The sequence below is a fragment of the Diceros bicornis genome, chromosome 8 (assembly GCF_020826845.1).
Source record: "Diceros bicornis minor isolate mBicDic1 chromosome 8, mDicBic1.mat.cur, whole genome shotgun sequence".
Taxonomy (NCBI): domain Eukaryota; kingdom Metazoa; phylum Chordata; class Mammalia; order Perissodactyla; family Rhinocerotidae; genus Diceros; species Diceros bicornis.
The window spans coordinates 5,836,126-5,958,021 of record NC_080747.1 but is presented as its reverse complement, the minus strand read 5'-3'; the positions used below and the strand labels follow the sequence as shown (position 1 = coordinate 5,958,021).

Below are 121,896 nucleotides of genomic sequence, written 5' to 3'. Positions count from 1 at the left end.
GGTGATAATCTGATTCATACCTGACCTCCTCCCTGGAACGTACACCCACTGCATGCCGCCTGCCTCGCTGGTGTCTGGTACAAAGTAGGCACTCCCCATCACTTGGTGGAAGGAAAAAGGGGGGGGGACTTCAGTCTGGTAAAGGTCCCTTTGTCAGGAATCCTCTTTTCTTGCTCTTTTGCTCCATAAAGTGACTTCGCTAGAGAGAACATTAGGGCCACTGACACTGAGGTTGTGCTGGCCCTTACTGGGACACCAGAGCCGACTGAAACTTTGTGGGTTGCAGGCTCGCTGGCTTCCTGTTGGTAGCTTGAAATTGGCTGCAGTGAGAATATTTACACCATGGAAATGAGCAAACACTACAAACCAGAGCGCCCACCCGCCCCAGCCTGGTGTGCAGCATTCATTCATTCATTCACCTCGGTACCCCGGATCCGAAGCCCCACACACTATGGTCACCTGATTTACAGCAAAGCCTCCACTGCAGCTTAGTGGGGCAAAGGATGATCTTTTCAGTAAATGGCTCTGGGTCAGTGGACATTACGGAAAAAAGAGAGCCGTGAGCCCTCCATTACGTTATACACAAGGATTATGAGATGGATCATAGACTTAAATGTGAAAGGTAAAACAAAACTTCTGGAAGAAAACTTAGAAGACTCGTGTGGTCAGCAGAATAATGCCCCCAGCAAGATGCCCACATCCTAACCCCTGGGACCTGTGGCTGGGCTGAGCCACATGGGAAAGGGGAATCGATGTGCAGATGAATGAGGGAGAGAATGGAGAGCTTCCCCTAAAGCTCTCTGAGGAAACACTTCCCACCTCCTCCTACGATTTAAGAGATGAATGAAAAGCATGTGCCTTTAGAGGAATGTTGCAGCTCAGCCTGCAAGAATCAAGGCTTGTCTGTCTTACAGCCACCAGGACCCCATGACTGTGCCTCTTGGAGGTTCTGGGGAACCTAACGTAGGACAGGTTGCTGGCACCCTCAGGCAAAGGCCCTGTCAGTGGGTCTTAGAGGGAGGATGTTAGGGCTGCGTCTGCTTCAGCTCCCACCCCGACGGGCTGGGGGGTGACGGGGAAGAGAAGAAACACTCCAGAGGGCACGGTGGGTAACTGACTGCAGCCAACTTAACTCTTCTGGAATTTTCTGTGCTGCCCTTTGATAGTCTGAATGGGCCGAGGCCAAACGTGGAAAGTTCTTACCATCCATTCTTGACCTTTCTCAGTATTCAGCCTTGTTTCCAGAAAGTCCATAACTGACCCTGAGTAGATACCTCTTTGGACCTTAACCAAGGTATCCTAACCCAGCTGTGGGCAGGGGGAGAGGACACCCAAACCATTAAGTAGATGAGGGACCATGCAAACCCATCCTGCTCAGATGACAATAAGGCTTAGTAGTGAGGAGCAAGGGCTTTGGACTTGGAGCCAAATGTGTGGGTCCTGGATTCAGATCCCGGCTCTGCCTCTTCCTAACTGTGTGATCTTGGACAAGATACTGACCTGTCTAGGACCCAACTGTAACATGGGGATGATAAGAGCCCCTGGCATATGGCAGTGCTGTATGACATTCCCTGTATCGTCGTCGTCACCATCATCATCACTACTGACAGCTAATCGAGACAAGCGACTGGGCCTGAGGTTTTCCTCCTCCTTAGAATGTATATCTGCTCATGGGACCGGAGAGAAGAAATGTGAAGTTCAGGAGTCTGGCACTTCCAGCTGAGGCAGTCTGACCTATGTAACCCACGAGAGAGGGTGCCAAGGAAAGGCTGGGCAGGAGGAGTGGACGTGTGATTTCAACCTATTTCACGGGAGCCCATCGCCGGCCCATGTCCTTCTCATCCGTGGTCTCAGGATGGGGACCTGAGACTCCAGAAGTCATGACTGGCTCTCTGCTCCCTCCCCTGCCTCCTCCACGATCTACCCAGAGGGAGTCCTCAGGGAGCAGGCACCACCGTCCAGTTATTACGAGGGGGGTACCAATCGTGTGCACCCAACCGAACGGCCACCACTTAAATGAAAACACCCCAGTCGAGCCAGTGGGCCATTTATGTTCTTTATTTTTTCACAAGCTTTGAATTCAGAAATAAGAGCCACAGTCAGTCAGTTGTTAAGTAAAAATGGGGGTGATTACAAAGGAAAACTTTGTACAAAACTTTAAAAATGTGACTGCCCCATCAACCGCCTCGGAGGGACCAGGACTCGGGCAACCCGGGAGCGGCCGGTGCCCCACTGTCATCAGCCCTGAATGGGGATGGGAGACCCCTTTCTGAGTGTGAACCTGGCTCGGCCTGGAGCCCGGAGCTGGCTGGAAGGACACACACAGACCAGAAAGACGTCATGGCGAGGTACAAGTGCCACGAAGACCAGGGTTTCTGACACGGGACATGGATGATGGTTCTCTGAGAGCAGCAGAAGGCTCCCCGCCTCTCTGAGAATTCACAGCAGATCTCAGTGGGGGTGGGGGGGGCAGGCTCCTTTCTAGTGTAGACTTGGGGTGGCGGCAATGAGTAAACATCTTCGCGTTAAGAGTTTTGGAACTGCCCCTGAGGGCTTGAGGGCTTGACACCGTGTCTACCTCTGTCCTCGGCGATGTCCGTCAGACGCACTCACAGACTTGCATACGTAATTTAGTAACATGCATCAACTATCCTAGAACAGCTACAAGGGTGCAAAGGAACCACTCAGAGAGTCATGGAGCCGGGAGTCGGGAGTGGAAGGGACAGTACAAGACGAGGCTAGAACCTGTGTCCACTAAGGAGGGAAATGAAGGCACCATGCTCTGAGATGGAGTGGGCGTGAACACGCAACTGTGGGCAAGGAATTTCCAAGCAAACACACCACACTAGTACCACTTCTTCCGAAACAAAAAAGGAAAGAACATCATTCAATTTTCCCCCCATCAGGACCAAATAAAACTGGGTTTCAACAACACTGACAGGGAGAGGCATGGACATTATTCCCAGAATCCTTCACTCTAGCTCATCCACGCGTCCGCCTTCAACCGAGGCTGGTGATGTTGGAGCGGCCACCAGGGGGCGCCACGATGCGGTGGCCAGTGCGCCTGGGGTTGTTGTCATCTATCTGGGCACCTGAAAGAGACAGAGCCAGACTGGATCTGTGGGCCCCAGCTCCACCTGCTGCTCCTGAGGGCTGGGCCTCTCCCATGTGCCCCTGCTGGGCGTGCGTCCTGACGTGCCTCCATCCTCTCAACCCTTGGGGACCCAGGCCAGGCTCACCTCTGGGAGGCTCCCCTGCTCTCTCCTCTGTGCCCCTTAGGCCCTGGGGTCACCCTCTTACAGTCCTGACCACGTTGCACTCTTTCTCGTCTGGCTTTTTTCCCCAGTGGAATTTCACGTTCTTGAGACAGGTGCTCCAGTGCTCAATAACAAGCACTTACTGAGTGCCTACTGTGTGCAGCCACAGACTTGGTGCTTTCACATATGTTGTTGAGTTGAGAGCACAAGATACGACAAAGGGGGCATTAATAGTCCAAATTTACAGATGAGGAATTTGAGGCTCGGGTCACGCTTCTGAGAGGACACACCTGGAGGGCGGGGAAGCCAGGATTTTAGCACCAACCGGTCTGTCTCCAAAGCCCGCAATCCTGCCGCACAGTCGGAACAACACTGGGCACAGAGCCCGATGCTCCAAAGGTGCTTTATGTATGGTGTGCATGGAGCGCACGTATGTGCGTCTGTATGCCTGTGTGCATCTGTGCATGCGTGTGTCCCTGTGTGTGAACCACTCAAACCGGATTTCCTCATCTCATTTGCAATGAACACATCTGCATGGGGGAGGGGGCAGCATTTTTTGTTTTAAATCTGCAAAGCCAACCATCCGTTCTAATATCATGCATTCTCTTGCAGTTAAATAAAGATGTAAAATTCCAGCACCAAGCCCAGAGCCTGGCGCTCACTAAATGTGCATTAAATGACTAAATGGTGAATGACGGATAATGCGGAAAGCAGGGAGGTTGTGGAGAAGGTCCTAGGGTCTAGTCGGGAGACCTGGGTTCCAGTACAAACGGTGCCTTGACTTTGGGTAATGTGGAATCAGACACTCCCCTCTCTTAGCCTCACTGCCTTTTCCATAAAATAAGAGCCGACTCGAGGCCCTTCCACCTTTGACATCACAGCATCTGTGGAGCCACAAAGAATCTGGTTTAGATACTGACTCTTTCTCTCGTTGTTTCATTGGTAGACGACGTGTCTTCCTGGTAATTCAGGAATCTCCTAAAGACCCAGAAATCAGAGACCAGGCCTAGTGCTTAACACCCTCTCTCTTCATAATCACCTGTACCCTGCTGGTTACATGCCAGGTACTTGGAAAATACCTATTGGACAAGAGGACACTAGTTCAGTAAGTCACGTTATGTCTCTCTGACGTGACACACGCAGATATAAAAGGACACTTAACGTTGGGAAATATCTAGGGTGTTGGTAGCAAATGAAGTCACCTGTCAACTGCTGAGAGGCTGGCCCAGGCAGTGCTGCGGGCCTCAGAGGGAGCTGTGGCCAGAACTGGGACAGCAGGGTGCTTGTGGGTCCTTCCGGCAGACTTTCTGTGGCATTGTTTTTCTTGCTTTAAAAGGCAGGGATTTCTCTCCACATTTCATTGCAATTGTGAATTGCATAACTTGAGAACAGAGATCTAGTCTGCACGCTCCCCGAGGCAGGGCCCACCCAGACAGCTCTTCCCGCATCGCAGCTAATCCTGTTCTGCCGCCTGAGCACCCGATGAGACACTCAGGTTGTGTGGAGGGCCCATTTTGTGCACAGATATCAGTTACCTTGAAAGTCTGGAATCACACTCGGTGTGCGAGAACCTCTTCCATGACAGCTCATGGAACGTGAGATGGACTGGATGGGGACCAGACTCGTGTACCCCACTGCAGAATCACTGAGGACAGTCCCTGAGTGGATGGTAGGTTCTGTCACCCCCACAATTTAAATCGATGTTTCATCTTCTCTCTCTCGGCCCCTGCCATTCTCTTCCACTAACTACATCCCCTTTCTGTTTAAATGTCCTTCACGCCTGCTAGACCAGGAGTCAGCAAACCGTGGCTCTCTGGCAAAACTCGGCCCACCACCTGTTTTTGTATAGTCCAAGAGCTAAGAATAGTTTTTACCTTTCTAAACAGCTGCATTTGAAATGGCTATTTATTATAATAGCCTAGATTTTGCCTCTTGGCTCACAAAATTTTAAATTTTTAAAATAGTTACTATCTGGCCCTTTAATAAAATGTCTGCTGGCCTCTGGGAGAGACTGAGGGCTGCCCAGCATGTTATTCATCAGCGTATTCCTAGACCTAGCACAGCATATAACAAGCTGATGCCTCAAATATTTTAAGAGTTGAAATTCCAATTCAATGTTCCCAATGTGTGCATGTCTGCCCTCGTGTGGCGATCAGATGAAATTGGGGACACATGTCCGGGGGGCCTTCGGAAAGTCTGAGGGACCACGTCAACTTTCGATTTTGTCCACACACATTTGTTGAGCACCAAATCCTGGTATTTTGACAGTGAATTTCTTGGGGCTTAATTCCCTCCTTGAAGAAATAGGAATGACATCACTCTACACACAGGGTTGTTGTGGAGAAGAAACAGAGTCACGAGTACGACAGCGTGTAACAAACTGCAGCGGAGGCGGAAGACGACCAGAGCACGCGCCCAGCAGACGATGGCTACACCAGTCACCACTCCACGTCTAGCTTCCTGGGTAAGAGTGTAAAAACGTCTCCACCTGTGCTTAAGGACGAGCACAGGGCCAGTTTTCACGCACACTCTTCACAAACCAGGGTCTCTATCTCTACGTGGCCCCACAGACCCCCTCTGCTTTCTGACTCCCCCAACCGGCTCTGCCCCCACCGGGAGGAGAGGAGGAGGGGTCCCACACTCCCGCCTTGCTTCCCCATGGCGTGCCTGAGGCCGTGGGTTTGTTCAGGCCTCTGGGAACCGCCGTGGGCGTGGGGAGCCGGCCGCGCAGTTTCTTACCTGATAAACTGAAGTTGGACTGGTGGAGGTTTCTGATGGGCGGAGGCTGGTGTTTGTTAGGCGAGGACTTGGCGGAAGGAGCAGGAGTTGTTGCATATTTGGGTGTAGCTGGCACCTCGTACACAGGACCGTCATACATGCCCCTGGGAACCCCTTGCAACCCAGAAACCTAAACGGGGCGGGGGGGATTGATCAGTAAGAAGCATGTGTGTCTTCCCGTTCAGATGGGCCAGAGCCTTGCAGCCGGATAGTGACCTGAGGCCACCTCAGGGGTAAACACACACACGCGCGTGCATACACATGCAGGCAGACCACATGTATGCACCCAACCACCCACACACGTGTATACGTGTGCACTTACAATTCACACATGCATACACGTGCATACACATGTGCACAGACAGGCACAGCACAATGCACTCACTCACCCCCCGACACATGCATGCATGTATACATACACATCATGCATGCACAATCCAACACAAATGCAACGCACATATAAAGACATGCGTGCACACACACTCACACATACACACAGAGCTTCATGCAGGAGGACCCCAAAGCGATTTCCAAGGGAAAACTCTTGTCTCTGAGACTCCCCACCATCCCCCTGAAGGACCACTGAGTCAGGGACTGGCTGCATCAAAAGGCCCGCCTTCATCTACGTTCTTACAAAGTTGACCCCCGACAAGGATTTGGGGGCAGATAGTTTGTTTGGGAGGTGATTCCAGAAAGGAGGAGGGAGAGAGGAAAGGAGAAAACCCACCACAGAAAGGGAAGTGGGCCACCTCTGAGGGCAGCTGGCTCAGGGAAACCGTGAGCAGGGATTGAACCTCAGCACAGACCCTCGAGAGGACAGGGTCCGGACAGGGCCCGGATCTGGCCTTAATCGCCACGAGTTGAGGGCTGCCCCAGGGGACAGAGGAAGCCCTGAGAGAGAGAAGCTGAAAGCGCAGGGGCTTGAGGTGGGAGGCTGTGAGCCTGCTGGAAACTGCCTGCTGCTCAACAGGTGAGCTCAGAGACAGACAGGTGAGCTCGGACACGGACAGGTGAGCTCGGAGATGGACAGGTGAGCTCACAGATGGACAGGTGAGCTCAGAGACAGACAGGTGAGCTCACAGATGGACAGGTGAGCTCACAGACGGACAGGTGAGCTCACAGACGGACAGGTGAGCTCAGAGACGGACAGGTGAGCTCAGAGACAGACAAGTGAGCTCAGAGATGGCCAAGGAGGGTGGGTGTGTGCCCCAGGCCCTGGGAGAACAGCCTGTGTCCAGGGACGTGCAGTTTTTACTGTGAGTCAGGGACAGCGCCCCGACCCCAGCCCTGGGCTCCCTCCTCCTCTGCAGCAGGAGTCCCATTTTTAGCACCAAGTCAAGGCCCCCACACACCATGGTGACAGCCATCCATCTGTCCCCGGAGCCCTGCTCCCCTGGTCCTGGCACCTGGCTCTCTTTTTGTCCCACTCCTCTCAGTACCTGCTCTCTGTGTCTCTGGGTTTCCCTCGGTGCCTGCCGGCTCTAATGCCGTCTCCCTGCCTCCCAGTGCCCGTCCGTGACCTCCTCTGAGCCCAGCTCAGCCAGAGCCGGTGCTCTCCCTCACCTGGCCGGGCTCTTAACTTCTGCCCCAGGTGTGCGGGGAGGGAGCACCTTGTGCCAGGGGATCTGGCGTGCTCGCTACTGCAATGATGGCTTCGCACTCTTACAGACGGGACTGCCAACCACAGGCCTCAGGTTCAAACCAACCTGGAGGGAATGAAGCCAGCCAAGGAGCGTTTCTGCCCCCTCAGTGGGCATCCCAGCCAGGAATTTACATGAGTCCCTTTTCTCTCAGCAGCTGCCACAGTCACTCAGCTACCTTGGCCATCCCTGGCCATTTCTCGGACCTGACTTGCTTATTCTCCACGTCCATCCTTTCCCTACCTGACGCATAACGTCTGTGTGATTTGGTATCTTTGACCTAGGGAGCTACACCTTATGGGAGATGGAAAGGGACCACAAACAGACACAGAGCCTCATAATGTGGGCCTGGGAGTATGGGAATGCCAAGAGGTCTCTGGACTTTTCCATGGAAATTGGTGGTGGTGGTGCCATTTCTGAAACACAAGAAGAGTGGGACGATACACAGGTGGGCACATGTGCATGCACACACACAAGCATGAAATATGCATATATATACACATACACCCGTGCACATATGCACCCGTGCGTGCACACACACACACACACACACACAGACAAGCTGGGCTTTCTGGCAAACATCAGCCATTTAGTGCGAGAAGGAGGTTGTCGTGGTGACAGGAGGGACCCAATTAGGGAAGACGATGGGCCACAGGTAGGAGTTTATCTAAAGCGTGAGCAAGCTTCTTCCCGAGCTGGACTGGAGATGGGACTGAGCCTGCTCCACGCCCTTCTATCGGACCTCCCCAGTCTGTGCTAAGACTCATCACGGCAAAGAGGGAGGAAAGATGTGGAACGGAAGAGGAGGACGGGGAGGGAGAAAAGAGGGCAGATCTGAAGGGCGTCTAGACGCAGTTCTGCCATCCGTCGAGGTTGTTTGTTTTTACCAAAAGGGCAATGCCTAAGGGTTGCAGAGCTTTCCCAGCTGTGAGATGCTGGTGAATCCACTGCTTCGAGCACCAGGGTTCTGATCTGCAGGAGGAGGGTCACAACACCTCAAAGAGGGGGTGGTGAAGACCCCGAGGTGATGCAGGACGCACATCCCAAAGCAGCTCAGTCAGTGTCACTCCCACTGCCCATCCCATCCCCACATGTGCACACCTCTTTACAGTTTGCAAAGCCCAGGGACCTCCAAGGTCTCATCTGGTTCTCACTCCAGCCGGAGACTCAGGCAGGGCTGTCACTGCTCACATGACACACGAGGACAGGGAGGCTGGCACGGCTACACTTGTCAACTGCACACGCCAGCCCCGGCCCCACGCACCTTGCTCCTGATGCGGACGCGCTGATACAGGTACTCGGGGAAGGGCTTCCGAGGGATGAAGCGGCCCACGCCCTTGTTGATGTTAATGTTGCCGTCCTCGAAGACGATCTTGCCCTGGCTGATGACCACCAGCGGGGAGCCGTGGCACTCCATGCCTTCAAAGATGTTGTACTCCACAGCCTGCACAGCAGGAACCACAGCAGGACCTCACCACGGCTTTCTGCACAAGCATGTCATTCCTAACAGCGACTCTGCCTAACATCATTTCACAGGCTTTTCCAAGGTTTTCCTCTCTGAAATCGCCTTGTTTGGGACTGTGTAATATTCCATTATATGCTCTTTCATTTGCATAACAGACCCCTCACAACTGAACATTTAGGTTGAGGGGGGTATTACATCAACAAACCAATATTGTCTGAGGCATCGTGAACGTGAATGGGGGCCCTGGAGTCAGGCAACATGGCTGCTCAGCCTATAATAGACACTTTTGTGTCTTTTTTAAAAAATATTTTCTTCAGGATAGTTTACTAAAATTAAATTACTAGGTCAAAAGAGATGAGGTTTTTTAAGGCACTCACTGCAGACTGCCAGATTTTCCAAAGGCATCAGCCCAATCAACACTATGTCAGCAGGGAGAAACACGTCATGACTTCACGTCTATGACATCCACTCCAGCACTGGGTGAGGTCATTTTTACTTTTTATTTCTTTTTTTTTGCTAATTTGAAAGACAAAACATGTCCTTAAAAATATGCATTCCTTTCATTACTCCTAAAGTGAATATAACCACCACCAGCCAACTCCTTTTCATTTTTTGTTTTAGAGGTAGGTCGTGTATATGATAAAAAAAATTAAACAGTACAAAAGACATTTGATTTTTTTTTTTTTTTTTTGTGAGGAGATCAGCCCTGTGCTAACATCCGCCAATCCTCCTCTTTTTTTTTGCTGAGGAAGACGGCCCTGGGCTAACATCTGTGCCCATCTTCCTCCACTTTATATGGGACGCCGCCACAGCATGGCTTGCCAAGCAGTGCGTCGGTGCGCGCCCGGGATCCGCACCAGCGAACCCCGGGCCGCCGCAGCGGAGCGCGCGCACTTAACCGCTTGCGCCACCGGGCCGGCCCCAAGACATTTGATTTTTTAAAAAGCACTTGTCTCTTCTACTTCAGAGAGATAAGTGCCTGAACTGAGTCTTCTGTGCCCCCAGATAGTTCCTGCACATGAAGAATCGTCTTGCACATTGCAAACGCCCTGTACAGACAGTTTTCACCTTAATTTTCCTCCTTACCTCAGAGATGGTTCCATATCAGCACATGTACGTGGTTTAAAAATGTTTTTAACATTCTTTAAACTGCTGTACCGAACTATTATTTATTTATCCAGTTCCCAGGGATGAATAATTGGGTCGCTTCCCACTTTTGCTACAAACCGTGCTGAAACACATGTGTGTGTGTCCACGCCGGCATGTGTGGTTTTATCTTTCTACATCATTCTAGATGTGGAGTTTTGGGCCAAAGAATAAATGGATTTTAACTTTGATGGAGTTGTCCTCCCAAAGAGGAGGCACCAGCTTCCATTCCTGAAAACACTCTATAAGCTCGCCTGCTTACCACGGTCTGACCACATCTTTGTCCTATAAAACCCCTGCCTCTCAGTCACGGGCACGGGTGAAAAACAGCATCTTACTGTTGTTACTTGCGTTTGGTTAATTATAAGTGAGATGGGGTCTATTTTCATTTATTTTTATTGGTTTTATTTTATTTTTTTATTTTTATTTTTTTTGGTGAGGAGGATTGTTGCTGAGCTAACATCTGTGCCAGTCTTCCTCTATTTTGTATGTGGGTTGCAGCCACAGGATGGCTTGATGAGTGGTGTAGGTCCGTGCCAGGATCCGAGCCACTAACCCAGGCTGCCAAAGCAGAGCGTGCCAGACTTAACCACGAACGATGGGGCTGGTCCTGGGTCTGTTTTTAAATGAATATAAACCATTTGTATATTTCTTCTTGTGTAACTGTTTGCATTTTTGCACACTGTTCTGTTTATTACATTCTTGGTATTTTGATTTCTAAGGACACGTTCAGTGTTAAGGAATTTATCCCTTTGTCTGTCCCGTGTGTTGCAAACACTTCCCCGTCTCTCCTCTGCCTTTTGATCTCACATAAGTTAATAATAATTATTACTATTTTTTGCCACACAGAGGGGTTTTTTGTTTAATTTGTATGTAGTCAACGGTCAAACAGACCAATCTTCTCCTTTATATTTTCTAAGTTTTGCGTCTTGCTTAGAAAGGTCTTCTGCCTTTCAAAATCATTTAAAAATGAGTTTTATTCTAGTCCTTTCATAACTTTATTTTATTTCGATCCTTGATCCATTTTGAATTTGTTTTGTGGTAATGAGTACGGCTGACGTCTAGCCTCATGAGAGGGGCTGTTCTCACAGAACTGGTTCGATAACTCTCTTTGTCTAACTGACTTGAACTGCCTCCTTTATTGTAAACCCAGTTCTTCCAGGTGGTGGGTCTATTCTTGGCTCTGTACCAATGCCAAACTGTTTCGACTGTTGTAGCTCTATAATACATTTTAATAACTGAAACTGTTAGTGCTCTTTCCTTAGTTTTCCCTTTTTCAGAAATATTCTCAGACTTACCATCTGGAACTCTGCTTTTCTAGTTACAAAGCAATTCTATTGAATTTTCTTATGAGATTACGTCAACTTTATAGATTAAATTAGAAAGAATTGATACACTCACTCTGTTGAATCTTTTCAGTGTAAAAGAGCTTGCATTTATGTGAGTCTTTAGTTATTGCTATTAGAAACAGGATTTTGATTTCCATTCTATTTTTCAGAGTGCTTTTTATTATTTCATAGGAAAGTTATTGATTCTTTATATTGATTTGTAATCAGCCAATAGGGTTCTCTTCTTGTTTTTGATGGTTTTTAGGTGCATATTTGGGGCTTCAGGGAAACCATCAGATCTTCTCCAACAGCTGCTAACACTGCACCAGACTCAGTTTGCAGCTGCCTCCCAGGGCCCAGGCAGTCTGTTTTCAGTTTTAATGTTTGCTAATCTAATTCTTCCGGAGTCACCCTGAAGGGCCCCTGCTAGGCAGTAATTTATAATTTTGCTGAAGCCCAAATGTGGATTGTGAATGCCAAAAGGCGGTACACAAGGCAAGTCACTTCCCTACCAGTCGGAACTGGCCAACCCCAACACAGACAGCTCAGTGGGGTTTGCTGTTCCTCTTCTTGGTGGAAGGACATGACATATGCTAGGATGGTATTCCTCTATTGGGGAATTCTTACAAGGCTCAGGTAATATTACCGACAAATATCACATTCTATGTTTCACAACTACATACGTTTTAAAAGTTAATTGCTTTTTTTCTTAATGGTAATATATGAACAATGTAAAAATTCAAACAGTACAAAAGACCATGATAAAAAACACATGTTGTCTCTCCCATCCATGAGCCCCAGTTCCCTAGTCCCCCTCCCAGGAAGAAACTACTGTTCCTTATTTCTTTTATATCCTGTAAGACATGGCCTGACACTGAAGAATGGATTAATGGGTACATGGATATGGATAAATGTGGTCATCCATGCAATGTAATATTATTCAGCCCTAAAAAGAATGAACTACTGATACATGTTACAGTGTGGATGAGCCTCAGAAACACGATGCTAAGTAAAAGAAGCCAGACACAAAAGGCCACATATTGTGTGATTCCATTTATATGGTATGTCCAGAAAAAGCGAGTCCATAGGGAAAGAAAGTAGGTTTGTGGTTAAACGGGGCTGGGGGAAGGAGGAATGGGAAGTGAATGCTAATGGGTTTCTTTCTGAGGGGATGAAAATGTTCTGAAATTTGTAGTGGTGACTGTACAACCTTCTGAATATACTAAAAACTACTGCAGTGTACATTTTAAAATGGTGAAATTTATGGCACATGAATTATATCTCAATATATATTGAGTTTGGTAGGCTATGGATATACAAACATGTATGTATAGGTATGGTGTGGCACTTTGAAGTAAATACTTTTTCCACTAAGATATGAAAGGAAATAAGTTGTGTTCTTTTTATAGAAAAGTAGGTTTAAAATTTTAATCACAGGGGCCGGCCCCGTGGCGCAAGCAGTTAAGTGCACGCCCTCCGCTGTGGCGGCCCGGGGTTCACTGGTTCGGATCCCAGGCATGCACCGGCGCACTGCTTGTCAAGCCATGCTGTGGCGGCATCCCATATAAAGTGGAGGAAGATGGGCACGGATGTTAGCCCAGGGCCAGTCTTCCTCAGCAAAAAGAGGAGGATTGGCAGATGTTAGCCCAGGGCCGATCTTCCTCACAAAGAAAAAAAAAATTTTAATCACTGATCAATATATAAGAAATGATCTCTTTTTAATTGTTAAAAGTAATATCTTTACAACTTAAAAAAATAATCTCTAATACAGCATTTTTCAATCCATGTTCTGAAAAACATTAGTTTCCTGCACTATGTGAGTGGCATTGCTTTGGACAGGGGAAATGCAACAGACAAAAATCCTTTGGCCAAACTGTCTCATGGCATCCGGCACTGTCCTCTTGTCGCTGTGAAAAGAGTCCAGTTCTGGCAGAGAGAGGGGATGCTTCCCCAAGTTTAACCAACCTGAAACAATCACTTCCCATGTGGGTAACCTCAGGCACATGACTTCTTATTATGGGTTGAATTATGTCCCCAAAAAAGTATGTTGAAGCCTTAACCCCCACACTTCAGAATGTGACCTTATTTGGAAATAGGGTCATTGCAGATGTAACTAGTCAAGATGAGGTTACTGGAGTAGAGTGAGCCCTGAATCCGACGTCTGGTGTCCTTCTAAGAAGAGGAGAGGACACAGGGAGAAGGCCAGAGATTGGGTGATGCATCTACAAGCCCAGGACTGTCAAGGATGGCCGGTGACACCAGAAGCTGGGAGAAAGGCATGAAACGATTGTCCCTGAGAGCCTTCGGGGGAGTGTGGCTCTTGCGACACTTGATTTAGACTTCCGGCCTCCAGAACTGTGAGGCAATAAATTTCTGCTGTTTTAAGCCCCCAGTTTGTGGTACTTCGTTATGGCAGCCACAGGGCAGTTACACACTTCTCTCTCTCTCTGTTTTCTTATTTATTAATAACAATATACCTAACGTAGAAGATTATTGTATTAAGTGAGATGATGTATGGAAAATGCTAAGCACAGAGTTAACTACAAAATAGTATTTGGCTGGATTATGAAAATAACTAGAATCCCCGCTCCTGAGCATAGAACCCGCACATCCACTGATCATGCCCTGAAATAACAGGAGATAAGCGGTCTGCGTGTGCCTGGCTCAGCCTCCTTCCCACTGCCCAGTCTCCCTTTGGGTCCTCGGCCCGAGGCCCTTTAATAGCTGGTCCAGGCTTCACCCTCCTCTCTGGACTGTGATCGCCTCATGAGCCCAGGGGCAGCCCCAGAGCTGCATGGCGGTGGTGGCGCACTCCGTCTCACAAATGTTCTCTCACCAGGACACCTTCCCCAACACCACGAGGGAGCAGGTGCCTCTCCTGTGTTCCCAGACCCCAGGCTGTGTGCACATATATCACTGCAGTCGTGGTAACTAAATTAAAATTAAAATGGAATGGCATTAAAATGGACTAGTGTGCCTGCTGGGCAGTGAGTGTGGAGAATGGCGTACACCCTTCTCCAGGGGAGGCGACATCAGGCTTGTTTCCTCCTGTCCCTGTCCCCAGGGATGGGGGTGAGGGAAGCCAGCATGTCACCAGGGAGCACTGGTTATTGTAAGCATGACCACTGGTTGGTGAGCTGGACAAGACCCCTGTGTGCCCATGCCGTGTCTCTTGTGACCGAGTGGGGACCTGGGGGCCACACTCATGAGCTGCTATGAGGGGTTCTTGTCACTTTCTTATGAGATTTCCTTGTGCTTGAGGTCCTGTCCCCACACATGTTGTCTCACCCCTCACCAGCGAGTGATCCCTGGGTGGGCTGGGAAATGGCACCCAAGGGGGCATGAGGAATCCCATCACAGGGCGGTGCTGTGTGCACACACTCTGCCTCCCAGGCTGTGTCCTCTAACAGACTTTAGTGAGCCAGGGGCCAGGCTGTGGCCTCCTGTGAGTGTGGTCTTGCAGGTGTGGATGTTAATCTGAACCCAAGATCACTGCTGGTCACGCAGAGTGGGTTTGAGGCAAGCACATAGTGAGGGAAAGATGTCTTATGTCTCTCTGCATCCTTAGGTTTGCTGGATGAGTGAAGAAATCAAGGGCATGTAAGATACAAAGCACAGAGACTGCCCACAACCACAGGCCTGGGGCCCGGAATACGGGAGAGTGTGCACCCTTGCGGCGTGCTCAAAGACAGCGCACTTGCCTCTGCTGACTGTCAGCAGTGCACCACGAAATGATAGGAGGATTCTGACATGTCACATCAAACCCTTTCCAGCTTCATAAGTAAAGTGGAGAAAGAATCTTGGACCTAATACTTCCCCTCTCTGAGCCGGAGAACGCACACATCTGTGGGCAGGAGCCGCTGAGAGGAGAGAGAGACGCATGCCAAGAGCAAAACAGCAGCTTGGCGGAGCCTGCGCAGACCCAGTCTCTCCAAGTGGAGGAGAAATGTGAATGACTGTTGTCCAGATATCAGACCACATCCTGATTGGAAACGTCATAAATCATTTTTAACCAGAGGCCTCTAAAATGATTGCAAAGCAAGAACTGCTTACCCAAACCAGGAAAGTCACGGATAAACCAGGACTTACCGACTTGTGACTCTTGGCTGTTATGGTCTTCACCTTGTCGGGGTCCCAGATGACCACGTCGGCGTCCGAGCCCACGGCAATCCGCCCTTTTCTGGGGTACAGGTTAAAGATCTTGGCTGCATTGGTGCTGGTGACAGCGACAAACTGGTTCTCATCCATTTTGCCAGTGGCCTGAAGGCAAGATCCATCAGTGAGAAGAGCATCCCATAATAAGGCCGGGAGAAGGGCAGACATGTAAACTGCCACTGGAGTCCTTGTGAGGAGTCTGGAATTTTCTCCTCTCCCAGCTGAAAACAGACCTTCCTGAAAGAGCCCCTGAAGCCTAGCCTCATCAGAGAGGAAACTGAATTAACTGCTCAGAGGTACGTTGACCTTCGCATGACGGCCACTGTGGCATCTTGTCCGTTTCATTGGGCCCAAGTTAATAGAAAATAAAAACCTTTGGTTTCAAGTCAGTGATCAGAGTGGGACCTGGGGCTTCCTTATGCCACAGGATCCTCTGTACCCACTCTCAACCCCCAACCCCAACCACACACACACACACACAGTTTCCATAGTCATCTTTATAGGAACCAAAATGTAGTTAAAAACAAAACAAAACATTTTTCATCCTTAAAGAGTAAGGGACAGCTGTCACATTTGCAATCGCAGAGAATGCCACAGGACTAGTGCTATTCTCTTAAGAGTCACGCGTGTCCTCGTGTGCCCTCCTGGTGCATTCTGCTTCTGCCTCGAAGTAAGAAAGGAAGGAGATTCAATCACAAGCAGTGCATGACACACTGGCTTTTGACTGGCCAGGTGGGGTGATTCTAGAATGTTCTTGTGGGGAGAGACGGGGTGCCGCCTTACCACTGCCTTGTCCCAGACGACGGTCATCCGCTCCTCGATCCCATTGATGCCCTCAGGGATCAGAGTGAAGTTATCCTTGCCCACTGCCTTCTGAGCAGTGCTGTAGGGACAGTGGCCGCTGCCCGTGACCTGCAGGTCTCCACTAGCAAGGATAAAAACAAGGTGGTGTTCAGACCTGAATTCACACTGAAGGGTAAACCCCAACTTCAGACACCCAATGCAGGCTGCGAACCCAAAACCCCAGAGAGGTTCTGGTGAGGATTTGGGGGCACATCATGGGCATTAGTGAGTGACATCAGAAGGCCCTTTGGCCCTTGGTGTCTTGTTGAAAACTAGAAAGAGCCCTGGGCATCGGAAGAAGGTTCTATGTTAGTGCATGCTCCAGGCTGGTCTGGGTAAGGCTCCCCAGGTGGGCTCCTCTTCCTCACCTGGAAGACAGGGGATCCGACCAGAAGAGGGACCGGGCTACCCTACACTAAAGTGCTCTGATCCTGGGACAGCTGGGTCTGTTCTTTCCCCTCCTGGAGAGCTCGGGGTGCCCCAGGATGCTGCGGGCGGGGGTGCTCTCCGTGTTGAGAAAGGAGCCGGGAGAGGAGAGGATGCTGGAGGCCAACAGGGTGACTGCTTCCACGCATCTCACTAAATCCCTGAACAGCCCTGCTCTGACGCGATCCAGCTTTGCAAATCCAACAGGCTGGCTTTTAAATCCTGGCTCTGCCACCTCCCAGCTGGGCAAGTCGCTCCTCTTTTCTTCATGTGTAAAATGGAGGAGAATGGAACCTTCCACCCAGGATCATCATGAGGACCAAATGAGCTAATTCCTGGGCTCACCTAGCACCGCAGGCACCAAAGATGCTAACTCCCATCCTTCTCTCTCCCCGGTTCTCTACCTCTTCTCTTTAAAATTGAGTGCATTGTGGATTTTATCTCAATGTTTAAAAAAAGAGAAGAAAAATAATTTGAGTGCAGCCAATAAATGAATGGATGGATGGATAAATGAATATATAATTGAGTGAGTAAAATACACATCTCCATCCAGCATGTGCCCGCGTATCTCACAGAGTCAGGGACGTTCACACTGGAAGGACGCCCACGCCCCTGGCCTCATGCCTCTGCAAGTTCACAAGGGGGTAACATAAGTGCCCTGACATTTGTCGTCTTACTGTCAGGCTGTTGCTGTAGGAGCTGGCTGGTGTCTGCGTGCTGTGCTGGCAGGACAAAATGCTAATCATTGCTTGTAGCAAAGTGACACAAGTCCACTGGGCTTGCTTTTTCATCCCTCTAGCTTTTGAGAGAAAATGCCCTGTGGCTCCACTGCAAGCCCTAAACTGGGCATCTGAGTCAGTGAATGAGGGAAGCGTTATTTTGTGATTATCAGCGCAGGCAGAGGCCATCCTCCAATTTGGAGCCCTGGGGCACATTAGTGATCATCTAGATGTACGGAAATATATTTACACGTGATATTCACTCATTTATTCAACAAAGGTGTGCTGCAGACTTCCTGCCTGGCATGATTTTAGGCCATGGGGATGCATCTATGAACAGAAAGAGACAAAATTCCTGTGCTCATGAGCTGACATTCTAGTGAGGAATGGGGAGTTGGGGACATATGGTATGTCAAATGAGTGTGGGGATTAAAATCAAGTGAGGAGGGGTGAGGAGTACTGGGGAAGACGGGGCCGCCATTTTAAAGAGGGTGTGCAGAAATCTCTCATTGAGAAGGAATCTTCCAGCAAAGATCTGAAGGCAGCAAAGGAGCAAACAACATGATGTCCAAGAAAAGAGAGTGTGAGGCAGGGGCACAGTAAGTGCAAAGCCCTGTGACACTGTCCTGCCTGGTGTGCACTTAGCATGAGGCCAGTGGGCTGGACTGAGGGAGCCGAGGGAAGAGGACGGCCAGAGCAGGTTCAGCCTTGCAGGACTTTGCAGGGACTTACCTGTGTTTCCGTTTGAGAGGAGAGACCCCTGGACGTCTCTGGGCAGAGGGGTGGCTTGGTCTGATTTAGGTTTTAAAATATCTGGGTGGCTGCTGGGAACAGACTGTGACGCAGTGGGGTGTGGAAGGGGCAGTGTGGAAATGAAAGGCCTGTCGGGAGGTGAGAGATGATGGCTGCTTGAGCCGGGATGGTCATGGCCCAGGCGGCAAGAAGCGGTCATATTCCGGTCCATGGAATCTGGTCCGTGTCCTGCCACTCTGAGATGGGCGTGACTGTGGGGCAGCAGCTTTGTGGAGGAAGAGTGGGAGTGCGTTTTGGTCTTGGCGCTGCCTGCCAGACATCAGGCTACACACAGTAAGTAAGCCTTTGGATGTGCAAGTCAAGGGTTTCTGCATTATTTGGGGGACAGAGATCTCCATGGTGGGTACACACCACCCCTGCAGATCCTTCTGATTAGAAACCCTGTCTTATCCTCGCCCATCAGGTAAGCTCCTACTCATCCACTAGCTCCAGCCCTGAGGTCCCCTCCTCCAGGAAGCCTTCTGCACGTCTCCCGGTCCTGAGCGTGCATCTCTGCTTCCAGAGCAGCCTCACACCTCACCCCGTAGCCCTCTCTTGTGGCCTGACGTATTCTTCCCTCGTGCTGGCGCACAGCAGGAAGGGACTACGGTAGCTGTGCTGCTACTGTGTGCACGCAGCATAGTGAACCCTGAATTCCAGGCCTTTCACCTACACTGTCTCATAACCGGCTCTGCGGTGGGTACTGTATTCTCCCCACTTTGCCAATGAGTAAACCAAGGCAGAGACATTACAGGGTATGTGACGTGCCCAGGGTGACACAGCCAGTTAGTGGCTGAGGCGGGGTTTGAATCCTGGTCTCTCATTCCTAATCCTGGTTGCCTCCCAAAACACCACGGTGCCTGGCACAGAGGAGGTGCTTAAACAGGTGCTGACTGAACAGGAGGTGGTCCAGAAACACGGACGGGACAGTCACTGAATAAAACAGACCCTCAGGCCCCCGAAGGCCAGTGTAAACAGTCTGGAGCTTTGCACCCCAGGGCCTCCAGCCCAAGGCCTCCACAAGTGCATCCAAACCAGCCCCAGGTTCCTGCCCCTCGGCCCTCTGCCCCAAAGGCCCCCGCCCTCCCGGCTCTCACCAGGCCAGCAGTGAGGTCAAGTAGTCGGACGTGGTGGGGTCCGGGCTCAGGGGAGGGGAGGTCACGAAGGCCGCCGCCTTGGCCCAGTTCTTGCTCCAGTAATGGGTGCCATCCGTCCCCAGGCTGGCAGCGATGGGCTCTCCAAACACGAGGGGCCCTGGGCGGCAGACCCAAACACGCGAGGTTAAGAGCGAGGGGTCTCCCGTGGGAGATGCTGCTGCACAAAAGTAGAGGATCTTGGAGGCCAGAGAATGAGGCTGGCCAAAGGCAATAAGTCGTCTATCCTTCTCCCGGGCTTCACCACACGCATCCCGGAGACCCCGGCCAGCGGGTACAGCCATGCACCGCTTAACGACGGAGACATGTTCTGAGAAATGTCATTAGGCGATTTCATTGTTGTGTGCACATCATAGAGTGCACTTACACAAACCTAGAAGGTGTAGCCCACTATACACCTAGGCTATGCGGTACCAATCTCATGGGACCACCGTCGTCTATGCGGTCCGTCATTGACTGAAACGTCATTATGCGGCTCATGCCTGTACTCAGCACCCAGCCGCCCCACTCAGCAAGATCTGGATTGTTACTGCCGTTACTATTTGGACACAACCATTATCTCCTTTTACAGCTGTGTAAACTGAGGCACAGAGACGTGATTTGTGTCTTAGTCTGGGTTCCACCAGAAGCAGATCTTCAAATAAGGAAGCGAGTTCAAGTATTATACGTGGGAGGTGACTCTGGACACACTGGCTGGGGACTGAGGAAGTGACATAAGGAGAGAAAGCAGCCAAGAAAAGGGGAGTTATCGCTACGGGCACCTGCAGCTCAGTGCAGCTGGGACCTCTGGGAGACTGTGGAAGGCGCCGCAGAGCCGTCCCACCCCTGGGGCGAGGGAGCCGGGCTGTGCATCCACCGACCCGCTGCTTCCCAAGCATTCCAGCTTGTCTTCCAGGGAGGGGCCAGATGTGCTTCTGCCAGAATAAAAGCCCACGGGCAGTCTCCAGTAAGAATCTTCACACACAGAGACAAATACCAAGGGGATGTGGGCCGACAGCACTGCCAAATTTGCCCAAGGCCATGCTGCTGGGCAGACCCAGAAAGAGGGGGGCAGGACCCAAGAGCTGACGCAGCCCCGGCTCCATCACTAACCTGATGTGAAAACCCCAGGAGAGAACTTGAATGCTTGCAAAGTTCTTTAAAATGCGTGTTCCCATCTGACCCCACAAGACAAGGTCTTACTCTAACTGCAAATGAGGAAACTGAGGCTCAGACAAGACTTACCTGAGGTCACATAGTGGGCTCATGGCACCCCAGGAGTCAAACCTAAACCTGACTGCACATCTTGTGTTCCGCCCGCCATCCCATCTCCCTTTTCAACGTGTGCTGGAGGCCCAGGAGGCTCAGGCTGCCGGCAACGGGCAGGGTGTCTCTGTCCTGGCCAGGGGCCCCGTCAGTGAACTAGAACCTGCTGGACACCCCTTCCTCAGGACCCAGCTGCCCCGCAGGAGGCCGGGCGCCGGGCTGCGTACCTCTCTTCCTGGCCAGTGTGATGATGTCGGCCGCGCTCTTGCTCATCACCTTGGTGATGTACACGGGGCAGTTGATCCGGCCGGCGATGGTGATTGCCCGGAACACCGCCTCGGCCTCCAGCTGGGGACATGGCAAATACACGGGTCACGGGAGGGAGGGACGGGGGCACCACCCACTCCAAGTTCCCAGGACTCTCCCTGAACCAGCATCCTTCAATTTTCCTTAATTAAATGCGGTCAGGGGGAAATCCACTCCTTCGTTCGCTCATTCAATAACCACGGGAAACTGCTTGCTGTTTGGTTTGCTCTCTGCCCCTCCAGACCAGTGCTTCTCGAACAAAAGGGCCAGCTATGTTTTGTATTGTTTTCTTTTTAATTTCCAGTCTGGTGATGCCCCAGACATGGTCCTGCTGCTCGTGACTGGTAGGCAGCCTGAGCTGCATGCCACACGCTATGTGAGTCCCACTGCACCTGGAAGTGTCCCCGACCTGCTCTCCGGGTGAACCCACTGGTCACATGCCTGGACACAGCAGCAACGTCCACGTGCTACAGAGGTTTGTGAATGCCGTCTCCGGGTCTGTCCTGATCTCACCAGGGACCAGGACACAGCCTGTGGGCCGTGGAGCTCACGTGCAGAGCACTGGGCTAAGTCAAGGGCCCCTCGGGGTTAGGAGCTTAGCTACTCATGTGTTGTGTCCCCAGAGTCCAGCACAGGGCCAGGCCCAGAGCGGAGGTCCAGGAAGACTGTTGATGATTTGATGAAGACATCAGGACAGAGCCTCAACTCAGAGAACGGCTTCTAGGGTGCCCATCTGTTCCACGCCCAATCTGCTTGCCTCCCTCTATGCCCCTCACACACACTCACATACACACTTGTGCACACTAACACACTGTCACGCACACACATTCTCACACACACAAACTCCGCCACTCCCAGGGGAATTCACTTTGAAGTCTTAGAACACAGTGGGCAGCGTGCAGGGGCACGTGTGTAGGCACTAGGCCCGGGACCTGTGGCTCCGCTTCCCTATCATCAAATAGGAAAGTCCTCAGTAAGGATCCTTATCGTTTGGACACCCAAGCGTGTACGGGGCCTTGGTGTGAAGCTCCTGGGCCCCGGGAGAGGCAAAGCCTTTCCCCCGCCCCTCTGATTGACCTGCAGCCTCCAGGGCTCCCAAGTCAGAGAGCAGACCCCAGGGAAGGCCACATGTGCCGGGATGCCCGTGTAGGGGGCTGGGATGGAGACAGGGGCTCTGGCTGGGCTGTTCCAGCTGGAACAGCATCGGGTGAGCTCTCAGCCATGGCCGTCACACCCAGTGGAGGGTCCTTTACCTCTTCAGGTCTGCTCAGAGCATGGCCCTCAGGACCTGTGATGCCCATCTCCAAGATCCGCTTTTGTTCCTACGAGACAAGAACAATGATTACAGAATGTCAGAGCTGGCAGAGGCCACTCTTCCCATGCCCTCGTTAGACAGAGGGGCAGCTGAGGCCCGGAGGGTGAGTGGTTTTCACGGGTCTAGCTGGGGCTGGGGTGATCCAGCGCTTCTCTGCCCCCCCCTCGCAATCCCGGATATCTCCGTCCACGCGTGCTCTCCTTCAATCCCCCGGGGACCAGCGAGAGGAAGCAGGGTGATACGAAATGAGCCTCAAAGACCACCGACCACCCTCCCAACCTCCAAGCCTCTGCTGCAGGGCTCTCCTTTGGGAAGAAAGGTGGTGTTCGGGTATTGCATGGATGTGGGAATCAAACAGCCCTACACTGGGACTTCAGCTCCAGAACTGACCATCTCGTGACTCTGGACGAGGTGGCCAAGCTCTCTGAGCCTCAGCCCTCTCTTCTTTACATTGGGAACAACAGCGCCTGCACTCCGGAGTTACTAGAGTGAATCAACGAGGCAGCATGTGTAAAACGCTGGCACAATACCTGTGAGCAGTAGAGGTCATTAGCAGGCAGCCAGCTCTCATCACCTCTACTATAGTTTCCTCTCGCTGGCATCTGTCTTTCTAGCAGGAACCCTCTACCTCAAGCTTACCATATAACCTTGAAATGGTCCCCTGAGCTAACAGCCCAGATTCAAATCCATTTGCTCCAAGGTTTTTTCATCCTAGGAATACTTTAATATCTCAAAAATAATTTTTTTACATGGCCCAGATGTCAGCTGTGCTGCTAATTTTAACTTCCACAGTTTCTGTATCATTGTTCTTGGAAACATCCCTACCTTGAGCCCCGGGCCCTGTCAACCATGAAGAAACATCACTGTGTCCACTGCGCATCTATGGTTATGAAGCTTAAGTTTATTATAGGAACATAAACTGGAAACAGTCTCAAGGTCTAACAGCTGGGGTGGATTTAAGTAAACGATGGGATAATTTCAGCTATTGAAGATGGTGTTTACAAAGCATTTTTGTAAACTGTTTATAAAAAGATTTTATGATATGGAGAGATCCCTATGCAAGGTTGTTTAAATGTCAGAGACTACTTCTGTCGGAAGGAAGGAAGGCAGGGAGGGAGGAGAGGGGAAGACAGGACGGAAGGAGGATGAAAGATAACACAATGGGAGGAAAACACAGATCACAAAAAGACCAGATGGAGTTTCTAGTTCAAGATCGTGGGCTGAGCACACACATTATTTTTGCTCCGTTTTAAAATCCCACTAAAATGACAGAAAAAATACATGAGAACCAAGAGAATGCAGAGAAGACAACAGACACAAAATGTTGGAAGCCGTAAGGCAGATGCACAACAAGTAAAAGATTTATTGGAACTGAGAAAGCTAAATCTTAAGTTGGCAGTGAGGAAAGCTAAGAGGGCCCTGATGGAAGCTTAAGAACTGGTCTCTCCTGCATCGGAGGGGGGAGTGTGAGGGGGGACACTCTGGAAGACCGTTCAGCAGTAACTGCTAAAGCTGAGCACGTGCATGTCCACCTCCAGCAATTCCACTCCTCAGTATATGCTAACAGAAATGCCAACACATGTTTAACAAAAGACTGAACAAGAATGTTCACAGAAGCTTTATACACAACAGTCCCAAATTTGAAAGTATCCAAAATATCCACCAATTGGAGAATAAATTGTGACACACTCTGCAGTGGAATTCTACACTGCAATGAAAAAGGAAAAACTATTGCTTCATGTAGCAACAAGGAGGAACCTCAGAGACCTAGTATTGAGCAAAAGAAGCCAGAAATAAAAGAGTACATATTGGATGGTTCCATTTTTATGAAGTTCAAAGCCAGGAAAAATTAAGATATGCGTGGTAGGCAACTTCTAAGAGGCTCCAATGAGCCCACCTCCTGGTTTTCACGGCCTTGTGTCATCCCCTCCCCTCGCATGTGGGCTGGGCCCAGCACCCCGCTCCTAATGAGCTGAACACGACAAAAGAGAAGAGATGTCGAGAAGAGATGTCGCTTCTGAGATTAGGTTGCAAACAGACTCTGGCTTCCACCTGGCTCACCCTCTCTTGCTCTCTCACCCCTTCACTTGAAGGAAGCCAGCGGCCTGCTGTAGCTGCCCGCACGGCAAGGAACCCAGGGGGCCTCTGGCCAACAGCCAGCAAAGAACAGAGGCCAGCAGTCTGACAGCTTGCAAGGAACTGAATTCTGAAAGCAACCGCCTGAGTGAGGTTGGAAGGGAACCCTGCCCCCGTCCAGCCTTGAGATGCCTGCATCCTGCTGGACACCTTCACGGCAGCCTGCGAGAGACTCCGAGCCTGAGGGCCCAGCTACGCCACACCTGCACTCCTGGCCCGCAGGACAGGAGACAATAAATGTTTATCGTTTTAAGATGCTAAGTTTTGGGATAATTTGTTGTGCAGCCACACATAACTAACACAGATCATGCTACCCAGAAGTAGGGTGTTACCAGAACAATTACCTGAAAACGTGGGAGCAGCTTTTGAATCAAGTAGTGAATGGAGGCTGGGAGAATTTCAAGGACCATGTTGGAGAAAGCCTAGAATAGCCTTGAAAAGACTGTTGGTAGATATATGAATTTTGAAAGCTCAAAAGGAAAGAAGAACGTGTTCTCGGAAGCTGGAGCCTGTCGTGTAGTAGCAGAAAGCTTAGAGACGCTGTCGTCTGTAGTTACGTGGAAAGCAGAATGCAGCCCCAATGCACTAGTGGATCTAGCTAAGGAGATTTCCCAGCAAACTCCTGGAGGTCCCGCCTGGTTTCTTCTTGCTGTTTATAGTAAAATGTGAGAGGCGAGAAATAATTGCGGGAAGGAATGTTAAAGAAAAAGGAACCAGGACATGATGGTTTTGAAAATTCTTAGCCTCTCCAAAGAGCAAAAGATAGTAAAAGTAAGAAACGGCTCTGAGCAAATCTCTAATCCAGGCCCTTGTGAGATGAGCAGTAATCTAGTGATAAAACAAAGGCTGTGACTCCAACACCTTTTGTTAAGAACTCAGAAAGACAGAGCGGTGTCTCCAAGTACTATTCAGTCCCCAAAAAAAGGCCCTCTAAAGAGACTGAAGGTGTCTCCATAGAGCCTTTCAATCAAACAATAGGGCCTCAAGGGCATGTCCCTCAGCTGTCTGACCAGGGTAGAGGAGGGTTTACCTGGAAGGTATCTGTGGGGGTCTTTTGTCTAATGGAGTGAACCCCAATGAGATTCACAGGAGGCCCACAAAAGTTTTGGGAGAATTACTTGAGCAAAACACTGGACAGAAGGGGACAAAGACATACAAAATGAAGGGAGGCAGCTGGACCCCCAAAATTCTGGGCAGGCTGAGAAAATTACTCAGCTGCAGGCACGTGCTACCTTTCATGAAAAAGGATGGATGACTCAGAGGATGGAACCAAGAGCTCAGAATGTGGAGCCAAGAACTGTGGAGAATTATTTTCAGGCTTCAAAAACTAATCACAGAACTGCCAACACTTGCCCAACTGGAGTTCATAACGGCTGTGGACCAATGACTGATGCCTTCTATTTTCCCTTTTTGAATAGGAATGTCCACCCCACCATTGTATATTGTGTGCTGAGTGTGCAGAGGGCAGATAACTTGCCTCATTAACTTCACAGACCCACAGATTGTAGGAACTACACCCAAGGAGCCGCATCCACACCTAGACCTGATTTAGATGATTCCGGTCTTTCATGCTATAATGAGACGAGAGTTTGGAGGACCTTGGAAGGGATGAATGTGTTCTGCATGTGAGACGGACATCAATCATCGGGGTCCAGAGGACAGACTGGCAGACACTCTCTGATGAAGCTCCCAGTGATCCTCACTTCCTGGCATTCACACCCTTGTAGCATCCCTTCTTTTCAGATGTGGGCTGGACTTAGTGACTTGCTACCAGTGAACAGAATCTTGCTGCCTGATGGAACTGAGGCACTGTTTGTTTTTTCCTTTGAATTTCAAAGAATATCAGTTTTACAAAAGAACTGTTAAGGACACGAATAACAGGAAGCAAAGCCAACAGTTGAACCTTAATAGTGAAGCTTCAGATCTCATGCACTTAACCAACATGCTGCAATTCCACTGGGCTCTGGAACCAGACGGAACTGCATTAACATGCCAGCTCTGCTGCCCCATGTAACAGTGGGCAAGTTACTGCTATCTGAGCTCCAGTTTCTCAATCTATAAAATGGGGATAATTTATCCACGTCATGGAGTAGTTGTGAACAGCAATATATAAAATCCTTAGTGTCATGCCTGGCATCAACTACTTTCATTGGATGCATCCCAATCTTCTCCTATATGCCTGATCTTGATTTGTGGCATCGTGATCAACCCATGCCTCCACACCAGAGATGAAGCAGCCATCCTTGACTTCTTCCTCCTCTTCCCCGACTCGATCCATCAATGAGTCCCGTAGACTGTGCTCCTTCCCCATCATACTCTCACCTCTTCCATCTCCGTTTTCTATCTCCTCTCTTCATTTCCTATGAGGATCACTGGAGTAAACCTAGCTGGTCACCCTGACTTTATTCTTTTCCTGTCAAATTCTCTACCCCATGGCCAGAATGATCAAAATGAGTTCATGTCTCACTCTATCCAAAACTTTTGCATGGCTACAACCTATTATGTGTCAGACACTGAACTTCACATACATGATATCATTTAACCCTCACAACACTTCCAGGTAGGTGTTTCTGGATGAAGAACGAGAGCCTTCATGGGATAGAGTTCCTTGCCCAACGTCACAATGCTGGGAAATAGAAGAGGCTGGGCTGGAACATCTACCCCAGGGCTGGGCTCTGTCCATTATCCCCACTCCGTTGTCCCGCAAGGACAAGCAACACCAACTTCCATGTGCATTGCCTCTAGTATCCCCCAGGTCTACAAAGCATTTTCATTCAGACCCTCATTTGTCCCTCATGCAAGCCTTTTGAGGTTCACGGGGCAGGTGTGATAGCACAGCAGACACCCACACCTAGAGTGTCTGCTATGCCATCCAGTTCTTAGCTTGACTCTTCACTGCCTGGTCACCTTACTAATCAAGCTTCCTTTATCATCCCTTCACAATAAGGAGAAGCAGACTGAGGTGGAAGGGGTGGACATTCACACCACTCACCTGAGCTATCAAATCTCCATTTTCCGCGTGGACCAAGATCACAGCTCCCAGCCCCTTAAGGAAGGTGAAGGCTTCATAGAGCTAAGGAGGGATAAACAGGGATTGGGTGAGATAAAACTATCACAGAACGAGCATTTGCAAAGACTGCTCTTCTGCTCGCACACATAGTCATCCACCTGCTGGCCAACGCAGATGCAGCATGGCCGTTCCGTCCATATCAATGGAATGCACTGCTCAACTAGTAAGCCTTGGAAAGGACCTTCCCTTGACTGACGCCCTCCAGATCCAAAAGCAAGGGGCTGGGGGTGGGGCAGAACTGGTCCAAGTCCACCCGGCACGATTATACCCTCCATCCCGGCACCTGCTCGTGCCTTCTGCTCTCGTCTTGGCCTTGTTCCATTGGAGCACCTGGAGTTGTTGATGGTTACAACTGGTGCAGAGAAGCCATTTTCAGTTTTACTGAAATCGTGTAACTAAACCTGCGAAGCCCGTAGTGTGCCACCCACATATCTCAGGAAATGTGTACATCTTCACAAAAATTTTAACCCGTCTCATGTTATAGATCCCAGTGGGGTGGGGGGCATGTTCTTTGATAACTCTAATACTCAGATAACATATTCCCTGCCAAGCGTCACCTCATTTAGCCATTTTGCCTGCTGTCCAATGCCCTCTTCCCACCAGTGAAGGATCTGCAATCAGACACTTGAATCTGGTAAGGACCAAAGCCACCATGTTCCTTCTCCAGGGGCTCTCAAATCTTAACTTTGTGCTCCTTGTGTGCAAGACAACACCCCTGGGATGTGTGTTTCCAGATGCAGATGGCAGTGGGGGAGGCACTTGGAGGCATGAAGCCTTTCTGAGGACCTACACCCAAAGTCGGCTTGAGTCCACCCACAACCCAGGCTTTGGAGGAACAGAGGTTAGGATGAAACAGGTGAGAATCTCCATTACGCCAGCGAGACCCAGGCTACTTTTTCCATGAAACTGAACCAACTCCCAGCTACCTGAATGCGTTTCGAGGATCGCATCAAACGCCTCCAGGGCATCTTGGGGTAAGTTATTTTCTGTAACTTCAAGTGTTTATTTTGAAAGACAAGACATGGAGTGCTCCTCCCGAAGCACATGACACCCCATGGGAACAATGAGTAACAGCTTAGTAACACCCATGTGACACCCACTGTGTGCCAGGCCCTATCCTAGAGCTTTACTTGTATTAAATCATTTAATCCTCCGATAACCGCTATAAGGTAGGTGCTATTATGAAGCTGTGAAGGATCAGACTTGGCCACCTGAAAATATGTCTCTTTACCTTGATTATTTTCAAGAACAAAAGACTCTGAAAGAAACTTTGACACTACGCCCCTCCCACAGCCCCACTAACTACCTAAAGGAATTTAAGACAGAAGGCCTGTCCCCAGGACAGGCCATCACCAGAGATAACTCTGGGTATGGATAGACTGGGAGGGTCCTTGCTAAGCCCATTCTTATCAAAGCTCTGAAAACCAAGTAAAAGTAGAAGTTACCCTTTGCAAGAGACATTTACATTTGTAAGGGAAATCTCCATTTGGAAAGGTATCTCCCTCACTGTACCAGGAAGAAGAGGGCATGACCTTATCTCTAGAAACTCTTATCAGTGCGGAAGGGGAGGACTTAAATCTGCCTAATACCTTACTCTAGTTTACTGTGCTTTTCTGGTAATGTCCCATAACTGACTCCCCCCACCCCCAACATCCTCCTTTGTCTTTACCCGACGATACTATTTAAGATGAGAACCTCTGCCATTTTGGCACGTTACTCAGTTTTTCCTGGGTCTCTCCCATGTATACATGTTATAAAGCTTTGTTTGATTTTCTCCTGTTATTCTGTCTCATGTCAATTTAATTGGTAACCCAGCCAGAAGGACCCAGAGATGTCTCCCTCCCCTACAAACCTAAAGCACAGAGAGGTTAGGAAAGCTGCCCCAGCCTGCCCAGCAAGGCCAGGACTTACAGCCAAGCAGCCTGGCTCTAGCATCCATGCCCTTCACCACCACACTGAACCACCTTTTTCACAAGCAGAAGGCAAGGCAATGATAACAAAACAAAACAAGGAGTCCTAGTGGTATAAGAAGGCCAGGTGTCCAATAAATAGTAACCCCTACACCTGTACTACTTAGAGCATCATCTTCCTTAGCGCATTTCATGCATATAACAATTGTTTGAAGGTGGCAGGCCAGAGAGATGATTATGTCACATAGATGAGAAAACGGAGGAAAAAGGTGACTTACAATTGGCCTGAGGGACAGCACTGGCCAGAGCTAATGAAATGGTTCCCGACCTTGCTCGAGCCCCAGAATCAACTGCAGAGTTTTTGGGACGTACAATCCCTGAGGCCTGCCCTCGAGCGTCTGTGATGGGATGTAAGAGTCTGTATCTTTAGTGAGCTCCTTAGATGATGCTAAGGATGCACTGGGTTTGGGAACTACCCTGCAGGGAATCGCCCCCTCTACCCCACTCTAGAAGCCAGAAAGGACTGCAGGCCCAGGAAGGGGCAATGGCTGACACAGGCCACAGGGCAATTTAGTGTCAGAAGCAGGACTCGAACCCAGAGCCGTCCCCGGCCAGCTGTGACATCTCCCTGGCCCAGTGCTGCCTGGCCTGATGAAGCTGGCCTATTCCCGCCCGGTGAGGAGAGGAGGTATGCAGGAGGACCTACCTGGCTGTCCGACATTTGGTAGAGGTCCTTATAGGCCATGTAGACTTGGAAGGAATTGACGCCTGTTTCAAGATAAAAAAGAACAGAAAAATGTGTCTAAGAAAAAAGAGACATGTCTTTCCAGTACGTCGATGATCACAGTACAGAGTGGTAACGACCAGGGTAGAAGGTTGCCATGGGAATTCACAGTGGGGGAACCTAACCCAGCCTGGGGGTGTGGAGGAGGGTCTAAGGGGGCTTCCGGGAAAGGTCGCATGTAAGAGGAATCTGAAGGAGGAGGAGGAGAAGGGGGAGGAGGAGATGGGGGAGAGAGAGGAGAAGGAGAAGGAGGGGGAGGAGGAGGAGGAGCAGGGGGAGGGGAACCATCCGGGCTGAGAGGGAGGGGTACGCAGGGGCACGGACAGTAAGGAAGATGAAGGGACATTAGGTGTGCAGGTACTAGAAAGTGTCCTGTGGCTGAAGCAAAGGGAGTATGTGCTTTTTTTAATCTTCTGTATTTTTTTTATTCATGGTAAAATACACATAACAAAGTTCACCATCATAACCATTTTAGAGCACACAATTCAGTAGCATTTAGCGCATTCACAATGTTGTGCAGCCATCACCACTATCTAGCAGAGCATGTAAAGCAAGGGAGTGACAGGATCAGACTTTTTTGACTCTGGAAGCCAGGTGGAGGATGGGTGTGCAGAACAGCACGGAGAAATGGCGACAGGTAGGAAGATGCTGAAGGCAAACGGGACAGGTGTGCTGAGGCTCTGAGCCAGGGCGGGAGCTGCAGGGATGGAGGGGGTGGGGACTCAAAAAGGCTGAAACGACAGGCCTCAACGCGCAGCATGGCAGACCAGCGGGGCGCGGGGGAGGTGCGGGGAGGACTTCTCCCCAGTTCACCTTCAAGCGGCTGGAGGACAGGACCACATCGGATATGTTATTTCATCTTGCACACTCATTACATGTGCAACGCATTTAATGTTTGTTGATGGAATCAGAAAACGTTCAAAGAAGAAGAAGAATTTAAGGCGAAAGCATTAAATGGGATTGAGCCTTCTTTTATACTAAGCAATAGTGAAGACAAGCCAAAAATCTTTTCTTATGTAGAAAACCTTGGCAACAAAAAGATCTTTTCCTAAAAGATCAAGAAAAATTAAAAGAAAAATAATATTCAGAGATTAACATAAAATTATCAGTTTCTCATTAATCAAGTGGACTTAAAAATAACAGGACAACAATTGATTAATATTTATATTGTATTCCTTATAAAGGTAAACCTTTTTTTAAATATAAAAACAGAAACTCAGTATATACGTAGGCAGAAAAAATATCAATGGGTAAACAATAAAACCACAGTGAGAGGTAAATTCACAGCCTTCAATGCTATATTAGTTTTGAAGGGGGAGGAGAAGAGTTCAACCGAGAAAAGTTCCAAGATGAGGAATTTTAAAAGAGGTAAATGGAAATTCACCAGAAATTAGAAGGAAATAATACAGATAAAAGTGGAAATAATAATTTAGAAAACAGATGGCAGAATTAACAAATAACCCCTAGAACTGACTCTGGGTGTGGTGGTTGGGAATAAAGTTATCTCAGATTAGAAGCTATCATGAAAAATTGTGAGAGATTTGACTTGTTATAAATGGAAACCTTCTGTAAGTTAATTCTTAAAAAGTCAAAATACAAAGCAAACAACCAACAGGGTAAACATATCTGCAAAAAATTTAACAGCGGTTTAAAAAAAACTCTTATTTAAAAAACACCAGACAGTGGTTACTCTGGGGGGAGGTGGGGGCTGTGGCTGCAGCAAGGCCCATGGAGCGTCTGTTGGGCAGCTGGCAAAGTCTTATTTCTTGCCTGAGAGGGGAAAGCTCATAATAATTCATAAAGCCACATTTTTGATTTGTGTGATTTCTCTGTATCTGTTTTATCTTATGTTAAAAAAATTAAAATAAAAGCAAAGAAGAAAAAACACCAAAGGCAAACAGTATTTTTAGACGATTTAAGAAGAAAGAAAAACAAATGGCTAACTAAAATATGTTGCCCACTGCTAGTGAATGTGCATCAAAATGAGTCCCTCTTACATAGTAAGTGGCAGTAAAAATTGGCACAACCAATTTGCACCTGCTTAGAAAACCAATTAAGCAACACATATCAAGAGCTATAAATGTTTCCATATCTTTGGCCTGATCATTCTACTTCTAGCAATAGAGCCTCGGGAAATACAGTAGGCCCTGCTACTCACAAAACCTCCCAAATTCACACATTTTTCTCCAAGGAGCTTTCACGGGACACCTGTTCTAAAGGATTGTATTGAACACCTATTGGGTTGTCAATCTCTTCATAACACCCTCCAGTTCTCAGAACTTTCTTATGTTCTCTAGCAACCACCCTCTTCCCTATCCACCAGGTAACCTTGGAAGCAGCCATGTTCATACCATGGGGCCCCAGATCACAGATGGTTAGTCCCAGGTTGGGCACGTGACTGATGCTAGGCTGAGCCAGGAGGAGGAACTGAGTCCAGCTGATACCAAAGGACAGCTGGCTGGTCTCTGAACAGAAGTCCATCAGACAAAGTGGGGGCTGTTGCATTCCACCGCAGGGACTACGGAAGTCAGAAGTCAAGAAGGCAGGTCAAGGATGAGAAGGGAGAGCAGAGCTGGCTCAAAGAGAAAACTTAGATGACCATGAGGAAGACCCCCTGGCATGGGATCCTTGGATACATGTCTCTATCACTAAGGCAAATCTGCTTCATTTAGCTTAGGCCAAGCGCTGGAAGGATTCTGATTTTTGCAACCAAACACAAAGATGTTGGTATCCATATCGGATGAAGAGAAAATGGATTCATCAATAATAAGCAGGTTTCTTCACTGCAGAGCTTCTCACAGATCTTAACCTGATAATGTGCGTTAAGAATATTCAAGAAGAGAATAAACAGGGAGCATTTCCCAAACTTATTAGACCCCAGAAGCCCTTTCTCATGGAACATTTATTTTCTCACTTGTCAAATATTTACTGAGTACTCACTATGCACAAGCACCATTCTAGAAGCAAGAAATACAGGTAGGAAGGAGCCCTGTCTATATCCTCATGGGAATAATCAATAAGCAAACAAATAAATAAGATCATTTCACATACAGACAGGATCCAGGAAGACATTACACAGGGTGCTAAGTTTTTTAAAGTTTCGCAAAATTTCTGCAGCAACCCCCATCAAGAGGTAGTGCTTTTCCCCGCTCCTGGAAGGTGGACTGGTCTTGAGACCTGCTCTGAGCAACAGAAAGAAGCAGAAGTAACACCTACAAGGTTCCAAGCCTCGACCTCCGAGTGCTTGTGGCTTCCCTCTCACCCTCTTGGAGCCACCATGGGACGAAGCTCACGAAAGCCTGCTGGGGAACAGGTCACGGAAAGAGCCATCCTAGCTGTCTCATCCATTCCAGCTGAGGCCCAAGGCATGAAGGAGCCAGGGTGGGAACAGCAGAAGTGCCCAGCTGAGCCCAAACCCAAGTGCCTGTCCACAGAGTTGTGAGCAAATCAACAACTGCTGTTTTTTATTAGTTGTGGTAAAATTTGCCATCTTCACCATTGTTAAGTATACAGTACAGGGGCATTAAGCACATTCAAATTGTTGTGTAACCATCACCACCATCCATCTCCAGAACTTCATCATCTTGCAAAACTGAAACTGTGTGTTCATTATACCCCAATTCCTCATTCTCCCACCTCCGAGCCCCTGGCAACCACCATTCTTCCGTCTCCCTATATGAATCTAACTACTCTAGGCTCCTCATATAAGTGGAATCATACAGTATTTGTCCCTTTGTGACTGGCTTATTTCATTAGCATAATGTCCTCAAGGTTCATCCATGTTGTAGCACGTGTCAGAATTTCCTTCCTTTTTAATGCTGAATAATCTTCCATTGTACAGACATATCACATTTTGTACGTCCGCTCACCCATCAATGAACTTGTGGGCTGTTTCTACCTTATGGCTATTGTGACTAATGCTGCTATGAACCTGGTGTATAACTATCTTTCAAGTCTGTGCTTTTAATTCTTTTGAGTGTACACCCAGAAGTGGACTTGCAGGATCAGATGGCAGTTCTATTTTTAGATTTTGGAGGAACCTCTATACTGTTTTCCATAGCAGCTGCACCACTTTACATTCCCACCAATAATGCACAAGGGTTCTGATTTTTCCACATCCTGGCAAACACTTATTATTCTCTGTTTTTTTGATAGCAGCCATCATAATGGGTGTAAGGTAGTATCTCATTGTAGTTTTAACAGTTGCTGTTTTAAGCCACTGGATTCTGGAGTGGTTTGTTATAAAGCAAAGACTAACTGGTACAGAAATTAGTGCCTAGAGGTCGGGTGCTGCAGTAGCCAAACCCTAAAACATGTGGCACTGGCTGCGGGACTGGGCGGTGGGTGGAGGTCAGAAGAGTGCTGAGAAAACTGTCAGCAAAGTGGGAAAACAGGACACAAACCGTTAGTGGACAGTGGGAAAGGGTGCCTCTACTAGGTGCTGGAAAACAACTGGAGAAACGGCCACCCGTGCTCACTTGGGGGAAAATGTACGCAGAGAACTTGTGAATCCGGTGCAGGGGATTTCCATGAGGAGTGCTGAGTGTCCACTGGCTTCTTTAAGTGATGTAAGAGGAAACAAAAGAGGAACCGGGAGAGAGAGGAAGAAGCAACTGTTCAGTTTGCAAGTAGAATTTAGTGGACAGATAGCACTGCTTCTCGTCTCTACTCCTGCCAGTTTATGAACAATTCTCAAGGTAAAAAAATGGCCTCAGGGTAAAGATTAAATCTAGGGTGCACACAGGAGTCTTTGATAAGACCTCAGAAAAAGGTGGTACCCAGAAGACTTCCTAAGCTAGACAAAAGGGCTTGTAAGAATCTTAAAGGCGTTGTCATACGACAAACTGAAAATCACCTAAAGTGGAGAGAAGTTTGTCTCAAAAAAGATTCGTCCAGGGCCAGCCCCGTGGCTTAGCGGTTAAGTGCGCGCACTCCGCTACTGGCGGCCCAGGTTCGGATCCCGGGCGCGCACCGACCCACTGCTTCTCCAGCCATGCTGAGGCCGCATCCCACATACAGCAACTAGAAGGATGTGCAGCTATGACATACAACTATCTACTGGGGCTTTGGGGGAAAAATAAATAAAAAAAAAAAAAAAAAAAGATTCGTCCAATGGAGTGAACTATAATCTGATACAATGGAAACCCACAGTGTTTTTAAGAAAATTGTACCATCTTTGACTAAAAGAGACAAACTGTTCAAAATGAAATGGGGCCTCTGGACGACCAACTTTCTATGGGTAGGAAAAAGGCTGAGAAAACTACTCAGCTGCCACACGGGCCATTTTTATGGAAAAGGAACTATATCTCTGAGGGTCAGGCTAAGAGTCCAGAGGGTAAAGCTTGAGCTATGCAAAATAATGGCCTAGCGCAGGGGAAGGCAAACTTTTCCACAAAGGGCCAGACAGTAAATGTTTAAGGTTTTGTGGGCCACATACTGTCTCTGTCACATATTCTTCTTTGTCTTTATCATTGTTGTTTCCTTTTTGGTTTGTTTGTTTAAAAAACCTTTAAGAATGTAAAAAACATTCTTAGTTCATGGGCCAGACATAAACAAGCTACAGGCCAGATCTGGCCCACACGTTGGAGGCTGCCAACCCTGGACCTTGGGCACTACTCCTAAGGAGGATTGGGCCCTGATGAAGGAATACTTCCTACCCCTAGAGTAACTGGGCCTGGAAATACGTGTCCAACTGGATTCCAGAATTTCTATGGAGTTCTGACTATGTGCCACTCATTTTTCTCTTTCCAAATAGGAGTGTTTATTGTGGTTATCCTGTCCCTATCCCACCACTGTATGTTGGGTGCATGGAGTGAGGAGGCACATAACTCATTTCTTAAGTTCACAAGTCTTTGGATCAAGAGAAGCCACACTCAAGGAGCCTCATCTGCATCCTATGTAGATGTTCATAACGAGATACCGTACTTTAAGCCTCATGCCATAACTGGACAAAAATTTTGCAATTGCTGGGTGAAAGTAAGAATATTTTGCATGTAGAACGACTATAAATAGTTGTGGCCAGAATGAGACACTGTGGTAGATTAAAATGGCCACAAATTCTTCGAGGTTCCTCCTATCAGAAGTGGAGTCTTCTTCCCCATCCCTTGAATCTGGGCTGGTCTTGTGACTTGATTTGACCAATACGGTGCAACTGAAACAATGTTGTATGAGTTCTAAGCTTAATCCTCAAGAGGCCTTTCAGCTTTCTGCTCACCTGCTGGAACACTACCACCATGTGAAGAGGACCCAGCCTGTTAACGGATGAGAGGTCATGTGTGGAGCCACCCCAGCTGAGGCCCAAATGTCTGAGAGCCCAGGCAAGATCAACAGAAGAACTGCTCAACTGAGCCCAGCTACAACTGCCAACCAACAGAATCAGACGGTCGTAAGTGATTGTAGTCTTAAGCCCTAGGTTTGGAGTGGTTGTAACAACAAAGGCCAGCTGATCACAGGGTAATGTAATAAAGAGACAAGGGAAGGTCCTGAAGAAAGATCCAGGAGCTTCACACCAAAAAGAGAAATAATAGCACTGCCCTTGCATTGCTGTTCTTAGAAAATAACCAAGCGACACAGGCGAACCCTTGGCCTGTGGCAGCACGCAGCTGACGTGAGTTCCTTCCCTCCTCACTGGGCTTGTTTTTCCTCCTCTTTCCAGTGGTTTCTAAATTAAAGTCTCTATTTTGAGATTGAAATGCTGCTGACATCCAACAAAACCAATAATTACTATTAACAGTGTTTGGGGCCTGTGGCTTAGCAATCACAGGCAGGACTCCCCTCTCAGTGGCGTATAATAAATTCCACCCCGGGGGAAGCCATTCTCCCCCACCAAGTCTGCACAGAGCTCTGACACCATCTAGAACAGCTTCCTCTTGTATTTTGAGATTTCTAAAATAAGCCAGGATTGTTTGGTCTAAGGAGGGATTCAAGTGTTGAATGTCGGGTCTCGTTCACTCAGGCCAAGCTCGTCCGTGAGAGAGGCACTGTGCACCCGCTCCTTAGGCAGCCTGGATGCGGTGCAAAGAGCGCCTGACACGGGGGAGGCCAGGGCTGGGCGGCAGCTTCGAGGAGTTGCAAGCTGTGTCCCCACAAGGGCTCCCAGCAAAGGGAGCACCCAAGGGGCTAAATCCAATCTGAGCCCCACTCGCCAAGCCTGTGCCCGGACAGAGGACAGGTTCTTCCCATTATCTACCCTGAGAATGTGCCTTTTTCCAATTCCACAAAGACACCGAGAGCGCTAGCAGCAGCTCTGTCAGGGAAAGCTGAGTTCAGGTCCTAGTCACTCTGTGATACTGGGGAAGTTATTACATCTCTCTGGGTTTCAGTTTCTCCATTTCTAACCAAAAAGAAATGAGATTGAACTGAATGAGCTCTAAATTTACTTCCCGTCCTGAAAATTTCCTGCACTTGATTTTACAGTCCAATCATGATGCCCATCAAAATTCCTGAGCAAGCCCTTCTGACCTAGAGAGGGATGCGCTCAAACACTCCAGGAAAGGAAACCAGGCATGTTCCTCCCTTCCACCCTTCCTCTCTTCCCTCTCCCTTTCTCCCTCTCTCTCCCTATTCCTTTCCTAACTTATTCATTCACACCATAAACATTTACTGAGAGCTTATTCTATGCCAGGGACGTACTGAGTACTTGGGAGACAGAGGTTAATAAGAGCATCCTTCAGGACATAGTCAGCTCACCAATATCTGTTGCATCTGTCCTGTGTGCAGGCACCGGCCGTACGACAGTAAGACAGCTCCCTGCCCTCCAGGAGCTCACAGTCTGGGGTTGGGGGGCCGGTGGGGGTTATCAACAAGACAACTTAGTATTATCAACCCAATGATGGGGATGTACAGGGTCCATTGGGTGGGCACTAAATCTGGACTTAGGACATCAGGGCAGGCTTCTGAGAGGAAGGTGTAGCACAGCCACGAATGGAAGAATAACTAAGACCACGCAGGAAGAGTGTTCCAGAAGGGGAACAGCATTTACACAGTCCTGAGAATAAGAGTCAGCCTGAAGCATATGGGAAATGGAGAGGTACAGGGTACCAGGGCCTGGGCACCAGGTGGGTTTGGCGAGGTGGGCAGGGGTCCTGCGGAAAAGGCCCTTGAAAGCCACTTGGGCACCTTGGCACTTATCCCAGGGATAACGTAGAGCTGCTGCAGCATTCATGCTGATTGCTTTCTTAAAATCCCACATTTTAAGACTGGAGGGGGTAAGATTGGAGGCAGAGACCACTGATGAGGCTGACGAGGGATCTAGGTGAGACATAATGAGCCCCACATCAGAGACGGGACTGTGGTGGAGATCCATGGACAGATCTGGGCTGTTGTGGAGGCAAAGCCGGGGACGCAGGTGACGGATGGGGAGGGAAGCATGAGGGAAGGAGGCATCGAGAATGATCATTAATAGGGTCCCCAGATTTCTGCCTTGGACGAATGGCTATACAGCGGTGCCCCTCGCTGAGATGCGGCACTGGAGCGAGAGCAGAGTTCATAGGGAAAGATAAGTTCTGGGGGGCCTGCTAAGGCTGAGTCACCTGTGGGCATCTAGGGAGCCATGCCCTACCTGGGCCTGGGCTGGGGTCACAGGCAGATGGAAGCTGGGGGCCCCTCGGGGAGGGGAGCCGGGATGGAGCCCTGAGGTCTCCACCATCCTTGGGGAGGAGAAGGAAAACCAGGAGGGGCTGGCGGGGCTTGTAAACTAGGATCTCATCGTGTTTTGACGGGGGCTGCGGCTGCACAGAGGAGGGGCGGGGGCGTCAGCCAAGGCTTCCCTGAGATGGTGATGCTTGACTGGAGAATAAGAAGGAATCAGTGAGCTCAGAAGCCCTGATAACGACATGCTTTATAACCCGTCCACCTAGTCTGAGACACAGGACTATCCACAGGAAGGAAAAGGCAAGAACAATGCTCTGGATGGGGCAGCCTCTACGGAGGACCCGGCATCTCTGCTCTTGTTTCCCCTCCAGACCCTGCTGCCTGTCTGTACTTAACGCTCTTGGCCCCAGAAGAGGGCCCCTTTGCTGGCCCACCCATCCAAGAGCAGGAGTTCAGGGCCTGGGTCTCCTGCCCTTGGAGAATATCACACATACTATAGTTATGTTAACGTAAACATTGTGTATATGTGAGTGTGTATACACATACACAAATAGGATACGTATATACACGTACATATATGCATATTCAAAGTTTTTGTATGCTCATACACAAAGAGAAAAATGCCTGGAAAGACAAGCATCAAATTATCACTTTGTACTTGAGACATTCCCATATTGTTTCAATAAACACATACTAATTCTGAAACTTAAATCAATAAAAAGCATTTGACAATGCTGGTTAGACACTTAGACACTCTGCCCTCTTCTAGGACAAGGCAATAAATACGACCCCATGAAGTCCCCTCCCCACAGAGCCGTGGCATTCTCTCCTGACAGTTTTGTCATCCTGGTATTCCACCCCGACCCCTCTCTACTCCCACCCACAGTTACACTCGTAACACTGATGTGATGAAGCTCCTGGGGGAACAAGGAAAATTGCTCAGGATTTAACATTGATGAGGAAGCCAAGACACAAAATTGTAAATTCCCTTGGATTATGACTCTACAAAACGAGTGTGTGATTCCCAGCAACTGCAATGGAGGGATCGTGCCTTCTTGATATAGAGAGCTCGGACATACAGAAACCCAAACTGTTAAGTGGGCAAAGAATATGATCGGATATTCACATGAAGAAAAACATGAAAAATGTTTAACATAATCAGCAATTAAAGAACTCCACTGTACAATGGTAGACTGACTTACACCCATCAAATCAGTAAGGGTTTCACAGAAGCAATAACACCCAATGGTGCAAAATGCAGGGGAGCGAGAGACACGGGGCTGTGGGCGTGCAAGTGGGCGTGTCTCTCGGGAAAGTAATTTGGCAATAAGTGTCACGATCATGAAAAATGGTAAAACTTTGACCTCATAATTCCATTTCTGGAAATCTAAAGAAACAATTAGAATGTTTATTTACGGAGATGTTCGCCATAACAATTTACAGTAAAGCAAATGGAAAACCTAAGTGCCCAATAAAAAGAAAAGAGCAAAGCAATGAACCATTACCTTGTGTATGAGGAGCTATTAAAAAGTTACTAATGAAGAGTAATGATTACTCATAAAATGTTAAGTGAAAAAAGAAGGATTCCCAATAACAGCTATGGTATAACTATACAAGGAGAAAATCGTCTACATAGACAGGGAATGGAAGGCAATAATCCTTAACATTAATGGTAAGTGGCAATAGGGGGTAGGACCGGAGGAAAAATTTTTTTTTCTCCTCTTAATTTTCTGACTTTTTTGTATTGTGGTGATGTTATTTTTATCATGAGAAAACATAGCACGTATATTTTAAAAACTGAAAACACCTCCTGGCTCCCCTTGAAGCATCGCCTTCATCCGACCGAGGCTGCCTCCTCAGACAGCCTCCGGAACTGGCCATTTCCGGACTGACCACTCACTCCTGGGTTTCCGGCTCTTTGCTTCCGTGTGTCCGCAGTCCAATCCACCTCCATGTGATGCATGCTGTAAAGTGCACACTGTGCAGGGACGCCTGGTGTGAGCCAGAGGGGAGCCAGGGTGGGATATAGAGATATGTAGACACAGTCCCCTCCCTCCTAGAGCTCAGGGTTTAACAGAAGGGCCAGACAGACAACCAGTGTCCCGTAATCTAAGAACAATGGAAAAAGTGCCCAAAAGAGGCCCAAGTAATCTGCTGTGGATACTCAAAGAACGAAGCAATTCTGATTAAGGAAACTGCAGACGGTGATAGTTGAGCTGGGTATCACGGGAACAGGCAGAGCAGAAGGAAGGGCATTCCTGGTGGGGGGAAGAGCATGAGCAAAGGCTCAGCCGTGTAGCAGGTTTTAGGGGATGGCATCCAGGATTCAAGTACCCAGATGAATTTATGGTAGAGAAGCAAAAGTGAGGCTAGATCAGTGAAGGTCTGGCGTGCCAGGTCTGGCAAATCGGGCTTCCTTCTGTGAACAGGGGGATACCCCAAAGGGCCTGAAGGAGAAGAGGACAGACTCCTTAAAGAGGGTAGCCTGTTTTTCCACTGTTTATGCAGCAGTGCACAGCACAGAGCTGGGCTCGCAGCAGATGCAGATAAAGGGAGTTTTAATCCCACAGAATGGGATCTACCACAGAGCCAGGGATTCCAGAACTGTGCTCCCATCCTAGGGCTTTAACTGACCTTTGTCCTGCACCAGCACCTCCAGTTCCTCCCGGACACCATCGTGCCAGCTTGTGATGTCCACATGGAGAGAGTAGTCGCAGCACGATTTGGTGTCAGCAGCTTCATGCCATTTCTCGAAGGAGGTCAGCAGGCTGGACCCGGGTTCAGGCACAACATGGTCAACTGGGAGACAAAAATATGCATCGTGTTCCAAGATGCTTAGGACCCAAGCTGTTCCAATGGCAGCCTCTTCACCATCATCAACATCACCATCATCGCCATCATCATCATCATCATCACCATCACTATCATCATCATCATCATCAACACCATCATCATCACCATCATCGCCATCACCATCATCAACACCATCATCATCATCACCATCACTATCACCATCATCGCCATCACCATCATCACCATCATCATCATCATCATCATCACCATCATCATCGTTGTCACCATCACCATCATCACCATTATTGCCATCATCATCATCATCATCACGATAGTCACTATCACCATCACCATTATGATCATCGTCATCACCATCACTATCACCATCATCATCATCACTACAATAGTCACTATCACCGTCACCATTACCATCATCATCATCACCATCATTAACACCACTTCCAACGTCAAGAGCCACATCCTCCTCTTCACCATCCTTTTCATCATCACTCCCACCATCATCACTGTCAATATTGCCATCATCACCATCATTTAACCATCAGCAATGACATCGTCACCACCATCTTCAGTCTTCATTACCACCATCGTCACCACCATTGTTATTGTCATCTTCATTATGATCTTCATCACAACTATTTATCAAATGATTACTGTGTGTCAGATACTGCCACAAAGGCTTTACATAAAGTATCTCATTAAATACCCACAACCATCCTGTGACATGAATATTAACATGCCCATTTTGCAGACGAAGAAACTGAGGCTCAAAGAGGCTAAGGAACTTGTTCAAGATCACATAACCAGTAAGCAGTGGGACGATTCCAGAGTCGTGTGGCCTGCAGAGTCTGATCTCTTTTCCACTACTCCACACTGCCCCCGATGGCATAGAATGCCAATGTGAAAAGGACCTTAGAGACTTAAAGAATGTTAACTTCACCATCTCTTTTTCAAATACAATCTTAAATGTAAAGCAGATCGAAGGGGAGATGCCTCTCTTTTAAACTTCACTTGGTTCTGCATATCCCTCTGGCTACTGCCCTGTTTCTCTAACACCCGCCCTTCACAGCCAGACGTCTATAAAAAGTCTCCTCTCCTCCTCCCACTCACTCCTCCACCCACCTAAAGCATCAGCCTTTGCTAATTTGATCTTCACGTCTCTAGGTCTAAAGGAAACGTCCAGTTCTCACTCCACTGGACCTCTCCAGGCACAGTGAGTCACTCCCTCCTTCTTTAAACTCGCGCCTCCCTGGCATCCACGGCCACATGGCTTTCTGGCTTTTTGTCCTACTGTGGCCATCTCTTCTCAGTCTCCTCAAAGAATCTTCCTCCTCTCCTTGGCCATTAAGTGATCAAATTCCTTACAGCTTGGTCCTAGAACTTTTCTTTCGATGCAGGTGCTCATTAAAATGCACCACCCCCTCTTAGCTACCCTGAACTCAGCTGTTTCCCCGACCTCTCCACCAGGATGACTCAACAGCTCCTCAAAATCAAAATGTCCCAAACCTCACACAACATCGCCCTCCCTATCTCACTTGCACAGCTGGCCCCCACCCCCGCCCCAGCTGTGAAGGCTGTCACCTTACAGTCCCACAGCCAGAAGCCCAGGGTCACTCTCGACACTGTCTTTCCCTCACGTACCCCCATATCTGATCCATCACCAATACTGTTGATTTCCCTCCAACATGTCCCTGGAGCTATCCCCTTATGTCCACCTCCATGGCCACACCCCTGGTCCAAGCCACCCTCACCTCTTAGGTGAACTACTGCAGTCACCTCCCACTGGTACAGCCATGTCCAATCTAGACCACTCTATTCTGGTCACTTTAGAACCCAAAACAGATCACATCGCTCCCGGCTTTAAATCCCTCAATGGCTGCCCATCACTCATATGAAAAACACCAAAATTCTTACCTCAGCCATCGAGGCCCAGTACCATCGTCTCCTTCCAGGCTCATCTCACATGATTCCATCCCTCCATTTCTGCACCCGCACCTCATGGGCCTTCTTTCAGCCCCTTAAATATGAGGTGCATCCTCCTACCACAGGGCCTTTGCACATGCAGATCCCTCCTCCTGGAGTTGTGCTCCCCTCCACCCTCTTCACCCGGTTCACTCCTACTCATCTTTCGAATCCCTGCACTAATGCTGCTTCTTCAGGGAAGCCTTCCCTGCCTGAGCCCCTTGCCCTGCAGCTCAAAGCACTGTGCACCTCTCTTCTGTAGCACTAGTCACAGTTTACAGTTCTATGTGTGGGGGATTACTGACTCCCCACGAGACTGCGAGCCCTGGAGAACAAGTCCCATGTCTGCTTTGTTCATTCTTTCCCCACCACTAGCCCCATGCCTGGCGCAGAGCAACCCTCGATAAACATCTGTTGAATGAAGAAATGGGGTGGGGACTCAGAGCCTCCCTGCCCCTCTCCACCCCTTACTGTGGTCCTCCCGTGCTTTCATAGGTTCTTGGTGCTCCATGCAACACACTCTGAGAACTACCCTTTCACAGAGGGGGAGGATGAGGCCCACGGTGGGGGGTGGCTCCCCCAGGGGTCTCACAGCTGGGGATGGGGAAAGAGCAAAGGGGATCCCAAGGGCCCCGGCTGTTGGTCCAGGGCTCTGTCCTCTACCCGACCCAGGTCACCTGAGCCTGGAACTTCCATCACCTCTCAGAACTGGCCCAGCCCATATTTCTGAAGCACTTACCAGGTGCCACGTGCCGCACTAAGGAACCTCGTGCGTGTCTCCCAACAACGCTGAGGGGGTCACATTATAAAGCTGAGGCCCAGGGAGGCTAAATACCACCCACAGCTGTGCAGCTGCTGAACGGCAGTGATCAAGTCCAAGTCTGCCCAGGTCCAAAGGCGGGGCCTCTCCCACTTCCCCCTCAGCAGACACAGGGCCGCTTCTTGGAAAAGGGATCAGGACTGTGCTTGCCTCAGCCACTGGACCATGCCCTCCTGGCTCAAGAGGATGAGGCAGCTCTGACACACGAGCTCCGCCCACAGTGGCCGGCTGTAGCCAGAGTGTACTTCCAAAGGGACTTCCACAGGGGAGAGATGGGCAGGGCTGGGGCGAGCTCAGGGACAAGCCACCTGGACGTGGAGAGCCTAACAGTTGAAAGAACATTTAAAATCAACTGTTGTCTATTTAACTAAAATTTCTTATTAAAATCGAATCCACCAAAAGTGGCTATTAAAAAACATACAGTAATCAGGCTGCAAAGGGCAGTAGAGGAAGAGTCCAGTGTCCCAGATACACCACTGTGGTAGATGACATTATCTGTCCACAATTCTTCCTTCCCTCCCCACCTTCCCCGTGGTTCATGGTGGGCAGAGGACAACCCAGGGACTTGGGGCTTAGCCATGCGACTTCGAACAGAAGGAAGGTGGAAGTCAGCGTGTAAGTGAAGACATGATCTGGGAAGAGGGGTGGCACATTCCTGCCAGACCCCTCTTGCACTTCTGCCATCTGGTAGGAGAAGAGCACCGCTGAGTTGGTCATTGGGTCCAGAAGGGGAGATTCGTGGTGCTCCCTCTGAACCCACCCACAGCCTGAAGCAGAGCCATTCCAGTCCCATCCCTGCTCTTCAGACCCTTGAATAAGAAAAACGCGTGTTTTTGAAGTCTGGGGACTGTTTGTTATACAGCATTATCACAGCATTATGAGAGCAATACTGACTAATACAACCACATCCCAGCTATGCTGCCTTAAGGAGGTTACTTCACCTCTCTGAGCCTCTACTTTCCTATCTGCCATAATAATACCTATATCACTTGTTCCAAAAGTTAGCCATCTGCACACCACGTTCAGACATTTTTTTGTTTTCTCACCCTACAATCCATATCATTCTTAATACTTTTCTTAAATCAAGTCGCAGTTTCTAAAATTCTAACTGCTGACTTCAATCTTACCCTAAGCAGTAATATCCATGATGTGGTAGTTATTTTATTTCAATATGCATTAAAATAATTTAAAAATCTTAATGTCTATATTGCCAATAAAAATCATCTTGTGTAGCACCAGTGGCACACATAATATGCTCTGTAAAATGCTGATCTTTATGGGAGGGCTGCAGTGAGAATTACATCAAATGGTGCCCTGAGCAAAGCACCTGGTGTATACAGAGCACTTGTGCGTTGCTCATGATGCTGGCGACAAACGAGAGAAGTCACTGCCTGTGTCCCCAGGGCAGGGGTGCAACTCACTGATCATCGTGGTCCCGCCGGCCAGCGCTGCCTTGGTCCCTTGGAAGAAGTCATCAGCGGCGGTCATCCCCTGAGAGGGCTTCTGCAGGCACGTGTTGACATCAATGCCTCCAGGAAGAACCATCCGTCCATTGGCCTCGATGGTCTTCACCCCCCCAGGAACGATTAAGTTCTCTCCTATTTGTCTGGAGACAAACAGCAGAGATGGCCTTTAGTTCTTAAAAGAAAAGCAAAATGGCGGGCGGGCAGCTGTGCAGCTTCAGTCCCATTGGACAAGCATTTCTGAGTCAGGACCTATGCAGGGCACTGGGTGGACCGAGATAACGTGGGCAGGGGCCCTGCCCTCGAGGGGCTCGCAGCCTAATGAGAAGGAAAGGCACGCAGGCAGATGGTGACGATCCAGTACAGCGGAGGGGTGGGGAGCACGAGGTGGGCCTCTTCACCAGCCTGGTTATCTGAGGAGGCTTCCAGGGGGAGGCGGTGGCAGAGCTGATTCCAACAGAGACCAGCATCTCCAGCAAGTGGCAAAGGGTTCTCTGAACGGCCTGTCACTGCAGAGCCCCTCATATACTTCAGACAACTGCCTCAGGGATGCAGAGGAGAGCAATTGCAGCGAGACGGTGAAAAGCCCCTCCGCTCTGCACACTTTCAGAGACAGTGCTATGTTGTGCCCCCCAAATCCATATGTGGAAGCCCTAACCCCCAGCACCTCACAATGTGACTGTACTTGGAGACAGGGCCTTTAAAGAGAAGAATAATTAAACGGAGGTCTCTAGGGTGGGCCCTGATCCAATCTGACGGGCGTCCTTCTAAGAAGAGGAGATGAGGACCCACAGGGAGACACCAGGGATGCTCCCGCAGAGAGGGACGGCCACGTGATGACCCAGGGAGAAGACGGCCACGTACAAGCTAAGGAGAGAGGCCTCAGAAGAAACCAACCCTGCTGACACCCTGATCTCGGACTCAGCCTCCAGGGCTGTGAGGAACACATTTCTGTTGTCTAAACCTCCCAGTCTGTGGACTTGGTTACGGCGTCCTGGCAGGGCTAATGCAGACAGGCAACCCGGAATCTCATTTCAGCCCTTCACAAGCACTGGCCTCAGAAAGCTGCTTGACCTCTCGTACCACGTGACAAAGCCACTAACGCCAAGAAACCTGCCATGAGGGACTCACACTGGAGGCGGCAGAGTTTCTCTGAACATGATGACCATCTCCTCTGTTTCCCAATGCATAGGCGCCTGCAAACCTCCTCCAGAAAGAGGGAAAACTCCACAAGTGGGGGAAGGAGGAAGAAGAGCCCATCAAAGCCGTGCCCTCCGTGGTGACGGCTGTGTTTTATCTGTTGGAACCAGAGTCAGGAGACAGGCAAGGCGCTGGAAGACACTCAGCCAGAACCAAGACAGACTTGACGGCTGCCAAGGCCAATGCCAGGCTGAGACCACTAGATCCGACCATGATCGGACTTTTATATATAAAAAATCCAGTTGTTCCAAACTCTGGGGATTAGGCAGCAATGTTAGATTGTCTAAGTCACGTAAAAATTCCAGTAATGAGGACACAGGAAAACGCTGCTTCAGTGACCACAACATCAGCCCCCAAACAGAATCCGCACGGTGGCAGAGCAGAAGCTCCCTGCTCTTCTGGACTCCTGGGCCGGGCTGGGCCAGGCAAGTCGGGTGCGGGCACAGAGGCCATGGGACTCTACCTGGGCTCCAGCACAGAACAGGGGCACCCACACCGTCCATCCTGAAACCAGAAGCAAGTCTGATAGAGGTGCAGGGTCAGGGCCACGGCCACTGCCCAGGAACTCGCACCACCGACCACTCCCACTGCACCCCCAGCCGCGGCCATGCCGACCACGCCCACTGCACCCCCAACTGCGGCCACGCCGACCACGCCCACTCCAGCCCCAGCTGCGGCCACTGCTGCTTCCAACGCCAATCCCCTCCCTCCCTCCACAAGGTCCACCTTCATTTACAGAGTCCGGCCTTGGCCAGTCATCCCACCATCCATCTGCAGACACATGGCCGTGGGCAGGGAGCTGAAGAGAAAGGGGAGACACCCCCGAGCCTTATAACAAGAGCAGTGAACCGCTGAGCTCCGACTATAGGCCACTCTTCTAAGCACACCACAATGATCTCATTCAATGCTCACAACTACCTTTTGAAGAAGACTGGGTAACATTCAACGTGTTTAACCCTGGCAAAGGCACAGGCTGTAGACACTGGGCCAGCCCCACACGTGGGTATCGGTGGAGTCACGGCCCAATCTGATTCGAGCCTGTGACCAGTCACTGTGCTGGGGTGCCAACAAGTACTACTGGTTGGGGCCCATTCTTAGCAGGCACGAGAAACCCTCTCTATTCTCCTGCCAACAACCCTGTGAGGGAGAAAGTATTCACACTTTGCAAAGGAGGAAAACAGAACTCAGAGAGGTGCAGTGACTTGTCCAAGGCCACACAGTGAGTCAGTGGTTGGTCTGGATTGAAGCCCAGTCTCCCCAAGTCTAATAGCAGGGCTCTGCCCACCAGGCTCGACTGCCTCCTTGCTTGACCTATGTAGTAGATTCTCCCCAAACTGGGATTAAACTAACTGGAACTCCCAGTGAATTAGGAGGAAGGCTCCCTGAATGGTTCTCCATGGCAATGTGCATGGAAGGGAAGGAGAGAGGAAGGAAGCTCAGAGAATTAGACAGACAGCTCCCCCCCCCGGCCCACACCACCCTCACCACGACTCAGAACAGGCCCTCGTGACTAGCATTTGATTCACCAATGCTTAGACGGGACCCTCAACTGGACTGATGGAACCCTCAATGAATCATAATAGATTCTGCACAAACACAGCTGAACAGCCTTTCGAAAGCTTGGCGAACGGCCACAGAATGAAAGGATTCCTGGGGTTTAACCAGAGTGAAGGGAAATCACTGAGCCCCTCGGGCAGGTGGTGCGTGGGGTCCGCTCAGCCTGTCCCTCTGACCCCCAGCCCTCCCACACCGACTTCCCAGCCAGCGGGGACCCGTGCCCCAGATGACCATCCGAGGACCCTGCAAGGCCTTCGGGCACGGTCACTCGCTCTGCTTAGCACGGCGGGAAAAGGAACGTGGATGCTTGGAAAGCTTTCCAGCAACAGGGTTAAAATAAAAAGGGGTTCCCACTAAGACAAGCCGGGGAATACCGAATTTATGGAAACTGTGTGTTTCTCAATCAACCTGGTTAGCCGAAGTCCTAAGACTCTAGGCGTTCACATATACAGCAAGCACTTAATAAATGCAGCTCAACCAGTGAGCACTTGCTCCATCTGTGTACGTCCTGGATTGCAAAGCTCCTAAGGGGGCTGACCTCAAACCACACGTGGCTGGTGGGAATGGTGGTCCCCGTGAGAGAGTTCTCGGCGTCACTTTACCCTTCATGCCCCAGAACCCCAGGGGCCCCCCACAACGGCGAGTTCACCCCAGAGTGGCTGTCTGCTTATCTAAGCAGTGGAGGACTTAGAAGCCTCACTTTTTGATTCGTCTCACCACGCTCCCCCACACCTCAGCTGCCTTCATCCCCTTTCTGGGTCCGGGCTGTCCCATCCCCAGGTCCCACCATCTGATGTGACAGGGTTCATTCATTACCCCTTCACTTAATCAGTATTCCTGGGTACTGACTCTGCACCCAGCTCTGTGCTGGGCCCCCGGGGTGGGGAGGCAATTAGGCAAGGTCTCTGGTCATGGGCAAATTCAACGTGAGGAGTGCAGGCTGGAAGAGCACAGAGGATGCGGCCAGCACTGGGTCAGGGGAGGCTTCCTGGAGGAGGAACCATACGAACTGGGCCCATAGGACAAACAGGAGCTGGGGATAATGGGGGGGGCATGATGAGAATGGGGGAGGGGTATTCCAGGCAGAGGCTTTACGAGTGCAGGGTTCCAGGGAGAGAACAACTTGGCAAGTTCTGCAAGTGTCAAGTTTGAATGCCAGGTTTTCAGTGCGGCTGGGAAGAGGGAGCAAGGGGAGGGCAGAGAATGAACTGGAGGAGGCGAGGCTGAGCTGGGCTTGAAATGGCCCGAGTCTGGGACTAGGGTTGGGAGGGAGGCAGAAGGAGGCAGGGAAGGGCTCGATGCTGCCCTGAGCACCCACTCTTCGCTGGGCACTTTGCACAGATGGTCTCTTTGAATGCTCACAACCCTCCACAGCCTCCTCTTCTCTTCCTCTCCTCCCCGCACCCTCTTCCTCCTCCTCCTCATCTTCATCCTCTAGAAACACATGGACCCCGAGACGGTCCTGACATAGGCCCCATTCCTGTTTGACTTTCACCTTGCTCACACTCCCCTCTGCCTTCCCCTCCGGTGCCAGCCGCCCAAGCTGCACCCTGAGACAGTCTCCTCTGGCGTCTCCTCTCCAGACTGCAAGGGAAGAGCTGGGCAGCCAGCAAAGCCAGGGCACTCATCACGTGAAAGAAAGAGAACTGAACCTCTCCATTACCAGCCGGTAAAACATGGACACCACGTAAAAACCACAGTCTGGTGTTATAGACTGAATTGTGTCCCCCAAATTCACATGTTGAAGCCCTAACCCCCCATGTGACTGTACTTGGAGATGGGGCCTTTAAGCAGGTAATTAAGGTTAAATGAGGTCATAAGGTTGGGGCTCTAATCCTCAGTCCTTATAAGTGGAGGTAGAGACACCAGGAGTGGGTGTGCACAGAGGGACAGCCATGTGAGGACACAGTGAGAAGAGGGCCGTCTGTAAGCCAAGGAGACAGGCCTTAGAAGAAACCAACCCTGCTGGCACCTTGATCCAGGACTTCCAGCCTCCAGGACTGGGAAAGATCCACTTCTGCTGCTTCAGTGGCCCAGTCTGGGGTATTGTTACAGCAGCCTGAGCAGGCTAGTACACCTGGGATGTCACGGCCGGGCTGAAGAGGGAGCCGATAGGGAGACAGTGCAGGATAGCCTCAGTCCCAGCGCACGTCTTTTCTTTAAGTGCCAAGGCTCTGTTTGGAAGGCAAACATTTCTCCCTTCTCTCCTGACCCTCTCAACCCAATTGCAGACATTCTGGGCAGGTAGAAGAGCGAGCTGTGAATTCAGTGGCCTGTACTAGGTTGGAACCCCGGCCTTACCACTAACTCATTCTGTCACATGGGGCAACGTTACCCTCACTGGCCGGCCATTCCCATAAGAACAAAACGGGGGCCAGAGTGTGTTCCACCGCCTCCGTGCGGAGCCTTAACTGGGGTGTCTGCGTATGCGTTGCAGCAGAGAGCCAGGCAAGGGGGTGGGGGGGCACTCAAGAAAGCTGGTCCCTTCTCCATCCGTAGTTTGGCCCTCCCCGCATCTCTCCATCCCTGATATTCACAGGAACACGACACGTTCACCCTGGGGCAGAATGCCAGCCTCGGTTCCCTCTGGGGCCAGGCAGCCCAGGGAGACTGGCTTCTTAAAAGGTGTATTTGGTGAACCCACTTTATAAGTCCGTCTTCCAGGTAGACATCGGCATAGAAGGACTGGTCATCGTTGATGATTCGTCCACCTTTGATGAGGAGTCGGTCACTCTGAAAAGCCAAGCAAAGTATTCATCGTCACTGGAGAAGAGCCAGGAAATGTTTTCCTCTTTTTAACTTTTACCATAAAATTTTCCAACTATTTTCAAAAGTAATGACATAAAAATGTCCCCTCATATCCATCACCCAGATTCAAAGGGTTCAATACATCGCCATTCTTGTTTCTCAACTATCTGCCCCCCACAAACATTTTTGCTTTGTTTTTTGCTGAGGTATTTTAAAACAAATCCCAAATATCATATTATTTCATCTATAAATACTTCAGTATATATCTCTGTTAAGGAGTTTTTAAATAAACATAACCGCAATCTATTATACCAACAAACCCAGTTAACGTTAATTCCTTCATATCAGCTAATAATCAGACCATGTTCAATTTTATTTGATTGTCTCACAATGCCCTTTTACAGTGAGCTGGTTTGAATCGGGATCTCCCCAAAGTCCCCTCGCTGCATCTGGCTCACAGTCCTCTGCAGTCTGTTGAAATCTGTACCAGCCCCTCCTCCCTTTCCAATATCATTCATTTGCTCAAGAAACTGGGTCATTTGCAGCACAGGAATTTCCTAAGGCATTATTACTGAATGTAATGAAATTCAACTTAGAGACATCGTAAAAGATAGTGAAAAGACTGAAAAAAAATGCTACTCCCCCAGAACAACTTCCAATCAACATTCTGATCTTTTTCTTTATAGTTGTGACCCTAGCACCCACGTCCATTCACTCATCCGTGCACCCATCAGATACCGGCAGACTGCCTTGGCTCCAAGCCCAGGGCCAGGCCCCGAGGAGCCAGGAGGAACCAGGGACAGAGCTGGAATGTGCTCTCGTGGAGCTGGTGGAGGGAGAGACAGAAGTTTAATAAGTCCCGGGGTATGTGGGGTTACAAGGGGAGAAGCGTAGGGTGCCTGTCATGCGAGCAAAGTAAAGGGCTGCAACCTTATTGGGGGTCAGGCCAGGCAAGCTCAGACCTAGAAAACAAGTCAAGATAACCTGGACCAAACAAACAGTGGGGGAGAAGGCCAGGTGGGGCTAATGTTCCGTGTCTAGGCAGACAGAACTGGCGGCCAAGGCCCAGAGGCAGCGAAGAATGCAGCAAATTATTCGAGGAGCCAAAAAGAACACACGGTTGTGTCCTTTTTGCATTTTACCATAAGCGAGTCCCAAGTTATTACATGTTCTGCACAACCATAATTTTTAAGTGGCTACAAAATATTCCATCTTATAGATACACAATAAATTGTTTCATTATTCCCCCACTGTTGGACATTTAAGTTATTTTCAGTGTTTCATGATGATACACATTGCTGCAATGAACATCTTTGGGCACAAAGCTTCTCCCTTAGCTTGGATTATTTGTTAGGCTAAATTCTCAGAAGCTTAACAACTGGGTCAAACAGTCTAAACCTCTTTCGTGGCCCTTGCGACCAGATTCCTTTCCAAAAGTGTTGCTCCAGTCTGCCATGCATGAGATCACCAAGCACCCTGGATTATCATCAATATTTGTTAACTTGCATTTCTTGGAGGCTGAGAATTTTTTTCCACGTGCTTATTTACTATCTGCATTATCTCCTAGCTGGAGGTGTGGGGATGAGTACAACACAGCCTCTGCCCTTACACCCCACCCCTTGGGTAGAGAGAAAGACAGTAAACAGACAATACAACTCAGGGTAGCCACTCCTGAGGGAGTGTCTCACATGGCTTCCTCTGAAAGCAGAGCCTGAGACAAGACCTGGAGGCAGGCAATGTATCAGGAGCTAATTTCAGGAATCAGAGTGAGGAAATGGGGAGAGGGAGGGAGCAAGGAAATCCAATCCAGGGTGCACACTGATCTGCCAAACACTGTGGACAAGTGGGGCTTGATCCCACCAGCACCCTCTGAGGCACTGCATACTATGCACCTCAGAGTGGTTCTAATGGTCCCATGGCATCGACCATGAGAAGAAGGCAGAGGATGCTGTGCAAGCCCAGAGACGAAGGGTTTACCCCAAACCAAAAAATCAGGGAAGGCTTCCTGAGCAGACGCAGAGCGTGCAGCCTGCTGCTCAGAACCCTCTGTGGGTTCCTGCATCAGTACTGTATTCCCTCAGAGTGAAAACCAAGTCAGAGAGACCCTACTTAATCTGCAATCCCACCACTAAGGCAAAGTTCACGCTCGCACTTGCTCCAGGTCTCTGCTCAATGTCACTGAGAGCACGATACACCACCGCCCCGCCAGCAGACCCCACGTTCCTTACACACTTCATGTTTACAAAGTACTTATTATAGTACATCTGACATACTGTATATTCACGTTTGTCTACAATGTGCCTCGCCCCACTGACATCAGAGCTGTGGTGTGTTACCCTACTGGCTGTGTCGGGCACAGTCACAGGGGGCCAATCGTACACAGGTTGATGTGGATGGATGGTGCCACCTGGAGCTGTGCCCTGCACTTGTCCTTACGAGACTGTTAGCTCCATGGGGGCAGAGATTTACCTGTTTTCTTCATTGCTGCATCTCCAATACCTTGGACACAACCTGGCCAGATGGATGGATGGATGGATAGGCAAACGGATGCCTGAACTGATTCTTGAAGGATGAATGGGTGAAGATGGAAAGGAAAGGCATCACAGCCATGAGCCAAGGAGTTATGGACTACCAGCCAGGAAGAGCAGTATGGAGCAGCATGCCCTGTTCCCCAGCAGGAGGGTCTCTGGAGGAAGGGGCTTCAAGCTCAGTCACTCCCAGGCCCAAAACCTGCCTCTCACCCTAAGATAGAAGCCAGCCACGATGTGCACATCCGCTGGGAGGAGACTCGCCAAGCCCTCTGGAGGATACTCCAGGACCAAGGGAAAGAGGCGGTTCAGGCTCTGCACATCCAGAAGCAAAGACAAGCTGGGGTGCAGGTTTCCCTGAGGCACCAGAAAGCAGGGAGACGTGAGTCATCAGCAGCTGGCATGTGGCGAGTCCAGAACACTGCCTCCCGCGGACAGCCGTCTGCCTCGTCACATTTAATAGTGGGCTTTTCAGGCTCAGCCCGAAAGGTGGTATTTAACATGCTGCGTGCCAGGAGATCAGCCCCACCCTGCACTGCTCCTCCTAGAATCAGATGGTTCAGCTTGTGTTCAAATCCACACCCTCTCCAACTACCAGCAGGTACCGTGTGCAGATACCGCCAGGGGGCCAAGCATGGTGTTCTCAGGTGCCAGTATTTTCCTAAAAAACTCAGCCCATAATGAGGCAAGAGCTGACATGACTTCCTCACTGTCTTCTTTAAAATTAGTGGTGCTTTTGCCTTTTAATTGGCCTTTTCAAATCCATGTTCTTTGGAATTCTAGCTCAAAGGGGTTTTAGTAGATGTTGTCCAAAAAGAGGGCTCCCAGGTGTAGTGAGCTTAGAAAAGTCTGGGTTAAACAGAAGCAAAGACTGTCTTTACAGCAGGAACTCTCAGATCCTTTACTCTGCTGACGTGTAATGTGAATATTCAAGAGGCGAACTGAATTTAAATCTTTTCCAAACTTAGATCATTTCATTTTGTGGAAAATCTGACAAGGATAATTTTCAGAGAAGACACCTCAGGAAACGTGCTTTATGAGAGAGATGCTGTCTGTGCCTGCTTGTGCTGAATGGTTCTTACGGAACATGGGGTCTGACCTAACCTCAGGGGGACACAGGGCTCGGAGACGGGTGACCTCCAGTTCACACAGCTAACGAGGGCGGAGGCTGGGCCCAAGGTCTCCTAACTTCTTGTCCGGCGTTCGCTCCATCAAACACACTTTGTCACGTTGTTAAACATTTTCACACTCTAGAAACTATGACACCCCACAATCAGATGCAATTTAGAAAGAACTGAGGTCTGCGATCCAAGGACCTAGCTCTCCAGGGCTCCTTTTCTTCATGCAGGAAATGTGAGTGTCAAGTCTCACGGTCTGTACACCAAAAAGAGTGAATTTTGTTGTACAGAACTTTTTAAAATTTAATCAAATAAGCCAAAAATTTAAAAGAAAAGTAATACCATCCCTGTCCACTGCCTCTCACAAGATTACTGTGAGAAGCAAACAGATAGCAGATATGAACAATGACAAGGTCTGTATAAAAATTACTAGTTAAATATGTTGAAGAAAATAAAACATCTAACTAAAAATCCAATAAAAATCCAGCCGTCAGAGACTCCCAGTTCATTCCATGGTGACAGCAGAGTCCTAGAGAGAATTATGCTCCGCACGGCCCATGACCTTGGATGGGTATTGTGTAAGAACAGAATGGCCAGAGTCAGACAGATGCAGGTTCTGATCCTTGCCCACTTATTATCCATGCGACTTAACCTCTCCTAGCCTCAGTTTCCTCATCTATAGAATGGGGATAATTGTCCTCTCCTCAAAGGGCTGTTGGGAGCACTCCATGGGGTGTGCATGTAAAGCGCTTTGCACAGACCCAGCACATGTAAATACTCAGTATAGTTACCCACTGTTTCTTTGCCATTTTCTATAGCAGGAACTACACTCAATAAATATTTACTTAAGGAAGGAGTGTGTGCAGCGAAAAGAAAGAGTCCTTGCCCTTAAGGAGTGCTCATCACCAGGCCTTTGCACCCCAGGGTGGGAAGGGCTGGGACAGAGGGCAGTGCAGGGTGGCAGAAGCACAGAAGAGGCCTCCACTCCAGCCCCTCTGGGGGAATAATACTTATTCTGAGCTTGAATAATGAGGAGGAATTAGCCACTCAGCAAAGGAGAAAAGAGATTGCAGAGAGGGGAGTGGCAAATGCAGAAAGGCTCAGAGGTCAGAGGGAGACTGGCGTGCGTGGGGACCTGTGAGGGGTTCCTCTGGCTGAAGCACGACCTCAGAGTGGGGAACCCAGAAAGCGTGCAAGTGCCAGCTCACGGGGACTCCGACGCCACGTGTAGATAGGAGTCTCAGCTCCATCGCGATGGTGAGGGAAGGATTTTCATCAGGGAAGAGCTCAAACATGCAAAAATTTCTGAACTAAGAGACCACGCACTGGGCAGAAGCAGAAGAAGGGAAATGATCTTTATATTTTCCCCAAAGCTGAGATTTCTCAATAAGAATAAGTGCAAGCCAAGTTTGAAAATGTGTCAAGGGCCTTGAAACTGTTCATGACTTTTGACCTAGAAATTTAGTTCTGGGAATTTGTCCTCAGGAAAATATCCCAATCAGGTCAGAAAATTATATGCAAGATGTGATCCAGAATTAATTGCATTTATATAACCACACCACTAATGGGGTTTCATTCAGCTACTAAAATATTTCCCAGGCATTTTGAAGGATAAACAAAAGCACTGGACAATAAAACGTTAGGTGAAAAAGCAAAATACCAAACTCTCTGTATGGTAGCCATCCAGTGGGGTGTAGATCTTTGTGGGAGTAACTGACTCCCCTCAGCGGAGACTTTGGGGTGCCTCCCCCATGTTCCCCCTGCCCCTTGCACACCCCTCTCCCACAACACTCATCACACATCATGGTCATTGTTCACATACCCATCTCCTGCTGGGCTGGACACTCTTTCATGGTCAGGAGAGCCCGGTGAGATGGTGTGATTCATCTGGATATTCCCAGGACCAGCCAGGGGCCTTACACAGTATTTAGCAAATGTTTGCTGAGAGGGAGGAGAGGAAGTAACAGACAAGAGGCAAGGACAGAGGGAGGAAGAAGAAAGGTTTGAAATGAGAGAGGAGGTAAGAGGGAGAGAAAAGAAGCGTGAGATAAAAGAATGATAAAGAGGGAAGGAAAAGTGGAAGAAAGAGGAAGAAACAAAGAGAGGACGGAAAGGAGGGGAGAAAAAAGGGAAAGAAAAGAGTAGACTGATGGATCAGAAACCTCTCTTTTCTGCTTTTAAAATCCCCTGAAAGCCTAAGCCCACTGCCTAGGAACAGAAGCTTGCTCTGTGCAAAGCCTGTACAATACAGAGGATGCTGAAAGGCCTCTTCATGAGGGGCCCACCCAAACCTTGGTGCTGGCAGTAATCCCATCTCTACTGTCAAACAGCCCAGGGAAGGGCAGGGCTTCTTCTCCAAATCTGCTATTATCCCCCATCCAGCCCCAACTGGCAGGAGAGAGCTGGTGCTGGCAGGATGCCTTTGTTCTCTTCACAAACGTTAAGTACCATGTTGACCACCGCTTACAAAAATTAGCCTTTAAAGCTTCAGGCATCCTTACCCATACAACAGCAAACTAAACAACAGTCAGCCTCCACTAGGAGGGGAGGTCTAGATCACAGTGAATTTTTTGCATCATCGTCTATCCCTGAGCGAAGCATTAGCTTCCCTGGTTCTGTTCTCCCTCCCTCCTGTTCTCCCTCCTGCCATCTCCACCGTCAAGTCAGAGGAATAGAAAATCCATTAAGGTCTGAGCCTCAGAAGAAAAGAGAGGTGCTGTTCTCATCAAACCAACACCTAGCCAAAAGTCACTAGTTTAGCAACCTTGGCTATCTGGAAAACAGCAGAGAACCAAAGCTGTTACTACAGAGACAGGGAAAGACAGTGGCTATGTCATCAGGAGGGGACGTTTGAACTGGTTTCTGAAATATGAGAAGTTCATGAAGCCAAAAATGGAGGAAAAGAGGAACATTCCAGCAAAATAAATAGTATATACACAAACAGTGCTGAGGAAGTTCTAGGTTCCATGCAGCAGAGGAGGAATGGAAGGCAGAAGATGTGTGCTATCCGTGGTCCTGAAACGCCGTTGGGCACTGGGACAGCGAGGTTTCTTCAAACCCTGGGAGGCTGAAGATCTCTCTCCCTCCTACCTCATCCAGCATTGTAGCTCCTCACTGCTTTTCTTTCTCAGCTCACCAGCATATTTTTAATCTTTGCATTCCCACAGAACAAAAATAATCGTGGCCTATGTTTCACAATGTATGTAGTTGGTTTCAAGTACTTTGAACTCTTAGTACCACCCTTTCAATACTTTAATTTTTCCACTCCAGGAAGTTGGAGGGAGAGCATCTGACCGCCATGTCCACTCTCCTATAATGCTTCACCAATGCAGAGATTGGAATCTGGGGTTAATGAATAGGTGAGTATCAAAAAAGGATCTCAGAGCTATGGCCTTCACACTGAGAAGGCAGCTCCACCCAGGGGGGTGCTGCTGGGTGCACATGGATTCTGACGAGGCTACCTGATTCATCAGTGGGAAGGAGCTCAGAGTAAGTAATGACCAGTCACTCCTGGAAAGACGAAGATTCTCTTCTCCAAAGGGCAAACATGGAAATGAGTTCTCAAAAAGATCAGGGAAGCCCCATTTTGGTAGAAATGTGCCTGCCCATGCACTGAATGTAGGTGGAACTGCTTTCTCTTAAGACAAAGGAAATATCAGGCGAGTTTTGAAAGTCATTAGTCCTTCAAACTCTACGAGCCGCTAATGTTGAGGCTGACATTTGCAACTCGAACATTCAATAGGACAGGTAGGCACACCTCAGTCATGCATGTACAACTCACAACATGGCACCAGAGCCTCAATGATCCCCAAAATTGGGGGCTGCCTGATAAAAATTTCAATCCAGGAGCTTTTGTCAAGATTTTCATTACCAGATCTAGCTTACGGGCCAGGAGTATATGTTATTAACAAACACCCCAGATAATCTTGCCGTAGACCCTCTGTGGTAGACTGTGTTGTTTGTTCCACAATTCTTCCTGCCCTCCCACCCTCGTCATGCTCCAAGGTGGGTACAGTGCTCTCCCCGCCCCCCGGGCTGTGGGCATGCCCATGTGACCTGCTTTGACCAACAGAATGAGAGTGGATGGGAATGCACCAGTGTGAGTACAAGCTTTAAGAGGCACATGGGTTTCAGCTCCATCTCTTGAGAGTCCACCCTCTGCCATGAAAACCGCATGACCCAAGGAATGGCACCTCCTGCAGTCCGAGTCCCAGAATGAGATAATAGGAGGGGTGTACCTGACCCAAACAGAAGGCTGAAAACAAATCTAGCTAGGCTCTGCTAAGCCTCTGCCACCCACAGACCTGTAAGTAATAAGTATTTGTTGTTGTAAGCCATAGAATTATGGGGCTGCTTGTTATGCAGTATTAGTGCATCAAAGCAAGTTGATACACCATTGAGGTTCTGTGCTGGGAGCGACAGCCACACGGATTGCTGTCAGAGAGATTTTCTAGCTCAAATACTTCATAACTCCATGACTCACTTCCTACATTAACAACCAGGGCCCCCTGCCTCCCAGCCTCCCCTCGCAGATCTCCTGTCCAGCCTCCTTGCAGCAGCAAGGGCCGCCACACAGTGTAGCTGCACACTCATTTATTCAGTGAAAAGCAGCCCATTTGCCTTTGATTTCGCCTCGGGGGACAGCCTGTCAGCCTGTGGCCCTTTGCCACACTTTCCAGGAAAGCAGCCCTGGACGTGGTAACATGTCTGAGACCGAATCTAATTAACACACATTTGTTCTCCACTCATATGGGTAGGGGACACAGTGACAGTTTCCTCCTTCGTGAATCAGAAATACAGGTGGTCGCCATGGATCGCAGGCTTCTTCTGCGAACTCAGGCCCGTTTCCACGACAACTGCAGTTTTAACAGCGAGATCTCAGGCCCCATCGTACCAAGCAGACATTAAGGAAGTACTCCCTGATGAATTGAATATCTGGTTTTAAAATATTATGCCTCTATCACGACCCCAGAACTGGGCAGGGCCTTCAGGCTGCCTGGAGGAGGAGGATGTCGCTACATCTGCATCCATGTCTACACCCATTCAGTGTTCCCTTGTCTCTGCTTTTTATCTTATATAAAGCAGTCTGAACAGAAATCCTTTGTCTTTAAGAAAGGCACATTCCTGAGTATATACTAAGTGTCAGCTCTGCATTACATGGGTTTTCATTTTTAATTCTTAGGCCACCTTCAAAAGTAGGTATGATTGCTACAAATGAGGAAACCCAGAGAAGTGAAGTAATTTGCTCACGGTCACACAGCCAGGAGATGGAGCCACATTTGAACCTATTGCCACCTAGTACCTATAAAGTGACAGCCCACTGCCCCCTGGTGGTCATCTCATGTTCTCTTCGCTGTACCTGGTTAACGCGTCTGAGCCTCAGTTCCCTCCTCTGCAAAATGGGGATTAGCAAGAATAGACCGCATATACGCATCCAGCTATTTATCAGGCACATTCCCAACTCCATGCACCTCACCCGCCCTCCTGCTAGAACTGTTGTGATTGTGCTCAAAAGGGAGTAAGGTGGATTAAAGGCCTCTGAAAGCTGCACAGGGCTCTCCAGTGGTAAGATATTAAATACAGAGACCCATTCTTCTAACCATCGTTGACAATGCTCCCTGAGAGCCAGGTGCTTTCACACTTATTTAACAGTCATTTAACAAAGAGGCAGTGCTGCCTGATGGTTAAGGACAGGGGTGCATAGGCCAGACTGCCTGAGTTCTCATCTGGCCTCTCACTTACTAACCTGTGCCTTGGGCAAGTTCAGCTCTCCATGCTTCAGTTTCGCATCTGTAATGCAGAGGGTTGTTTTGAAAGTTAAAGGAATTAACATGAGGACAGCACTTGAAACAGTGCCTGATTTTTTTAAGTCCTTGCAACCAGGGGAGATAGATCTCATTCAAAAGCTCAGCTCCATCTTCAACTTCTCTCTAACCTCTCACACCCTACACCCAACTCTTTCCTAGATCAGCTCCAGAAATGTTCTCCTACCCCCCTGCTGATTTCCACCTCCCACTGCACCTGCCCCAGGTCAGCTATCGCCACCTGTCTCCCTGCTGCCTGTCTTGTCCCCTCCACATGCCAGGCAGAGCGACCTTTCTGAAACACAAATGCAACCATGTCATGCTTTTCCTTAAAACCCTTCACCAGCCTGTCCTCACACGTAGGACAAAGTATGCCCTCCTAGGGTCTTCCAGGCCTGACCCCGCCACTCTCCCAGCCCTGTGCCACCATATTCGTCTGCTCACACCGCACTCTGGCTCCCTAAGCAGCACTTCACACTTCCATGCCTTCCTGTGCCCTTCCTGCTGCCTGGATTTCCTGCCACACCTGCTCTGTCCACTGATTGCCAACTCGCCCTGTCAGGCGCAGTGTCCTGACTCCAGGAAGACGCGGTCACCCCTGGAGTTCCCACAGCATCGGGCCTGCGCCTCTGGTTAGCCTTGTTTCACGTCTTCATGACACTTCGTCTTCCACCCCATTTTAATATGTCTCTTTCTCCCACGAGACTGTGAGATCCTTTACACCAGAGACCTCAGCTTATTCCCCTACAGCTTCTTAGCTGGGTGCCCTGTGGCAAGATACCTAACCTGTGTGTGCCTCAGTTCCCTTATCCGTTTACGGAACTAATCAAAGTACCCACCTCACAGGATTACTTAGGATAATATGTAAAAGCACTCCATACACTGAATACTGGTCTATGAAGTACAACGTTTTATGCCAAATGTTCTGTGTCCACGCATTTGAGGAAGCAGGAAAAAGTGCCCATTGCTTTCATTAGCTTCTCAAAGGAGTCTAGGACCCTAGAAAGCTTTTAAACCAGTTTAAAAGGTGCCTAATAATTAAAGTTCTATTTTGGATCCATTTTGCTTTGCACGCCCAGAAATAAATGATAGCAAAAAGAAAAAAGAAGGAAAGGAAAGGAAAAAAAATCCAAACATTGTACCTGGAAATTGTGCTAGAGGATGAATAAAGAATTGGGGCCATCTGGGAAAAGGGAAGGTCTTAGGTAACTTAAAAACATCTTCCAGAGCCTCTAGGACTATCAGTGTAGAAGGATAAAGAAGCTGTGAAAATTCTGAGTGCAAAAGTGTGGCAAAAGGCAGACTTTCACTCCACAGATAAAAGAGTTTTCCAGCAACAGAGCTGTCCAGGAGTAAAGTAGGCTGCTCTGTAAAGTGGTGATCTCTCTGTCACTGGAGGTATGTAAGGAGAGGGTTTGGAATTCTTATACTAGATGGAAGATGCGGAGTGAGAAAGAAGCAATGGACACTATTTCCTGACTCCTTAAATTCACAAACACAGAAAATTTTACATAATTTAAAAGGTTCCTTTCAACTTTGAGGTTGTAAAAATCAAATATTTGCTGATATTTTATTAGGGCTTAAGCCCTAAGCGTCTACGAATATGGTATGATATAAAATACATGGCAGCATATTTGGAGACAGGTACAAAATCTCAAACAGCCACCTGTTTGCTTTATGCAATTCTGCATCAAATCCATTGAGCCTTCCCCTGAAATTGACTCCAAGTTCTGATCCCAAGTTGTTATTCAGTCAATGCCCTGGGGTGATGTGTACTTAGATGATCCAATGTATATATGGAAGATGCCTCCTGTAAAAGCTTGCTTTTCACTGTGAAATGCAGTGAAGCCCATTAATAAATCAAATCTGCCCTCTCCCCACTACCAAAGTACCATTTTGGAGGTCTTTTTTTTTTTTTTTAGCTTCAAAGCTCTTCAAGCAACTCTCATCTCCTTCTGGATGGTAACTACTTAAATGCTAAATCCATGGACAGGACATTTGTTAAGGAAGGTCAAGTGCAGGAGTGGCCGACCCCTCACTCAGCAATGAAGCACAGTTTGCAACCTGGGCTCCATTCATCCACTCCCACAGTAGGGAGGCCCTGCTATGAGTCATCAGAGTGCAAGAGCGCTCCTGAGCAGATGCCAAGGAGAATTAAACATTGTCCCAATCCTCTAAGCATTCACAGTCAAGTGGACAAACCACCAAAGTTACTGAAGTGAGCCTGCTCACTATTCCCAGCCCCAGGAGAAAGGATTCTCCATAAGGAATGGGCATGGCTTATACAAAGGCAAAGCGCCAGAGAGGGTGAGCCTGGTCAGGGAGAATGTTCCAGGTGCCTGGGCACAGGCCCAAGGAAGGAGAGGGGAGCTGCAACCTCATATGTCCACAGCCATCACTTCCCTGCTTGCTCTTGTTTTCTAGACCAGCCTCTCTATGAAGCATCCTAGATCCCATTTCGTTTACCAAACCACCAACACCAATTCAGAGTTGTCTTTTCTCACTAAGAGCAAAGTTATGATTAGCTCTGTGTATCTCTCTAGGGTAACAAATCTCAACCTTTGTGTTCAGAACATACTTACAAATAGTATAAAAATCTGCAGCATTCTTGAAGGGATTAAAAACCTAAAACAACAACAAATAAGTCAGCAATCATTACCGTGCCATCCTACTAGAGTGTGACTATGTCTGTCTCACGGGGCCTTTAAGAGCTCCTTAATTGCACTTGCTTACTCTTCAGCACCATGGCGCTGTCCACTGCCCTGACTCTGTTCTCTTATATGCTCAAGAGGCAAAGTCTTCTGATGTTATCTTTCCATGGCAGGAGCTTCCCTTTACTCTCAAAAAAATGAGACTTTATTCACCACGGCTCGGCTTGTGAGTGCTCATGTCTCCACCTGATAGACGTTACTAGATCAATTTGTAGATTTGGTTGTGGCAAACATAAACTTTAAATTTTGATCAAAATTTACCAGCACATCCACAGAGGACTTTTTCAATACACCACTGTGCTCACAGCACACAGACTGAGAACCACTGGTTGCTGGAATATCTTGCATTTTCCTATCTTCTACAAGTGCCTCTTGTACACGGGCTCCTAATCTGTATCTCTGGCCCTTGCCTCTCACCCCTATTCCAATCTGTGTTTCTAACTGTCCAGTGAGACACCTCAATTTGGTGCTCATTTCCAACTCCAATTCAACCTAAGAACCAATGCAGGCCTTTTCTTCCAAACTCACCCACTAGACTTTCTGACCCTCATTATCAGCTCCAACAGGTGTTTATTAGCATCTCTTATGTGCCAGAACGTTCACATTTAATCCTCAGATCTCCTCTAGGAAGACTAACATTGGGCTTCTGCCCATTGATTTACGCCTTGATCCTGTGACTTGCTTTGGCCAATGGACTATGAGCAGACATGAAACGCGCCATGGCTGAGCAGAAGTTCTTAAAGGCATTTCACGTTGCTACCAGTCTCTTGTGCTTCCATCCACTGCTCCTTCAGCCTGGGTGTGAAGGTGAGGAGATACAAGGAGCAGACCCATTGTACACCAGCAGCCAGAAGCAAAGCTACAGACAATCCAAGGCCCTCATGTAGCATAAGCAAGAAATAAATGTATGTCATTGAGACTTTGGGATTACTTGCTATGGAACAAAGCTGACCAATACACCATCCTACAGTAAGAATAATAGCTAACCCATGGAGCATGTACTATGTGCAGGCCCTATTCTAAGCATCTTACATATATTAAGTCATTTCATTCTCAGGAAAAAACCTTATAGAGTATTATTATTATTATTACACCATTTTACAAATGAGAAAATTGCTGCATAGAGAGAATAAGTGACTTGCCCAAATTACACAGCTAGTAAGCGGAAGAGCTAGGATTCAAACCCAGAGTCTGGCCTCAGAATTCACATTCTTACATGCTGCCTTTATCATTCCATCCTCCCAGCTCAAGAACTTCCAGTGGCTTCCTATTACATACAGAATAAAGTCAGAGTGTCCTATAACTTGGAACTGAATTATCTAATCCAATTCTATACAGAAAAGGAATCTGAGGCCCAGGGAGAGGAACTGACTTCCCAAGATCAAATATCCCATTTGCATTTGAGTCAGACTTAGAGCCTGTGTGCCGCCTCCATCGCCTTGGGTGCATTCTGTCTGACTTCCAAAGCCTTGTGGAATGCCGCCATACCCCACCCATTCCAATTTATTTCAAGTTCTTCACCCTCTGATTTTAAACTCCTCACTCTGTTCTGACCATAGTCGTCCCCATCCCAGGTCTTGTCCACGCTGTTCTGCCTACCTTGCATGCTCCTCCCTTGTCTCCACCAATCAAATCCTTCAACACCAGGCTCAGCTCGTGCCATCCCCCAAGTCCCAAGAAGCCACCTCTCTGCCAACGCTGAGTCCCCCCTTCTCTGAACTCCTCCAACACCTGTGGTCTGTCCCATAGTTCACCCTTTCATCATTTTTAAGTTGCTCCATGTGTGTGCACTTTGCCACTTAGATGGTAAGCCTGTTATGGTCAGGAAATATGTATTTTTAACTGTCCATCACACCTTGCAGAGTTCAAGGAACAGAAAGATACGTGGCTAACACTCACTGATTACCTGCCATTCTGAATTTTCATCTCCTCAAAGAGAGAGCCTGAACTTGGGGATGGAACTATCATCTGTTAGCCACTCACTACGTGCCAGGCACATTCACATATGTCGTATCACATGTTTCCACATGCACAGTCTTGGCCAAGTTCATTATAAGAAACAAGCATGCAGGGCTAAGTTGGCATAGTTATGTATGGAAGATCTCATAACTTGTTACCACTTTTATCTCCTCTGAAACACTTTGTAAGAATTTAATTTAATCAAAATAATTTTTCCCCTAAGAATATGTTTCAGTTCTCCCTCTCTGATCATGAACTTGATGTAACTGAGGGTGTTTACTTCTTTGCCCTGGATGACAGAAGCTCGGGATCAGCATCACAGGTCCAGTCGCCCAGCTCCAGTGGTCCAGATCCCTGCAGGTTTGTTCTCTGCTCTTCCTGGGTCCTCAGTCCTGGTATTCTACTTCCATCTGATTTCACTATGTGCATGACAAATCATTGTAGGCGTCTCAAATCCTTTGTGTAAAAAGGCAGGGAAATAAACTGAGTATCTATAGATAGGCTGAATGTTACCCTTGGGAAGCTTAACAGGCCTCACACTTTTTTGCATATTTGTACGTTAGAGAAACTAATTCAGTCTGATGTGATTTTTTATTTAATGATCTCTTTCTTCCCTGCTCATCTTTACTGTTTGATCTAACACACACACACACAGATTTCAATCGGAAAGTGATTTTCTTAGCAGGCAGACCAGCCCAACCAACCTCCCTGCTTGAATCTGAGCTCTTCATCCTCCTAGGCCACTGCAAGAACCTTTTCACACCATTAAGTCTCTGGAAACCCTAGTTTACCCTTTGGGAAACAGGCTGCTTTCCTCACAGGACTGCTCTGGAAGCCGGGTGAGAGATCATGGAAATTCTGGTGAATGTTGTAATACTCTGCAAAATCACAAATAGCACTCCTGAGTCTTAACTATGGTGGGGGACACTCTTGTCTCCCCCCACAGTTGAGCAGGGCCCCCCTTCGGTGGCTCGGTTGGAAGCCAAGAGCTTCCGAGGGCCATGCAGCCACGTGCCTTTGTTTGCTCAGAGCCACGCCCAGGGTATTCAACTCACTTAACCACCACAGTGGGCACCACAACAGCTTTAGCTAAGTTAATCCCCAGCTGTGCCATTAATTTTTTAAAAAGCCACACATGAAACAGAGTTTTATAAATATTTTAAACAATCCTTGGGGGCTGAAGCTAAGTGTTTCTGCTTTTTTCCCTCTTCTCCATCAGGCTGCTCTATTATCTCAGAAGAAGGGTGAGGTGGAGAAAAGAGGAAAAGACACCAGGATCATCATCAACATGAGCAGAACGTTCTTGGAATTCAGCCGTCCCCCTGTCTTAGTTGCGCTGTGCCTGCCTGGGATGTCCCCTCTCCTCCTCTGCTCAAGTACACTCTCTCTGATCGCCGATTTTACTTTCAAAGCTGGGACCTTACCCCCATTGTTCAGATGAGGCTCACAGGGGCACAGAGTGACCCAACATCAAGCAGGTAGGTACTTGGGGATGCAGCTGAGAGCTGTATCTTGGTCCTTTGTCAAGCCCCTGGGTCCCACCAGAGGCCACACACACCACGGCTACCAAAAACATCTTAACCATCTCCAGCGTTTGCTCTAACTGCACCGAGAAGCCGCACTTGGAAACAGAGGTTGGGCTCCCACAATGCTGACTTCCTTCCCTTTCTCCCACATGCCACACTTGCCACACTCATTTGCCCCTGGAGCTCCCTCCACTCACACAGAGCCCCTCCCTCCTCTCTGCTCTCCTGCCTCCCTCCCCTCCCAGGACCAGGTGGGTGTCCCTGCTGTGGTCTCCTCTAGCCTCCTGCATTTCCCCTTATCACAGCCCCCACAGCTTGCTGCAATTTCAGGCTGAAATGTCAGTCTTTGCTAAACCCTGGGAGGGCAAGGGTCAGCCCGTCTCGTTCCCACTTTCCCTAGCACCCAGCAAGCGCCCGGCACAGACGGGGTGCTGCTTATTACTATGAACTTACCAAATGAGTACCACTGAACAGTCAAGGGTGCAGCGTTTGGAAAGCCACAATGCCCACCCAATCATGTAACGGCCTTCTGGCTCCTGTCACAACACATACATTATCAGCAAGAGGTCCTCAGGAAGCCGAGGGTCCTACCAAGGAGCTCCGTCCAAGTCCATCCTCTCCGGTTTGTTCTTTCTCCTCTAAATCACAAATCTTTCTGGCCAGGGTGGGCTATGTGGACCAAATGAAATGCAAATGCCTCATCCAGGCCTCTTTCCCAGGAGCTGAGAACGACTGTCAGCATCTCTCTTCCCCATGCTATTGACGCTGTTGGAACCACTCCATCTGACTCTCGTTTACACGCAGGTGGACTACTTGCAGCTCAGCCAGCAGTTCTGAAGCCCTTACTCTGCACCCAACACACACTAAGCGCTTTGCCAGGGTCCTCTTGGACGCTCGAGGGCCCTGTGAAGCGGCCAGTGTTAGGCCCACTTTGGATGTCAGAGCATAGAGGCTCAGAGAGGTGGCAGAGGGGAGATGTACACCCAGATCCATCTGGTGCAAAACCCTGGGCAGGTCATCTCCACTCCAGAGGGTCACACCAGAAGGCAGGGTGACCGCTGCGGCTGTGCAGACTGAGAACTGTACAACTCCGGGGACGCCATTCCCACAGACCTGCCTCAAAGACCATCTTGCTAAACTTCCTTCTTGGAAACTGGGGTCCTGAAAGGGGCACACACCCACCGTGGGCCACAGTCACAAAGACACCCAGGGCTCCCGACTTATCAGTCGCTGTACCACCCTACCCCCATCACCAGCCTCAGTTCCCCGGGGGGGGGGGGGGGCAGGGTTAGAGAGTCCCAAGGCAGGGACCTGCTCATACAAATATCTCAGTACTTTCCTCCCACACTGCTTAGCCTGGGACAGCCACATTCCTTCCATTGATTCTTAGCTAATGTGACTAGCCACTTAGACCGGCGTCTCAGAGGGCAGGGAGTAGGGATGGGTAGAAGGTGGTCGCCACCCTCAGGAGTCACACTTCTGGATGGGAACTCAGCAAAGGTCTGCAGGCAAGACCTGAAGCTGGGCCCAGGAGGGATTTTCTAGGGAAGGGAAGACAGCCCAGAGTTGGGCAGGATGCAGGGCTGCTCTGGGGAGGCTGGGGAGGCGGGGGGCCGGTTCGTTCCCAGCCTTCATCTCACCTCCGCCCCCAGCCAGTGCTTCAGCCTCTGGGAGCTTTATGTGGACAACGCCTCTCTCAAAGGATTTATCGAGAAGATTCAATAAAACAACCTGTGCAATAGGCTGGGCAGGTGAGTGGGATATGTTGGCTCCCTCCCCCTACCCAAGGCTGCCCTCTTGCAGGTGCCCTGGGGCTGTCCCTGATCCTGGATTCTGGATAAAGAAGGATGCTGGGTCTCCCGTGGTCAAACCTCAGACATCTCTCCGGAGGATCCCATCAGGTCCACAATCCCGCCTCCCAGCACCTGGCTGCTCCATCGCCATCACCCACCACCCAAGGCCCATGCGCTTCCCCAGCGCCTGTGGTCCAAGTTCGATTTGGTTCCGCTCTGGTGCCAGGCAGGGATGGGGTGGAGGCCAGGTCTCTCAAACGATGGGCCTTCAGCTCCCACCGTGAGACAAAGCGTAAAGAGCGGGGATCCTTTGTTTCCGGCCACACCCAGGAGCAACAGCAGAACGCTCAGCCCCCACTACCATCCCCACCCCCCAGTGTTAACCCTTCCGGGGCCACAGCCGCCAGTGCCGCCCCGTCAGGTTATTTTTAGCTGCGGTGAGGAATGGGAGGGGCGCCTCCATCATGGCGTTGTCTCTGGGTCCAGACTTCCCCTCCATCAGCATGGGCGGGGAGTGGGGGCGGTGGTCGATCTTTCTCCTTCCCTTGGCGGGGAAGGAACTCGGCCGCTAGGTGCAAGAGCTGGACGCTGCGGAGGCCGCGCGCAGGAGGTTCCGCTCGAGGGCCAGAGGGAGGGGGTTCGGACCCCGCGCCCCTCCCTCTTTTGTTCAGCTCCGCATCCTGCCTGTCCACGCCATCCTCTGGCACATCCCGTGGGGAAGAGGGGGCTGCAAGCCCGAGGGGAGAGGGACCCGAGGCTCCAGCCCCGCCCAGCCGTGCGGGGCTCTCCCTCCCCGCTCCCCCCGCCCCCCGCATTGTCCCCAAGGGCTGGGGGGAGGGGGCTGCAAAGCCGAGAGCGGCCCCGCCCCACCCGCCGAGACGCGGGAAGCCTCGGCGGACGCCCCTGTCGTCCCCCCGCGGATCCCGACCCTGGCGGCGACACCCCTCCCGCAAAGAGCAGCGGGGGGGCCCGGCCTACCGTGATGTGCGGAATGCTCTTCTTGCCCTGGTAGGACATGGCCCCTCTGGCGCCCTCGGCCCGGCCGGTGGACCTGCGGCGCTGTCTTTCGCTCTGTCCGGCGCTCTCTCGGTCCCGCTCCCGGCGGGCGCGGCGACAAAGGCCCGGGAGGGATGAGGAGAGGGACGGAGGCTCGGCGCCCGCGCTGCCCGCACGCCCGCTGCCCCGGCTGCTCGGCCCGCCCGCCGCCGCCGCTCCGGCTGCCAGCACCGCCCGGCTCCGCGGAGGGCGGGAGGAGGAGGGAGAGGCGAGGGCGGGAGGAGGGGGCTGCAGACAGACAGCTCCTCCCGGCGGCGCGGAGCCGAGCCCGATTCGCCCCTCTCGGCTCGAACCAGGAAGCGCTTCCCTTCCGTTCCCCCCACTCCGCCCCCTGCCCCCCCAGCCGCCCAGCCCCGCCGACCCCCGCCCCGCGCACACGCCCTCGGCTGGGCCCCGGCCTCGCTCTCGTGATGGGGAAGGGCTGGTTTTCGGGGTTCATTTCCGAAGCCAGAGACCGCCTTCGGATGCGCAGGCAGAGCCCGGGGGCAGCGCCACAGGTGTGCGGCACCGCGTCTGGGGGCCTCCCCCGAACATCTGCCTGGAGGAGGGGATGTGGGCCGGGTGCCAAGGACCCGCCCAAGCTCTGAGTGTTCAAGGCCCTCCAGGATCAGGCCCAGCGACCGCCCCTCTCCGGCCTCTCGTTCCACAGTCTCCGTTTGTCCATCTGCCGCGCCGTTTCCTGAACAGACCAAGCACTTTTCCATCTTCAGCTCCAAGCCTTTATTCAAGCTGTACCCTCTTCCTGAATATCTTACCCCAGACAAAAGCTTACCCATTCTCCCAGACTCATCTCCGATGTCTCTTCCATAAAGCTTTTCCCCCTCACCCTCCCACCTCCATCATTCAACCAGCCTCTCCGAGGGCTCAGCAGGAGCTTCCCTGCCAGGCCGAGGGGGTGCAGCAGGGACAGGAGAGACAAGGCCCTAATTAATGGCTGACCTGCTCTACCCCCTGCAGCGGCTCTCTCATCACACTGCGGGCTGGCATTGGGGCCACCAGGTCACCACCATAGTCTTGCCTAACAGACAGTGATTGCTTGGAGGGTCAAACCATTGGCACTAAGGTCCCCACAGCCCCGGACAAACTGGGGGACAGGAGGAAGAATAGGACCTCCTGCCTCCCAGAGGAAAGCATACACCAGCACCATGATCCAGATGTTGCTCTGGGGAGAAGAGGGCAGGAGGCCAGGGCATAGCCTTTTTTTCCTGATGACAGGAGAGGAAAGGAGGGAAGAGGGAGAAAGAGGGGAGCCCCAGCAAGCCCCTACAACACTGGGCAGGTGTCCCAAATCTCCAGGCAGAATAAGATGACAACTTTTTCTGCCCCTCACTTTCTGCCTGCAAAATCCAAACCCGCAGGCTCTGTAAAAAGACACATCTTCTTTATTTTCAAGATGCCACCCAGAGGGAGCGTACGCTAGGCGTGGTAAAGCCCCCACCACACATGTTGAGGCCTGAGGCCCTGACCTCCACCACCACCTGGAGGCCAGTCCCTCAGCCCAGGACAGGAGACCAGAGATGCCTTGGCCTTAAAATGTAGGTGACGTTATAAGTCTACAAAGAAGCAGTAGCTTAGTATTCCAGGAACACTAGGCCATAATTTTCCCATTTTACCAGTGGGAAATTGAGGCTTACAGAGGTAAAATACTATCTCAGGTGCAAAGCACATTAGCTGCAGCAGAGATCTATCTGGAAGCCAGGTTCCTGCACACCTTGTCTAGAGCTCATTTCCCTACACTCATTCATTCAGCCTCAGCTCTGAGCTGGGTCCTAAATCCTTGTTGATGACTGGACATTGCGAGTGGGGTCGCTCTCCCTCCCCGTGACTCCTACGTTCCCTTCCTCAGCATGGTTAAATCCTATGTTCTATGCACCAGGACGTCCCCAGGGGTCAGTCTGGGCAGGGAAGCACCGGGGCTGGGGACAAGACCACGTGCGCACCGGGGGAGGGGCACCAGTCCGCGATTGGCGAAACAGACCGCTGCTCCCAAGCGGACTTCCCGAGTACAAAGCGCCGCAGTCGCTCGGCCTGGGCCTGGGCAAACGCTGCGCTTGCGCCGCAGAAACCCCTCCTCCCTCCCCAGGAAAGAGCTTTATGGGCGGGGGAAGGGCTGCGGCGCCCGCTGCAAAGCGCAGGAGCAGCGAGGCCCGCCCCAGAACCCGAGCCCCGTGGCCGCTCCGTCTGCAGAAAGTAATACTCTCCCCGCAGGGAGACCGCGAGCCCCTCGGCGCGCCGAGGCGCCGCCTTTTGTCCAGACCCCGAGAAGCGATGGAGAAAGGGGAAAGACGACCAGAGGGAGAGAGGAAGGAGGAGTGGGAGAGGTGAAGCGAGTAGCATCCCCAGTGCCAAGGCGCAACTGCGGAGCTGGTCCAGGCAGAGCCCGGGAGCGATGCTGGCGCTGGTGACACTGACCACAGCTCCATCAGGGACCCAGACAGCTCCCGGCCTTGCACAAAGCGCTCTCGCCTCCCTGATACTCCATCACGCCTTGAGGGAGGCTGGGAGGAGAATGCCCATTTCACAGATGGAGAAGCTGAGGCTCAAGAGGGCCAAGTGCCAGGGTTTCCTGGTACTGGTCCCGGTTTCTCAGTCCGCAGCCCTGAAGTCTCCCGCTCGGGCTCGGAAGCAGCGATGCCAAGCGAGGTGGGCCACCAGGGAAGGAGGTGGGCAGAGGGAGACAAGGAAGAGGTAGAGAAAAGGAGGCGGGACGCTCTCGATATCTCCCTCGTCCCCACCCCCACCCTGCACACCCTCACTGTAGACCTCCCCCTCGCGGGGCGCCGGATTCAGGACCATGGAGAGTTCCCAAGTTATGGGGACAGAAAGCCTCTGGCGAGGGGATGGGGACAGGTGGAAAACCACTACTGCGTTGTAGCAGCCACAGGCCGGCCCAACCCCACTCCTCCAGGAAGCCCTCCCAGATCTCTGTCGGGATCAAGCTCTGCCTCCTCCCGGCTCACTTTATGATTCTCACATCACTTAAGGCGAGAAGGGTTAATAAAAACGATAATAGTAAAACTCAATAACGAACATTTATTGAATGCTCACTACCTGCTGGCATTAACTGATTTAATTCCATTCTCACAATGACTCTGTCGCCCACTTTGGCCTGGATGGGGACACGGGGTGCCGAGTCGGGATCCCAGCGCCTGCCGGGGATCGAGGACCGGAGCATGCTCAGGCATAGAGTTCTGGGCTAAGCGGACAGCCAGCCAGCCCTCGGGTGCTACAACTTCCGTTTTCCAGACACCTGGCCCTGACCCTCACCCATACATCCCAAAGCTGTGCCATCTACCCATCCATCTTTCCCCAGTTCCTTGGCGACTCCCAGTTCAAGGGAGAAAAGCCACTGGGCCCAAGGCCTGGCGTTCCCTCTCCCTGATGCTCCCCCGCTTTCAGCCGGGAAAAAATCTCCAAGTCTTGGAAGCTAGCGACCCTGGTTCAAATCCCCACTCCGCCTCCAACTTGCTCTATCCGTGAAGTGAGCACACTGGCGTCGTGCTGGGGGACTCAGGAGCGTCCCCTGAAGATGTAGGCGCTTTGGGGGTAGCGGTTTCCAGTTCTCACTGCCCGACGATCTAAATCTTTAACCAAATCCTTCCCCCAGGAAGCATAGGAGGAGCACTCAGGAAAAGCTCCTTTAAGCTTGAAGCTGTGTGACCACTGAACCCCTCCCAGCGCCTGGTACATAGTAGGTGCTCTATAATTGCTAATGAGTGAGTGAATAAATGAATGGACGAATGCGGAATGGAGCTCCCCTTCTTTTCATGAAGCAGAGAGTGGGGATCCCTGGACTAAATTCGCCCCAGAGGTCCCTTCGCGTTTTAAGGGTCCCTTGGTGGCTTTAGCCAACTTACTTCCCTCCTCAGAACCTCGCTCTCCCTTTCTGCAGAAGAGGAGCAGGGGACTGGATCTCCAAGGACCCTTTGGAGTCTCACGGACCATGCTGGCCAACCCTGACCGAGTCGCACAACCTCTCCGAACCTCTTGTGTGATGGGGTGGGGGAGGGGCCTTCCATGGCTCTCCCAAGCTTGGCAGCAGTAGCCTCAGCACTCTGGCCAGGACACTGCCCTCGGGCATGCCCCTGCCCAGTGGCCCCGAGGGCCCCGCCCCCACGTCTGGTCCGCGCGCGTACCTGGCCATTGTCCCGGCCGAGTGGCAGGTCACGGGGCGCGGGGCAGCGGATACGCAGTGCGGGCGGCCGCTCGTCGCGCTCGCCTGGAGAGCTGACGGCCGAGCCCGAGGGCTCGCTCACGTCGCTGGCGGTGTCCTCGCTGCCGCCGGGCCCCGGCAGGCCGACCGCGTCCAGACGGCCAGCACTGCGCGGCGTGCGCGCCGAGCCGCGGCGGCCCACGCTGTACGCGTCGAAGTCGATGGTCTTGTTCTCGTAGGCGCCCTCCACCGCGGCGAACATGCCGCCGTACTTCTGGCGCGGCGTCTGCGCCGCGCTGCCCGGCCGCGCCAGGTACACGGGCAGGTCGTCCTCCGTGTTCCACGCGCGCCGCCGGTCCGCCATCCCGGTCCAAGGCCGGCCGCCCGCCCGCAGCGCCAGCCACCCACCACCTTGCGCCGCGCTCCGCGCTCGGTGCGGGCCCGCGGTGGCCCAGGCGCTACTGCGGCCAGGGGAGGGGCGGGGCGGGGCGCGAGGCGGGGCCGGGGCGGGGCCGGGGCGGGGCCTCCGGGAGGCGGTCGGCCGAGCGCAGCGGCCAGCTACAAAGGACCGGGAGGCGGGGACCGCGGCGAGGGCGGGGAGCGACGATGACGTGTCGGAGCCGCAGCGCTGAGGGCGGGCAGCTGAACCGCAGTGCCCTCGCCACACCCCCACTCCCCACCCCCAGGCTGAGCGCAGGGCGAGAGGAGAGCGAGCGGTGGGAGCCGCATGCATGCACACACACGTACACACACGCTCCCGCGGCACACACAGGTTGGTACTAGAACACCAGACAATTACGCCATACAAACACGTGAGAGACGCACAAACATGCTCACACACACACGAGAGTCGATTACACACACGCTCCCGAGACACACACAGGATCGTTCACGCACATTGTAGATAATTTCGCACACACACATGCTTGTACTTATTCTTAATCAATTACACACACATACGCCAGAAATTCTCGTAGTCACTCAACGCCGCGCGTACACGGCATCACACCGAGATCGCACAACCGGAGAGACACTGGCACATTGGACACAGCATTCATTCACTCAACACTAATTATTATATCGGGTGCCTAGCACGTTGTTGGTGCTGGGGACAGTGCCGAGAGCAAAATAAACCAAGAGCTGCCCTCCGGGAGCCGACATTCTAAGGAGGGAGGAGGCAAACACACATAATGTACCAGGCAGTGCTAAGCACCAGGAAGAATATACAGCAAGGTAAGAGGGACACACTAGGACCACATTCACGCAGACAGACATGCACGCGAACTGGTGACTCACACACGTACCCGATGCTCATTCCTGCGACACTCATGCAACAAAGAGATTTTCAAACGCTCATGCCAAAGGCAAACTCAGGAGGTGACTCCACACAGGTGCACTCATAAACCCCGACAGGACGCCTGCACACAAATTCACACTAAAGATGGGGGAAGTCGGAAGCTTAAATAGAAACGTTCCAGAGAAAGACACACAAAGAGACAGATCACCACACACACACTCCTGTCAGTCACCCAAACAGGCAAATATTCCCCATTCAATGGTCACCTCCCACGACCCTGGGTATAGCCTACCCTTGCTGAGCCAGGAGCTTGCAGCCTGGCAGTCCCTGGCTTCCTCTGACTAGGGCCACATGGAGGGTGTGGGAGCGTGGGGGCGTGGGGGTCACTCTGCTGGGGCTCCTCTCTGCCCTTCTTCAAGGCCAGGCTCCATACCCTCCCTGAGACACTGTCCCTCATTTCTCCGAGTTTATTATCAGGCAAAGGGTCCTAAGAGCCTCCGGGGACCAGGCGGTCCCAGCTGCTCTTTCTGGACGGGCAGAATCGCCAGCTGCTGACTGGCTTGCTCTGAGGGCGAGTCCAGACAGGCAGTATCCAGGCTGGGTGGGGTCCTCAGCGAGGAGCATCAGCACCTCGCGCTGCGCCCCCCTCTCCGCCTTGGTCTAGGAGCTGTTCCTTCAGCACCTGGCATGGCCGGGTCCGGAGTCCCAGACAGACAGATAGCCGGACTCACATTTTCCTTCTTGTGACTGCTGAGACACGTGGACTGAGGACTCTGGGGACATCAGCTCCATGGCCTCAGCTGACACCTCCCCGCATTTGCTATCTTTCAACCCTGGAACAAACTGGTCTGTGCAGTAAGTCGGTATTATTACCTCCCCACAGGGCAGATGAGGAAACAGGAGGGGAGAAGTGAAGCAGCCGCCTGGTGCCTCAGATCTCACTGTTGCTCAGCCAGGCCTGGAGCTCAGTGGGCATTTAGCAAGTCCCTTTTCCGTGCTTGAGAGAGAAAATAGTGCTTGGAACACAGACATGAATATTTATGAAGTCCCTGCCTTCAAGAAGCATATATTATAGTAGAGGAGAGAGAGTTGGCCATAAATAAGGACAGAGAGTATCATCCCCAACCCTCATCCTGGCCTCCTCCGTCCTTTTGTCCCCTGGCACCCTGCACAGATTTCTGTCACAGATTCTCCTCTTGAAGTCTACAGGACTCTAGGCTGCATTGCGAGTGTTTTCAGTGAAAACTTCTATCTGTCCTTTGAAATACTATTCCAGGCAAGGAAATTTCATACTGAAGACCACATAGGAACTTCTAAAGCTCCACAAATATTCGTAGTGACTAAACCTATAGAAATATCAGAGAATCCAAGAATTTGAGTTAGACAAATTTGAGGTCTATTCTCATACTCTATGCCTGAATCTGCTCTCAGCATCTTGAAGAGACAGTCTCTTGAGCTTTGCTTAAATATCGCTGGTGATGGAGATCTCATGACTCTCCAAGAAAACTCTTTCCCTTGTGAGAAAGGGCTAGGCAGTTGGCAAGCTTAGGAGGGAGTGACACAGGAAGGAGGAGGGAAAGAGATGTCTTCATGCAGAAGCAAGAAAGGATAATAATAGTTTTCACTTAAAGAGAGTTTCCCACATGCCAAGGACCATTGTAGACACTTTACATACAGTAACTCTTTTAAGCCTCACAGCAACCTTTGAATTAGGTACCATTTTAGCCTCATTTTACAGATGAGAAAACCCAGGCTCAGAGAGATAAGTAACTTGCCTAGGATCACAGCTGGAAAATGATGCCACTTAGGATTTAAACGCAGTAGTCTTGTCCCTGAGTCTGCATCTTAACCAGTACCCTTTACCCTCTCCCAAGAAGCCTGGCAGAAGAGGTCCCACTGGGAGAAGGTAGATAAAGGAATGGACCTGGTGTAGTCAGAAGAGCCTAAATTTTTGAATTAGAGTTCTCTCATCCATGCAACCTTGGGCAACTAATCATTCAACACTCATCCAACACACATTTGGGGCACCCACTATGTCACAGACTTTATATTACTCCTCCTTACTCCTCTCTTCTCCCAGAGAGGAGGGGGATCTGACTTTTCTCAAGCGCCCACCATCTGCAAGGTCTTTGCACACGTCGTTCATTTGCACACATTACGTTCTGCTCTTAGCGGCCCCATGCGGCAGATAGTGCCACCTCCGTTTTCAGGCTGGGGTGCTGAGGATGGCAAATCGTAAACCCACTGCTCAAGTTAGCCACCAGGAAGTGGCCATGCTGGGATCTAGCTCAGGTTTGTCTGAGTCCTTTCTACCATCTCCTCATCTCACGGCCAGTAACCCAAGTGTGGCAGAGAAAGGGAGGCAGGAAGCAAAGCCAGGAGTATAAGTGAGGAAATGCGTGCAGGGAGGCCGAGGGGGGCAGCCTCTGGTGGAGGCCCACAGAGGAAGGTCCAGGAAACCACAAACCACACTGGGCAAACCACACTGGGTCAGGATGAAGGCTATGCCCTCCCCCATCCTGTCCTCCGCTTGCTCTCAGTCCTCCGGGGAAGGAGTGCTCATAAGTGAATTAAACCATGACATTTGGTGAAGGACAAGCCAGGAGCTCATCCTGTCAGACCATGAGGCCTCCAGGGTGATGGCAGAGAACAGAGGGGGCCATGTCAGACAGCAGCAGCAAGGGGACAGGAGAGGCCACTCAGAGAGCCACTCAGCTCTGTTGCCTATTCTCCATCAGGGCCTTTTTAGGGGCAAACAACAACAACAAAAGATTAAAAAAAAAGATCAGTTGTAAAAAGGATGTTTTCCAAAAGTGAGGGACGGAATTATAGTTTATTGTTGGGTGTATAATACTCTTAGCAAATCTGCGAGGCAAGTAATGGATTACTGCACTCATTTTGGATTTAAGAAAAGAGGTTCCGAGAAGTTAAGCAAGTTGCCTAAAGTTATGTGGCCAGAATATGGCAGAGATACAGTTCAAATTCAGTCCTGTCTGCTTTTTTCTGCTGCCTCCAAATCAGTTCATAGGGGATTGTGGTAGGCAGAATAATGCCCCTTTCCCAAAGGTGTCCACCTCCTAATCCCCTCTGTCTATGCTACCTTACATGGCAAAAGGGAATTTGCAGATGTGATCAAGTTAAGGATCTTGAGGAGGGAGATTATCCTGGATTATCCAGGTTGGCCTAATGTAATCATAAGGATCCTTATAAGTGAAAGAGGGAGGAGGAGGGTCAGGGTCAGAGAAGGAGATGTGACAACAGAAGCAGGCGTCAGAGTCAGAGAGAGATTTGAAGATGCTGTGCTGCTGGCTTTGAAGATGAAGGAAGAGAGCATGAGCCGAAGAACGCAGGCAGCTTCTAGAAGCCGAAAAAAGCAAGGAAGCAAATTCTCCCCTAGAGTCTCCAGAAGGAATGCAGCCCTGCCAATACCTTAATTTTAGCTCAGTGAGACCCATTTCAGACTTCTAATCTCCAGAACCGTAAGGTAATAAATATGTGCTGTTTTAAGCCCCTAAATGCATCGTAATTTGTTGCAGCAACAATAGCAAACTAATACAGTCATATAGTGGATCATAAAGGAAATCACTTCAGTATTTGTGCAAAGTGGATTTGACTTCTGAGAAAATCATTTATTCTCCACTAAAAACCAAGAGTCTTGGATTCGTTACCTTTTTGTATTGTGTCAGGGTCTACAACACTTTGTAACCATCAATAAGTTAAACATTCAAAAGGGAAAAAAACTTTAATTGTGAAAAAGCATACATTTTAATGTACAAAATTACACAAATTATACATGTAACTAACATAGAAAAATACATCTTGGTAACAAGAGAAAATGCCAGCCTATTTTACACAAGATTGAGCAATCGTCACTAATCTTGAAAACCCAGAAGGGAGTGTTGAGCCCAGTTCACAACTGGCCAGGAATCCGACGAGCATCTCCAAGGGCTGATCGCTCTGTTCATTTCACGGCATCAGGAGCTGGGGGACAGCCACTGCTCCAGACCCAAGGGAGGGTCCTGCTGAAGAACATCCAAAAGGAAGGGGGGTCTGCTCGTGTTGCCAGACCACTCGCATGAGAACCAATGCTTCTGACTGAGGGGAAGCAGAACTTGGACTGCCAGAATTCTGACGCTAGTGTTTATTAATGGGGACATACAATGGAGGAGGCCTTTTAGATTCATGCAATTGCAAGGTGTGGAGCTGTCGTGCATTTGGAATCCTGTGGGAAAGTACACAATGTCCAAACTGATGTCGGTGCTTCACAGCTCTCACGTGATGTCTGCCCAGGATTCAACCCAGAAGCGTAAGGAGAACAGGGGGATTCTGCCAAAATGAACTCACAAGCCTTGTTCGTCACCTCTCCCAGTGACACCCAAGTCCCTTCCCTGCCTCACTGTCAAAAATTGGTTGTGGAAACCTGAACTTTGAGGGATCATGTAGTCACCCAACTCAGGCTGGTGGTGGATGCCCCACCATTGCACTGAAACGCGTCTCAGCGTTTTCAAAGAGGTGAGGGAAAGTCCCAACATCCACAGAGCCTCACTATGTGCTGGGTGCTTTAGCAAACATGTGCTGTCTCATTAATGCTCACACCTTCCCTGACGTTTTCATGGAGGATGTTGAGCCTGAGAGAGGTAAGTAGGTTGTCCAAGCTGGCACAGCCAGCTGGTGGCAGAGTCATAGTATGAACCCGGTGTATTTGGCCCAAAACTCACTCTCCAATCTCTGTTAGGGCCGAACTTGTCCCTGTCCCAGTGAGAAGTCTAGTGGTTAATAGTTATAACATTGCTGCATAGATATTTATTGCCTCCATCACTTTCAATGTCATATTTACAAACATTAGATTATATTATTTTACTTTAAAAAGAAAATATTGATACAGAGTTACTATCAAGTTTTCAGTCATTTTTGACAATTCCATTCATTTGTCCTTCTCTTCTCTCGTTTCACCCGTCTTCTAAAGGCATCATCAGTCCACCTTTGGGCATAGCCTGATGACGTTTTTCAAAGACAAAAGAAAAAAAACTGTTTCGGAGCAAAGCTACCTGATTTTGATAGTATCAGTTCTCCCATTAGTCTTTCCATGACTCTGTGTAATGCATTTATGCCAAGGACGCAGAAGTCAGATTTGGATGGAAGCTGTGCTTGCCGAAACCAGAGCAGGACTTAGGGAGGATCAAACAGGATAAAGAAAACCCGGTCCTTCCATCCCAAGCCTATTGACTCCTTAAAAGCAGCTTTAGGTCCAAGGCATGCACTTTTTCAAGAAGGTCTCACAGGAAAGAGCACTAAGTACATTAACAAACCCCAGGGGTTTATCCTTCTCTGCCTCCTTAAGGCACCAGAGAGTTTCCAAAGAATTTATTTCAAAGTCGGGTAGGAACACAAACACATTTGCCATTGGTGCAAATGCTGAATAGAAATCTGCTTCTATTTGCTTACACCACTGGTGAATTTATGTGTCATAGTAGGGTCAGAATATGTATTTCTGGAAGCCTTTAGGATACAATCAACTGTACCCAAGAGATTCCTTTGGTGTGCCTGTGGCATCACCCACATGTGTTATCTGAACTTTCACGTAACTGTGCCGTGATCAGCCACCGAGAGCTCAGTGTTCAGGTTCTGCCACGGTGGAGCTGAATGCACAGCGTGTCATGCATTTCCTTTCCACAAGCATCATTAGCTGCCCAAAAGGGCCTTTAAAGGTGAAGTTACAGAGCCGACTCATGGTCAAAAACTTTCCAAAGATGAGACCTTTCCTCCTGTCAACTCTGAGCACACATTTCCTTCCTAGCAAGGAGCAAAAATAAATATGAGTCTAACACGGAAGAAACCCATAGAGGGATCTTGGCATTGAATTAACACTGGGGCTGGGAGAACTGAAAGGGCCTGTGAGATGATAGTCTGAGGGTTGTCCCCCTGCCTGCCCATTAGAATCACCGGGGAGCTTTTTAAAGTCCCCTGCCTGGGCCCCACCCAAGACAACCTGATTTAAGTCGCCTGGAGAGGGGCCTGGGCGTCGGACGTCTAAGAGCTTTGCAGGTGAGTTCAACATGCAACCAGAGCGAAGAATCCTCACTATGGAGTGCAGTCTTTATCTCCTACAAATGGCCTAGAGCAGGGGCGGGGCAGAGCTCACGCACCTTCGCCTCCCCCAGCGCCCAGCCTGAGCGCTTTCCACTGCAAGGCACTGTGAATAGAGGAAATAAGGTTGAATATGTAAAACGTGTCAGAAATGTCTAGCACCCTATTCTCAAAAGTTGACTGAGTTCTCAAAAAGTTTCAGTTTCCAGACCTGGAATTTCACCCTGGAATTAAACAAGAGCTGTGACTCTCTTAAAGAAGCTCACCAGCCTGAAGGCAAAGAGCCCCCTCGAGTTTATAAAGCTCACTGGATAAACTGCTGAGTAGCACAAATAGAAGGGAAGGAGCTCATCCTCAGAGGATTTGGGTTCCCGGTCCCCTGCAATGATGGGTAACTAAGCTCGTGCAGTAATCTCATTGCAAAGCGATTCATAAACTTTTGATCAGCTTTGCAGCTTGATTTTCACCTGGGAAACTAGGGTGGGGAAGGCTGTGGAGGGGTGGATTTAAACCGCAATGATCTCAGCCTTGCCAAGAAGTAGGTGAGTTTCCATGACATCTTGGGATTCAGGGTTTCTCCAAGGAGAAATGGGCATGGATTCTACACAAAAGGAAAGAATTCCTTGATCTAATACATGTTGCTAAGGGATGCCATATGGATTGTAACCCATTAGAAAGCAAATTGCATCAGGCCCAGACATAGAATTCTAAATCAGAAGAGCCTGCATCGTGGCAAGGCTGGAGAATCCTTCATGGAAGACATCAGAACCGGACTCTGTCCCACCTGCAGTCAAGTGATTGTGTGACTATGGGTGTGTCACTTAACCTCTCTGGGCTTCCGTTTCCTCACCTGTGAAATGGGGAAAGTCAGGGTGTTTATACTAGATAAAGTCTCCAGCTCTAACAACAGATGCTTCCAGATCTGTTGTCTTAATTACTGCACCACTGCCTGCTTGGGAAGGGCAGGCATGACCACTCTGAGCACACAGGTGGTGGTACGCGCCGCTTGGTCAGCACAGCCATCGGATCATGCTGTCTCCGTATGTCTCCACTGCCGCCACACCTCTGGTGGACCTATTTTAAGAACACTGCCAAGCGGTTCATGGAGAAACGTTGCCATGCCAACTCGGTGGCTGTTGCTAATCATAATCTATGAGTGTGCAGTACAACCATCTGACAAGCAGTTCTTTTCTTCCTTAGCCCGGGGACATTCTCCAAGTTGTCATTACACGACTACCTTGTTCATAACGGCACACAGTAGGTGCATAATAGATACGCACTGAATTAATGACATGAATAAACTGTATGCACAACACTGAAGTCTGCAAAATGTTTTCCCGTCCGGTTTATCCGTTAATGCTCACAGTGGGTGCTGAGGCTGGTATTTTATTACCCCATTTGCCAGGTGAGTAAACTGAGGAGGGGAAGTGACTTTCCCATGGTCTCAGAGCTAAAAAGTTGCAGAGCCTGGACTCCAGCCCAGTGACTCTGTTTTAAACCCTAATCTCTTTCTCCCCTACCAGCTGGTCTCTCATCTCTCTAGTGTATGAAAGTCGAATCCTGTATATTTAGGCAGAACTTACGAGTTCACAGTGTGCTTTTTCCATCCATGTTCCCGCTTCATTCAAAGCCTAAAGGGAAGGAGGCAGGGCTCTGCCAGGGGTTGGCATCTGGCCTCTAAGGCCTCCCGTGTGCAGGGGGATGCACTGCTCACCCCGGGGATGCCTCACTGGCCCCGAAGTGGCTCAGAGGCCACCCTCTGGAACTCTGGAGAGGACAGAGGTAACAGAAGAAGCACGAATGGGCAGAAAGACCAGTGGTGGGCGATGGTCAGGGGCCCCAAAACACGGGAGCCCCAGAGCACTGCAGTGGAAAGCTGGAAACCACATTTTCCCTCTTCTTCTTCCTCTTTTTTTTTTTTTTTGTAAATATTTGGAAAACATGCCATCCTTATAACCTCAGAGGCAGACTTCTGCTTGGGAAGGGAAGGAGCTGAACTAAACTCTGCTGAGATCTACCACGTGCCAGGTGCCTTACGTTTCTCATTCCTGTGTGCTGGGAGGACAGAGGCGCTGCCCGTCCAACAGTGGGGGGTCTGCGCATCAGGGGCCCCAGCAGGAAGAAGGTGGAGGGTGGGCTTTGAAATCAGGCTGACGAACTCTGCAGCCAGGCTGTCCCCACAACATCATGTCTTGCTGGATCGTGCTCTGCTGCCAAGGGGACTTGGAGCCCCGAACCTAGCCCTCACCTGTTACAAAGTAACGTGTGTCCAGCACCTGCTGTGTGCCAAGCCCCCCCCGTTGGAGGGTTCACTGGCCCGGTCTCAGCTAATCCTCAGGAGGATCCCGTGGGGGAGGCATGGTCCCTTTTCCCATTTTGCAGAGGAGGAAACGGCCCCCACACTCTAACTCACCCCGTGCTGTTAACAACACCCCTCACATCCCAGCTCCATGTTCCAGTTACCGCGCATCCGCTTCTGTCTTGACAATAATTGCGTCAGGCTGCCGGCGAAGGTACCGTGCCTCCCATTTTCCTCCAAGAGAGGAAACGTAGGCTCAGCAAGTTTAAGGTCACTGGGGCAGGCAAGTGGCACAGCTGGAACCAGAGCCCAGTCCAGGGCCTTCCCGGAAGACAGAGGTCCCATCACCATCCTGCTGTGACACCTAGGGCCCAGGCCTCTGTGTTTTCACCATTCATCAGGGTGTTGGGCAGACCAGGTTAGGTGGAGAGCAGAGGAGGAGACCTGAGGAGGAGTGGGGGCCTGAGGCCCATTGGGCTGGGTGTGCCTGCTGGTCAAGGAGTGGGCCGGCCTCATTCAGCTCTGACTGTGGCTATGGAGAGAGAGGGCTCGTGCTCCTAGATCCACCGTTTTTCCAAAAGAAGCCCTAAATCCAGATTTTTATGAGAAATCTCTTGGTTTTCAAATGTCATTTGCTAATTCCAATATTAACAAATACAATGTAGGTATTTGTACCCTCATGTTGATAGCAGCATTATCCACAACAGCCAAAAGAGGGAGCAACCCAGATGTCTGTCGACAGGCGGATGGATAAACAAAATGGGATCTATCCATACAATGGAATACTACTCAGCCTCAAAAAGGAAGGAAATCCTGACACCTGCTACAACATGGATGGAACTTGGGGACATTTTGCCAAATGAAATAAGCCAGTCACAAAGGGACAAATACTGTATGATTCCACTTACACAAGATACTTAGAGTAGTCAAATTCATAGAGACAGAAAGTAGGGTGGTGGGTGCCAGGCGCTGGGGGAGGAGAGAATGGGGAGTTAGTGTTTAATAGGCACAGAGTTTCAGTTTGGGAAGATGGAAAAGTTCTGGAGATGGATGGTGGTGACGGTTGCACAACAATGTGAATGTACTTAATGCCATTGAACTGGGCATTTAAAAATGGTTAAGAGGTTAAGTTTTGTTATGTGTATTTTACCACAATTTTTTAAAAAAAATTAAGCCAGACAAGTCATGTTTGTGGGCCAGGTCTGGCCCAGGGGTCGCCTGTGTGCCCCCATGCAGACTAGGAACTAGGTGAGGTTAGTCCCACGGGTCGGGGGCGTGTCCATCTCGCACCCCTCACTGAGCCCAGTCCAGGTTCGGCTGAGGTCCGAGACAGTAGGGTAGACCCCGTCCACCAGCCTGCCTTCCTGCTGTCAACCTCCGTCTCCCAGCAGCAGGGGCAGGAAAGAACTCAGCTCTCCAGGTTGCACCACGCTGCAGCCCGCGTTTCATTCTGCCTCTCGGGAGGGTGCTTAGATTTCGAATGTCCCCGTTAGCCCCCCTGTTTGCATTCGTCCAAGCGAAATGCCTCATGGTCCTGTAATTTATAGGAAAGTGTTTTCCAAGGGAGCAAACCCCCTGGTCTAAGCACAGCGGCTGGGCCACCATCCTCTTTAACCGCCGCGCAAGATGAGCTGAAATGGGTCTGCACTGCTTCTGGCTCTTTGGGGCACTGTGGTTGGTTATTTGGGGGGCAATTCATGTCCACTGTTGCCTGAAGCGACATGTTTAGAAAAGAAGAGCTCTCCACTTACTCTGGAAGCAAGGAAGCTGGGTTTGAAATCTTCCCAGCTGGCAGGAGCCTAGCACACAGTAGGAACCCAGCAAATGTTTGCTACCAGTGGGAAGAGTCCCCTCTCTGATGGAGTATACAATGCAGGGAAGGGCTACAGACTCATCAGATGTCAGAGAGGGAAGGATACTGGAGGGCAGGTGGTTGCACCCATTTTACAGATGAGCAACTGAAGCCAGAGAGGCCAAGGGACATCTTCAAAGTCACCAGCAAGTTAGAGACAGAGCTGGGTTCTCTAATGGAGTCCTGTCCCCCTAGACTAGGGGTACTTGACCCCTGGGGGTTCCAGTCTCATTTGAAAACCTGATGAAATCCGCGGCCCCTCTCCTTAGCAAAGTGCTCACTTCCATACAGTTTTTCGCAAAGGTTATCTCTGTAGGAGCTCTATAATATCGAGATGAATACTAAGATTTTTTTAAACCATTATCCTGCCATGCTCCTGCATCCCCCCTCTTGGGTGGCAGCTACATAGCGCTGTAAGTGTAATGAGTACTTATGGCAGAGCGTGCTCCCGAGCAACCGTCAGTAATGTGAATGAGAGAAGATGGAATCACATTTTACAAACACAATGATCCCTGACACATTGGAAGCATCTTGCAGTGTTCAGGGCACTTTGCAGCCATTAGCTCATTTGGTTGTCGGAACAAAACTGTCAAGTAGGCATTTGGACCGTCAAACAGATGAAGAAGTGGAAGTTTGAAGAAGGTAAGTAATTTGTGGAAGGTGACACAACTTAGGAGTGGCAGAGCCAGCCAGGACCTTAGAAGTCCAGACCCCAGGCTCCTTCCACCACCCTGTGCCAATACATACCAGCTTCTGACAGTTCAACAGCCATCTCTTTGGTCCCCAGGGTGGCATTATACAGAGTAGAGATGTTCCCATGAATGACTTGAAATAGGAATATGGTCGTTTGGCTTGTAACTCAGCTCCCCGGAAGGCATCGCAAATCATGGGGCCACCTCTGCTCCATTAGTCAGTTGGGAGGGATGTAAATATTTTCCAACTTGATGTGCTTGCCTCCTGCTGTCTTCTTTCCTGCAACAACAAAAGCAGGGAGATGAGTCCTTAAAGGGACCATCCCAACCAGCGTGGCATCTACATGAAGCCATCAGAATGCATAAGCCTTTAAGATTCTGGGAGGCCCACTTTCATCTCTAAGTGTGGTGGGCTTAAATCATGATATCTGCATATAATTCATCAGCTGCTCTCTCTAGAAAAGAATCTTAGCTTGGGATTAATAGACAACGCCCTCTTCGTTTGGCGTGTTTTTGAACTAGGAATAATATGGAAATTTTATGTGAAGAAGCATTCGTGTATATTTGTGCAGAGAGGGTTTCCAACTTTCATGAGACTCTCAAAGGGGCCAATGGCCAAAAGAAGGTTAAGAACAGTGGATCCAAAGGGAGAGAGAGATTGAGGTTCTCGGGGTTCTCTTTATTCATCCACTCAACAAAACGTTATTGGGCACCTGCTATATGTCAGGCTCAGTGCCAGGCACTGAGGTTACAGGGCTTACCCTCGAGAGGTTACAGTGTGGTCGAGGAGATGGAGGGTAGTCTGGGAATCACAAAGTAAATGCTGTGTCTCAGATGTAACTGTGGAGAGGGAGGGCAGAGCGAGACAACTGCAGGGGGCGAGGAAGTAACAGTCAAGGTGGGGGATGGCAGGAGCGAGTGTGGGGAAGAGCTTACCAGGTAGAGGATTGACGCGGCCTGTGCAAAGGTCCTGCGGAGAGAGGGAGGGAGCACAAGCAGCCAGTGGGGAGAGAGCAGGGAAGCGAGAGGCTGAGAAGGTCTGCAGTGTGGCAGATGCTGGGATGGAGGGAAGTTGGGGGGCTCCAGCAGTGCTGGGACATGATAAGGGCTCAAATAATGAAGGACAAAAGGAAGGAAGGAAATGAAGGATGCGGAGGAGGAAGACTGCCTGGAGATGGTGATGTTTGCGTGGAGGCTTGGAGATGAACAGGAGTCTTCTGGGCAGAGGAAACAGCTTGGGCAGAAGCCAAGAGGCGTGAGAGAACATGGGCTGGGAGGGGCTCAGCAAGGCAGACCAGTTTGCCGAAAGGAGCCTTCATGGGTGCTTCCAGATCAATGAGTGTATTTGGGCAATCTGACAGTTTACGGAAGGGGACCCCAGCAATGTTAAAATCCCATCAGAGAGCAGCATCCTTCCGCAGTTCCACTGTTGCCCCCATAAGTGATTTCACTGAGCTGGGCTTTGGAGTGATGCTGAGGGTCTCCAGAGAGGGATAGCAATGGCTCACACACAGCTCGCAGCCACGTCCACAATAAGGATGTGGTGAGGATACCAACCACAGCATCACTCTCTCTGTCTCCAGTCTTGGAGTGAATAAAGTCAGATGTCACTCGCTTAGGTTATTTGTTTGTGTAGGTGTTTTTTAAGTCTGCTTTTCAAAATGTATTCATATATATATCATAAGCTGCTTTCAATCTTTTTATGTGAAGGAAATAAGACAAAAATAAATCTAATTCTAATCCTCAAAGCTTATAGGACCACTGGTACCCAAACTTTAATATACATAAGAATTATGTGGAGAGCTGTTTAAGAATTGAGATGCCTAAGCTCAAACCCAGACCTATGAAATCAGAATCCAGAAGGTGAATCTCAGAAATCTGTGTTTTCACTCAGTTCCATGTTCATGTATTAAGCCAGGTGATTCTTATGCATTAAGCTCATGAATTTAGCACTGGCATATGGGTACCACTGTGTTGAGTGATGCTCCAGTCTGAAGATAACAAAGAAAAGTAAAGTCTTTTTTACTGAAATCAGGTGAGTGATACCAAACACAAGAAATCATCATCTCTTTATATCATGCATGAGGCTGGTGCCCAAATCCTTGCATTGATCTTGCATTCATCAAGAAATTAATGTAACAACTCTTCCAGGATTAGTGAACACCACAGGGTCACCTCCATAACCCATGTGAGTCACTTATAGATGATAACTCCTGATAAAGTTATAGTTTAAAAATCATAACAATACAAAGATACTCAACTCCTGAGAGATGGTCAGCAGATACAATAAGTAGGAGAAATCACTGTGGGGGGATTACATGTAACAGGGACTCTAAAAAGAACTTTAAGTATGCATAAAATATTCACATACATATTCTATAAATGAAAAATAGAGTCATTGATATGAGACCTCAATGGGCAGTTTAAACAGTAGACTAGACACAGATGAAGAGAGATTATGAACTGGAAGATGGATCTGAAGAAATCATCCAGGATTCAGCACAGAGAGATAAAGAGGTGACGGGTCAAGGGAAGTTTACTCTAGATTGAGTGATTAGAAATGGCCTTTTCGAGGAGGTATATTTGAGCTAAGACCCAGATGACAAGGAAGGTGCAGCCATGGAAAGAAATGGGACTCAAGTGTCCTAGGCAGAAGGGGCAGACATGCAAAAGGCTTGCGGTGGGAACAAGCTAGGCAGGAGCAGATTGGCGTGTTTGAGGGACAGAAAGCAGACCGCTGTGACCCCCCCATATGAGAAGCCACCAGGCGGAAGGGGAGAGTGTGATCCTGAGCGTGGAGTTGATGAGTGGACTTCAGCTTGGAAAGTGGTGGTTAGCAGGAGGCATGTTTCAGCTGAGGGTAAAGAAGAACTTTCTAACAACGAGAGCTAGCCATTCACTCACTCATTTGTTCATTCATTCACTCATTTGCCTGTTATCAAACATCTACTCTAGGCAGGCACAGTGTTCGATGCTATGGGGAATGCTGAGATGAATAAAACAGGGGCATCCTCGTCCTCAGGGGCCTCACAGTTGAGAGAGTGAAACAGAGAGGTAAATTGTAATGCCAGACAGAACGAAGTGCTGGCTTCACAGGTATAACAGTGGCTGTGGCGAGTCAGAGAAAGGAGCCACGACGGGGACCCAACCGAGACACCAGGATGACTTCTTGCAGGAAGCAGTGAGCTGACCGCACTGCAGACGTGCGGATATCAGAGAGGACTCCTGCACGTGGAGGAACATTTAACCAGTGGACGCTAAGGTCCTTTCTGACTCTGTGACTCAAGATTCTACAAAACCACGGCAGGCGTGCACATGCCCTGCGGAGCTGGAAAAGACGAGGCTGTAGCTTCACTCCACAGTCCACGGCGGGAAGCAAATGTATGAGCAGATAACGACGACGGAGGTCCCACGCGGGGAGACAACCACATGATGGGGAGGGGAGACCCTTGGGTATCAGAAAATGAGGGCAAAAATGGGGACACTAGTTCCTGCCCTACTTAGTTCCAGACCTTCATGAAGACAAGAGCTCCTCGATGAGAGAATGCGCTCTGACAGGAGGGGCCAACACAGACGTAGTCATGCTGGCCCCTCCTTGCGTCCTTGACACCATTCGCTTAACCCTCAAGGTCACGCAGCCTTCTGCGGGGAGGTATAGAGAAGAGAAGGTCATACTTGGGGACCTCTTTGTCACTGCCCTTCCGCTCACTCTGATCTGTAAATCAAAGCAATGCTGACCTGACCTACTTCACCGATTAAAAACACCTGGAAAGTACAGAACTGGTGTTCTGGCTCGTCTTCCTCTCCTCTGCACTGCCATGCCACCGGCCCAGACCACCACATTCTCTTACCTGGACCACTGGGACAGCTCCCTAACCAGGCTCCCTGCTTCCAGGGGCGCCCACCCAAATCCACTCTCCACGTCGCAGCCAGAACTACTAGGAAGCAGATTACATCACTCCCTTGCTTCCACTCTGTCTTTCTCTGCTGTGAGGATAAAGCCAAGCTCCTTAGCGGGACTTCCAGGAGCCTGTAAAGTCTAGCCCTGCCCACCTCTCCTACCTCATCTGCTAAAATTCAAACCCTTCCACTGCACGCAGCAGCCATGTGAACTCCTTGTACACTGAGCACACTTGCCTTGGGCACCATAAGCAGCGTTAGGTGTCTAGGGGTGGCGGGAACGAGTGAGGCTTGGGGGCAGTGATGGGCACGGGCAGTCATTCTCCCTGCAGCTTCAGTCTCTTCTTGGTGTTTGGGGATTAGGAGCTGCCATTCCACCAGCACGTCATCAGGAGCAGTGCCTGGGCCAGAAACAGTTTTCCTTTTTGCGTGTCTCTCATCTGAATGTGACGTCCAGCTTGGTCAATTAGGCAGGCGCGCGGCTCCCCGTGGCATTCTGGACACTGGGCTGAATGCCCTGGATTTGCACAAATGCAAAATCTGTGCTCTCAGGAGCTTGCAGGACAGGACAGGAGGACCAGCAGCCTCCACAGGGCAATCAGGACCACGAAGAGGGATGTCTGGGGAGATGGGGGTGAGGAGGGTCATGTGGGAGCACGTGCCCCAGGGGACTCAGTGCTCCAGGTGGGAGGACCAGCAGGGGCAAAACCTGGTAATCCATGAGTTATGAGGACAGTAAACCTGGACCATACCTACTGTGTCACCTCTGCCCTGAGCCCTTGACAGGTATCGCCACACTGAATCTCCATCACTCCCCATGATCCATGTTTCTCATTTTCCCCATTCATAGAGGAGGACATTGAGGCTTAGAGAGAAGTTTCCCCAAGTTCCCACAGCCAGTAAGTGGTGGAGCTGGGAATTTAAACAACATCTGTCAGACGCCAGGTCCCACAGAGAAACACATGTGAAACAGCCCAAGCAGACGAGAAACTACTGCTGCACAGGGCGGACGCTGACACAGGACACACAAAACCTGGATCAACTTAACGTGATTCTCATCGAACGCACCCCGGTTCCAACAAACTTCCTCGGGGAACAGTCAGCATTTGTTTGCAGGTAAAGGGAATCAAATGCAAAATTCATTATTTTTTTCCCAAACAAAAACCTTCAAAATTTAAGAATCTACTCAATCTGCTCCATCTGGCCACTAATTTTTATATTTTAAATGATGTCTGTTTGCAATCCACATTATGCTGTAAACAGGTTTGGTGTGAACCACGGTGTTTTAATTAGAATACTAGTTATTCCCAAGAAGTCACCTAAAATAAGTCCTTGTATAATTAGTTGAGGAAACAGATCTCCAGAGAAATTGCCCCCACAGTAATCACCCAGCTTGATGATGGCTGAGCTAGGAATAGCTTCCCAGTTCTCCAACCAAAGCCTTCTCTACTTCAACCCCTGCTGGCGTTCATCCAGAACCTTCTATGTGCCCAGCGCTGGGCAAGAAGCTGTTTTGGTGTCTGGGGGAAATAAGATGAAGTCTCTGTCTTCAAGCTACTCACATTTTTTTTCTTTTTTGGTGCCTCCCTATTGAAGTTGAAAGCAGGAGCATGTCCCTGTGTCTCTAACAGATGTTTCACCAGAGCCGGTGTGTGTCTTCCTCCACTATGCCTTCTGAATTCGTGAGGTTTTATGGCCCTTCTCAAAGCCAGAACCACGCACCCCATCAAGCATCTGGGATGGATTTTGCTCAAACTCTTCATGGTTACATCTTCTCACGGGGAGCTCACCACCTGTGCTGGGGAAGCCTGTTCCCTTGGATAGCTCGGACTGTTGGGTAATTCCAATGTATGTTTTTTTCCAACACCACCAAGCAATTCTCCAATTCTCAGCAGACACTGACTGGGTGTCCTATGATTCAACTCAATTCTGACACCATCTCCCTGGAGATAGCATCAGATCCCACAGGTTAAGGGTTAAGTCCCACAAGACTGCCCCCACTGCAGACACCAATTGCAAGTCCGGGTTGTTACCATCTGTGCTTCTGACCAACTGGCTATAAACTGGAGGTTCCCGTGATCACCTCCTCAGGTTCAATTAATTTGCTAGAGGGGCCCACGGAACTCAGAGAAATACTTACATTTAGCAGTTTATTATAAAGGGCAATATAAAGGATACAGATGAAGAGGTACACAGGGTGAGGTCCAGAAAGCTCCCAAGTGCAGGAGTTTCTGTCCCCATGGAGTTTGGGGTGCACCATCCTCAAACACACAGATGATTTCTGGTTCACCAACCTGGAAGCTCTCTGAACCCTATCCTTTTGGGTTTTTATAGAGGCTTCATTTGATAGCCATGATTGATTAAATCATCGGCCATTGGAGATTGAACTGAATCTCCAGCCCCTCCCCTGTCCCCAGAGTTCTGGGGTGGGACTCAGAGTCCCAACCGTCTCTGGCAACCAGCTCCCACCTGTAGGTAGGTTACCTACGGGCTTTCCAAAAGTCATCTCATTAACACAACAAAAGACATCTTTATCACTCTCAACAGTTAGAAAATTCCAAGCGTTTGAGGAGCTATGTGCCAGGAACAGTGGATGAAGATCAAATAGACATTTCTTATTATGAATCATAATATCACAGAAATTCATCCGCGAATGGAGTTAACAGGAGACCTGCTAGAATGAGTGTGAAACCAGTGGAGGGATGTTTCCCAGGGCACTTAAGGCCAGGTGCCGGGTCCACCCACAGAGAGGGGCCTCTCTTCAGACACCGGAGTCTGGTCCCAGTGACCCCTGGCTCCTGGTGGCTTCCTCAGAGTAGTGGGGAACATGAAGAAAGGCCCATGTTTGGACTGGCCCAGAGCGGCCTGATCCAGGTGGTCTGCCCCAAGATGAACAGATGAAGGGGCAGCTGGCTGCTCTCAGGCCCTGGCAGGGCTCGGAAAAGGAGAACCACAGCGTGAGCTGGTAAGTGATAACAACCGGCTCACAGAAAAAAGCAGGCCTGATTTGTAGCATTTGCCAATTTCTGTGGTGTAAATACTCCCACCGTGGCTGATTTCAAGCCACCAATGGGATGTCACTGCGGAGCTGGTAAGAGATGCTCACAGTTAGCTCTCACGAGCAAGGAGGAGCCAGCTCCAGCATACCACTGTGTGTGTGTGTGTGTGTGTGTGTGTGTGTGTGTGTGTGTGTATTCGGGGAGAGGGGCTGCATGACAGAATGAATGAATGAATGAATGAATGAGAGAGGGATCCCAATTTTGCAAAAGTGAGAGGAGAGAACTGGAATGAGCAGAATGTTTTTTATCACTGCCATAGATAAGACTTTATAAATAAAACAAGCTGGGATCAGTGTAAAAAACACTTTAAGCAGCTTTTCCAAATTACTTTCAAAGGATCATGCCTATCTTTTCATAAAGAGCCATGATAACAAAGTGCACCAGCTTCATAACTTACTACCTCTGTGACCTTGGGCACGTGACTTCACCTCTCCCTCAGTTTCCCCAACTGTAACATGAGGGGGACAATACCCACCTCATAGGACTAGTGTGAAGAAGGCAGCACTCCAAGGTCTTAGCAAATGGCAGACCCAGCATCTGAGCCTTGGCAAGTAGTGGAGACACCAGACTACAGCTCCTGGAGGATGCGCCATGTCCCCAGAGCCTTGCACAATTCGTGGAGCATGGCAGACGCACGGTGATTATTCTTGAAATGAATTCTGAGTAAGGGTAGCGGGGGTCAGCGTGCTCGTGTGTTATGTGGAAAGAGCACCTACTATGAAGCGGATGAGCCTTTATTCAGTTTCCATGAGCTTCCTAATCGTATGGGAGACAGCAAATATAAAGATAAAATGCTCTTTTTCCCAAAATGCTCTAATCTGTGTTTCAATATCAAGATTCATTGGGGCCGTTTTCACTTTCACTATTCTTAACATTCTGGTTTAATTGATGGATTTGTTCATGAGTCGAGGCCTCTCTGAATCTCATTATACTGGAGCTCCCGGGCGTATTGATCCTGTTTAGAAATAAGGCAATAAATTGTCCACAGATGTAATACCAAACCCACAAGCTGCCAAGGGAGAAAATACAGAAAGCAGGGCTTTCTCACTGTATTGTCTGTTATTAATTTAATTTTTATCATGAGTTTGAATTTCTGAATCAGCAAAGGTATCAATGGCTTTAAAAATGTTTGTGCCCTTTGAGACAGTGATTCCATTTCTGAGAATCAATCTCCAAGAATAGTCTTCTATGAAGACAAAAATTTATATACAATGATAATCATCACATTATTTATTATAGAAAAAAAAGAAGCCCTCAAGTGTTCAACAACAGGGGTCAAGACAGTTTGTGTTGTATAACCACAAAAAGTGAAGTTTCTGAAAACTATATTAGCATGGGAAAAATGCCTACAAGATGAGATCAGATGAAAAAGCAGTATATAAAATTGTACATTGATTACGATTATGAATTTTGTAAGGAAACTTATCCATAGGGATAAAAAAGACATGGGCCAAAATAGCAACAGTGATTTTGTTTGTATGGTTTTTGATATTTTCTCCTTAATGGCTTTTCTCTATTTTCTATTTTTTTCTGTAATAAGCATATATCACTTGAACTTAATTTTCATAATTGGAATTTTTCAATAGGTCTATAAGTATACTACGGCCTCTCTCACAAAGCCGGCAGATCTATGTGAAGGAAGATGTATAATAGTACTTTTCATTTTTCACTGGTTAGTCCGATGTCCTACTCTTAGTGTTAGCGTAATTTGTACTAGTTCCCTTGGATGTGACCTTGAGCTTGTTGTATATGGCTGAGTCAGTAACGTGGCCTGGAAGTTGCTTACGCACACAAAAATGCAAAGAAAAGCCACTTCCACCAAATAAAAATCGGATGTAGGTGCCATATCATGGTCTATTTCTCCACTAAGATAAATTCTCCTGTATTTCTCATGAGTTTTAGTTTAGTCTCATTTATCTGTCCAGTCACCTCCTTGATCCAATAAGCGGCTTAGAAAGGACTGACTCTGAATCCTGCCCCTGCGAATATTATCTTCAGTTCACAGGACAAGCACTGCAAATTGCCTCTCACTTGCTTACAGTCTGATTCCCCTCCAAGGCCCTCCAGGTAATGGCCAGAGTGATCTTTCTAGAATGTAAATCTAGCCCTGACACTCCTCCACCCGGTTCAAGTGCCTTGAGGGGCTCCCAGCACCACAGCAGGCCCTCCTCCATCTTGTCTGTCGACATCATTTTTCCCACCCTGCCCGTACACTCTAAGGTCCACACGCATCCAGTTCCTACTGTTCCCAGACACAGCACGTTCTCTATACCATTGTGCGTGCTCACACTACTAGGGAAAGACACAAGTTGTCAGCCAATCCACAGCTATTCCCAATCCCTTTCTCCCTTGTCACCTCCCAGCCTAGAGAAGGGAAAGGTGGAATTGGCTCTCAAGTAGGAATGGCCTCAGGACACATTTATGAGCATATCTGGCCAATGAGATATGGGACAAAGTCTGCTGGAGGCATCTGGGAAAGGTTGGCCTTCCCCTTTCCTCTTGGGACACAGAAGTGAAGCCTGAAGCTACAGCAGCCCCCTTGTGACCATGAGGCAATAATCACCAGGAAAAAATGTCAACAAACCAAAGACAGTGGGTCTGAAGGATGGAAAGCAAGCTGAGCGGTTGCTGGTATCACTGAGACGCCAGACCAGCCTTGAGGCCATGCAGCTGTCTCCTTGATAAGCGAGGTGAAGTGTTCTATTGCCTGCAGCTAGACTTCTCCTGCGGGACTCACTCTTCTTCACGTTAGGAAATGTACACAAAGTGGTGAGTTCAGTGCCTGGAACATTCTAGAAGCTCAATCCATGTTCTTTCCTTCTCCTCCTCTTCCTGAGCATTCTTTTTGGGCCATACTCACCTGTTGGGAATACACTGTACCTAGAACTGTACATCTTACTGAGATATACCAGGTTGTGTATCTGTACACATGACTTGACTGCCTATGACAGAAATTAAATTGAAGTGGCTTAGGCAAAAATGGGACTTTATGGCAAGGATATCGCCCATAGCTGAAGAGAAAGTTGAGCAGCCATCCCAGGGGCGGAGCAGGCTCCTCACAGGGCTGTGACCAGCCACCCAGGCGCTGCCAGGAAGCTCTCCCCACCTTTCTGTTTCTCCTTGGCTGAGACTTTTTTCCATCTTACGCTGCACCGGCTTCCTTCCCTGTGACAGGGAACAGACACTGACAGCTCCTGAAGTGACCGTGGGGCTCCGATGCAGAAAGAATCTTTCACAGTTTGAGTGAAAAATCCCAGACGAATTCCGATTGGCCCGCTTGGGTCAGGCGTCTGGCTGTGGGCCAATCAACAACGAGGGCGGGGCAGAGCAGGTGTGGAGGGGGATCTGCGCCCAGCTGCACCCGAGTGCTGTGTGGGTCTCCCTCGCACCGCAGCCCCCCTCCCTCCCCAGGACACGGAACCAGGTCGCCCTTAGGGCAGGGTGACTCGCTCACGGGCAAAACCATCACTCTGCACGTCCACGAGAACTGACTGTCTTGGTTTGGGGGCCCCCAAAAGCAGAGCCTGAGACTTCCGAGAAGTGCCCTGAAGGCCCTTTCCTGCTTATAGGACGGGAGCCCATGTTTGGGGTGCGCATGAGGAGGTCTGACCTGGCCCGGAACAAGTCACTGCAGCTGAGAGCAGAGGCAGGCTTGGAGGCCAGGACGTCACGCCCTAAAAACGTCAGCTCCACAGACCAGACCGAGAAGGGTGTAGTTCCAGAGCTGCCTTTTCCTAGAAGTTGGAAGGGCCCCCGGCTCAATGCAAAATGAGCCTGACCTAAATAAAGATTTGGCCAAACAAAAGTGGACCTAGGATTTCCAGACCACTTACATTCTCTGCATCCGGTACCAGATGCCCCCAACATCTTATTCAATGTAATTCTCCAATCCTATTACTGTATTCTCATCCTCGTGTTATAGATGAGGAAACTGAGGCTCAGAGATGTCGAGTAACTTGCCCAAAGTCACGCAGCTAGGAAGTGGGCAAAACTGGCATTCGAATCTGGATCTGCTTCGAGGCCCAGAATCCCAGAAAGCACCTCCCTGTCCCCAGAGAGTTTCAGCCCAAAGGGAAAACTGGAGAAGATCCCGTCCCTGAGAGCCCCCAAGAGGGTGGCCTGGTTCACACAGCCCTGCTCAGCCAGCCTGGGGTTGCAAAAGCTAGACATTTTTAACATTTACCTAAAACAAAATAAAACATGCAGGAAAGTATAACAAAAAATATCAGTGATCTTTCAAAAAAAAAAAGAACCTTGGGCCAGTAACGTGGGGAAGTGTGAGAGTCTCAGTTCCTCTATTCCTACTGAATGCTACAACATGTCCCCCCCTTGAGTCTCTAAAGCACAGGCCCAGCCATGGAAGGCATTTCATTACCAAGCACCCGGGTCCTGATCTGCACAGGTTGTCCAGAGACACCCAGCCTCCGACGTCGGTAAATCATCGCAGCCGAGCAGAGGCCCCGGGCGAGGCGGCTGGATCAGCTCCGAGTACAGTGAGATGCAGCCCGTCATTCATCAGAGAGCCGGGGACCAGACCGACGCAAATGATGACAAAGAGGAATGATTCCAGGGCCCCCGGGGGAGGCAGGTAATGTAATGGCAACATTGAAAAAAGAAACCACACTGTCACTTCTGTCATTGTGAAGCTCCAAGAAGATGCACCCAGGAGACCCCAAAATTCAACCACAGGAAACAAAAGAGGAGAGGTTTCCTGGTGCCACCACCCCCACACAGCAGGGCTGTCGAGCATCTGCTATCATGCACCAGAAAGGATGGTCAGCCCTGGGTTAGAAGCCCTTCCCATGTCTTGTGTGAAAATCCAGGTGAAGAAATGCAGGTTGACCCTGACACACGGCCTGTGTCCAATCAATGGCGACTCCTTTTCTCCTCCCTCCTCCCCAACCATCCCCCCAGCCCCAATTCTACCTGAAGGTGATGATTTGGTCATATGGCCTTTTTAGCTCCTCAGTGACACTCACAGCACCCTGGGGCTTCCTAACTGGCCCTTCCCTCTCTCACGTCCACTTGTGACCGCACTGTCCACTCTCCAAACAGCAGCCACAGTGAGCAAACACCAGAGGAGGTCACGCCGCTGCTTTAAAACTCTCCAATGCCTTCCTATCGTACTTAGAAGAAAATGCAAACTCCCACCCCGGCCCGGGGCCCAAATGACTAGTCGTGTCCACACCCTGGCCACGTCTTCCACCACTCCCTGCCCTCCAGGGACACTGGCCTTCTCACTGTCCCTTGAGTAGCCAGGCTCTCTCCTGCCTCGGGGACTTGCACATGCTGTTCCCTCTGCTGGGATGCCCTTCTCCCAACACCCAGAGAGCTTCTACTCATCCTTCAGACCTGAGCTTAGTCGTTGCTGCCTCTGGAAGGTTCCCCATCCAGAGTCTCCCTGTTAAAGACTCTCACGTCCCTCTTCATAGCAATTACAGTAATTGAAGTTGGTTTATTTCTCATGTGAGCGTTTATGTACCATCTGAGTCAGCTGTAAGCTCTGTGCAGACAGGATGGCTGTGTCTGTCTCGTTGCTGGGGCCCCTACACTGAGCCCAGCGCCTGGCACGTAGGAGGTATTTAATAAGTATTTGATAAATAATATATTCGATAAATAAATGAATGTCACTTATCCTGGGCAGATAAGATGTCATCCTGGGTTAAAAGCCCTTCAAACGAACTCTCTATTCTTCATTCATATCTGGGTTTTAATGTTTAACTGTCTTTCTTTTCAGAGAAATAAACAAGCAAAACCAAAATAAAACAAAGAATTGTGCACCTTTCACTTGACAATAAGCAGCAGTGTTTCTCTCTCCTTTAAGAAATGATACGCTACTAACAATAATCACAATCATATGATGATAGCTGGCATTTACGGTGCACTGTGCAGGGTGCTCTCCTCAGTGAATCTGCACAACCACCCGGGGAGGCAGCGCTTCCTTCCCCTCCCGTTTCACAGATGAGGGCATGGAGTCACATCAGGGTGCTGAGTGCCTTGCCCAAGGTGATGCATCTAGCAAGCGGGGTTGCTGGAGTTCAAATCTGGGCAGATTTGCTCCTAATCGGCTCACACCACCACCTTTGGAAAGAAAAATAAAACAACCCAGTCTCTTCCCACAGCTAGGTCTTTGCAACTGGTTCATGTCGGCTTCAGTTCCTCGGTAGTGAACTAGGCTCCTGATCTGAGTTCATTCCCCACGGGCTGGCACCGCAGAGAGCAGTGGAGCTCAGGGCTGTGCCCGGTCTCCACTCGCCATATGATTTCAGAAGGAGGCTATGAGGAGAAGGAGAGAGCAAATCGCATCTTAGCGGTTGCTGGTAAATTGACTTTCCCTGCCTCCACATCTCAAAGGCACGTTAGGGAACCTGACAGCCTCGGTGCCCTTCTGCATTTAATTATGCCTCCTGTGCAAGCAGCTCCTAGAGCTTCTGATTGGATGAGCGGCTCCCACCTCGGAGTTCACCTGGGCCTGGGCTTCATGTCAAAACCACCTGGGGAGCTTTCAAAAGTGTCAGTCCCTGGACCCCCACTTCAAGTGGATGGAGTCTCTGGGCCCAGGGCCCTGCATCACAGTCTTTGAAAGCTTCCCAGGGGATCTGATGTGCAGTCAGGCTGAGCATCACTGGTCCAGACCACATTCCTCTCTACGCAGATGGAGAAACAAACTGGAGATGCCAAGGGCTCGCTCGCGGTCCCACGAGGCTTGGTGGCTTTCAAAGAGAAGCTGATAACATGGTTCCTGGGCAGAACAGATGTTAGTCTCTCTCTCCCAGGTAAGGAGATTGCCAGGGAGTGGTGGGTGGGGTGATGTCAGATCTCAGGATTCCTTTCCTGCTCAGGGTCCCTTGCTGGTGCCATTTCTGGAGTTGGATGTGCTGCCACCGACCGACTCAGGGGCCTGTTTTCAGTTCGGAGGAAGCCCCAGGTTTGCGAGTTGGCAGATCCAGGATCAATTTGCATGGATACCGTGGTTCAGGAAGATTCTGAAAGTCTGTGGGCCAACTTGGGGTGACACATGAAGCCTGCTTCACTCCTCATAAGCAATGGACCGAGGTAGGGGCAGGCGTGGGTGTGGGTGTGGGACGCCCCCTTGTTAAAGGGGACTCCTCTCAGCACCTGCAGAGGCTGGGTTGAGGACGCCCCGGAAGACTTCCCTGAGCAATCAGGGACAGAAGCACGGATGGCGAGGACTGCTTCTCTGTCTCTGAGAGCCTCCCTGCTATCCTTCATGAGAGCCGGGTCAGTGAACACCACGCTGAACGGGAGCGCCCTTGCAGGGTTTGCCACTGTGAGCAAGAGTGGGACACAGGCTGGTGCCCAGAAGGTTCTGGAAGGACCACACCAGCTGAAATTGCTGCTGGAATGGAGGTGGGTAGAGAAGGAAATGCTCACTCGCTGAGCTTCAACAAAGTGCATGATATAAGATGCTTTGCTTAAATCAATTCTGAATTAGGGATTTCTTAAGGTATATTCATTATAATTTGTTGCATAGCAATTAGGAGCTCAGACTCTGGAACCAGACTGCCAGGTTCAAATCCCACCTCTGCCACTCACTAGCTGTGTGGTCTCGGGCAAGTTAACTAACCTCTCTGTTTCCACATGGATAAAGAGGTATGATAATATCTACTTCACAGGATTGGTTGTGATGATTAAGTGAGTTGGTGATTAAGTGTGAAAGTGCTTATAACAGGGCCTGTGACATCATAAGCACTCACAACATGTTAGTTGCTGTCGTAGTCAGTTTGGGCTGCTATAACAAAGTCCCACAGGCTGGGTGGCTTATAAACCACAGAAATGTATTGCTCGCAGTTCTGAAGGCTAGAAGTCCAAGATCAGGGTGCCAGCATGGTGGGTTCTGCCTCCAGGTTGCCGATAGCCAACTTCTCACCGTGTCCTCACATGGCTGAATGAGGGCAGAGAGCTCTCTGGGGCCTCCGTTATAAGGGCACTAATCCCACTCATGGGGGCCGCACCCTCATGACCTGTCACCTCCCAAAGGACCACCTCCTAATACCATCACACTGTGGGTTAGAACCTCAACATGTGAGTTTTTGGGGGGACACCAACATTCAGTCTATAATAGCTGTGAATATTGGTTCGGCTTGCATGACGAGGGGAGGAGAATAAATATTGAATTTGGGTTTCAATTGCAAGAACTATGATAGCACAGCAAAAGTAAGCAACTTTGTATTGATCAGCACTGCTGCCCACAAAGATGTGGTGGTGTTCCACATGTCACTAAATTTCGGTCCCCCAGGCAGGGCAGAGCAGCTGAACCCCTAGGAAGCCTCGGCTGGTGAGGTGCTGTCCATGACGGGCAGGGGCCATGGGCAGTCACCGTTGGACCCCAGAGCTCTGGCCACAAGTCAGGACTGTGGGCTGTGGCCTGCTAATTTGGATGATAGCTCCAGACCTGGGCAAGCAGCTGGGGCAGGGGTCCAGAAAGGGACTCCAGTCCTTGGCTCTTCCCTCTCAAGAGAAGATTCCAGAAGAACTGAAAGGTCCAAGTGGGGATGTTGGGTTGCGTGCTGTACAGCAGGTGGTGGACTCTCCCTCCTGGCCTCCCCCACATACTCCTCAGTCCATTCTACGTTGCTCAGGACTGCTTGAGCAACGTAGAATGGACTGCTTGAGCAGTCCACGTGAGCGGATTCTTCTGGGGGCTCGAAGGGAAGCCAAAGGCTGCCTCCCAGTTGTGTGGTGGGTTGGGGAGAATAGACGTGACTCCCATGGACACAGGAGCCTGAGGCCCTGGGACAAATGACATCTGGGATGTATAGGGACATGCGTGTCTGTGTATCATATGATGGCGCATGTCTTTATGTGCACACACCGGGGAAGGGATGAATGCCAGAAGACAGTGCAGACTGAGCGAGAGTTTGCTGCCAGCTGATGGAAACCGCTGAAGCCTTTAAGGAAGCAGTTGCTTTTGAGGCAGGATACGAGGGCAGATGGCTTTAGGTTTGGGGGAAGCTGTGAGAAAGGCAGGGGTGGGGAAATGCAGAATATGCGTCAGGAGGAGCCACAGAGTTGGGGACGCTGGCGTGCAGGGCTGGAGAGAGAGCAGGAGGAGAGGAAACTGGAGAGAGGCTCTGCATGCTGAGTGAAGGAGTCTGGACTTTTCCCTGCAGACGACAGTGAGACGGAGACAAGAAGTATTTTTGCACACTGGAGTGATGTAAAAAGTGCTGCTCCTTAAAGAAAGACCAGTCTGATGGCCGGTGTGGGGAGGTGAGAAAATGGGGACAGGGAGAGCTGGTCTGAGGGTGCGGGCAGAGGGCTGGCAGTGGAAGGCAGAGATGGGCTCCGCTCCTCCATCAGACGCAAGGGGAGCTGAACAGCTCTGTGATCCCACTTGGAGAGTCCCCGCGGGAACCAATAACTGGAGGCAGCAACAGCCCGACGCTCTGCCCCGCCATGCTGGTTTCTGGCCAAACGGGGGAAGTGACGGGAACCCAGAGAAAATGCAAATGAACAGATCTCAGGGTGCTGCCCAGCTCAGAGCCCAGTGTGGCTGGAAGATAAATGAGTGACCTTGTGGGTCCGGGTAACACACACCTGGTCCCCAACTGCTCAGCTTTCATTACCTCGGCTCAACTCAACCCTCATCCGTCCACACCTTCCAGGGGCCAGGCCCTATGCTAGGTGTCAGGGACATGCAGGGAACAAGACAGAGGCCTTGGCCTCAAGGAGCCTGTGGTCTGGGAGCTGAGAGTCCAGGGGTGATCCTACAACAAGGGCCGGCACTGCACATGATGCCTGACTCTACAGAGGAGGTCTTGGGGGAGGGTTCTTACTTAGAAATCGCTTCTCTAAGTGTCTCACCACTGGGCTGCCGGCGCTCCGAGGGCAGAAGCAGGGCTGTCCTCCAGCCCAGCACCCATGGCCGTGCTGGGCACAGAGCGGACGCTTGTCACGTGTTTGCTGAATGGATGCACAACGCTTCAAAGGTGTGAAGGACCCAGGGAGTTTGCCGGACTGCGGCCTCCACGCTCCGAGTAACACCACTCGCGGCCTCTTAACTGGTTATGTTCTCTCACTCTGTCTAAAGGACCCTCTGAAGGCAGAAGATAGAGCTTCTGCTCACACCATGCTCCTCTCCCGGCTCCCCTAAATTTTGATTAGCCATAATTGTTATAAACATGTTTATAGCACTTTAGCATTCACAAACCACTTCCCACACATTCTCTCCCCAGGACTCACACAACCCCGTGAGGAGGACGGTGATCAAGTTTCCTGAGGGCATTCGTGATTTCCCTGGCACAGGAGGGAAGGGAACTGACCTCTACGTGTGCCCTCAAGTGCCGGTTGTCTTATACGTGCTGTTATTATTTTTACTTTTACACATGTAATTTATTTAATTATCTCAGCAAGAGTGCCAGGTAATTATGATAATTCCTGTTTCACAGATGAGAAACAGGTATTCAGAGAGGTCAAGAATCTTGCCCAAGGATACACAGCTGGTGAGGTGGGATGGGAACCTGGTTCTGTCTGACTCCGAGTCTAGTAATAATGACAACAAAGATGATGATGACGATGATGATGATGGTGGTGGGCACTTATTGAGCGCTAACTCCTGGCCAAGCACTGAACCTGGCACTTTACATGTTTTATTAATTTAATACTCATTTATACTAATTTAATACTCACCTATTACTAATTTAATCCTCCTGACAATCCCACAGTGCAGCTACTATTACTGTCCACTGTGCTCCGTTCGCTGGGCCACATGCCATCTGGGGATTGTGTATTTGGGGAGGGAATGAGGGGCCGTCACCTGATGCTTCACAAGCAGTAGGCAGCTCCAGGTTTACACTTTGTGCTACTGCTTTAGGGCTCAGCACCCAGCATGGCGGCAACAACGTGTAGAAAATAGAAATGAAGGAGACACACGGAGACACCTTCCCAAGAAGCACAGATGAGGTGCATCTCCAGACTTGATGCTATTTGAATTGTGTTTTCAAGATGTTTATTCTCATAGACTCTGAGGGTGACCTCAGCTCTGAAGAATGAAGATTTTTCTAAGAGTTAAAGCTCTTTTGAAACCGTCTAGGCTGCTTGGGGCAATAGTGAGGTTCCTGTCACCTGAGATGTCCAGGTTGTAAATGTAAATGTAAAACAAATGTAAGAAAAATGTAAAACAAATCTAAATGCCCAGGGTGTAACAGCTCTGTGCTTGGGGGTTGGTCCCTCTGCAGGAACAAGGCTACCAAGGCAAGAAAACAGGCAGATAAATATTTACAAGGCAGTGAGCAGCAGCCCTGACGGCTGGAGCTGGCCTGGTGCTGTCAGCGGCCAGTGCCAGAAGCCGGCCGGCACTCCCAGCCCAGGTGCTTTCCCAGGGAACATGAAAGATCTCGCAGAACAGTATCAGACCAGGCTTCTCTGGGCTTGAGCTGAAGTGAGACCAAAAACAAGAACGTCTGTCATCTTCTTTAAGCTTGGGCTAAACAGGGTGGGTGCAAACCCCAGAAATGACCAAACATCCCCCATCTGCAGTGTTCATTCATTCCCTATGGCTACTCTAACAAATCACGACAGACATAGTGCCTTAACACAATGCAGTTTATTCTCTTACAGTGCTGGAGGTCAGAAGCCTGAAATGGGCCTCACTGGCTAAAGCCAGGGTGTGGGCAGGGCTGTGCTCCATAACAGAGGCTCCAGGGGAGAATCCATTCCCGGCCTTTTCCAGTTTCCAGAGGTGCCATGTTCCTTGGCTTGTGGCCCCTTCCTCCATCTTCAAAGCCAGCAATGGCGGGGGCAGTCTTCTCATTCTGCCTCACTCTGACTCGTATTGTCCCGCCTCCCTCTTCTATGTGTAAGGATCTTGTGATGACACTGGGCCCAGCTGGATAATCCACGATGACCTCTCTATCTGAAGGTCAGCCGATTAGCAGCCTTAGTTCCCCCTTGCCGTGGAACATTCACAGGTCCCAAGACATCTTTGGGGGAACGTTATTCCACTGCCACGCTGGCGAATGCGAGTGAGGGCTGCCTCTTGCGCCAGTTGCATTTTTAGCCTTGCTCAAAATGACCTCCCATGGCCAAATCCTACCATCAGGCCTTCCTCGCACTCTCTAACTGAGACGCCCCATGTTCCCTGTGGTGTGCGTTCTCTCGTCTCACCAAGCAATGAACCCAACTTGTTCAATGGCCCGCGTGTTCCTGTGGTCTTTGGTGGGGGCGCCAACGGCAACTGGGGCGAGCAGCGGGGTGTGCGCCATGGCCGTGGAAGAGAGGCTGGACGGGCTCCCCGGCAAGCAGCAGGAGGTCAAAGAAAGTTCTGCAGAAGCCGTGACTTTTGAGCTGGGTCTACAGGAAAAGTGGGAGCTTCTGATGAGAAGCCAGAGGCAGAGAAACAGCAGTGCAGGGGCCGGGAGGCGTGAGCAGGCAGGTGCCCTCAGGGCTTGCAGGCTGGGGTTTCAGGTGCCCTGCGAGGAGCCAGGGGCTGTGCAGCATCGCAACAGCCTGTGGGGCGAAGATTAACTGTCGCTTCCTTTCAACAGATGAGGAAACAGCCTCCGAGGGTGACAGGACCCATGGCCAGTAAGCTGGGACGGGTGAGCAGAGCCCACCAAGAAGCCGACAGGGGCATCCATCAGCGTGAAGGAGCAGGGGCCTGAACCCGAACAACGGCCGGTGCCTCTTCCACCAGAGTGGCCAGGCATCCTCCCTGGGGGAGGAAGGGGCCCAAGGCTGCCCCAGCCAGGGCCCTGGAACCAGAGGTTCTGTGTAAACGTGGGGCGGGGGGTGTCCACTTGCCCAGTTCAAGCCACGTCAGAGGGGCAGCGTCAGAGACAAGACGAGTCCCGTTTAGATCTGGCTGAGTTCCCGGTGCCCACGGGGCATCTGAGCAAGATTGGGAAGGAGGCTGACGGAGGAACGGGAAGGTTGTATGGTCTAGAGGGAGGTCTGGGCTAAAGCCAGATGTCAGGACAAGGATGAAACTCCCTGGGAAAGAGCAGGTATGAGGCAAGAAGAGAGGGTGGGTGAAGAGGCTTGGGAATCCCGCAGGCAGGAAGGAAAGGGGGGTGGCGTCCCGGGGGTCAGGGGAGAAAGCGTTCTCTGTGAAAGAGAGTGGTGGCACCAGAACAGCTGGGTGAGAGACCATGTACATAAGGACCAGGACGCGGTCTTTGGGTTTGCCCAAAGGGAGACTTGGGTGGGAGGGTGTCTGAGGAGTGGGCGGTTGGTGGGAGAAGCCAGGCAGAGGGAGTGGAGGGGAAGCAGCGGGCACCGTGAACAGACTCTCCAAGCAGAGAGAGAGGAGAAGGGGGGACGCAGGGACTGTTCTGGGCTGTGTTTAGGCTGAAGCAAAGGAACCAGTGGTTTGGGAATGCTGGAAGGAGCGATGGGGACAGCTGACGGGAGGAGTTCCAAGAGAAGGCGGGGTAGAAGGGGTGGAGAGGGAGCCCCTTTCCTCTGTAACTGCAAGGAAATAAGGTAAATTGGGGTGTTGATGGACCCCCAAGACCCAGGGTCCCCGTTTTCTTTGAAGAACTAACTATTCCAGGCAGGAGTCATGGGGAGTACAAGAGCTTCTGTGGGAAATGGTGACTGTTCCTTCTGCGGCCTGAGAATTAGAATACGAACTTGACCCAAGGCCACGGGGCCAGCGGACCAATGGTCCCCGTGGGGGGAGCTGCACCCAGAGGAGGTCCTGGCAGGGGCGAGCCCACAGGCAACCAGTCCATCACTGGAAACGTTGAGAGAAGGGTGGCTGCATCAAACAGACGCGTTTCTAATTGGGTTTCTAAGGCAACCTGCCTCTGACCTGCCATCCCACAAACGTCTAGCTTCAGCCAAGCAGTTTCTGAGCACGGGGCCCTGAAGCCACAGAGACGACGAGGTGTGGCCCTGGCCTGGGGGAGCTTTCGCTTTCAGTCTTGCGGGGGAGACTGAAGAAAGACAGACACACCAGGGTTTAGGAGTGAGGCCAGGGGCTGCCAGCTCAGGACTCCTCCTTGGGAACCAGGGACGGCTTCCGGAGGTGCGACACCTCAGCTGAGAGCTGAAGGGGAGCTGGAGTCAGCCAGGTGCAGGAGGGTGGGAAGGAGGTCTTGGGGACTGGGGAGCTGGGCAGAGCTGCGGCCTCAGGGAAGGTTCTCAGCAATAGAGAGAAGCCAGGGAAGAAGAGCAGGTGGGGAGGTGGTAGGGCAGAGCCGTCTGCGGGTTGACGGTGAGGCTGCTGCGAGGTGGGGCTCCAGGGAATTTTCCCTTTACTGTATATGTGTATTTCTGTAAAGTTTACATTTTTTTAATAAGCACATATTAATTTGGTAACTTAAATAGTCATAATAGCCAAAAGAGCGGAAACAACCCAAATGTCCGCCAAGTGATGAATGGATAAACAGAATGCGGCATATCCATACAATGGACTGTTATTCAGCCGTAAAAAGAATGAAGTCGTGATGCATGCTACAGTGTGGCTAAACCTTGCAATCTCATGCTAAGGGAAAGAGGCCAGACACAGAAGGCCAAATACGGTATGATTCCATTATATGAACTGTCCACAAGAGACAGATCCGTAGAGACAGAAAGAAGTTTAGCGGTTTCCAGGACCTGCGGGGAGGAGGGAATGGGGACTGGCCGCTTAGTGGGTATGCAGTTTCTTTTTAGGACGATGAAAATGTTCTGAAATCGGACAGTGGTGATGGCTGTACAACATTGTGAAGGTACTAAAAGCCACTGAATTGTAAACTTTAAAATGGTTAGAATGATGAATTTTATGTTATGTGAATTTTACGTCAATCTTTTTTAAAAGAAATGGATGACCCAGCAGAGCACCTGTACCCTCTGGCTTGTAGACCACATTTCTTTCTAAACCAGAGGAAGAGCTAAATAAGCTGACTGAAATAAACCGGCTTATAAGTAGGAAGAGTACCCCTCCCCCACCGCCCCCCTGGCCATGACCACTCATTCTTTAGCGTTCTGCTTCCCACACAACCAGGACGCCTGCTCTCTGTCCTCAGGGAGAACTACAATGCCTCTATCGCCCATTCATCTTCATTTGTTCATTCACTCACTTATTCATTCAATAAATATTCTATGGGTGCTTTCTATGTGCCAACATTTCTGGTGAAATGCATGGAGGTACTGCTCTCAGGGAGCCCCACTGTGGAAAGGGAAGGCAGACATGGAGGCCAGGAGCACTATGGAAAACCAGCTAGGATAAGGGGCTGGTAGAGAAGGATTGGCTGTGCATTCCGCCTGCAGTCAGCTGTGCCTGGGAGCCAAAGGACTGGGCATCCAGAGGTGACTCAGTAATCAGGGGCTCTAAAACAGGTCTCATGGGAATAGATGTGATGGCCGCACATGTCTAGGGCCCCCATTGGGACCCTCGTGCCTCAAGGGTGGGAGTCTTCCAGACCCTGCCCCCTTCTCCAGCCCATCACTGACCACTGACCACTCCGCCTCTGACCACACTCAACTCCTCCCAGTTTTTCTAGCCTCTGGCCCTTGTCCATTTTGTTCCCTCTGCTTGGAACTTTCTCATTTTGTCTGATAACTCCTACCCAGTGTTCAGGTGTCAACTTAGAGATGGCTTCCTCCAGGAACCTTCCTCAACTACACTGCCGATCCCTGCCCAGCCCCTGCCGGGGCCAGCTGCCTCCTCTGGGCTCCCAGCACAGATTACACAACATCACCATGGTCTGATTTCAGCCACGCGACCCTGAGTGGACCCTGAGCTCTGCCAGGACAAGAGACTGCCTCATGCATCTCTCAGTCCCAGTTACAGCTCGTTGGAGGCTCCTGCAAATATGGCGCTGAAATTAACACGCGGAACTTGCAATATTAAGGAACATAAAGTTTATAGTCTTCTATAAACCTTAAATGTTCATAGTACATCTGATCATTTAATTGAGGTAGAACTCATTAAGTCAAAAATAGAAATAAAAATCTTTCACAAAATTTCCCTGAACAATGTGTCTTGATTCATTTGATATTCAGCGAGCGTCTACCATGTGCAGGGTCTTGGAATACAAACTGCAAGGTATTTAATCTTACAAGGTCAAAGGCGAAATCAGTAAACAAAGCCCTTTGGCAGGCTGGCTCTTTCCCCTCTTCAGAAACACGCGCACGCACACACACGCACACGCACACGCACGCACACGAACAGCTACCTCAGACAGCAGAGCCGAGCTCTCCGTCAGCGGGGAGGGCGTGGAGAGGATGATGGAGTACCTTTGTTTGCTCTGACTGCGTGCAGCAGGGAAGCCAGCCTGCAGGTCCGCGTGCTGACACGCACAGGAACGAGAAGGCGAGACTCTCCGTGAGCTTCTGGAGGAAGAGGGATGTGCAGAAGCATGAGCTGGAGGCACACGCGCCCCGCACACTTCCCAGTGGTAAAACATCTCCCCGGCACCAGGCGCCATTTTTATCTGGAGGACACCTCCTCGTGTCACTTCCAAATGGGCAGTGACTTCCAACATACAGACAACACTCCAAACAGTGGCACGTCAAAATTAATATGTCAAAATACTTTTTAAAAACTTTGTTTTCCCCAACCATAGAAGTTTTATGTGCACCTTAAAGATATTTGGGGAATTAGATAAAAACAAAAAATAAGTCCGCTGCCCAGAAACCACGTCTGTGTGCGTGTTTTCAACAGAATCGAGATCATAAAATTTCACGGAGAATTTGACACTGCATTATAAGATTTCATCAAAGCATCATGTTCGTGGCAGCCATTGTTAACAGCTGCATAATTTGCGGGTTCATCATTGTATACCCACCTCCTGACACAGTCCGTGGTACACAGTCGGTGCTCAATAAACGTGCGTTGCATGAATATTAAGTGGCCAATATTTCACTGACGGGATACATCATCATTTACTTAACCATTTCCTGCACTTGGACATGTAGGTTGTTCCTAATAACTTGCTATTATAAATTATAGGATGATAAATTGTGCAGTTAGTTATATTTGCACCTCAAGGATCAAGCAAGTAAAGAATCCCCAATGGGAGTTATTACCCAGTCAAAGGGTGGGAATCTTTTTCAGGCTGCTGGCTCATCTGCCAGCAGACATTTTTTTCAAGCCAATATCTGCAACATTTTAAAGGCTGGAAGTTATGTAAATATTCCTTTATCCCAAACCCAACAGTCAAGGTAGCTAGAATTTACATTTTTTTTTGCAAAAGCAAGCACACTCTCCTGTAGGAATAACATTAAATTTTCTTGACTTTTATGCACAATATGAAATATATACTTTGGAGAAGCTCAAGAGAACTGACTCTGAAGTGAATTGTATTTTAATAGCAGTGACTTGTCTTGGAAGCAAAAGGACAGAAGGAAAGGGAGGAGGAAACTTACAATTCATGTCTTCTAAACAGAACGATAAAAGTGAGAGACTCAGGGAAATGCAGCTTCCATAAATTAAGCACATCTTGAGTAATTACAGTGGCAGCAAGCGACCAGCTGCCCAGAGCTCGGCTTGAGCCAAACCCAAAGGTATTTATAAAATTCTCCGTCTGTATACACCTCCCATATAAATGGGAGACAGCTAGAAGTTCAAGTGCCTGATCCCATTACCTAATTCCGCTCCAATCTAATAAAGGTAATTAAGTGCTGCCGATGCCAGATCATTAAGGGCTGTTGTGACAATAAGGAGCTTTAAATATCAGCTCCCCCGCAGTGGGCAAACTTTATTGGGCGCTAGCAGAGAAGTGAACTTTCAGACGGTGATTACATGATAGGTTTACAGCCTCATGAATGTTTATTGCCTTTAAATTTTGCTCCTGTGTTGATAGGACTCAGATGACACCTCCAGGCCTGATGACAACCAGGTGTTGAGACAGAAATCCCTGGGTCCCCTGCAGAGGCTGCCCCATATTCGGGGGGGGGGGGGAGGAGGTGCAGGACCGAGAGTCAGGGACCTGGGCTCTGTACCCTGTCCCAGCTCCACCACTGACAGGCTTCCGGCCCTCGTTCACGGTGCCGCCTCGCCCTGGACCTCAGATTCGTCCCCCCTTCAGTGAGGACGTAGATGGGAGGGTCTCTGTGCACCTTCCATTTCCTTGGAAAATAGCGACCAGCACTATGAGCCAACACTCCAGGTGTTTATTACGTGCTAGGTGCTGTTTCAAAAGCTCTGCAGGAACAATCCTTGACACCCCGGTCCTCCTGCCCCGGGCTCTTCTTCCTATCACTTCCGACCGACTCTGGCTTTGAGTATTGGCTCAAGCCATCACCAAACTTTTCTTTTTTTTCCCTCAGGTGCCCACCTCATAACATTGCCAGGAGAGTCAAAATGTTGAGGTTTTGTAAACTTTGAAACACTAGACAATTTTAGCAATTTTAATCAAGGTGTATCTGAGCAGCCCCTCTCTAGTGCCACACTGTGGGTACACAGGCAGCAGTTTTGTATATGGGGTGCACCGAGCAAGAGCCCCCCCAACCCCACCCCACCTGGGGAGGGCTGATTGCTCCCTCCAAAACCGGGGTCACCGCTCCATTAGGGTCCCCAAACGGGTCCACAGTTCTGGATGCTGCTGGTGTCTGTCTCCCCCAGGGAGCACATGACCCCTGGAGGGCAGCGACCACATTTAGATTCAACTCTGTCATCTGTGATGCCTGGCCCGGGCCTGGCAGGTGCTCAGAAAAGTGTTGCAAGGTATAAACGGGAGGAGGGAGGTGCGGAGGAGACAAAGGAAGGAAAGGAAGAGGCACAGCCCTGGACAGGGACGCGTCAATGCCCTGGGCACTGTGAGCAGACAGTTCAGGCCCCACTGGCGCGCCGCAATGAAGCGGAAGAACCTGGATCTCTGCCAGCGAGACGAGAGTTGAAGCGTCATCCCAGATGATTCCACAGGTCACCGGGATCCGTCTCTGTGGGCCCAGCTGAAAAGACCCTCCCGGAGCCGAGGCCTGAGCGAGAAACAGCCCCTGCGGTGAGCCCCGGGGCCTCGCGTCAGGCCGCTTGGCTGGTGTGTTCCCACGACCCGGTGGTCTGTATGCAGGGCGGAGGAAAGAGGAAACAGAGGCAGCCTCCCACACCCAGGCACCGCGGCTCTCCTCGGGGTCTGAGCGGTGCTGGAGGGACGGGATTTGGTTTCCTGTGCGGAGCAACACAGCCTCACACTGGAGAAGACTTTTCACATCAGTCTCCCTCGGGGAAGATGGAATGATTTATCATTATTCTCACTTCGCAGACGAGAAAAAAGCCTTAGAAACAAAGCACCGTTTCCCTGAGGTTGTGCAGCTCTTAAGAGACCCAGCAGAACTAAAAACCCAGCCCTCTTGACTCGGAGTCTGCTGTGGTTACACCACGCTCTGCCTTCGCTCTGAGGGTCTCCATCCTTCTGACAGAAAAGCCTTCACCTGCTTCTGTGATGGCCCTGCTCCACTCTCTCTGCAGGAGGCTGCCTCGTGTCCATCTCCTCCAGGAAGTCTTTCAGATTACTCACGCCTGCCCCCTCCATCCCCTGGCTGGATCCAGGCCTCTGCCTATGGCTTTAATGCAGGATTCACCACCCCGTGTCGTCGTTGTCTTCTTAGATGTCATTTCCTCCCTCAGTTCATTTATTCAAGAAAATTGACAGAGCACCTCGAGAAGGGGAGACTGAGGCTAGGAGGTGAGTCTGACTGTGCAAGGCCACACAGGAAGCTGGATTAGAAGCCGTGTGACTATATATTCACTCAGCAGATATTTAGAGAGAGTTGCCACGTGACTCCCGAATGCTAAGCTCTTTCTAACACCTTCCTCTTCATGGGGGCTCATTTCTGCACACTGTTTGGACTTCTGCCCCTCCTCTTGGGTCAGGACGGCAGGTATAACTTAGTAACCTGCCAGGTATTAGCCCGGCAGCCACCTGTCTTTGCAGGCAGATGAGCTGTGCCCACAGTCCTTGGCTGAATGCCCCAAAGAGCAGAAGAGTGTATCATTTCCACGCTAGCACCTTCCTTAGTCCATTTACAGAGCACCCACATGAGCAGCTAGGCTGGGCTCCTTTAAAAAATCCAAGCATCAAAGAGGGGCATTTAACTCTCAGATCTGCCACCAAATAGAAAGTAGCTTAAATCTTCTGAAGCTCAGTTTCCTTCGCTGCAAGATGAAAATTCTACTCATTCACAGATTGTTATAGATGCTGCATCTACAACACGCAGCGCAGCTCCTGGCATACAGCAGGCACTCAATAAATGGCGGAAATATCCTTATCATTATTGTTGAATGTTATCATTTCAACCTCGGCTCTATAGCTTTTGTAAATAAGTTTCCCTTTAGAAGAACTACCCACCCCGAGGCAAGAAGCCTGCAGGAGCCTGGTGCTGCTGCATGGGTTCTGAGCGACCCGGCAAGTCCTCTGGTTCTTCTGAGGCTCAGTTTTCTCGTCTGTAAAATGGGGATTGTCTTGCCTGCCCTCCTCTCTCGCAGAGGGTGGAGGAAGGATCAGATGCAGTGATGCATTTGAAAACACTTTTTAAAAGTGTTTTTTTAAATTCGCTTCAGAGAACACAAATATATGCTGTTACTGCTGGGCTGAAAAACTCCGGATGGCTCCCTACTGATTCCGGGAGAAGATCCAAATTCCCAAGGCCACCCTTCACAGAACTTTGTGATGGGGGCTTTTTCGACTTCTCCAGCCTCTTTGAATGGCAGTTCCTGCCTGCCACCTCCCATCCCCACCCCCATATTCTCCATCTGCCTCCAGGAAAACTTTCCCTGACCCCTGCTCTTGCACCGGCATCCATCACATCAGGCTACACCCCAGTTACTCGCTCATGTGACTGGAGGCCCTGAGGGCTGTGCTGTCCTGCACATCCCTGTGCCCCCAGCACCAGCACTGGGCCAGCCCAGACTCGCCCTGTCTGATGCAGGAATGAGCCACAGGGGGCAGGGGGGTGCTGGCTCCTAAAGTGGTTCCTCCCCGCAGGGCTCAGGCGCTTGTGGGAAACGGCTGGGGCAGCAGGGATGTCCTCTCTGGCCTGGCCCCACACTGAGGACGCCATTCTCAAGGCGGGCGCTCAGGCAGCCCTGGGAGGCATGGAAGTGAGCCAGAGGTGGGTGAAAGCCCCCTTTAGAACAGAAAAAGCCAAAACGCTGGGATCCTGGCAACAAGCCTGCAGTGGGGAGGGGTGGGAAGGGAGGAGGAGAGGAGAGAGGAGGGGGCAGGAGGAGAGGAGAGAAAGGGGGAGCAGAGGAGGGAAGAGAGTGAGGGCCACCTCTCCATCTTTCCCCGTAAAACTGGAGAGGCAACGTGGTGTAGGGGTTGAGAGTGGACTACCAGAACTGACCCCCTCTCCACCTGAGCCCCTGGACAACTGACTTAACCTCTTCGTGCCTCAGTTTCCTCATCTGTAAGCAGAGATAATCAAAGTGAAGTGCCCCACTGGATAGCTATGAAGATCAAATGACTAAATAGCACTGAGTACTGGAAGAGGGCCTGGCACCCAGTGAGCACGTGGAAGTGTCAGCTGCAATTTTTAAAATTCATGAACCATTCAAACATAGTGATCCTTTCCATGTTGCCACTGTCTTTATTATCTTTCTGTCCAAATATCACCAATACAAAATTTTTCTACAGGTTTCCTTTTATGAGAAAACTCAACACTGAAGTGAGCTTTTTTTTTTTTGTGGTGAGGAAGATCAGCCCTGAGCTAACATCCATGCCAATCCTCCTCTTCTTGCTGAGGAAGACGGGCCCTGGGCTAACATCAGTGCCCATCTTCCTCCACTTTATATGGGACGCTGCCACAGCATGGCTCGACAAGCAGTGCGGAGGTCCGTGCGGGGGATCTGAACCCGCGAACCCTGGGCCTCTGAAGCGGAGGGTGCGACCTTAACTGCTATGCCACCGGGCCAGCCCCAGAAGTGAGCTTTCTTAACAGACCAGTTGCACTCCCCTACACAAAAACTTTCACAGCCCCTCATTTCCTGCAGGAGAAATTCCTTGCTCCTCGTCTGCCTCCCAATGTCCTCCATGATTTGGCCCAATCAGCCTTTTCCCTGCCCTCCGTGAGCCCTCCTCCAGCCACACTGACCCCCCATCACATTCTCGGTCCATGCCTTAGCTTAAAATCACTGTCCTCATCTCAGCCAGCCCACCTCCCAAATCCTCCTCATCCTCTAAGGCAGATCTCCTCCGTCACCTCCACGGTCAGGCTGGGAGAGGCGAGCCTTCCTTCCGCATGTGTGTCTGGGGGTCCTGGGCCATGAGATCCCAAGCCTGGGAAGAGGATTAACTTGTAAAGAACAATAATAATAATAACAGTAATGAGAGTAATAATGACAATAATGACATTTAAAATAATAGCACTAACGGCCAATACTGCATATGCACTTTTATGGGCCAGAGACCATGCACAGTGTCTTCCTGGAGCCCAGGAAGCAGCGCAGAGCTGACTTAACAGCATGCTTTTGGACCTAAACTGCCTGGGTTCAAATCTAGCCCCCACCTTCCGGCTGGGGGCTGCCAAGCCCGTTATGTATCAGCTCTGTGCCTTCCTTTTCCTAGCTGTCCCCAGGGTTCCTAACTGTGTGCACATGTGGTAGTTGTGAGGGCTGATGAGTGAATATATGGAAAGGCTGAAGATAGCGTGCGGCACGCGGGAAGCTCCGGATACATGGTTGCTGTCTGTAAAGATTGTCTTATTTTTTACCCTACAATAGCTATATTAGGAGAGAGTTTTACAGATGGGGGAACTGAGGCTCGGAGAGGTGAAAGACTTGATGGAGGCCCCACAGGGAGAAAAGGCGCCACATGGGATTAGAAGCCTATGTTCACCTCCTCTCTGCATTGCCAGCATTGACTGGATTCTTGCTCTGGTGTTTCCACAGAATCACTCTGTGATCACTGGAACTCTCTGGAAACACAGAATCACAGACCCAGACCTACTGCCCCATCTGCCTGTTGACAAGATCTCCAGATGACCATATGTACTTTGACCTTTGAGAAGCACTGCCCCATGGGACAGCATTCACTGCCCTGGAAGTTCCAGGAGGACACGGCCCACGGCTGCTTTAGTTACAGCTGTGCTCGGGGCCTGGAGAGCATCAGGCTGGACAAGGAACATTTGTTAATGGACCTCAGGATGAATAATATATCCTTAAGTAAATTCCTGTTGTCCTCCTTCCCGGCATAGTCTCTCTGTGCTTAGGACCAGACTCCTGAGCAGATGGAGATGTGGCCCATAGTGACGGTCAAGGCTCTGAACTGGAGGCCTGGGCTCTCAGTTGTCCAGTCATCTAGTCTGTCCATTGGGCTCCTTGCAAGGTGCAGGGTTATGAAGAAGACCAAGGAAGACTTCAGTCTCCTGCAATACGGTGGATGGGATAACTTCCACGTTGCCGGGTAAAGCACTTAAAGCACCTTCTCCCTGAGGGGTTGAACTCACAAAGCAGGAAGGGAAATATGCAAGAGAGATGATGCCCCAGCTGCCCCAGGAAGGCCATACTGGTCTCTGTGAATTAGGGAAATGGGATTTAACACACAGGCAGAAAGAGTCAGGGACCTGGAACTGAGACCACTGCAAAAAGCCAGGACCCTTTAAGGGCTATTCCCTCAGCAAAAGAGTAGACTGGGTGGGAAAATCCCACCTTAGCACTAGAGAGTACAAGGAAGCTCATCTTTCTTAGCCTGAGCTCTAGGTGGGAAAAAAATCTCCCTTGAGAATATGTGACCACAGGCCTGTGTCCCTTGGGAATTTGGGGTTTAACTCATGCCATCCAAGTGGCTTATAAACCTCCAGTTAGCAAATGAACATAAAAAGGTACACTAAGTCAGTGAAACCCCTGGCCAGTGATACTCCTGATACTCCAGGGCCAGTGATACTCCTGGACCAGTGAGACTCCAGGGCCAGTGATACTCCTGAACCAGTGATACTTCTGTTACTCCTAGGCTAGTGATACTCCTGGACCAGTAATACTCTTGGGCTGGTGATACTTCTGATACTCTTGGGCTAGTGATACTCCTGGGCCAGTGATACCTCTGATATCCTTGAGACTATGATACCCTTGGGGCTGAAGCTGAGACCCACAGGATTCTCACAGATAAAGCTCCACAGGCCAAGATTACAGAACACCCAAGAAAATAATATTTCATGAGTGGAGACATAAGACATATAATCAGCAGGGTTAAGTGCCCCAAGAACATCAAATAATAGAACTATTGGACAGGGACCATAAAGTAGATTCTTAAATGGATGTCTAAATTTTTACTCAGCACTTACTATGTGGCAGGTACTGCTCTAAGAGTTTTATATATACCGACTCATTTGATCTCAAAATAATATCAGGTGGGTAGGTATTATTGTAACTCCCACTTTAGAGATGATAAAACTGATGCACAGGAAGATCACATGGCCTAAATCTGAACCACAACAATCTTGCTGTAGAGTTTTCATGCTGTAGAAAAATATAGCAAGCTTGAAGATTCACCAAGGAAATTACCTAGAATGTTACTTGGAGAGATAGAGTTAGAAAACATGAAAGAGAGGGTATGAGCCACGGAGGAAAAAATAAGGCTGTCCAACAATGTTAACATGAGTTCCAGAAGGAAAGAAAGGAGGCTAATATTCAAATATATAGTGACAAAACTTTCCAGAAATGCTGAAAAATATAAATCCTCAGATTCAGGAGTCACAAGTTCCAAGTAGGAGAAATAAAAATAAATATGTCTTTTAGCAGAACTCTAGAATCTCAAAGAGAAAGAGAAGATCCTAAAAGCAACCAGATAGAGAGAAAGAAATAGACCACCTAAAAATGTATGGTAATTACACTGATAGCAGGAGTCTTGATAGAAGCCAGAAGACAACAGAGTTAACATTGTTACATTGCCAAGAAGAAATAACTGAGGATCTAGAATTCTATATCCAGTTAAATGATCACTCAGTAGTGAAAACAAAATAAAGACATTTTTAGGCAAAGACTGAGAAGGTTAACTGCTAAAATGCCTTCCTGATAAAATACTACTAAAGAATGTGCTCCTGGGAGAACTAAACTGAACCCAACAGAAAAAAATAAAATGTAAAAGGAATGGGAAGCAAAGAAATTGGTAAATCTAAATAAGTATTGGCTATATAAAGTAATAATGACTAATTTGATAAGTATAAAATACAGAGTAGAAATACATTACTGGACAATATGAAAGATACAAAAGGAGGTATCAGAATTAAAGCCTTCTAGGATCCTGTATACAGGAGGAAGGTAGAGATGTTAAGTGAAGAATGTGCATTATAACTTTAAAGAGTAGTTACTAAGAGAACAGAAATGTAATATATACTTGGAGTGAAAGGTAAAATAAAGAAAACAATCAGTCTTAAGGAAAACAAGAAAAGAGAAAAACAAGAAGGAGATAGCAAAGTCAAGGTAAATAAAAGGCACAAAATAAGATGATGGAAATAAATGTATATATCAGTTATCATAATAATTATAAATGGACTAAATTCTCCATTAAAAAGACAGAGATCATCCTGTTGCATTTCTAAAATACAGCTACATGATGTTAGCAGAGACATACCTGAAATATAAGAACACAAAAAGGTCGACTGTAAAAGAATGGGAAGAGTTCTACCAAGCAAATACTAACCAAAATAAACTCGATATAGCTGTATTAACATTAAACAAAATAGACTGGAAAACATAAAGCAGTATTAAGGATAAAGAGGGCCACTATCTTATTATAAAACAAATATTCATAGTGTGATAGAAAAATACTAGGCTTGTATGCACTGAATAGCACAGCCTAAAAATACACAAAGCAAAAATTAAGAAAATTAGAGAAATTGCTAAATCTACCACCATAGTTGGATGTTTAAACACATCTTCCTCAGAACTTGAGAGATCAAGCATACAAAAACACCAGTAAGGACAAATAAAATTTGAAGAATACACTTAAAAAGCTTGATATAATGATATAAATATGGAAGTCTAAAATCAATAATAACCAAATATTATTTTCAAACACACAAGGAACATTTGCAAAAAGTGATCATAATCTTGAAAATAGAGCAAGTCCCCACAAGTAAAAAGACTGAAATCATATAGGTCATATTCTCTGATTACAATGCAACTAAATATAAATAATAATAACAAAATAAGGAGAAACCTATAAATTAAGAATTTGAAAATCAGCTTCTAACTTGTGGGTCACAGAGGTATCATAGAGAAATTAGAAGACTAATACAATCTTTGCCACTGAGGAGCTCTCTGTCTGGTGACCCACTCCAACAAGTAAACAATTACAATGTGCTAGGTGTCCATGGGTGACCAAAGGAAGGGGCCATCTGAGCTGGGGAGGGGTCCCCCCACTAGGCAGCCCGGGGATGCGTAATGACACGGCTTCCCAGTGCTGAATACAGAAAGATACTAGAGGGTTTTGTAATCAGTTCACTGGGTCCCCTGAACAAGCCATTTTTCTCCCTGGGCCTCAGTTTCCTCAAATGAGATAGTTGAGCTGATTCATCCCCAAATCTCAGATAACTGCTTTATTTTTTTTAACTTAATTTGCATCCATCCTCAGTTTCAACTCTGCTTAATATCACATGGATCAAGACAAATTCTTCTCTCTCATTGTAAAAACCTGTCAAACTCCATTCATAATATAATGTCACTTTTCTTTTCTTTTTCATCATTTAAGACAAATGAGGCCTCTTTTCCGCCTTGGCTTCACCCTAGTCTTCCTAAGTTTGCTGCTGAGACAGATGGCCCATTCATCAAGTAGGGCGCCTTCCTCTGTCTGTTCGTGTTTATCTGCTTTTTGATTTATGAAAGAAATGGACCAAATCAATCACCATGCGGCCCCTCAGTCACTGTCCACAACCAGGCAGCATCCTCTCACACCATCCCCTCTCCATCTCCTTTTGTCCCCTCCAGTCCTTTCCCCACACTGGGTCCCAAACGATCTTCCTAAAACACACAGTCGTTCCCCTGGTGGAAGCTGCCCCTTGGCTGCGAACTCTAACACCCACAGGATCCCAGTGAGGGCCCCGTGCACTCACCCCGGCCTTTCCGCGGCACAGCCTGAACACTGATCCTGTGCTTCTCGGCATCCAGACTATAGAAAACTCTGCCCTCCTGTTCAGAGGCTTTCTTACTGGCTTATCTACTCCCCACCCTGCACAGCCTGAGCATCTGGCAAATGTCTGGAGGAGAAAGCCAACCAGGTGTTTGAAGCTCCCCAGTCTCTAATTTTGTCTCTTTCGCCCCATCAGAGGGCATCTCTCTGTCCCCCGCAGCATCGTCAACAGGACCAGGCCTGGACTCACACACAGCCTTGCCCCCAGGTCGCAAAAGACGCCAGAGGAAAGCAGCAGCTGGCTCTCCCTGGTTCTCCCCTCTCCAGAACCTGGTCCTTCCAGGCCTCACCGCCTCAGCTGCTCCCTGGGGATGTAAATGGATAATTTTCATATTTTATATAACACAGCCTTTCTCATTACTCTTGGCAGGACTGGTTTCTGCTGCTAACAATTCCATCCTACCCAGAACTGCATCTCACTTTTTAAGCAAAAGCTCACTGGCTTCAAAAGTCCAGAGGCAGAAGCAAGGAGCGAGTGGAGGGAGAAGCGTTGTGTCCACACCCACCCTGCAATATGTGGACGGGACATTAAAAAACCTCACAAAGAGCTCCTACAAGACAGACTGTGTCTACATCATTCTAGTCCCTCATCGAATAAAGCCCCTCAAAACTCATGCAACTCTTCTTCCTTGTGCCTGGGGAGAACCACACATCTCCGATGATATTCACTTGGTTCTCACCAGAAAAATCAACACGACTTTGCAATCCTACCTCTCAATACAAATCCTACCTCTCATCCATAACTCAGTCTGCTATTACACATTTTCTTAGATTCCTGCACTTCTCACTGACAGAAAGAACCCCAGTGCCCCTCTCTCAGCCCCTAGTCTGCAGCGTGGATCCCACCATCTCAGTCATTTTAACGGCTCTGCAGACTTGGTTGAATATTCCTAGTGACAGTGAAGTCCTCGCCTCACCAGGAAGCTCATTTTGCAGTACAGACAATGGCTATGGAAGTCAACGTGCTAGAGCTCCCTCCTGGGGAGGGCTGTTTGCAAAGCTGGTCTCTAGAATCCCCCCACCTCTGTGTGCACTGCATTTGCAACGTGACTCCCCCGTTTCTCCCAGCAAGAGTGGAGTTTGGCTCCCCACTCCTTGAACTGGCTTTGTCATAAGCTTGGACGAACAGGGACGGACAGAAGTAACGTTGTGGGTATTCTGAGCATGGGCCTCAGGAGGCCTTAAAGTGCCTGCTCTCTCTTTTGGAACACTGCCTTTAAATTGCCAGGTGCAGAAGCCTGCACTAATGTTCCGGAGATGAGAAGCCACATGGAGCAGAGATGAGTATCCTACCGAACAGACCAGCCAACTACCATCTTAGACTACCCAGCCCCAGTTGAACTGTCTGATGAGCACGGCTGCACGAATGACCGAAGTGAGACCAGCAAAAAAATCACCCTGTGGAGCCAATCCAAACTGT

At 49.7% G+C, this 121,896-nt stretch overlaps 1 protein-coding gene across 3 annotated transcripts; it reads right to left on the bottom strand.

Annotated features, from left to right (window-relative positions):
• Positions 1–2,043: 2,043 nt before the first annotated feature.
• On the bottom strand, positions 2,044–74,659 carry CRMP1 (collapsin response mediator protein 1). 3 transcript variants are annotated; one of them, XM_058546702.1, is made up of 15 exons: positions 74,254–74,659; positions 51,519–51,607; positions 46,076–46,260; positions 41,696–41,860; positions 30,392–30,453; positions 27,698–27,778; positions 22,508–22,576; positions 21,176–21,296; positions 20,564–20,617; positions 19,647–19,803; positions 16,553–16,694; positions 15,704–15,874; positions 8,940–9,119; positions 5,997–6,165; positions 2,044–3,092 (listed from the first exon to the last, which is right to left on the bottom strand). In XM_058546702.1, the coding sequence occupies exons 1-15, from the start codon at positions 74,632–74,634 to the stop codon at positions 3,001–3,003; spliced, it is 2,118 nt and encodes a 705-aa protein (XP_058402685.1). In that variant the 5' UTR covers positions 74,635–74,659; the 3' UTR covers positions 2,044–3,000. The 3 variants fall into 3 exon arrangements, with proteins under 3 accessions (XP_058402685.1, XP_058402687.1, XP_058402686.1); XM_058546704.1 differs by lacking the exon at positions 8,940–9,119; XM_058546703.1 differs by lacking the exon at positions 20,564–20,617.
• Positions 74,660–121,896: the final 47,237 nt, after the last annotated feature.

What these genes read in the sequence shown, in the direction of transcription:
- CRMP1 (XM_058546702.1), bottom strand. Translation starts at nt 74,634, where the DNA reads ATGGCGGACCGGCGGCGCGCGTGGAACACGGAGGACGACCTGCCCGTG. An exon ending in ATGGAGATTTGATAGCTCAG is followed by an intron (nt 22,577 to 27,697) that starts GTGAGTGGTGTG and finishes CTTGTCTCGTAG; the next exon opens with GAACAAAAGCGGATCTTGGA. An exon ending in CACACTGGCCAGGAAGAGAG is followed by an intron (nt 20,618 to 21,175) that starts GTACGCAGCCCG and finishes TTATTCTGGCAG; the next exon opens with AAGCACATCTGGCCCCTCCC.